Raw genomic sequence first — 144,179 nt, 5'->3', positions numbered from 1 at the left:
CATACAACTCTCCTTCCGTGGCATCCAACTGCTCTTAAATGCAAGTAAAACTAAATGCATGCTCTTAAACCGATCGCTGCCCGCACCCATCCAGCATCACTACTCTGGATAGTTCTGACTTAGAACATGTGGACAACTACAAATACCTAGGTGTCTGGTTAGACTGTAAACTCTCCTTCCAGACTCACATTAAGCATCTCCAGTCCAAAATTAAATCTAGAATCGGCTTCCTATTTCGCAACAAAGCATCCTTCACTCATGCTGCCAAACATACCCTCGTAAAACTGACCATCCTACCGATCCTCGACTTTGGCGACGTCATTTACAAAATAGCCTCCAACACTCTACTTAACAAATTGGATGCAGTCTATCACAGTGCCATCCGTTTTGTCACCAAAGCTCCATATACTACCCACCACTGTGACCTGTATGCTCTCGTTGGCTGGCCCTCGCTTCATACTCGTCGCCAAACCCACTGGCTCCAGGTCATCTACAAGTCTCTGCTAGGTAAAGCCCCACCTTATCTCAGCTCACTGGTCACCATAGCAGCACCCACCCGTAGCAAACGCCAGCAGGTATATCTCCCTGGTCATCCCCAAAGCCAATTCTTCCTTTGGCCACCTCTCCTTCCAGTTCAGATACTATAATATAATATATAATGTTATAATATAGGAAAGTTAAATTAGGAAAATTATAACTTTGTAATCTGAATATTTTCCTTGGTGCCCCGATCTCCTAGTTAATTACAGTTAAACGATTAATCAGTTTAATCGCGTAATAATAATTACAGGGAGTTATTTGATAAACATGTCTTCAGTTTAATGGTGCCCCAAAGACACGACATATATGAGAATGTAGGATATGTAGACATTATTAAAGTGGAGTTATTTAAAGTGGCTAGTGATACCTTTTATTAAAGTGGCTAGAGATTTGAGTCAGTATGTTGGCAGCAACCACTCTGAAGTGATGGCTGTTTAACAGTCTGATGGCCTTGAGATAGAAGCTTTTTTTCAGTCTCTCGGTCCCAGCTTTGATGCACCTGTACTGACCTCGCCTTTTGGATGATAGCGGGGTGAACAGGCACTGGCTCGGGGAGTTGTTGCCCTTGATCTTCTTGGCCTTCCTGTGACATCGGGTGCTGTAGGTGTCCTGGAGGGCAGGTAGTTTGCCCCCTGTGATGTGTTGTGCAGACCGCACTACCCTCTGGAGAGCCTTGCGGTTGTGGGCGGTGCAGTTGCCGTACCAGGCGGTGATACAGCCCGACAGGATGCTCTCGATTGTGCATCTGTAAAAGTTTGTGTGTTTTCGGTGACAATCCAAATTTCTTCAGCCTCCTGAGGTTGAAGAGGCGCGGTTGTACCTTCTTCACCACGCTGTCTGTGTGGGTGGACCATTTCAGTTTGTCCGTGATGTGTACGCCGAGGAACTTAACTTTCCACGTTCTCCACTACTGTCCCGTCGATGTGGACAGGGGGATGCTCCTTCTGCTGTTTCCTGAAGTCCACGATCATCTCCTTTGTTTTGTTGACATTGAGTGAGCGGTTATTTTCCTGACACCACACTCCGAGGGCCCTCACCTCCTCCAGTAGGCAGTCTTGTCATTGTTGGTAATCAAGCCTACAACTGTAGTGTCGTCTGCAAACTTGATGATTGAGTTGGAGGCGTGCATGGCCACGCAGTCATGGGTGAACAGGGAGTACAGGAGAGTGCTGAGCACGCACCCTTGTGGGGCCCCAGTGTTGAGGATCAGCGGGGTGGAGATGTGTCCTACCCTCACCTCCTGGGGGTGGCCCTTCAAAGTCCAGGACACAGTTGCACAGGGCGGGGTCGAGACCCAGGGTTCCTTCAGGCTGTGTAAGGGCTATTTGACCAAGAAGGAGAGTGATGCAGTGCTGCATCAGATGACCTGGCCTCCATAATCACCCGACCTCAACCCAATTGAGATGGTTTGGGATGAGTTGGACCGCAGAGTGAAGAAAAAGCAACCAACAAGTGCTCAGCATATGTGTGAACTCCATCAAGGCTGTTGGAAAAGCATTCCTCATGAAGCTGGTTGAGAGAATGCCAAGAGTGTGCAAAGCTGTCATTAAGTCAAAGGATGGCTACTTTGAAGAATCTCAAATATAAAATATATTTTGATTTGTTTAATACTTGTTTGATTACTACATGATTCCATATGTGTTATTTCATAGTTTTGAAGTATTCACTATTATTCTACAATGTAGAAAATAGTAAAAAATAAAGACAAACACTTGAATGAGTAGGTGTGTTCAAACGTTTGACTGGTACTGTATAAATTATTATGTTTGAGTCCACCTCTCCTTGATGTACAAGATGTTTGTAATGTGATGTAATAGTTTATGGACCCAGAGCCATATATCTCTAGGGATTTGGTTGGGTGAATGGCCATTGACATCAGCATACCCAACAGTCAAATCAGGTGGGATAAATTTTGCCCACATAATTTTTTATTCAAATTGGCACAATACACAAGACTAAAGTACTAGACACGACTGAGTTACTCAATGTCCTGCTAGGTGGTCTTGAATTTCCCAAAGGTCATTGACCACCAGATTGCAGTATCAGATGTTGATGTGACAATCACTTCACATGCAGAATAACACTTTTTTTCAGTATTATTCTGTTCGGTACAATGTCTTCAAATGTGTTATTTTATGAGGATCCCCATTAGCTGTTGTAAAAACAGCAGCTACTCTTCCTGGGGTCCACACAAAACATGAAACATGACATAATACAGAACATGAATAGAAAAGAACAGCTCAAGGACAGAACTACATGCATTTTTTAAAGGCACACGTAGCCTGCATATCAATGCATACACACACTATCTTGGTCAAATAGGGGAGAGGCGTTATGTATATCTGTTTTTTGAAACAGATATGCATTTTTTGCTGTTTATTTGAGCAAAATGAGATGGAATGGAGTTCCATGCAATAATGGCTCTATATAACCAAGATGGCATAGCAGTTGGACGTTTGTTTTGTCTTGTCCCGTCCTGTCCCGTGTAAATATCGTTTTTCCTTGTTTTTTTTCTCGTATATATTTTAATATCACTTTACATCTACGAAGTGAATATACTCTCCTGCAACCCACCTCACCCAATGTGGTACGGATCTGCTATTTTTATACTTAAGAACCGGAACCTCCATCAAAAGCTAGCCGTAGTCAGTTAGCCATTGCTAGGCCCATCTGCTAGGCCCATCAGCCACTTCTTGGGCTACAATACCTATTTTCCCAATTGGCCTGGACCCCCGCCGACCCATCACGACTGGACTACCGACGTAATTCCGCCCGAGGGTTTTTTTTCCAACTGGCTCCCCCGTCGTGACGTCCCCTGAATGCCCACCTGCTAGCCTGCTAGCCACGGCCAGCTAGCTGTCTAGAGCACATCGGACTGTTAGCTTAAGAGGCCCCTCGGACAAATTCTTTGGCCACTATACCTATTTTGCCAATTGGCGTGGTTTACCACACGGAGCCCTGCTGATCCGTCCTCTGAACCGGAACCCCCAACAGAAGCTAGCCAGCTAACTAGCTACTAGCTAGTAGTCAGCTAGCCACTGCTAGCGGTCATCAGCTACCTTTAGCCCGGACAACTCTCGCCAGTCTGCACAGCGCGACTCAAACCAGAGCAAATCGGACTTATTTTTCTCCATATCTCCGGATTCCTACAGCAAGCTCTGAACCTTTTTTTCAATTTTTCACATGGCTCATCGCAGCTAGCTAGCTGCTATCCGAGTGGCCACTCCTGGGTAACGTCTCTGCCCCGAAGCAAGAACCAATTAGCCTGGAGCTAGTCTTGCTAGGCTCATCTTCTAGGCCCATCTCCCGGCTAGTCTGCCGCCCGCTAGCTGTCTAGAGCACATCGGACTGTTAGCTTAAGAGGCCCATCGGACAAATGCTTTGGCCACTATACCTATTTCGCCAATTGGCCTGGTTTACCATCCGTCTGCCGACGTAACAGCACGGGGGGGCCACAACAGACTTTCTTCCGTCGCGACGTCCCTCAAAGGCCCTTTTGCTAGCCCCGGCCTGCTAGCTGCCTGAAGCCACTCACTGGACTCCTATGATCACTCGGCTACGCATGCCTCTCCCTAACGTCAATATGCCTTGTCAATTGCTGTTTTTGGTTAGTAATTATTGCCTTATTTCACTGTAGAGCCTCTAGCCCTGCTCAATACACCTTAACACTTTAGTTCCAACTCGCACACATGCGGTGACATCACCTGGTTTAAATTATATTTCTAGAGACAATATCTCTTTCATCGTCACTCCTATGCACAGGTTTACCCCCACTGTATTCACATCCTACCATACCTTTTGTCTGTACATTATGCATTGAATCTAGTTCTGAACGTACTAGACGACCAGTTCTTTTAGCCTTTAGCGATACCCTTATCCTACTTCTCCTCTGTTCCTCTGGTGATGTGGAGGTTAATCCAGGCCCTGCAGTGCCTAGCTCCACTCCCATTCCCCAGGCACTCTTATTTGTTAACTTCTGTAACCGTAAAAGCCTTGGTTTCATGCATGTTAACATTAGAAGTCTCCTCCCTAAGTTTGTTTTATTCACTGCCCTAGCACACTCTGCCAACACGGATGTCCTAGCCGTGTCTGAATCCTGGCTTAGGAAGACCACCAAAAACCCTGAAATTTCCATCCCTAACTGTAACATTTTCAGACAAGATAGAACTGCCAAAGGGGGTGGAGTTGCAATCTACTGCAGGGATGGCCTGCAGAGTTCTGTCTTACTATCCAAGTCTGTGCCCAAACAATTTGAGCTTCTACTTTTAAAAATCCACCTCTCCAGAAACAAGTCTCTTACTGTTGCCGCTGCACCTGTACATAGCCAATCTGTAAATAGCCCATTGAACTACCTCATCACCATATTGTTATTTATTTTGCTCCTTTGCACCCCAGTAACGCTACTTGCACACTCATCTTCTGCACATCTATCACCCCAGTGTTTAATTTGCCATACTGTAATAATTTTGCCACTATGGCCTATTTATTGCCTCACCCCCCTTATCCTACCTCATTTGCACACACTGTATATATACTTTCTCTATTGTATTATTGACTGTATGTTTATCTATTCCATGTGTAACTCTGTGTTGTTGTTTGTGTCGCACTGCTTTGCTTTATCTTGGCCAGGTCGCAGTTGTAAATGAGAACTTGTTCTCATCTAGCCTACCTGGTTAAATAAAATATATAATACTGTACGCTTTCTTGAATTTGTTCTGGATTTGGGGACTGTGAAAAGACCCCTGGTGGCATGTCTGGTGGGGTAAGTGTGTGTGTCAGAGCTGTGTGTAAGTTGACTATTCAAACCATTTTGGGATTTTCAACACATTAATGTTTCTTATAAAAAGAAGAAATTGAGAAACTCATTAGAAAAAGATGATAAAAGCACAGAGTTTTTTTAATGATTTCATAGAATGGTAATTTCTAAGTAATCAAAGCCAGGCAAAACCTTCTAAATGCGTAGAAGGGTATGGTTTGTGCTTTTTATGGGCAGCAGGTGAGTTAATATATTTAGATCACATTTCTGGTGTACATTGGTAAAATGTTTTGTTTATTAGGGTGGTTTCTATTTTTGAAGTCAGCATGTACTTCTAGTCAAATTCACTTTTGCGAAGTAATTTGCATAGACTGAATGCTCTGTCGGTATGCTCTGGGAAAACGCAGCCTGGTCTCATGAGATCAGGTTGAGAAACCAGACAACCCCATTTAGGTAAAAAGCTTTCGTGTCAGCAGCATTCATGTTTACTGCACTGTCTCTGTACATATAGTAAAAACATCTGCATCATATATTTACTAAACAAATGCATGGTTGGCTTCGTGCGGTGTCGGTTTTCAGAACTAGAACAGCACAGAACTGATAAAACAGAACTGCGCAAGGCTGTGTAATAGTTATGTTAAACAAAATGCAAAATACAACACTTTGCATGATACACTACATTTACAGTGCATTCGGAAAGTATTCAGACGCCTTGACTTTTTCCACATTATTGCATTGGCCTTCCTATCAGTCAAATGGACAATACTAGAAAGTGCATAAACCGTAGTGCTTCAGCATGGACATTTGGTTAAGGGACTTCATGGACGTAATGACTATGGAACGAGTGGCATCGGCCCTCCAGAGCTATGAAAATGTCCTAGAGGGTATTTGGGACGTTATAAGAACGTAGGTGAATGGCAGTGAATGGTACTTGGGAGCAGAGACCAGAAGCCCTCCAGTTACCAGTTCAGTTCACACTTTTATCGACCGACCCTGGGCTTGAACCTTCCGGCTACTGATCCGTCTCTCTAATCTCCATGTCAGCCATACTCAACAGGCGGACCATGGAACGGATCTGGACTCCGAACGGGGAACCTAGGAAGAAACCTAGAGGGGAACCAGGCTTTGAGGGGAGCCCAGTTTTCTTCTGGCTGTGCAATGTGCAGATTATATGAGTACATGGCCATTGAGGCCAGATCGTTCTTTAAGATGTTCAAAGATCCATAGATGACCAGCAGGGTCAAATAATAATCACAGTGGTTGTAGAGGGTGCAACAGGTCTGCACCTTAGGAGTAAATGTCACTTGACTTTTCATAGCCGAGCATTCAGAGGTCAAGACAGCAGGTGCGGTAGAGAGGGAGACAGGGAGGGAGGGAGGGAGGGAGGGAGAGAGAGAGAAGGTCGAACAGCAGATCCGGGACAAGGTAGCAGGTCTGATGAACAGGTCAGGGTTCTATAGCCGCAGGCAAAACAGCAGAAACTGGATCAGCAGCATGACCAGGTGGACTGGGGACAGCCAGGAGTCATCAGGCCAGATAGTCCTGAGGCAAGGTCCTAGGGCTCAGTCCTCTGGGAGAGGAGAGACTTGGGAGAGAGATTTGTAACCGTTCAGACATTTCCAGTTGATCACTAGGCCATGTTAGTTATGCTAACCAGCTATCTAAATCTTGTAGTTGCCATGGCCAGATTACGTGCCCAGGGGCCTCAACCCCAGGGGGCCCACATTTTGATTTTGTTAGGTCATTCAAGTATCATATGAACACACATAAGACATGGCAAAATGTGTAGAATTGCAGCAAATTAGCTATAAAACTGCAATGTTTTCTCTCCGCCCCATGGTAAAATGTATAGAATTGCAGTGAATTAGCTTTAAAACAAGCGAACAAGAGGGTTGGGAACAGTTTGGGGTCGCATGGGTTGTGAGGTGGAGGTTTGCCGATAAATGACAGTATCCATCCGGAACTTATCCATTTGGGAAATGTGCATGACTGGAGCTTCTCAAATAATATTTGAGTACCCCTGCTCCAGGTGCACAGATGCTCTTGCTTTATTATATTTAATGAACACTTTAGCCTTTTTGCCACTTCTCAGCAGTGGATAATCCAGTTTCACTGTACTTCCCCAGAGACAGTGAAGCTCCTATTTCCTTTTTCCTTCTACCCATAAAAAGGCCTCATTGCTTTGCTCTGTATGTGCATGAGACAGCATGTGCAGGCCTACTACCTTAAATAAAGGCCGGTGTTGTGATACAGAACCTGCGTAACGCACACACCCTAATCGCTCATAAGAAAAGAATGTTGTCAAGCACGATCAGTCAGCATCACTGATATTACCAAATAAAAGTCTATGTAACATGCATAACATTGTGTACTGTCAGTGATGATGGCAGCCATGACTGGTGAACATGTGGTGTACTCCCTTAAAAGGATTGGTATGTATTGTATGTGGTCTATCACACAAAACGTGGTCGTGATGAAGCCTGATAAAACGGAAAGGTACTGATGAACAGGTGATGACTAAGCAAATACTACAACACTGTGTTGAGTACACTGCTCAAAAAAATAAAGGGAACACTTAAACAACACATCCTAGATCTGAATGAAAGAAATAATCTTATTAAATACTTTTTTCTTTACATAGTTGAATGTGCTGACAACAAAATCACACAAAAATAATCAAGGGAAATCCAATTTATCAAACCATGGAGGTCTGGATTTGGAGTCACACTCAAAATTAAAGTGGAAAACCACACTACAGGCTGATCCAACTTTGATGTAATGTCCTTAAAACAAGTCAAAATGAGGCTCAGTAGTGTGTGTGGCCTCCACGTGCCTGTATGACCTACCTACAACGCCTGGGCATGCTCCTGATGAGGTGGCGGATGGTCTCCTGAGGGATCTCCTCCCAGACCTGGACTAAAGCATCCGCCAACTCCTGGACAGTCTGTGGTGCAACGTGGCGTTGGTGGATGGAGCGAGACATGATGTGCTCAATTGGATTCAGGTCTGGGGAACGGGCGGGCCAGTCCATAGCATCAATGCCTTCCTCTTGCAGGAACTGCTGACACACTCCAGCCACATGAGGTCTAGCATTGTCTTGCATTAGGAGGAACCCAGGGCCAACTGCACCAGCATATGGTCTCACAAGGGGTCTGAGGATCTCATCTCGGTACCTAATGGCAGTCAGGCTACCTCTGGCGAGCACATGGAGGGCTGTGCGGCCCCCCCAAAGAAATGCCACCCCACACCGACTGACCCACCGCCAAACCGGTCATGCTGGAGGATGTTGCAGGCAGCAGAACGTTCTCCACGGTGTCTCCAGACTCTGTCACGTCTGTCACGTGCTCAGTGTGAACCTGCTTTCATCTGTGAAGAGCACAGGGCGCCAGTGGCGAATTTGCCAATCTTGGTGTTCTCTGGCAAATGCCAAACGTCCTGCACGGTGTTGGGCTGTAAGCACAACCCCCACCTGTGGACGTCGGGCCCTCATGGAGTCTGTTTCTGACCGTTTGAGCAGACACATGCACATTTGTGGCCTGCTGGTCATTTTGCAGGGCTCTGGCAGTGCTCCTCCTGCTCCTCCTTGCACAAAGGCGGAGGTAGCGGTCCTACTGCTGGGTTGTTGCCCTCCTACGGCCTGCTCCACGTCTCCTGATGTACTGGCCTGTCTCCTGGTAGCGCCTACATGCTCTGGACACTACGCTGACAGACACAGCAAACCTTCTTGCCACAGCTCGCATTGATGTGCCATCCTGGATGAGCTGCACTACCTGAGCCACTTGTGTGGGTTGTAGACTCCGTCTCATGCTACCACTAGAGTGAAAGCACCGCCAGCATTCAAAAGTGACCAAAACATCAGCCAGGAAGCATAGGAACTGAGAAGTGGTCTGTGGTCCCCACCTGCAGAACCACTCCTTTATTGGGGGTGTCTTGCTTATTGCCTATAATTTCCACCTGTTGTCTATTCCATTTGCACAACAGCATGTGAAATGTATTGTCAATCAGTGTTGCTTCCTAAGTGGACAGTTTGATTTCACAGAAGTGTGATTGACTTGGAGTTACATTGTGTTGTTTAAGTGTTCCCTTTATTTTTTTTAGCAGTATATTTATTTGCTGGGGGGTCACTGTGCACTCGGTGAAGAACACGGAGGAGCAGTTCTTTAAAACATGAACATTCAGAAGAAGCGAACATCTTTAAGCCTATAGCTCAGGTTATTGTCTGTAGCCTAGGAAGAAGTGATAACCTAGATAATACTGTATCAACTGTTTGGGTTATTGACTGGATTATTTGATTGCGGATTGTTTGTGTAAATGGAGAGTTTATGTTATTTGAGTGGAGAAAGCACTGTGCTCATGTCAATGCCAGAGTTGTTCAATTGAAAACCTTCAGCTGAAATAATAATTTCAACTCTTCACAATACATTTGTGTATGTTGAATTGTTTGATTTGACTACACATTCCAAGGATAAGACTCCATGAGAAATTACACTAGCAGATAAGAAACCTGTACTGTAAAGTGTATTTATATCATGTATAAAAAATAGCTATTTTGAAGTTTAGAGAGACATTTATGTAAGAGTAGACAAAAGTGCTTGTGTCTCACATGAACAATTACATGAAAAGGACGTTTAAGCAAGAATAACCTTTTATTGCAACAAGCATTTCAGGACTCCATGCTATACTATTAGAATTTTGTATATTTCATTTAAATATTATGTAACAATCCATATATTAGAAGTTAAATACACATTTTCATTCTGCAACAATTGAATATTCTATATCTAGGAAGTGTGCCTTTTTAAATCTTTCTTAAAATGCAACAAAATCACAAAACATGCACCAAACATGTTTGCATAACGCCAACATTGTGTGTGTGTGTGTGTGTGTGTGTGTGTGTGTGTGTGTGTGTGTGTGTGTGTGTGTGTGTGTGTGTGTGTTTGAATGTGTAACCATTGACTGCCACAGAGGTCAGTAGAAACATGTTACTTTTAAGTCAAACAATCAATGAACAATAGGTCTAGACCAGGAGTCCCCAGTTACATATAAATAATGAAATAAAGCTATACCCAAACGTGCTTCAGCCCAGTGTAAACGAAATGGCTGTCCCGTCAATAAATCTATCAGATTTACACAGAAACAGAGTGCTCCTTTTTTTTGTTATTCTGACAGATAGTCCACCGCATGCTGGGGTAAGGAATGTATTTTTTTGGATAGTTAGAAATAATTTGTAAACTGCAAATTGACCACAAGAATCCCAAACATATATAGTATTTGACAAAAACAGAAAACCTTGATTACATTGGGATATGATCTCACATGCCTCTATTTATGCATATGAATACTTGGGAACATACTTTTGGTCATGTAGTGTATGTCAACACCTGCTTGTTCAACATCTAATTCCAAAATCATGGGCATTAATATGGAGTTGGTCCCCCTTTTGCTGCTATAACAACCTCCCTTCTTCTGGGAAGAGTGAAGAGGCGACTCTGGGATGCTGGTCTTCTAGGCAGAGTTCCTCTGTCCAGTGTCTGTGTTATTTTGCCCATCTTAATCTTTTCTTTTATTGGCCAGTCTGAAATATGGCTTTTTCTTTGCAACTCCGCCAAGAAGGCCAGCATCCCAGAGTTGCCTCTTCAGTGTTGATGTTGAGACTGGTGTTTTGCGGGTACTATTTCATGAAGCTGCCAGTTGAGGACATGTGAGGCATCTGTTTCTCAAACTAGACACTCTAATGTACTTGTCCTCTTGCTCAGTTGTGCACCGGGGCCTCCCACTCCTCTTTCTATTCTGTTTTGAGCATGTTTGCGCTGTTCTGTGAAGGGAGTAGGACACAGTGTTGTACGAGATCTTCCGTTTCTTGTCAATTTCTTGCATGTAATAGCCTTAATTTCTCAGAACAAGAATAGACTGACGAGTTTCAGAAGAAAGTTCTTTGTTTCTTGCCATTTTGAGCCAGTAATCAAACCCACAAATGCTGATGCTCCAGAAACTCAACTGGTCTGCAGAAGGCCTGTTCTATTGCTTCTTTAATCAGAACAACAGTTTTCAGCTGTGCTAACATAATTGCAAAAGGGTTTACTAATGCTCAATTAGCCTTTTTAAAATGATAAACTTGGATTAACTAACACAACATGCCATTGGAACACAGGAGTGATGGTTGCTGATAATGGGCCTCTGTACGCCTATGTAGATATTCCATAAAAAAATCAGCCGTTTCCAGTTACAATAGTCATTTACAACATTAATAATGTCTACACTGTATTTCTGATCAATTTGATGTAATTTTAATGGACAAAAAATGTGCTTTTCTTTCAAAAACAAGGACATTTCTAAGTGACCCCAAACTTTTGAACGGTAGTGTACATATATAGATTTATGATAATTATCATAATTTTTTACTTTGTTTATTACTTTTTTTGCTCAGAAGACTTGGGAGGCCAAATAAAATCACGGTCACATATTGGGGAACCCTGGTCTAGACTGCATAGCCCATTTTAAAATGGACAACTGTTGAACTTAATTACTTTTTGCTGTCAAGATATGTTATTAAGAAGATGGGGATGAGAGGCTACTTTAACCCATTTTTAGGCTACTTCAACTAAGCCTTCGCATAGTTTGAATTGTTGGTCTATATATTTCAGTTTAAGCTCTAGTTTGTCTGCTGCATTGCGGGCCCCTGTCTTCCTCAACATCTCCGGAAGTTTCCTAACTTGGTCTTTCCCTGCACCTTGGTCCCAACTGTTCATAAAGTCGTTAAGACCCCTCCTAGAAAGTTTCATGACTGTTCCTCGGAGCTGTTTCTTGCCTCCCTCTTGCGGCAGCCTCATCGCTAAACGACGTATTCTCTGAAGGCCCATCTTCTGGTGAAGTTGAATGAAGAACGCAGGAAGGATTTCCTGCAGATATTCAGCTCCATCTGAAGAAAAAATAAACATGGTTGAGAAACTTAAACTCAATTGAGGCCACAAATGATTAGTCTTTCATTATAAATATTGTTATTCATAATGTGTTTTACCACGAGTTTTGAGGTCATCACATGAGGCACACAGTGTATCGTGCCAGCCCCTGCCTTTTAGCACCACGCGCAGTCCACCAGCTTCGCAGTTTGAGTGGGCAACACAGATTGCTTTTGCCGAGGAAACGTTAGAATAGAATCCGGGTTGACACTGCACACATTCTGTATCTTGTTGTGGTGTACCTGAGGAGATGTTTTGATGTGTATGCCACAATATTTATCTCAACATTATTTTAAAGAAATTCATTGAGGAACACAATCCATTAAAGATTTGATTTGGTTATGGCATTTGATACATGCTAAACAGGGGGGGACTGATTTCCATGGGGAATTGATAAAACATTGCTAATATTTGCTAATTGTTTGCAGTGGCTAGTTTAACAAACCCGAAGTGTGTTTTGCAGTCACTACTTGTCCATAGACTGCTATAATGCTAATGCAACATATCTACATACAGTGCATTTTGGAAGTATTCAGACCCCTTGACTTTTTCCACATTTTGTTACGTTACAACCTTATTCTAAAATTGATTAAATAAAACATTTTCCTCATCAATCTACACACAATACCTACCCTATGATGACAAAGTGAACACAGGTTTTTAGAGATGTTTGCAAATGTATTAAAAATAAAAACAGAAATACCTTATTTACATAAGTATTCAGACCCTTTGCTATGAGACTTGAAATTGAGCTCAGGTGCATCCTGTTTCTATTGATCATCCTTGAGATGTTTCTACAACTTGATTGGAGTCCACCTGTGATAAATTCAATTGATTGGACATGATTTGGAAAGGAACACACCTGTCTATATAAGGTTCCACAGCTGACAGTGCATGTCAGAGCATAAACCAAGCCATGAGGTTGAAGGAATTGTCCGTAGAGCTCCGAGACAGGATTGTGTCGAGGCACAGATCTGGGGAAGGGTACCAAAACATCTGCAGCATTGAAGGTCCCCAAGAACACAGTGGCATCATTCTTAAAAGGAAGAAGTTTGGAACCACCAACACTCTTCCTAGAGCTGGCCAACAGGCCTAACTGAGCAATCGGGGGAGAAAGGCCTTGGTCAGGGAGGTGACCAAGAACCCAATGGCCACTCTGACATGGCTCCAGAGTTCCTCTGTGGAGATGGGTGAACCTTCCATAAGGACAAACATCTCTGCAGCACTCCACCAATCAGGCCTTTATGGTAGAATGGCCAGACGGAAGCCACTCCTCAGTAAAAGACACATGACAGCCCGCTTGGAGTTTGACAAAAGGCACCTAAAGGACTCTCAGACCATGAGAAACAAGATTCTCTGATCTAATGAAACCAAGATTGAACTCTGACCTGAATGCCAAGCGTCATGTCTGGAGGAAACCTGGCACCATCCCTACGGTGAAGCATGGTGGTGGCAGCATCATGCTGTGGGGATGTTTTTCAGCAGCAGAGACTGGGTCACTACTCAGGATCGAGGGAAAGCTGAACGGAGCAAAGTACAGAGAGATCATTGATGAAAACCTGCTCCTGAGCGCTCAGGACTTCAAACTGGGGCGAAGGATCACCTTCCAACAGGACAACGACCCTTAGCACATAGCCAAGACAATGCAGGAGTTGCTTCGGGACAAGTCTCTGAATGTCCTTGAGTGGCTTAGCCAGAGCCCGGACTTGAACCTGATCAAACATCTCTGGGGAGACCTGAAAATAGCTGCGCAGCAACGCTCTCCATCCAACCTTACAGAGCATGAGAGGATGTGCAGAGAAGAATGGGAGAAACTCCCCAAATACAGGTGTGCCAAGCTTGTAGCGTCATACCCAAGAAGACTCTATGCTGTAATCACTGCCAAAGGTGCTTCAACAAGGTACTGAGTAAAGGGTCAGAATACTTATGTAAATGTGATATTTATTTTTTATTTTTGCAAAAATGTCTAAACCTGTTTCTGCTTTGTCATTATGGGGTATTGTGTGTAGATTGATGAGAATAAAAAAAACGATGTAATCAATTTTAGAATAAGGCTGTAACTTAACAAAATGTGGAAAAAGTCAAGGGGTCTGAATACTTTCCGAATGCACTGTAAAATAATTGAACTATTCCTTAAATCCGCCTTAATTAGCAAATTTGGTATTGATACCAAATGCCATTTTTCCCTTTTTACAATCCAAACAAAGACAAACACAGTCAGAATATACTGAGACATATGAACATTCGATGTATGCATCGACTATAAACTATTATGAGTAAAACACTTTATCATCATAGACTTAAGTGGAAATTTCTCGTAGGCTTATTATTTTTTTCCGTGCGTATAACTGGCTCTATTTTAGTCATACCTGTAGTATTCGCTCCATACCCAGGGGGGCATTCTTTATGTTTGATGCATGCTTCGTATCTCTTGTTGAAGTAGTAACCCTCCTTGCACTCGCACTCGCAGTTGTTGAATGGAGAACACTCCTGCTTGACGACTTGGTTCTCAGCGCACATGCTGCAGCGCAGGCACATGGAGATGTGGTTCCAAAATTCTGTGTATGCCCCTTTGGGACATTTCGCACAGTCGCTCTTTCGGGTGGCACTGCAGGGCGCGCGGAGGTACGTTCCAGGTGGACAGCGATCACACACTAATGAACGACCGGAGAACGGATCATCATTTTTGAATGTTTGGGCGTGAAGTGCCATACTGGCATCAGCACTGAAAAGCATCACTGTAAGGAAGAGCTGTGAAGAAAGAACAGACAGGTTGTCATTCAGTTTGTTTATAAAGCGTTCGTTCACAATTTCATATTCAGATAATTGCAATGAACTTAAAAACACCGTTTTCAAGACAGGCTAAACATATGTTTCCACATACCATCATTGTGTAGGCTAATGCAGTTCTCCTTGGATTCAAAAGGATGCTTTCTTTCTTTGGTCCACAAACGAGTCCGGCTATTTAAGCGCGCGCCTACAAGCGCATTGAGCGTGGGCGTCACTGCGGTTTGTTTAACGGAGCCTATTTTACCTATCAATTAACAATTGACGTGGATATGTGTAACCTATTTTAGGGTTCTGTTCAATCTGTAACATTCATCGAAAGAAATGTAAAGTCATTTCCTATTGAGATGACACATCCAGTGTTTATCTTAACGCAGGAACCATACGAGATGGTAGGTAGGCAATTCTGGGAATAGTGCATTAATTGCACTGATAGGAAAGACTTGTTCTGGTTCTCGTTAGTCTATTCATTGGAGGAAATCTCATTATAAGATACCAGGAAATGCCAAAGAACATATTCCTGCTTCCTGATGCATATTTGCTATTAGCCTAGAAACCGATGGGCTGGTGCGCTAACTTTCTAAATGTAATATGTTAGTTACTAGTTACCTGTCCAAAACTGTAATCAGTAAAGTAACTTTTGGATTACCCAAACTCAGTAACACACTGTGATTACTTTTGGATTACTTTATCCTGAACAAGCATTAGAAGAAGACAAAATGTATCCATCAAACGCATTTGGTGTGTCATCATAGTGGTCTCTGACAGGTGCTCAGACTTCCTTAGGTGGAACAAACTTGAACTTGCACTTTTTTTCAATGCTAACTTGAATGTCATTGACAAAACAGATTGGTGTCATAATGTGTATATATATTTTTTCACTAACATAATTTCTGTATTTAAAAGTAATCCAAGAAGTAATCATCTAGTTTTTCAAAAGTATCTTTAATCTCATTGCAATATTTTAGATGGTAATGTAACTAATTACAGTTCGGGTTTTTTTGTATTTTTTTGTATTATTTTTTTTGTACTTACCAAACCTGAAAGACATAAAGTACCAGTCAAAAGTTTGGACACACCTACTCATTTTGGGTTTTTTCTTTATTTTTACATTGTAGAACAATAGTGAAGACGTCACACATATTAAATAGCACATATGGAATCATGTAGTAAGCAAAAAAGTGTTAAACAAATCAAAATCCATGTTATATTTAAGATTCTTTGAAGTAGGCACCCATTGCCTTGATGACACCTTTGCACACTCTTGGCATTTTCTCAACCAGCTTCATGAGGTAGTCACCTGGAATGCATTTCATTTGGGGAATTTCTTAATGTGTTTGAGCCAATCCGTTGTGTTGTGACAAGGTAGGGGTGGTTTACAGAAGTTAGCCCTATTTGGTAAAAGATCAAGTCCATATTATGGCAAGAACAGCTCAAATAAGCAAAGAGAAATGACAGTCCATCATTACTGTAAGACATGAAGGTCAGTGAATCCTGAAAATGTCAAGAACTTTGAAAGTTTCTTCAAGTGCAGTTGCAAAAACCATCAAGCGCTATGATGAAACTGGCTCTCATGAGGACCGCCACAGGAAAGGAAGACCCAGAGTTACCTCTGCTGCAGAGGATAAGTTCATTGGTGTTAACTACACCTCAGATTGCAGCCCAAATGAATGCTTCACAGAGTTCAAGTAACAGACACATCTCAACATCAACTGTTCAGAGGAGACTGCGTGAATCAGGCCTCCATGGTCGAATTGCTGCAAAGAAACCACTACTGAAGGACACCAATAAGGAGAAAATACTTCCTTGGGCCAAGAAACACGAGCAATGGACATTAGACTGGTGGAAATCTGTCCTTTTGTCTGATGAGTCCAAATTTGAGATTTTTGGTTCCAACCGCTGTGTCTTTGTGAGACGCAGAGTAGGTGAACGGATGATCTCCACATGTGTGGTTCCCACCGTGAAGCATGGAGGAGGAGGTGTGATGGTGTGGGGTTGCTTTGCTGGTTAGACTGTCTGTGATTTATTTATAATTCAAGGCACACTTAACCAGCATGGCTACCACAGCATTCTGCAGCGATACGCCATCCCATCTGGTCTGTGCTTAGATGGACTATCATTAGTTTTTCTACAGGACAATGACCCAACACACCTCCAGGCTGTGTAAGGGCTATCTGACCAAGGAGAGTGATGATGGAGTGCTGCATCAGATGACCTGGCCTCCACAATCACCTGACCTCAACCAAATTGAGATGGTTTGGGATGAGTTGGACTGCAGAGGGAAGGAAAAGCAGCCAACATGTGCTCAGCATATGTGGGAACTCCTTCAAGACTTTTGGAAAAGTATTCCTCATGAAGCTGGTTGAGGGAATGCCAAGAGTGTGCAAAGCTGTCATCAAGGCAAAGGGTGGCTACTTTGAAGAATCTCAAATGTAAAATTTACTTTTTTTGGTTACTACATGATTCCATATATGTTATTTCACAGTTTTTTAATGTCTTCACTATTATTCTACAATGTAGGAAATAGTAAAAATAAATTAAAACCCCTTGAATGAGTAGGTGTGTCCAAACTTTTGACTAGTACTGTACATTAGGAAAAAAATTGTTCACCCATATGCAAAACTTCTACCTTTGAAAGTTCCATGTGGATGTCTTCTTCAGCTGACCCTTGACAGGAAGACTTTCACAGCTCTCTGGTCCATCTGGGTGAAGTAACTGATGTTGCCCAGGCTGCTATACTTGGGCTGCATCCTCTCACAGTGGGCCACACCTACAGACAGCAGAATAAGGTCAACACTAGGCAGCAGTTGTACATACCCGTACATTTGACCCAGAGTTTTTCATGAGCCTCACCTGAGCCTCCTTTGCAAAACTCATGGGTTGTTTAGACACTGACTAGTTTACGGATTACCAGTGGCATACTGTACCCTCTCCTTAGATGGTCTGTTCATTGTAATTAATCTCTGACAATGTCCCAGAGCTCTTTATTTTAATTGGTGTTTTGGAGGTCATTTTAATTAACGTGTTATGCAATGCAGAACAACAAGTTGTCATTGCATTGCCTGTTTGTGCAGGATGAGTCTTCCATTTCAAAGGCAACAGTTAAAACGATAGATCACACAAATCCATCAACAACACAAATATACAAATTGTTTTAGTGGGTGTTTGATTGTGAGAAAAACAATACCAATTCCATGGAAATGCCTCACCATTTGAAGTTCCACACAGTATGACTGTGCTAAGTGCCTTTATTGGCATTTTCCATAAAACACTTTTAAACAATCTTTCGCTGTATTTATTTCCAAAAGTGCTGATGTAAATGGAAACAATTATTTGGCATAGGATAATGAACAAATCATTCCTCAAGTATGCCCAACAGACTTTCCTATTGCAAAAACACATTTGTGTACACAACTATATTTGATTCCATTGGTGACTCCGGAGAAGACCTTTCTCAGGTACTTAACCGTTATTTGATTACACACACATGTGCGTTGCCCTAATTTGGATGACAAACTGACCCATTAAATAAGAAGCCTGTAAAACGAGGTTTACATGAAGTCTGGAAGGTTTATGAGGAACCTTCTTAGGTACGGCTGGTGAAAATGCCATTTGTTTTATTGCAGATGTTCCCCCAGCTGATCCTCAACTTGTAACCTCAGAAGAGTCCTCAAATTGTAAACATTTGGACAACATTGAGAACCCGGGTTAAGCTGTAAGTATAAAGTATGCTATACTGTAAGAGCATGCATATCTGTTACACAACTCAGTGCAGCCGTATTGGCTGTTTACCATGTTATTGTATAAGAACCAACTGTACTGTAAAACCAGGGTCATGTTCAGTTGAGAAAAAAACATTTGACAAAAAGTAGCAGTACTTACTGGAAAATAGAACAAAGATTTTTGTTTTCCATTGCAAAACATTTTGCCATGCTTTGCCCTTCTATACACAACCCCGGTGAATGGATTCTATAGCCAACCGTCCCAGCAGCAGAGAGCGACGGATGGTCTGATTGCACAATGAGAGATCTGTGTCCGCAGATAAGTTGTGCAAAGGTATGTGTTCTGGGCCCGATCCAATTTTTGTTGCCATTTATTTACACTTTAATCTCCACCTCCATCATTTCCTTCTGTTCCGTCATTACGATCAGCTTCGATCAGTGTCATTTCCATTTTTAAAGTGACATATCAAATGTCATCCACTTTTAGGCTCAGGATATAAATTGAGGTATTACATACATCAATGGTTACTACATTCGAATGACAGTGAAAAAAGGGCCTTCCAATGTCCACTCAAAATCAAAAGGATAAATCAATTACAATACACATACCTACCGTACATTCTTCCTGTGTAATGCAAAATATATTGACTATGTGATATCCGTAGGTTGATCAAACTAATCAAACTGATCAACCTACTCTTTGACTGTCCTTTTAACCTGAAAATATGATTAACATAGTCCAAGACTAAAGTCAGAAAGAGGATAGAGGAATGTTTGGCGTGACAACTTCCACAGTGGTGTGAAGTACTTAAGTAAAAATGCTTTAATGTACTACTTAAGTAGTTTTTGGGGTATTTGTACTTTACCTTACTATTTCTATTTTTGACTGCTTTTACTTCACTACATCCTTAAAGAATGTACTTTTTACTCCATACATTTTCCTTGACACCCTGAAGTACTCGTTACATTTAGAATTTTCCTTAACAGGGAAATTGTCCAATTCGCTCATTTATCAAGAGAACATCCTTGGTCAACCATACTACCTCTAATCTGGAGGACTCACTAAACATACATGTTTTTTTTGTAAATTATGTCTGAGTGTTGGAGTGTGCCGCTGTCTATGCGTAATATTTTTTTAAAAATTGTGCTGTCATCTGGTTTGCTTAATATAAAGTATTTGAAATGATTTATACTTTTACTTTTGATTATTAAGTATATTTGAGCAACTATATTTACTTTTGATACTTAAGTATATTTAAAACCAAATACTTTTGGAGTTTTATTCAAGTAGTACTTACACTTTTACTTGAGTCATTTTCTATTAAGGTATCTTTTTACTCAAGTAGGAAAATTGGGGACTTTTTCCACCACTGTAACTTCCCCATTTTAGGTAAGCAGAATACCACAGTATTTGGTCATTGGATTTCAAGCACAGGCTGCGTCACCTCCTCACAACATATTTTCTCAATTCATTCACTTTCCCTCTACTCATTTTACCGATGTTGTAATAGTCTTGTTCACAGACGTTGACACAAAGATGTAAGCATATTCACTGCAATATCACGGATGCCCTGAAGAGATTGGCACGATTGCACTAGGCCTTCTTCCGTTCTCTGTGTGATTTTAATAACATTCCATTTAGTTGTATATAACACACACAATGATAGACTCAGAGGGAACACATGATTATACCCTGACTAACTTAATTGACCAAAAGTATTCATGATTACACATGGATAAACACACTGATTTATATGACTATGACTTGAGCTATGAATAATGTTGGAACGTACAGTATTTACCTGTCTGGCACCATAGATCAGACAGGAGGCAGTCTTTTGGATGCTGGAGAAATATCCCTCTGTACACTCTTCCCACACTGTCACTTAGCAATGTTCCTGTATGTAAGATTATTACAAGGAATGATACAGAACTGTATATACAAGCATGGCAGATTTGCCTGGATATTGGGTATTATGATTTTTTTTCTTGTTTTGTAAAGGGAGCACAGTCAACCTTTTGTAATAACTGCACCTCCTCCACCACAGGTCAGTTCACTCCTGACTTTCTATTTACAGAATACAATTCTATCTCCACCTGCTGGTTGTATCCATCTACATGTAAGACTGTTAGCTTCTGTCCCTGAACAAATTAGATCCCCACTTGTACACTTTAGAATGATGGAGGATGACTGAAGGACTATGCGAAATTATTTTGCAGAATGATTGCATGCTGTCAAGACACCTAATTTATGGGTTTACCTGTTGCATAATCAATTGACTGAATTTGGATTTTGTCCATCACTCATCCTCGAGATATTAATTGAGAAACTCCCAATAAATATTTTGCAAAGTTCTCAAGAATATAAAGAAACGATCATAAGAACTGTCAACACACAGTTGAGTGAGACGATGAGAAGCTGTGAGGCAGAGAGCAAAGAGAGTGAGGTCACACCATGACATTTGAATAGACAAAGGTCAGGGTCAAAGGTAACATGAGGCTCACGACACAAACATCGCGTAATCAGTGTATCAATGCATGCAGGCACATAGGTTTCAGAGGCCTCACTATAACAACTGCATGCTCTTTGTCGTTTCTCTAAACACTGTTACTGTTTATAAACTGGGTGGTTTGAGCCCAGAATGCTGCTTGGCTGGTACTGTTCTAATTACGTTTGTAGACAGTTTATAATAGCAATAAGGCACCTCGGGGGTTTGGGGTATTTGGCCAGTATACCACGGCTAATGCGTCGTGCATGAGAACAGCCCTTAGCCGTGGTATATTGGCCATATACCACACCTACTCGGGCTGTATTTCTTAATAAGGAACAAAACAAAAATATAAACACATGTAAAGTGTTGGTCCCATGTTTCATGAGCTGAAATTAATGATCCCAGAAATTGTCCATACAGTACGCACAAAAAGCTTATTTGGCTAAAATTTTGTGCACAAATTTGTTTACATCCCTGTTAAGGAGCATTTCGGTTTTGCCAAGATAATCCATCCACTTGACAGGTGCACCTTATGCTGGGGACAACAAAAGACCACTCTAAAATGTGAAGTTTTGTCACACAACACAATGTCACAGATGTCTCAAATTTTGAGGGAGTGTGCAATTGGCATGCTGACTGCAGGAATGTCCACCAGAATATTAATTTCTCTACCATAAGCTAATGTTGTTTTAGAGAATTTGGCAGTATGTCCAACCGGCCTCACAACCACAGACCACATGTAACCACTACAGCCCAGGACCTCCACATCTGGCTTCTTAATTTGCGGGATCATCTGAGATCAGCTATCTGGACAGCTGATGAAACTGTGGGTTTGCACAACCAAATAATTTCTGCATAAACTGTCAGAAACGGTCTCAGGGAAGCTCATCTGCATGCTCGTTGTTCTCACCAAGGTCTTGACCTGACTGCAGTTCAGTGGGCAAATGCTCTCCTTCGATGGCCGCTGGCACGCTGGAGAAGTGTGCTCTTCACAGATGAATCCCGGATTCAACTGTACCGGCAGATTTGCTGATGTCAACGTTGTGAACAAAGTGCCCATGTAGTAGATTGGCATATTATAAGGTTAATTGACCCCACCTTGTGGTACCACCGTATAGTGTCATTTGTGACTGGATAGTCCTAATATGCAGTGCACTGAATTGGTAAGGGACATTGGTAAGGGTTGTTAGACTCTAGCTTGAAATGTACTGATTCATGTTACTATACTAGTGAACACATTAATGACTTTACATGTTTAACCTGTTAGGGCTAGGGGGCAGTATTTACACGGCCGGATAAAAAACGTACCTGATTTAATCTGGTTACTACTCCTGCCCAGTAACTAGAATATGCATATAATTATTGGCTTTGGATAGAAAACACCCTAAAGTTTCTAAAACTGTTTGAATGGTGTCTGTGAGTATAACAGAACTCATATGGCAGGCAAAAACCTGAGAAGATTCCTTACAGGAAGTGGCCTGTCTGACCATTCCTTGAGCTTCTTGCCTCTGTTTATTGAAGACTGAGGATCTTTGAGGAAAATTGCATAAAAATTGATTTTAAACAGCGGTTGACATGCTTCGAAGTACGGTAATGGAATATTTAGAATTTTTTTGTCACGAAATGCGTCGTGCTCATAACCCTTCTTTACCATTCGGATAGTGTCTTGAACGCACGAACAAAACGCCGCTGTTTGGATATAACTATGTATTATTTGGGACCAAACCAACATTTGTTATTGAAGTAGAAGTCCTGGGAGGGCATTCTGACGAAGAACACTAAAGGTAATAACATTTTTCTTATAGTAAATCTGAGTTTGGTGAGTGCTAAACTTGCTGGGTGTCTAAATAGCTAGCCCTGTGATGCCGGGCTATCTACTTAGAATATTACAAAATGTGCTTTTAAAATCGGACATATCGAGTGCATAGAGGAGTTCTGTATCTATAATTCTTAAAATAATTGTTATGCTTTTTGTGAACGTTTATCGTGAGTAATTTAGTAAATTTTTAGTAAATTCACCGGAAGTTTGCGGGGGGTATGCTAGTTCTGAACGTCACATGCTAATGTAAAAAGCTGGTTTTTGATATAAATATGAACTTGATTGAACAAAACATGCATGTATTGTATTACATAATGTCCTAGGTGTGTCATCTGATGAAGATCATCAAAGGTTAGTGCTGCATTTAGCTGTCTTCTGGGTTTTTGTGACATTATATGCTAGCTTGAAAAATGGGTGTCTGATTATTTCTGGCTGGGTACTCTACTGACATAATCTAATGTTTTGCTTTCGTTGTAAAGCCTTTTTGAAATCGGACAGTGTGGTTAGATTAATGAGAGTCTTGTCTTTAAAATGCAGTAAAATAGTCATATGTTTGAGAAATTGAAGTAATAGCATTTCTAAGGTATTTGAATAACGCGCCACAGGATTCCACTGGCTGTTACGTAGGTGGGACGATTTCGTACCGCCGACCCTAGAGAGGATAAGGAATGTATATGTTGGGTTCAATGGAGGGTAGATGGGACTAGGAAAATGGAAAGTTATTGATAGTAAAAGCTTCATATTCTGTTCCATGTTTCTGAGAGGAGAGGTGAAAGGTAATTGTTAGTCTCTGGTAAGGCAGGATGGCTGCGGAACTAGGGAGGAGTGAGGAATGCGTCTCGAGGTCAAGTCAACAGATGAAGTGTGTAAGGACAGACGCTGGGAGACGAGAAGCAAGTACAGGGAGTGAATATTTAATGGATAACAGACAAGAAACAAAACACGAACAGCGTCATCTGGACAAGGGACACATAACGTCATTAATGTTGACTCGGGGGAAAAAACGGAGGAAATGACAGATATAGGGGAGGTAATTAATAACGTGATGGAGTCCGGGCGAGTCCGATGAAGCGCTGGTGTGCGTAATGATGAGCAGCCTGGCAGCCTCGAGTGCCAGAGAGGGGGGTAGACGTTACAAAGTGAGAAGAAACCTCTGAGAGGGGGGCCAGAGAGGCCCGCCACAATGCCTCTCCTGCTGCAGTACTACCGCACACAGACATTCCACGCCCATGAAGGTTTTAGTAACAGGCAGGGCTGTGACTACACCAGTGAGATGAACCAATTATATTCCTGCCTAGAAACAGAAATATATTGGTTGTCTAGATGTGTAAGGAGTTGACCCCGCCTATTAGAAGGTTAGAAATACATGTGCTTGTGTAATCATACCTTGTCCTTGCAGCTGTATGACCAAGTGGGTGAATAAACTTGGTTTGAGCTTTTTCTAGTTGTCCATTTGGGTTTTTACTCAGTTAGGTTCTGAACAAACAGGGTGAACGAGGTCACAGGGTCGACCGAGCAGGTTGTTGGGACGTGGGTTGATCGGAGCTCCTTTATCAATCGTTAATGAATGTATGTGTGAGACTGATGATTGGCTGAGAGAAATGTGTGATAAAATGATTGTGGGGGCTGTCTTTTTAGACTTCAGTGCAGCTTTTGACATTATCGATCATAATCTGCTGCTGGAAAACGTATGTGTTATGGCTTTACACCTCCTGCTATAATGTGGATAAAGAGTTACTTGTCTAACAGAACACAGAGGGTGTTCTTTAATGGAAGCCTCTCAAACATAATCCAGGTAGAATCAGGAATACACCAGGGTAGCTTTTTAGGCCCTTTGAAAAAAGCAATCTTTACTAACGACATGCCACTGACTTTGAGTAAAGCCAGAGTGTCTACAGTACGTATGCGGATGACTCAACACTATACACGTCAGCTACTACAGCGACTGAAATGACTGCAACACTTAACAAAGAGTTGTATTTAGTTTCAGTGGGTGGCAAGGTATACGCAAGCCCTAAACATTTCTAAAAGTATTGTATTTGGGACAAATCATTCACTGAACCCTAAACCTCAACTAAATATTGTAATAAATCATGTGGAAATTGAGCTCTGAGGAAGTGTAAGGTGGTGTTGAGCAGCTGGACTGATCAAGCAGGGAAGCAGTGGATTAAAGGGGTGATAACAGGAATGCCTGTGAGTGTTAGCACTAAATAGGTCAGCAACAACTTGAGAGGAGGCGTTCTAGTGAATGTTCAAAGATTGCAAGCAACAAGGGATGGAGCCTTTAAGATGTTCTAATTGCCAGAGGTTTGTGCATGTGGCAACAGCCTTTAAAGAGAAAAAGAGGTGTGCCCGGTGTGGAGGGGAGCATGAGTATGGGAAGTGCGGGGATGGTGTACAACCAAAGTGCTGCAGCTTTGGGGGTGCTCATAGTGTACCATATGATGGGTGTGAGGCAATGGATTAGGCAGTGGAGGTGCAACAAGTGAGAGTGGAGAGAAGGGTGTCATATGCTGAGGCAGTGAGTGTGGTCCAGGTCCAGGGAGATACAGGTTCAACGGAGAGATGGTTAGGAGCATCTAGACCGGGGATTATGGGGCAGGTGGGCTAACACTATGTATGCTAACACTATGTATGCCATTTGCTAACACTATGTATGCCATATACATAGTGTTAGCAATTTATGTTATTCCTCAATAACAAAAACTTAAAAGCAAATCAGGTGGAGGAAAATAGGTTTATTCAAAAAGGACAAATACAGGGAGGTAGATGGTCATTCTCTCCTGTCCTCAGTGATTCTCTCCTGTGGTTCTCTCCAGTGATTCTCTCTCCACAGAACAAAAGAACAGCATGTAGTTTTATAACCCAGCCCTAGCCTGTGGTTGACCAATTAGAATTCCTTGCAAAAAAACTAGCCAATGGCCAAATAACAAGTATCCCATTTCAGAAGACATATTCCTCCCATGTCTCTGAACCATTGATCAATAATTCCCTATTACAGAAAAAACAGTATTTCCATTGATCGTTAGTACTCTATTGACTCTTGTCCTCTTGACCTCTCGTACTCTGTCTCTGCGTTGTGTATTTATCTTCGACATATTCTTACACTCCACCCTAGACCATTTTAAAAGGAAATAGTTCAAATGTATTTTTTGATTTTTTTTTTTTTTAAACATGACAAAAATAGACATAAGATATTTATGCAGTAAGCATATAGTCATTCGCATTAAACACCTTGTATTTCTATAAAACACAAAGGGCACATTGTACTTGCTGTTACAATAAGAAATAGATTTCAAACAGAGTTATAGAAAATAAGTATTAACAGGTGTAATGATGATGTACATCCTGTATTAGGAGGAAACTCACACAAAAATGTTTTTGTATTCAAGACAATAATATTAAAATCGTCCTGTTGGCAAGGTAATCATTCACCAAGTCCTTTAAAAGTGACCAGCTCTTCCACACGGGTATCAGTCCCACATAGATAACTATTAGAAATGATGTTCTGACAGTCTGCCGGTAGTGAGGAATTTTTATTCCGTTCAACTGGTTGCACTTCAGGTACAGTCCTTGAATCAAAGGATATTGCTGCAGTCTCAGACGATAGATTCTCATAACCTGTAACGAAGGAAACAAAAAAGTGAAAGTAACATGTCCTGCTTTCAAGAGAAATGGATATTTCACATAGATTTCCATAAGTAAGCATGTCCCAATTTTCAGGAAACCGTTAGACATTTCACCTAGATATCCCTAATACGACGACTGATGTGTACAACAAATAAGCTTATCAGGTTTTGATCATCTTACTATGCTTCTTCACCCCAGATTGGCCCCCAATTGCTAATCAATCAGTTCTTAATTCTCCACGCTCCACTTTGTCATCAAAATGGACAACCTTGCAATGAATGACATGTATCCATTGTGATTTTCCCTGAACTTTTACTACTGACCTCGTTATGAGCAAAACTTGATAAGGACCTTCCCATTTTGGCCCTAATGTGTCTATTGTATACAACTGAAGGAAGAAGCCACTGCTCCAAAACCGCCATAAAAAAGCCAGACTACGGTTTGCAACTGCACATGGGGACAAAGATCGTACTTTTTGTGGAGAAATGTCCTCTGGTCTGATGAAACAAAAATAGAACTGTTTGGCCACAGCTGCACCACCATGTTTGGAGGAAAAAGGGGGAGACTTGCAAGCCGAAAAACACCATCCCAACCGTGAAGCAAGGGGGTGGCAACATCATGTTGTGGGGATGCTTTGCTGCAGGAGGGACTGGTGCACTTCGCAAAATAGATGGCATCACAAGGAAGAAAAATTATGTGGATATATTGAAGCAACATCTCAAGACATCAGTCAGGAAGTTAAAGCTTGGTTGCAAATGGGTCTTCCAAATGGACAATACAGTCTTAGGATCACCACTTTATTTTAACTGATCTAAAACAGGGAATTTTTACTTGGATTAAATGTCAGGAATTGTGAAAATCTGAGTTTAAATGTATTTGGCTAAGGTGTATGTAAACTTCTGACTTCAACTGTATTTATTTACCATCCCCCCAGGAGTTATTTCCCATTAGAGAGTTGTATGCAATAGTTAAGCATTGTGTCATTCATAAAGTGAACGTCTGCTTTTCTCAAATCTAACGTGCCTGGTATTATCACATTGTCCATTGTAGTAACTGCCCATTAACTGCCCATGCCCAGCCTGCCTCACACCCCCCTCCACAATGCTTGAACCACTAAGATAAACTCAGGGTTTTCCAACGGATGACTATAACCCCATCAGAGAGCTGATCCAAACCAACTCACAACAGTCGTGTTCAAGTAATGTGGTATCTGTAGGATACATCAGAGTAGCTGGATTACATGGTGTCTTTTCAACTATACCCATGTCCCATAGATCTTTAATCACTACTTTAGTAGTGTCCATAGCTTCCTTGATAATGGGATATTGTTTTGTGCAAGGTGGGGCAACACCTGTTAATCACACTGGTTCCGTATCCAAAGTTCCACACTCATTTTTCTTCGTAGTCCAAATAGGATGGTTCTGAACTGTAGATCCCTGCAGTTGTCTAATTTGCCACGTCATCTTCCCTTCAGAAATGTTCAATGTAGAGTCAAGTTGCATAATAACATCAAGGCCTAAAATAGGTTGTTTAAATGAGCCTATCTACACCCCTGCATCAATCTTCATTGGACCAATAGAAATTGATAATGGTTAGGTTTGTTTGATAACCCCCCCCCCCACCCCACTCCTGTTGCTCTCACTCTCATCTGCTTGCCCGTGTACTAAGGACATATAAATTATGTTTTGCATAAGATATGGGCAATACATTGACTTCAGCACCATTATCTACTAAAAAATCTACTGCAAAGTTGTTAAACATCATGTTCACATATATTCCATCAGATTTCATATGTACACCAGATAAAATGGGACGTAAGAGGGGATCTATTAGTTTCCCTCAACAGCATCCAGCAAACTGCTGCTGAGCCGGAGAGAGCTTCTTACATTTCTGCATCTGCATTGTGTCATTGGGGCTGTTGTCTTGATTCCATTTTCCCTTAGACTGACCCTGCTTCTCCTGGCCGTTCCTCATAAGAATACGTTTTCTTTTCCGACATTCTCGTTGCCAGTGACCAGAAATTATGACAATAATGACATACACCAGGTTTCTCTTCTACTGAATGAATAATGTTGTTGGTTTCACTCGGAACCTGCATACAGTTGCAAGAAAAAGTATGTGAACCCTTTGCAATTACCTGGATTTCTGCATAAATTGGTCAGCAAATGATCAGTGATCTGATCTTCTTCTAAGTCACAACATTAGACAAACACAGTGTGCTTAAACTAATAAAACACAAATTATTGTGTTTTTGTTGTCTATATTGAATTCATAATTTAAACATTCATAGTGTAGGTTGGAAAAAGTATGTGAACCCCGAGAGTAATGACTTCACCAAAAGCTAATTGGAGTCAGGACTCAGCTAACCTGGAGTCCAATCAATGAGACGAGATTGGAGATGTTGGTTAGAGCTGCCCTGCTACAATATAAAACACTCACAAAATGTGAGTTTGCTATTCACGTGAAGCATTGTCTGATGTGAACCATGCCTCGAACAAAAGAGATCTCAGGAGACCTAAGATTAAAAATAGTTGATTTACATAAAGCTGGAAAGGGTTAAAAAAGAATCGCTAAAAGCCTTGATGTTCATCAGTCCACGGTAAGACAAATTGTCTATAAATGGAGAAAGTTCAGCACTGTTGCTACTCTCCCTAGAAGTGTCCGTCCTGCAAAGATGACTGCAAGAGCACAGCACAGAATGCTCAATGAGGTTAAGAAGAATCCTAGTGTCAGCTAAAGACTTACAGAAATCTCTGGAACATGCTAACTTCTCTGTTGATGAGTCTACGATATTTAAAACACAAAACAAGAATGGTGTTCACGGAAGAAGTCACTGCTGTCCAAAAAAAAACTTTGCTGAAGTTTGCAAAAGTGCTGGATGTTCCACAGCACTACTGGGAAAATATTCTGTGGACAGATTAAACTAAAGTTGAGTTGTTTGGAAGGAACACACAACATTATGTGTGGAGAAAAAATATGGTGGAGGTGGAGGGAGCATCATAGTTTGGTGCTACCTTGCTGCCTCAGGGCTTGGGCAGCTTGCTATCATCGACGGAAAAATGAATTCCCATGTTTATAAAAACATTTTGCAGGAGAATGTAAGTCTACCTGTCCGCCAATTGAAACTCAACAGAAGTTGGGTGATGCAACAGGACAACTACCCAAAACAGAAGTAAATCAACAACAGAATGGCTTCAACAGAAGAAAATACGCCTTCTGGAGTGGACCAGTCAGAGTCCTGACCTCAAACCGATTGAGATGCTGTGGCATGACCTCGAGAGCAGTTCACACCAGACTTCCCAAGAATATTGTTGAACTGAAACAGTTTTGTAAAGAGTGTGGAAGGACCACCAGAGGGCAGGCTGGGCTCACGGATAGTAGCCCAACAAGGCATGTGAGACCAGGGAACCAGAGTCAATTAAGCACAGCTGACGGTACTAATGAGAGATTCTCTTTCCCCTACAAGAGAGAGGATGGAACCAGCAAGAAAGGGGGAAGATCAACTATCTTTGGAGAATGGCTACGGAGAGAGAGGTGCTATCCATGAAGAGCCATTAAGACGGTGATGAATATGTGATTGTTGTTATAGTTTGAAGATAATCGTAATGTGATCCTGTGTCCTCTAAAGAAGATGTATGTTGTTCCTTTGGAGATTCTCATTGACTGTGTTGGAGTGTTTGTATTGTCAGAAATCCCTCAATAGAGAACTGTGTTGAATCAAGAAAACCTACTCTGGACTCGTTTATTCCACCTTTCCACTTTAGAGTGACACCAAATGACTTGGCCCGCTCACATTGGTGGAGAATGTGGGCACTAGGTGGACGAGTGACACAAGGATAAGTGAGTAAATCAAGATTCTTCCAGTAGACAGAGGAACCATTCAAGAACGATGGACAACGCCCTACTACAACAGTTGATCACGGCACAGCAGACAACCATAGAACTCCTGCAACGACAGCTGAGTGGGCGAGAAGAACCTAGAGTGAAGCCTAGAGCGGCTGCTCATGCCATCTTACCTCGTCTCTCCAAGGAGGATGATATCGAGGCCTTCCTCATGACCTTCGAAAGGACGGCCACCTTGGAAGAGTGGCCGCCCACAGAATGGGCGAGCGCATTAGCCCCTCTTTTGACCGGGGTGGCCCAGGAAGCCTATTTTGACCTGGATTCTCGCGAAGCTGCGGACTATGGGCGACTAAAAACCGAGATCCTGTCCCGGTACCAGCTGACTGCCAGAGATAGAGCTGTGAAGTTCCATCAGTGGACCTATATGGCTGACCAACCCGTCCGTGCCCAGATCTTCGCTCTAATACGACTGATGAAACAGTGGCTGGAACCCGGAAAGGGAGTAGGACATGTAATTGAGACCCTCGTTGTGGACAAGATATTGAGGGAATTACCCAGTGACTTAAAAAGGGTTGTGGGTCAAACCAACCCGTTGTCAGCCGACGACATAGCCCAGGCGGTGGAAACATACCGATCTACAGGGGAGTTGTTAAAAGAGGACAAGAAGGAACGGAAGGATTCTGCAAATCCCGTACCACGACTCGCCCCGGCACGTCCGCCACCGAAACCTCCAAACCCCCTCCGGAGGTGGGAGAAGTCATCCCCCACACAGCAGGGTCGGTGTTTTAAATGTCAGTCTCCAGACCATTATGCCTCACAATGTCCTAGCAAGGACGAGTCCATGGTCACGGAGTCATCGCTGCCCATCCCCACGCATCCCGGTTCGAGAGGGCATGATCAACACTGTTGGTTAACAGAAATAGCCCCAGCCCCAGAGATTCCGGTTCGAGTAGAAGGACAAGATGTGGTTGCCATTCTCGACTCGGGAAGTATGGTTACGTTAGTAGAGGAGCGGATGGTGACCTCAGCAACACTGCTACCAGACAAAGTAGCCGTGTCCTGTATCCATGGAGACACCCACTATTACCCCACCGTGAATCTGTCTATTCTCACTCCGAAAGGAAGGTGTACAGTCAGGGCAGGGAAAGTACCCCAGCTGAAGGTGCCATTATTGATAGGGAGAGACTGTCCTCTATATAAAGAGCTGCGGCAGATGACGTTATGCATGAGAAGGGGGACAGGAAATAAGAAAAAAACCAAACCCGACAGGAGGAAGAAGGTCCAACTCTATCACATAAACCTGTTGAAGAAGTACCATGGAAGAGAGGAGGAGGTGGCTTTGATGGCCATGGAGGGCCAAGGAAAAGAAGAGGTTCTACCACAGGTGCGCCATGGCCAAACTCTCTTGCCGGAACAGTCGAGACAGCTAGACAAGCTGATTATTCACTTCGGCCGGGTATTCTCTCCATTCCCAGGACAAACAGATGTCTTGTTCCACCATATCCACACTGAACCCGGCAAGAAGGTGCATATCCGTCCGTACAGGATTCCTGAGGCCCGCCGAGTCATCGTCAAGAACGAGGTAAGGGAGATGCTGAGGATGGGTGTGATCGAGCCATCGACGAGTGAGTGGTCCAGTCCCATAGTCCTGGTCCCCAAACCCAATGGTAGTATGAGACTCTGCAACGACTTTAGGAGCGTGAATGCAATCTCTACATTCGACGCATATCCCAGGCCCCGCGTGGATGAACTCTTGGAGCGCTTAGGAAAGGCCAAGTTCATCACCACCCTGGATTTGACGAAGGGATATTGGCAAGTGCCGGTGGCTCCAGAGGACCGCCCAAAGACCGCCTTCGCCACACCGGAGGGGCTCTTTCAGTATGTGAGGATGCCCTTCGGAGTGCATGGTGCTGCTGCAACTTTCCAACGCCTCATGGATGCCATTCTACGGCCCCATCAAGAGTACGCAACGGCGTACATAGACGATGTGGTCATCCACAGCGAGGACTGGGATAGTCACCTCCTACGACTACGGGTGGTGCTCATGAGTCTGGAAGCCACAGGGTTGACGGCCAATCCAAAAAAATGCTGCCTGGGTCTGTCCGAAGCGGAATACCTGGGGTACACCGTGGGGAATGGGAAAATACGCCCACAGGCAGAGAAGACCAGGGCAATTCGGGACTGGCCTCGACCCCAGACCAAGCGGGACGTTCGGGCCTTCTTAGGGATAACGGGATATTATCGCCGTTTTATCCCTGGATATGCAACCATTGCCAACCCCCTCACAAACCTCATCAAGAAAAACTTGCCAAACCGGGTAGAGTGGAAAGATGAGGCGGAGGAGGCCTTTCAATTGCTAAAAGAGGGCCTGTGTTCTGATCCCGTCCTACAGGCTCCGGACTTCTCACAAGAGTTCATTGTACAGGTAGACGCCTCGGATACGGGGCTCGGGGCCGTACTAGCTCAGGGTGAAGGTGAAGCTGAGAGGCCGATTCTCTATAAGTAGAAAGCTCAGCGATCGGGAACAGAGATATGCTACCGTAGAGAAAGAGGCCCTAGCCATTAAGTGGGCCCTCGATTATCTCCGGTACTACCTACTGGGTCGGAGGTTTGCATTAGTTACGGACCATGCGCCCCTCACGTGGATGGCTGGTAAGAGAAACCATAACAACCGAATAGCCAGATGGTTTCTTGCTTTACAACCATTCTCTTTCCATGTCATCCACAGGGCCGGATCGAGGAACGGGAATGCAGACGCGCTGTCCCGACGCGACCAAGACGGTGTGTCTGGCGCCCGACCCTCCGGTCCGGTCCTGAGGGGGGAGGTATGTGGAAGGACCACCAGAGGGCAGGCTGGGCTCACGGATAGTAGCCCAACAAGGCATGTGAGACCAGGGAACCAGAGTCAATTAAGCACAGCTGACGGTACTAATGAGAGATTCTCTTTCCCCTACAAGAGAGAGGATGGAACCAGCAAGAAAGGGGGAAGATCAACTATCTTTGGAGAATGGCTACGGAGAGAGAGGTGCTATCCATGAAGAGCCATTAAGACGGTGATGAATATGTGATTGTTGTTATAGTTTGAAGATAATCGTAATGTGATCCTGTGTCCTCTAAAGAAGATGTATGTTGTTCCTTTGGAGATTCTCATTGACTGTGTTGGAGTGTTTGTATTGTCAGAAATCCCTCAATAGAGAACTGTGTTGAATCAAGAAAACCTACTCTGGACTCGTTTATTCCACCTTTCCACTTTAGAGTGACACCAAATGACTTGGCCCGCTCACAAGAGGAATGATCCAAAATTCCTCCTGACCGTTGTGCAGGTCTGATACGCAACTACAGAAAATGTTTGGTTAAGGTTATTGCTGCCAAAGGAGGGTCAACCAGTTATTAAATCCAAGGGTTCACATACTTTTTCCACCCTGCACTGTGAATGTTTACACAGTGTGTTGAATAAAGACATGAAAACGTATAATTGTTTGTGTGTTATTAGTTTAAGCAGGCTGTGTTTGTCTATTGTTGTGACCTAGATGAAGGTCAGATCAAGTATTATGACCAATTTATGCAGAAATTCGGGTAATTCCAAAGTGTTCACATACTTTTTCTTGCCTCTGTAACTCTGATAACCATATCCTGTGAATGCTTAAGAGTTTCTGACCATTCATCCAACTGTTTTGGAGATGCTGATTTATGTGTGATTACTGTCACTAGAAGTTTATCTTTGCTTCCTTTTACAGCCTGTGTTCTTTTTGGCCTAAGACATTGTTCGTCACTGCTATCAGACTCTGTTGACCCAAAGCCAGGCAGTGCCGACCAGATGCTTGAAACCTGATCTGCCTTGCCCGATTCAATGGAAGGATTTATGGAGGAGACTTTTTCCCCCATGTCTCCGGCTGCATTAGTTGAATTTCTACCTTTTATGGTCTTTATTTGTTCACCGAGAGCTTTCAAACTATCCCTTTCTCTCTGCAATGTCCTGTCATGCAATGTCCTGTCCAGAAATAATTTCTCATCCTGTTTCTTTACTTTGGCCAATACAGTTAAAGACCATCGTGTCTGTGTCAAGGAATTAGATATTCTCTGTATTTTTCCCCAAGCTTTTTATATATCAGACAGATTCCATATTCCATCTTTGTCAACAATGATGGAATGTTTCTTTATTATCTCTTGCCTACACTTCTCTGCTTTGAAATTGTTTTTCATATCAATAGACATTGACTTTAAAATCTTTTTCAATGCTCACATCCGGAGTGATTACGTCTACCACATCAGTAGCAGGGCTGGTGCTGCTTATCATCCTTGTTTTTCCCAGTCCTTGAGTAGGAAAAAATTTTCCAGTCCCTTTTCTTTTTCGGAGAAAACACTTTGTTTACTGTTGCAGCCTCCTTCACTTTCCCAGCAAATTCAAGAGTATTCCTAGATGCCCTCTCCATTGAAAAAGCAATCTCACACGCTCCCTTAAACATAACATCACTTTCCGCTAGCAATTTTCTCTGTATTGCCTCGCTTTTCAAACCACTCACAAAACAGTCGCGCAGTATTTATGCTGCAGTAGTTTATGTGTCGGGGGGCTAGGGTCAATCTGTTATCTGAAGTATTTCTCCTGTCTTATCCGGTGTCCTGTGTGAATTTAAGTATGCTCTTTCTAATTCTCTCTTTCTCGCTTTCTTTCTTTCTCTCTCTCGGAGGACCTGAGCCCTAGGACCATGCCTCAGGACTACCTGGCATGATGACTCCTTGTTGTCCACCTGGTTGTGCTGCTGCTCCAGTTTTAACTGTTCTGCCTGCGGCTATGGAACCCTGACCTGTTCACCGTGATTACTATTATTTGACCATGCTGGTCATTTATGAACATTTGAACATCTTGGCCATGTTCTGTTATAATCTCCCCGGCACAGCCAGAAGAGAACTGGCCACCCCTCATAGCCTGGTTCCTCTCTAGGTTTCTTCCTAGGTTTTGGCCTTTCTAGGTAGTTTTTCCTAGCCACCGTGCTTCTACACCTGCATTGCTTGCTGTTTGGGGTTTTAGGCAGGGTTTCTGTACAGCACTTTGAGATATCATCTGATGTAAGAAGGGCTATATAAATAAATTTGATTTGATTTGATAGCGGAGCTGTAGTGAGACTGTGTCTGAGAAGGTGTACAATGAATCACTCTCTCACCTACCCATTGAGAAAAGCAATATGCAGCTCTCTACCTTCTATGGTGAGAACATACCCTTACTAGGTTATATTGTGACTCACCACCTGGATTTGGTCTTATATCGCAACATTTGAAATTTGTTTGTTTACATTTAGATAAAAGTAGAGACTCAGAGCTACAAAATGGTATATCATACACTGCATTTGAGGAACAATAGGAAAGTCATTCTGCTTTGAAAATGTATCAACTTGTAAACTCACTTTTGACAAAATCATCTTTGAATGTTTTGCTATCTAGTGAAGAGCTCTTCTTTGTCTACACCCATTCAGCATCGTTCACACCCTCTTAAGCTTTAGCCCCACCCATCTCATTTCGCTTTCGGAGCGCACACTTGACACTTTGGCCGATGATTTGTTTACCTCTGGATAACATGAAAACAGCCTAACCAGCTCTGCTGGCCACAATTTCAATACGCTTTTTTGCAGACATTTACTGACACCTGCCATATTCAACGGGTGTTGTACACACGTCATGTAACGTTAGCTAACAAGCCAGCCAGCTAACGTTAGCTAGTTAAACAACAATGAACAGTGCCAACAATGCCACAGTGCTGGGAGCTAACCAACCATGTTCAATGTTTGAAAATGTCATCCGCAGACAGGTGTTTTCTCCATCTCTTTAGCGATCATACTCTAATTCCACTGATTTCAAAACTTGATCCTCCAGAAAGTGGAGAGTAACACTTTTATGCAGCTCCACTACACGATACTTTTTTTAAAAAAGCCGCGTTTGACAGGATTACCAACAACACAGACTGACAAGCTCAAATAGACAGAAGCCTTCTATGGCAGACCAATCCGAACTCCTCTCTCGGCATGTCCAGCCCACTCATTTTCTCAGTCAATCATGGCTAGTGGGAAGGTTGCTATTTTTTTCTGTGGCTTAACCAACAAGGCTCATAATTTAACTATTTTATTTGTATTTACAGATGGCATACAAGTTTGTTATTAAGGCCAATGAAAGTTGACATGTTCGAGAAGGCAATTCTGCCAAAAAAAGCATTTTGATAAAAAATATATATTTTAAAATTATGTTCAAACGTCTCTCCTGTGAAATTGTGACTTGCGACATACGCTTAGTTTCCTGAATCGGGTCACAAATACAAAGAGCAGAGAGCCAAGCTACCCCTCGTTATAGTGATGGGAGATCAACCAGCACTCCTAGATCATAACTGGTTGAATACAATCAAACTAAACTGGGCCAACATGTTTGCAGTCAAAACTTTAGGAGATGCTATTGATGCTGATGTAGAGGCAGTGTTCCACCAGCACCATCAGATAAATTAAAGCTAGCATCAAGACTAGGCCAGATGCCAAGTCTATCTTCCAAAAAGCCAGACCTGTGCCCTATGGGCTTAAAGAAGCAGTGGACAAAGAGCTAGAGAGATTGTAAGGCATGGGAATTATATCAAAAACAGAGAGAAGTGCATGGGCTGCATCAATTGTGGTGGTTCCAAAGGCAGATAAGTCAATACAGATCTGTAGGGACTACAAGATTACTCTTAACCAGAGTGTGGAAGAGGAAACGTACTCACTGCCCAACAGAGGACCTGTTTGCGACACTGGCTGAAGGCACACTGTTCACCATGTTAGACTTATCGCATGCTTATCAACAACTAGAGCTGGCTATGGTGTTAGGGTGAAACGGGCCAAGTGCAAGTTCATAAGAGACAAAGTGGAGTAGTTAGGACATCTGATTGACAGAAAAGGGCTGCACCCCACTGAAGAGAAAGTGACAGCCATTGTGAATGCCCCAAGTCCCACAAATGTGACCGAACTCTGTTCATTCCTAGGACATTTGAACAACTACGGTAGGCTCTGTCTACACTGTTACAACCAGAACAACACTGCTAAAAAAGGAGGTTACCTTGAAATAAACACCATAGTGCAAAAGAAGCGTTCCACAACGCAAAGAGACAGCAGTTGTACACTATGACACAAAGAAGCAGGCGAGGATAGATGGCCACGCGTCTCCTTCTGGACTTGGCGCTGTCATATCACATATCATGGAGAGGAAAAGCCAATAGCGTTTGCATTGCATACAAGTATTCCCAGAAAGAAGCGCTGGCTCTGATATTTGGAGTAAAGAAATTCCACAAATACCTGTATGGACGAAAGTTCATACTCACTAGAGACCACAAACCACTCTTGGCAATCCTGGGTCAGCCATCCCTACCTTAGCAGCATTGAGGATGCAGCGGTGGGCACTGATCCTGATGGCATACACCTATGAGGTTGAATACTGAAAATCAGAGGGCCATGCAAATGCACACTCGCTTTCCCGGTTGTTGAGAGACAATGAAGAGAAAACAACCGACAAGGGTAACGTCTTTCACATCTCTTTCGTGGATGAGTTGCCTGTGCGGGCGAGTGATATTGCACAGAGCACACGCAAAGACCCAACTCGAAGCAGAGTGCGAGAGTTCACTTTAAATGGATGGCCAAACTACAAAGAGGATGAAGCTCTACGACCGTTCTTCAACCGAATTACCGAGCTGTTTGAAGAACATGGATGTGTATTTTGGGGACTGGGAGTCATCATTCCCTCAGCACACTGAGAAAGACTGAGTGATCTACATCAAGGACACCCGGGCACTTGTCGCATTAAGGCGTTTGCAAGAAGCTATGTGTGGTGGCCCAACCTAGACAGTGACATCAAACAGTACAAAACTGTGGTCAAGCAGTGTATGGCAGCAAACACACATTGACTTTGCTGAGACAGACAAACAGTACGTTTTAGTACTCGTCGACAGCCATTCAAAATGGTTGGAGGTAATCCCGATGTCTGCCACGACCTCAGCCAAAACCATAGAAGTTCAGTGGAATCTCTTTTCTTCTCATGGACTGCCAGAGGAAATAGTCTCTAATGGACCACAATTTACGTCCACGGAGTACAAGGCGCAACGGTATCAAGCAAACGCTTGTACCAGCGTATCACCCTGCTTCCAATGGAGCAGCGGAAAGGACAGTGCAGACTGAAGTCGTTCTGGGAGAAGAGTCTTGTAAAACTGTGACACTACAACATTGACTGGCAAACTTCTTTTTGATGTACAGAAGCACACCACACAAGCCAGCGGAACTCTTCCTAAAATGTCAGCTACGGACCAGATTCATCCTACTCACTCCTGATCTTCCAGAACCGTGGAAGACAAACAACAAAAACAAAATACTTATCACAACAGATCTCTTTCTACTCTAAGAAGCCTGACAGGAGACAACTCTGTTCGTGTCAGCAACTTCTGTGATGGGAAAGAAAAGTGAATCCGAGCAACAGTGCTCAAGCGCCTTTGACTAGTTACTTATCTGATTCATGACGGTCTGAGACACAGTGCCCAGTACACATCGACCATCTGTTGCTTTCAAAGGAAAGTGTCCTGGATTTCACAGATAATCAAGGTGAAGACCTGAAGACAGACTTTGCAGTTCTAACCACAAGCAGCGCCTCAGCAGGAGCTGAACCCCCCAGGGAGTTCTTATGTGTAACAACTCACTCACAAAGGACGCCTGCAACGGAGAACTGTAAAGACATTCCAACCTTCACCCTGGTCCAGTGACAACCCTGCTATGTCTGTGGAAATAGCCACAGCATCTCCAGTGCAGGAACTCTTTAGGCACTGTCATGACGTTGGCCTGTGGGTAAGGTTTATGACCCCCCCATAAATACCTTCTCCCTTCCCCTCTCTCTCTGACCATACTGAAGGACTGGAATAGCCTGTGTTAAATATAGAGAGTCTGGGAACATCAAACAAATGGGGAAAGGAACCATCTTTTGTTAATAAAACCAGTTGGAAATATGCTTGATAACGTAATGAGTATGTATGTCAGTTCATTGTTATCTGAGACATTATGATTGATGGCAGGACAACATAAACTGTACCGGAGAAAGTATACACCCTCTAGTTATCAGAGTCACATGGAATTGTTATGCAATTGAAATGTTTGATATTGAAATTGTTTGTTAGGAGATTAAATGTAATTTTAGCTTCCAAATGAGAGAATTGGGTTTTCATAGGGAAAGTGCCCTGCCGATCAGTGGCCAACCCTGTGAAGAGACATGGGGTTATAAACGATGAAACCCCTCCTTTCCCCTCTCCACTATATAAGTCTTTGACGAAAAGACATTCCGGGTTCCAGTACGAGAGGTCTGCAGCCTCGACGTTATAAGGACAGACATGTTAACTAAACCATATCAAGGACAGAACTAAGCCAACCTCGGCGTGAGCTATGGTATGAACTGGTATGAACTTTGAGCTTATTCACTACAGAAGTGATACTTCCTAGCCGTTGAGTTAGCCGCTGCTAACGTGGGCTAGGAAAGGACGGACGACGGATCCAGTCTAACAACCAGACGAAGATACCACCACCATTGACATTCTTCCACTACACAACAGGAAGATCTGTTGGCCAACCACGGCCAGCATCTACGACCAATCTACCGAAGCGCAGCTCAGAGTAAATATTTATTGCATTTTCCTTTTCCAAATGGGCGGTAATTTAGAATGCATAAGATAATGTATTTACGATAGCATAGCTGCTGTTTCTGTGTTCCTAAATCTTCCCGCTCTTTCATTCAAGCCCAACCCCCTTCCTTTGTGTAACCAGCCATGATACAGGCTCCGTTCACCAGGGCGAATTCTGTATGACATCATATGAATTCTGTGTATTTGTAATTCTGTGTGATTAGTTAGGTATTTAGTAAATAAATAATTAAACCCAATTTTGTATTGCTGATTCAACTTGTTAGCCAGGGTTCGTGAAGATAACCAAGAATTTATAACTTTCATGATGAGATTGAAAATAAGATAAGATTGACTGCTATCGATGTAAAATATTACTAAGTATTTTAAGAGTTTATTCAGAAGATAACAGCTCTATAAACGTTCTTCTGTGGTGCCCCGACTTTCTAGTTAATTACATTTACATGATTAGATTAATCAGGTAATATTAATTACGGAGAAATAATTTTATAAGTTAGCATGTCATATCACTTAATCCGGCATAGCCAAAGACACGACAGCACACATATCCTGACTGAGTGCGCACAAGGCTGAACCTGTGACAATACACTGACTACACAAGTCTTAGGACAAGGAGCAGAATAATCCCCTAGACTTGCTGTTGCAAGGCCAGAGAAGTCTACCTCTGTCTTGTTTCGTTGAAGAACTGTTTGCCAGAAAAAATTGCTGGCATTTGACAAACAAAAGTTTGTGTATATGTATGTACAGTTGAAGTCGGAAGTTTACATACACTTAGGTTGGAGTCATTAAAACTCGTTTTTCAACCACTCCGCAAATGTCTTGTTAACAAACTATAGTTTTGGCAAGTCAGTTAGGACATCTACCTTGTGCATGACACAAGTCATTTTTCCAACAATTGTTTACAGACAGATTATTTCACTTATAACTCATAATTCCAGTGGGTCAGAAGTTTACATACACTAAGTTGACTGTGCCTTTAAACAGCTTAGAAAATTCCAGAAAATTATGTCATGGCTTTAGAAGCTTCTGATAGGCTAATTGACATCATTTTAGTCAATTAGAGGTGTACCTGTGGATGTATTTCAAGGCCTACCTTCAAACTCAGCGCCTCTTTGCTTGACACCATGGGAAAATCAAAAGAAATCAGCCAAGACCTCAGAAAAAAATGGTAGACCTCCACAAGTCTGGTTCATCCTTGGGAGCATTTTCCAAACGCCTGAAGGTATCACGTTTATCTGTACAAACAATAGTACGCAAGTATAAACACCATGGGACCACGCAGCCGTCATACCGCTCAGGAAGGAGACGCATTCTGTCTCCTAGAGATGAACGTACTTTGATGCAAAAAGTGCAAATCAATCCAGGAACAACAGCAAAGGACCTTGTGAAGATGCTGGAGGAAACAGATACAAATGTATCTATATCCACAGTAAAACGAGTCCTATATCGACATAACTTGAAAGGCCACTCAGCAAGGAAGAAGCCACTGCACCAAAACCACCATAAAAAAGCCAGACTACGGTTTGCTACTGCACACGGGGAAAAAGATTGTACTTTTTGGAGAAATGTCCTCTGGTCTGATGAAACAAAAATAGAACTGTTTGGCCATAATGACCATCGTTATGTTTGGAGGAAAAAGGGGGAGGCTTGCAAGCCGAAGAACACCATCCCAACCGTGAAGCACGGGGGTGGCAGCATCATGTTGTGGGGGGGCTTTGCTGCAGGAGGGACTGGTGCACTTCACAAAATAGATGGCATCATGAGGTAGGAACATTATGTGGATATATTGAAGCAACATCTCAAGACATCTCTCAGGAAGTTAAAGCTTTGTCGCAAATGGGTCTTCCAATTGGACAATTACCCCAATCATACTTCCAGAATTGTGTCAAAATGGTTTAAGGACAACAAAGTCAAGGTATTGGAGTGGCCATCACAAAGCCCTGACCTCCTTCCTATAGACAATTTGTGTGCTGAACTGAAAAAGCATGTGCGAGCAAGGAGGCCTATAAACCTGACTCAGTTACTGTCACGCCCTGACCCGAGAGAGCCTTTTTATGTCTCTATTTAGGTTTGGTCAGGGTGTGATTTGGGTGGGCATTCTATGTCCTTTTTTCTATGTTTTTGTATTTCTTTGTTTTGGCCTGGTATGGCTTTCAATCAGGGACAGCTGTACTTCGTTGTCGCTGATTGGGAGCCATACTTAGGCATCCTGTTTTCCTTTGGGTTTTTGTGGGTAGTTGTTTCTGTTGTGTGGTTTGCACGTGACAGAACTGTTGATGTTCGTTTGTTTCTTATGTTCAAGTGTTTTGTATTATTAAAATTCAATATGAACACTCACCACGCTGCATCTTGGTCCCCTCTTTCAGATGATCGTTACAGTTACACCATCTCTGTCAGGAGGAATGGGTCAAAATTCACCCAACTTATTGTGGGAACATTGTGGAAGTTAAGCAATGTAAAGGCAATGCTACCAAATACTAATTGAGTGTATGTAAACTTCTGACCCACTGGGAATGTGATGCAATAAATAAAAGCTGAAATAAATAATTCACTCTACTATTAATCTGACATTTCACATTATTAAAATAAAGTGGTGATCCTAACTGACATAAGACAGGGAATGTTTACGAGGATTAAATGTCAGGAATTGTGAAAAACGGAGTTTAAATGTATTTGGCTAAGGTGTATGTAAACTTCCGACTTCAACTATACATACATACATACATACATACATACATAAACTCAACAAAAAATAAACGTCCACTCACTGTTAACTGCGTTTATTTTCAGAAAACTAATCATGTGTAAATATTTCTATGAACATAACAAGATTCAACAACTGAGACATAAATTGAACAAGTTCCACAGACGTGACTAACAGAAATTGAATAATGTGTCCCTGAACAAAGGGGGGGGGGTCAAAATCAAAAGTAACAGTCAGTATCTGGTGTGGCAACCAGCTGCATTAAGTACTGCAGTGCATCTCCTCCTCATGGACTGCACCAGATTTGCCAGTTCTTGCTGTGACATGTTACCCCACTCTTCCCCCAAGGCACCTGCAAGTTCCCAGACATTACTGGGGGGAATGGCCCTAGCCCTCACCCTCCGATCCAACAGGTCCCAGACGTGCTCAATGGGATTGAGATCCAGGCTCTTTGCTGGCCATGGCAGAACAGTGACATTCCTGTCTTGCAGGAAATCATGCACAGAATGAGCAGTATGGCTGGTGGCATTGTCATGCTGGAGGATCATGTCAGGATGAGCCTGCAGGAAGGGTATCACATGAGGGAGGAGGATGTCTTCCATTTAACGCACAGTGCTGTGACACACCACCCCAGACCATGACGGACCCTCCACCTCCAAATTGATCCCGCTCCAGAGTACAGGCCTCGGTGTAACGCTCATTCCTTCGACGATAAACGTGAATCCGACCATCACCTCTGCTTTGACAAAACCACTACTCTTCAGTGAAGAGCACTTTTTACCAGTCCTGTCTGGTCCAGCGACGGTGGGTTTGTGCCCATAGGCGATGTTGTTGCCGGTTATGTCTGGTGAGGACCTGCCTTACAACAGGCCTACAAGCCCTCAGTCCAGCCTCTCTCAGCCTATTGCAGACAGTCTGAGCACTGATGGAGGGATTGTGCTTTCCGGGTGTAACTCGGGCAGTTGTTATTACCATCCTGTACCTGTCCCACAGGTGTGATGTTCGGATGTACCGATCCTGTGCAGGTGTTGTTACATGTGGTCTGCCACTGCGAGGACGATCAGCTGTCCATCCTGTCTCCCTGTAGCGCTGTCTTACGCGTCTCACTGTAAGGACATTGCAATTTTTTTCCCTGGCCACATCTACAGTCCTCATGCCTCCTTGCAGCATGCCTAAGGCACATTTATGCAGATGAGCAGGGACCCTGGGCCTCTTTAGTGTCCTAAGTTTTCATAACTGTGATCTTAATTGCCTACCATCTGTAAGCTGTTAGTGTCTTAACGACCGTTCCACAGGTGCATGCTCATTAATAGTTCATGGTTCATTGAACAAGCATGGGAAACAGTGTTTAAACCCTTTACAATGAAGATCTGTGAAGCTATTTGGATTTTTATGAATTATCTTTGAAAGACAGGGTCCTGAAAAAGGGCTGTTTCTTTTTTTGCTGAGTTTCCACACACACACACACACACACACACACACACACACACACACACACTTTTTCCCCAATCCCAGCGAATTATTTTGTACTAACCATAACCGTTGCTCCTCAGGAATGTTTTGTACTAAATGGATGTAAACAGTACCAGTCAACAGTTTGGACATACCTACTCATTCAAGGGTTTTATGAAATAACACATATGGAATCATGTAGTAACCAAAAAAGTATATTTTAGATTCTTCAAAGTAGCCACCCTTTGCCTAGATGACAGCTTTGCACATCTCTTGGCATTCTCACAAACAGCTTCACCTGGAATGCTTTTCCAACAGTCTTGAAGGAGTTCCCACATATGCCGAGCACATGTTGGCTGTTTTTCCTTCACTCTGCGGTCCAACTCACCCCAAACATTGCTGTGAAAAAGTATTGTCCCTCTTTCTAATTGTCTCTACTTTTGCATATTTTGCATTCGGAATGTTATCAGATCTTCAATCAAAACCTAATATTAGATAAAGGGAACCTGAGTGAACACAACAATGACAGTTGTTTCATAAACTAAGTTATGCAACACCCAATGCCCCAGTGTGAAAAAGTAAATGCCCCCTTACACTCAATAACTGGTTGTGCCACCTTTAGCTGCAATGACTCCAACCAAACACTTCCTGTAGTTGTTGATCAGTCTCTCATGTCACTGTGGAGGAATTTTGGCCATGCAGAACTGTTACCAACAGATGCATTTCTATATTCCCAGTCATGTGAAATCTATTGATTAGGGCCTAATGAATTTATTTCAATTGACTAATTTCCTTATTTGAACTGTAACTCAGTAAAGTCTTTGAAATTGTTGCATTTAAATTTTTGTTTGCAGGCTGACAATCAATGTAGATCAATGTATATTCTTCCCAAGAGAGCGCGTAAACACACAATCACTTTATATTCCTAGAGAGTTTGTTGGAAAGGAATTCTCACCCCACAAATCTCAAACAAGGTGTGTTTGTTGTGTATATAACCATCTGCCACATGGTAAAGCAAACCACTGACCAGAAACAGTCTTACAGATACTTCCAGACTACCAACAGTCATCTGCTCTTTATTATGCTTTCAGCGAATCTGTGATTTCTCATGGTTAAAAGATCAAGTCAACATTACCTCATTCTCTACATACAAACTAAGCCATTTTGTTATTATATCAGATGTTATTCTTCTGGTCGTTTCGCTTCCAATGTATTTTATACAAGTATCTCACTGGTTCACATTGAGACGAGATAAGAGAAACTGAACAAAGAGAAAATAAGAGGAAAAGTCAGTTGTCCAACAATGTATTCAACTGAAATGTGTCTTCTGCGTTTAACCCAAACCCCTCTGAATCAAGAGAGATGTGGGGGGGCTGCCTTAACTGACATCCATGTCTTCGGGGCCCGGGGAACAGTGGGTTAACTGCCTTGCTCAGGGGCAGAACGGTAGATTTTTACCTTGTCAGCTCAGAGATTCGATTCAGCAACCTTCCGGTTACTGGCCTAATGCTCTAACCACTAGGCTACAAGCAGTGAAAAGTGATTATTCACACATGTCGGAATTGTAGTTCACATGCAGCCATTCGGACCAAAGCTAACTCCTGAAAACCCTACAGATAATAGAGTAGCACAGTATGAGTCATATTACCCTTAAAACCTAGCAGTCAAACAGGGAAATGTTTCCAATAGTTTTTCCACCATTCATTTTCCCATAGGGGATTTTAGAATCACTTAATAAGGGCTGTGTTTTGTGTAGGCTTACGCTGGTGTGACGTTTTGATAAACATGTAAATCTCTCTAGGCCAAAGTGACTTATCAATATATTTGCATCATGACGAATGTAGGCCTTCTCTTCCAGTGTCCCCTTCAGTTATGAAAAACAAACAGCTCAATTTGAAGAAGAGAGTTCTTGTGCTCAATCATCTCAGAAGAGCCTTGTTTGTTTGTGACCATCTGGTGCAGATAATTCAATGACCCACTGAGACACACACACACACATACACACTATGCAAATTGTGTCCCGGCCATGGGAAAGTTTCCCAGATCTTAGGTGCAACAGATGGGAATCGGAGAGCCAGTCAGACATCACAGAATTCTTAGAAAATAATGGAAAAGAATACAATTTCACCAAAATATCTGGGTTTCTCATGCAACTTTTGTTCTATGTGATTGAGGAGTTTTCACCCTGTGGGAATTTTGGTTGCATTCCCCATACAGCATTTGTTTGTTTCTGAACATTTTTTCAGCCCTCATTTCCTTGTAAGAGAAAGAAGCACATACCTATTCTTAAGAAAGCCAACCCTGCGTTTATTCAAAGTATACTGAACAAAAATATAAATGCAACATGCAACAATTTACAGTTCATATGAGGAAATCAGTCAATTGAAATAAATGTATTAGGCCCTAATCTATGGATTTCACATGATTGGGAATACAGATATATATATATATATATATATATATATATATATATATATATATATATATATATATACACTGCTCAAAATAATAAAGGGAACACTAAAATAACACATCCTAGATCTGAATGAATGAAATAATCTTATTAAATACTTTTATCTTTACATAGTTGAATGTGCTGACAACAAAATCACACAAAAATAATCAATGGAAATCCAATTTATCAACCCATGGAGGTCTGGATTTGGAGTCACACTCAAAATGAAATTGGAAAACCACACTACAGGCTGATCCAACTTTGATGTAATGTCCATAAAACAAGTCAAAATGAGGCTCAGTAGTGTGTGTGGCCTCCACGTGCCTGTATGACCTCCCTACAATGCCTGGGCATGCTCCTGATGAGGTGGCGGATGGTCTCCTGAGGGATCTCCTCCCAGACCTGGACTAAAGCATCCGCCAACTCCTGGACAGTCTGTGGTGCAACGTGGCGTTGGTGGATGGAGCGAGACATGATGTCCCAGATGTGCTCAATTGGATTCAGGTCTGGGGAATGGGCGGACCAGTCCATAGCATCAATGCATTCCTCTTGCAGGAACTCCTGTCACACTCCAGCCACATGAGGTCTAGCATTGTCTTGCATTAGGGGGAACCCAGGGCCAACCGCACCAGCAATATGGTCTCACAAGGGGTCTGAGGATCTCATCTCGGTACCTAATGGCAGTCAGGCTACCTCTGGCGAGCACATGGAGGGCTGTGCGGCCCCTCAAAGAAATGCCACCCCACACCATGACTGACCCACCGCCAAACCGGTCATGCTGGAGGATGTTGCAGGCAGCAGAACGTTCTCCACAGCGTCTCCAGACTCTGTCACGTCTGTCACGTGCTCAGTGTGAACCTGCTTTCATCTGTGAAGAGCACAGGGCGCCAGTGGCGAATTTGCCAATCTTGGTGTTCACTGGCAAATGCCAAACGTCCTGCACGGTGTTGGGCTGTAAGCACAACCCCCACCTGTGGACGTCGGGCCCTCATACCACCCTCATGGAGTCTGTTTCTGACCGTTTGAGCAGACACATGCACATTTGTGGCCTGCTGGAGGTCATTTTGCAGGGCTCTGGCAGTGCTCCTCCTGCTCCTCCTTGCACAAAGGCGGAGGTAGCGGTCCTGCTGCTGGGTTGTTGCCCTCCTACGGCCTCCTCCACGTCTCCTGATGTACTGGCCTGTCTCCTGGTAGCGCCTCCAAGCTCTGGACACTACGCTGACAGACACAGCAAACCTTCTTGCCACAGCTCGCATTGATGTGCCATCCTGGATGAGCTGCACTACCTGAGCCACTTGTGTGGGTTGTAGACTCCATCTCATGCTACCACTAGAGTGAAAGCACCGCCAGCATTCAAAAGTGACCAAAACATCAGCCAGGAAGCATAGGAACTGAGAAGTGGTCTGTGGTCCCCACCTGCAGAACCACTCCTTTATTGGGGGGGTCTTGCTAATTGCCTATAATTTCCACCTGTTGTCTATTCCATTTGCACAACAGCATGTGAAATTTATTGTCAATCAGTGTTGCTTCCTAAGTGGACAGTTTGATTTCACAGAAGTGTGATTGACTTGGAGTTACATTGTGTTGTTTAAGTGTTCCCTTTATTTTTTTGAGCAGTATATATATATATATATATATATATATAGATCTCTGTTGGTCATAGATACCTTAAAAAAATGGGCCTCACAATGGGCCTCAGGATCTCGTCACAGTATTTCTGTGCATTCAGATAGCCATCAATAAAATGCAATTGTGTTGGTTGTCTTTAGTTTATGCCTGCACATACCATGGGACACTGCTCACAACATTGACATCAGCAAACCGCTCGCCCACACGACTCCATACATGTGGTCTGCGGTTAGACGTACTGCCAAATTCTCTAAAATTATGTTGGAGGCGGCTAATGGTGGAGAAATTAACATACAATTATCGGGCAACGCTCCCTCAAAATTTTAGACATCTGTGGCATTGTGTTGTGTGACACAACTGCACATTTTAGAGTGGCCTTTTATTGTCCCCAGCACAAGGTGCACCTGTGTAATGATCATGCTGTTTTATCAGCTTCTTGATAGGCCACATTTGTCAGGTGGATGGATTATTTTGGCAAAGGTGAAATGCTCACTAACAGCAATGTAAACATTTGAAAAAAATACACTTTTTGTGCGTATGGAACATTTCTGGGACAGACACTTAACATGTTGAGTTTATATTTTTGTTCAGTATAATTATCAAGATGAATGAATATCACTCTGGTAATTGTCATCTAAACGATAAAGAAATGTGTTGGAAGTAATTTTCTCCCTCAAGCATTTTCCGATTAAATGACTAACTTTCAGTTGTATCATTGTGTTTCTTCTGAACTGAACTTAAATGATCTTTTCCCAAGTCGTCGCACCAGGTGCACAATAGAACACCAGCTGGGTACAATAGAACACCAGCTGGGTAACAGCACCTGCAGAGCAGCAATGGATTCTAGTATGTATGATGAAAATGTAGGCTTATAGGCTTTTCAAATGATCTTGCTTATGTTGGGTTAGGTTTATTTGGAATAGATCTTCACACATTTCTATTGATGTCTAATGAATTGATGTCACAGTCCTGATCATTAATAACCATAGCTGTTCTACACCAAATGAGATTTGGCAAGGCGCCATTTTTTTATTATGTGGTCCCACATGTAACTTTTAGTTCAACATCCTCTTCCCCAGATCAAGCTATGGTTCCACAAGCTCCATACTCACTCACTATTTCAACTTCCTCTACCTTGACAATGGTCTATGAATCACATCCAAATGAATAATCTCAACGCTGGAGTTGGAAGATTAAGGGGCGGTTTCCCGGACAGAGTTTCATTTAAATTAAGACTAGGCTAAATCCACTTTAAATTAATCCAGATTTAAAAAAAAAATATTTCTGAGACGTTGCTTAGCTTCAGATGAATTCATTCTAGACTAGGGAGTCCCAGACTAAGGGAAGTAGGGACTAACCCGTTAATCTTTCTGAAGCCTAATTAGATTAATACTGTGCACTTAGTGCTTTAAAAAACAGGGATGGGACACCAATACATAAGACTTGTGTGGAATTGGACCAAGTCACCTAAACCAAACAATGGACGGAGGTAAAAGAAAACATTAAAAAAATGTCTGTGACTTTGAAAAAACCCTCTTCAAAAGGACTACCATTTGTAATTAATTAAACAAAAGGACTACCATTTGTAATTAATTAAACAAAAGGACTACCATTTGTAATTAATTAAACAAAAGGACTACCATTTGTTATTAATTAAACAAAAGGACTTCAACAGCTTTTACAAATCAGTAATTTTTAAATGTTTGTTTTCTTCTGTAAAACAACACAGTGGGGCCTAAATGTATTTGTGACACAAATCATTTTTATAATATAAATATTATTGTTTTGTCTTTCTAAGGTCCTGTGGAAAAACAATCTACTTACAGAAGACAAATGCTCTTGCTCGTAGGGAGCGTTTCAAGACTGGTGGCGGTCCCAGTAAGATCAGAGACAGATGAGCGTGGGGACCTGCTGATCGGGATCAATGATAGCTAGCAACCCCTGGAAGGTAACCCCGATGATGACCATTTAGTCAGATAGTCAGATGGTGGACCGTTCATTCAACAAATTCATTCAGGGAATGTGTAATATTGTTAGTCATCTTTTGCACTCCAATAATACAATTATGTAATGAACTAAACTCTTGAAAAAATTGTTCTCTAATGCAGCAATGTAGTCGCAATGTAGTCATTTCTTGAGGCAGATGATCACAATAGCTTGGAGGGGATAAGACAGGATAATGCTAAAATGACATCCATCTATACAGCCAATGACTCCAGGGAAGTTCCCATATTCATAGAACTCTACCTGGTACAGTGAGGGAAAAAAGTATTTGATCCCCTGCTGATTTTGTATGTTTGCCCACTGACAAAGAAATGATCAGTCTATAATTTTAATGGTAGGTTTATTTGAACAGTGAGAGACAGAATAACAACATAAACATCCAGAAAAATGCATGTTAAAAATGTTATAAATTGATTTGCATTTTAATGAGGGAAATAAGTATTTGACCCCCTCTCAATCAGAAAGATGTCTGGCTCTCAGGTGTCTTTTATACAGGTAACGAGCTGAGATTAGGAGCACACTCTTAAAGGGAGTGCTCCTAATCTCAGCTTGTTAACTGAATAAAAGACACCTGTCCACAGAAGCAATCAATCAATCAGATTCCAAACTCTCCGCCATGGCCAAGACCAAAGAGCTCTCCAAGGATGTCAGGGACAAGATTGTAGACCTACACAAGGCTGGAATGGGCTACAAGACCATCGCCAAGCAGCTTGATGAGAAGGTGACAACAGTTGGTGCGATTATTTGCAAATGGAAGAAACACAAAAGAACTGTCAATCTCCCTCGGCCTGGGGCTCCATGCAAGATCTCACCTCGTGGAGTTGCAATGATCATGAGAACGGTGAGGAATCAGCCCAGAACTACACAGGATGATTTTGTCAATGATTTCAAGGCAGCTGGGACCATAGTCACCAAGAAAACAATTGGTAACACACAACGCCGTGAAGGACTGAAATCCTGCAGCGCCCGCAAGGTCCCCCTGCTCAAGAAAGCACATATACATGCCCGTCTGAAGTTTGCCAATGAACATCTGAATGATTCAGAGGACAACTGGATGAAAGTGTTGTGGTCAGATGAGACCAAAATGGAGCTCTTTGGCATCAACTCAACTCGCCGTGTTTGGAGGAGGAGGAATGCTGCCTATGACCCCAAGAACACCATCTCCACCGTCAAACATGGAGGTGGAAACATTATGCTTTGGGGGTGTTTTTCTGCTAAGGGGACAGGACAACTACACCGCATCAAAGGGACGATGGACGGGGCCATGTACCGTCAAATCTTGGGTGAGAACCTCCTTCCCTCAGCCAGGGCATTGAAAATGGGTGGTGGATGGGTATTCCAGCATGACAATGACCCAAAACACACGGCCAAGGCAACAAAGGAGTGGCTCAAGAAGAAGCACATTAAGGTCCTGGAGTGGCCTAGCCAGTCTCCAGACCTTAATCCCATAGAAAATCTGTGGAGGGAGCTGAAGGTTCGAGTACCCAAACGTCAGCCTCGAAACCTTAATGACTTGGAGAAGATCTGCAAAGAGGAGTGGGACAAAATCCCTCCTGAGATGTGTGCAAACCTGGTGGCCAACTACAAGAAACGTCTGACCTCTGTGATTGCCAACAAGGGTTTTGCCACCAAATACTAAGTCATGTTTTGCAGAGGGGTCAAATACTTATTTCCCTCATTAAAATGCAAATCATTTTATAACATTTTTGAAATGTGTTTTTCTGGATTTGTTTGTTGTTATTCTGGCTCTCACTGTTCAAATAAACCTACCATTCAAATTATAGACGGATAATTTCTTTGTAAGTGGGCAAACGTACAAAATCAGCAGGGGATCAAATACTTTTTTTCCTCACTGTAGTTGACTTTGGCAGCAGCATCAGGGAACTTTATGTAATTGTCTTTCAGTTCAGATATAGCATTGCAGACTTTGTAGACTATTCTGATACAGTCGGTTTAAATCCACCACACAAATCTCCTGTTTCATGATGGAAGGTTCCAGATGGCAAAAACCTCAAGGGGATCAGTACTTGTAGGGAAGGAGGGATGAGCCTTTCCCCGAAGAGAGTCAGATGAAAGCCTTGGCTCAAGAAAACAAATGATGTCAGCTGCATTTTCTTTGTACATGCGTAAATGGTCATGGATATACATTTCATTAAAATCATTCAGTGGGTTGCTCTGTCTATAAAATAAAATAAAAATAAAATGTTATTTGTCAAATGCGCTGAATACAACAGGTGTAGTAGACCTTAGAGTGAAATGATTACTTACGAGCCCTTAACCAATGTATTTTCATTTAACCTTTATTTAACTAGGCAAGTCAGTTGAGAACAAATTCTTTACAATGACGGCCTACCCCGGACGACGGTGGGCCAATTGTGCGCCGTCCTATGATACTCCCAATCACAGCCGGATGTGATTCACCCTGGATTCGAACCAGGGACTGTAGTGTCGCCTCTTGCACTGAGATGCCAGTCGGGAGTCCAAAACCAACAATGCAGTTTTAAGAAAAATAAGTGTTAAGTAGTAAATAGATTAGTAAATGTTTTTAATAACAAACAATTAAAGAGCAGCAGTAAAATAACAATAGCGAGGCTATATACCGGTACCGGTACAGAGTCAATGTGTGGGGGCACATGTTAGTCGAGGTAATTGAGGTAATATGTTATTGTAGGTAGATTTGAAGTGACTATGCATAGATAATAAACAGAGAGTAGCAGCAGTGTAAAAGAGAGGGGGGGGATAATGCAAATATTCTTTGTATCCATTTGATTAGCTGTTCAGGAGTCTTATGGATTGGGGGTAGAAGCTGTTAAGAAGCCTTTTGGACCTAGACTTGGCGCTCTGGTACGGCTTGCCGTTCGGTAGCAGAGAGAACAGTCTATGACTAGGGTGGCTGGAGTCTTTGACAATTTTTAGGGCCTTCCTCTGACACCGCCTGGTATTGAGGTCCTGGGTGGCAGGAAGCTTGGCCCCAGTGATGTACTGGGCCGTACTCACTACCTTCTGTAGTGGCTTGCGGTCAGAGGCCGAGCAGTTGCCATACCAGGCAGTGATGCAACCAGCCAGGATGCTCTCGATGGTGCAGCTGTAGACATTTTTTAGGATCTGAGGACCCATGCCAAATCTTTTCAGTCTCCTGAGGGGGAATAGGCTTTGTCGTGCCCTCTTCACGACTGTCTTGGTGTGTTTGGACCATTATAGTATGTTGGTGATGTGGACACCAAGGAACTTGAAGCTCTCTATCTGCTCCACTACAGCCCTGTCGATGCTCGGTTCTCCTTTTCCTGTAGTCCACAATCATCTCCTTTGCCTTGATCACGTTGAGGGAGAGGTTGTTATCCTGGCACCACACGGCTAGGTCTCTGACCTCCCTATAGGCTGTCTCATCATTGTCGGTGATCAGGCCTACCACTGTTGTCGGCAAACTTAATGATGGTGTTGTAATTGTGCCTGGCCATGCAGTCATGAGTGAACAGGGAGTACAGGAGGGGACTGAGCATGCACCCCTGAGGGGCCCCCGTGTTAAGGATCAGCGGGGTGGATGTGTTGTTACCTACCCTTACCACCTAGGGATGGCCCGTCAGGAAGTCCAGGATCCAGTTGCAGAGGGAGGTGTTTAGTCCCAGGGTCCTTAGTGATGAGCTTTGAGGGCACAATGGTGTTGAACGCTGAGCTGTAGTCAATGAATAGCATTCTCACATAGGTGTTCCTTTTGTCCAGGTGGGAAAGGCCAGTGTGGAATACAATAGAGGTTGCATCATCTGTTGATCTGTTGGGGCAGTATGCAAATTGGAGGTCACCTTAGTGTTCTTGGGCACAGGGACTGTGGTGGTCTGCTTGAAACATGTTGGTATTACAGACTCAGTCAGGGACAAGTTGAAAATGTCAGTGAAGACACTTGCCAGTTGGTCAGTGCATTCTCGGAGTACACGTCCTGGTAATCCGTCTGGCCCTGTGGCCTTGTAAATGTTGACCCGTTTAAAGGTCTTACTCACATCGGCTACGGAGAGCGTGATCACACAGATGTCCGGAACAGCTGATGCTCTCATGCATGCTTCAGTGTTGCTTTCCTCGAAGTGATTATAGAAGTAACTCGTCTGGTAGGCTCGTGTCACTGGGCAGCTCGCGGCTGTGCTTCCCTTTGTAGTCTGTAATAGTTTGCAAGCCCTGCTACATCCGACGAGCATCGGAGTCGGTGTAGTACGATTCAGTCGTAGCCTTGTATTGACGCTTTGCCTATTTGGTGGTTCGTCAGAGCGCATAGCGGGATTTCTTATAAGCTTCAGGGTTAGAGACCCGCTCCTTGAAAGCGACAGCTCTACCCTTTAGCTCAGTGCGGATGTTGCCTGTAATCCATGGCTTCTGGTTGGGGTATGTACGTACAGTCACTGTGGGGACGAAGTCATCAATGCACTTATCGATGAAGCCAGTGACTGATGTGGTGTACTCCTCAATGCCATCGGAAGAATCCCGGAACATATTCCAGTCTGTGCTAGCAAAACAGTCCTGTAGCTTAGCATCTTCGTCATCTGACCACTTCTTTATTGACCAAGTCACTGGTGCTTCCTGCTTTAGTTTTTGCTTTTAAGTAGGAATCAGGAGGATATAATTATGGTCAGATTTGCCAAATGGAGGGCGAGGGAGAGTTTTACGCGTCTCTGTGTGTGGAGTAAAGGTGGTATAGAGTCTTTTCCCTCTGGTTGCACATTTAACAAGCTGGAAGAAATTAGGTGAAATGGATTTCAGTTTCCCTGCATTAAAGATCCCGGCCACTAGGAGCCTCGTCTCTGGATGAGCGTTTTCCTGTTTCCTTATGGCCGTATACAGCTCATTGATTGCGGTCTTAGTGCCAGCATCGGTTTGTGGTGGTAAATAGACAGCTACGAAGAATATAGATGAAAACTCTCTTGGTAAATAGTGTGGTTTACAGCTTATCATGAGATACTCTAACTCAGGCGAGCAAAACCTTGAGACTTCCTTTCTATTAGATTTCGTGCACAAGCTGTATTAACATGTTCAACAGATAACAGTAATGCCATGTCAGGGTTTGGCTGAGTGGAAATACTGCATTATACAGTGCCTTCGGAAAGTATTCAGACCCGTTTTTGTTAGGTTACAGCCTTATTCTAAAATGGATTAAATCGTTTTTTTCCCACATCAATCTACACGCAATCGCACCTTTGGCAGCGATTACAGCCTCGAGTCTTCTTGGGTATGATGCTACAAGCTTGGCACACCTGTATTTGGGGAGATTCTCCCATTCTTCTCTGCAGATTCTCTCAAGCTGTCAGGTTGGATGGGGAGAGTTGCTGCCCAGCTATTTTTGGGTCTCTCCAGAGCTGTTCGATTGGGTTCAAGTCCAGGCTCTGGCTGGGCCACTCAAGGACATTCAGAGACTTGTCCCGAAGCCACTCCTGCATTGTCTTGGCTGTATGCTTAGGGTCGTTGTCCTGTTGGAAGGTGAACCTTTGCCCCAGTCTGAGGTCCTGAGCCCTCTGGAGCAGGTTTTCATCAAGGATTTCTCTGTACTTTGCTCCGTTCATCTTTGCCTCGATCCTGACTAGCCTCCCAGTCCCTGCCGCTGAAAAACATAACCCACAGCATGATGCTGCCACCACCATGCTTTACCGTAGGGATGGTGCCAGGTTTCCTCCAGACATGACATTTAGCACTCAGGCCAAAGAGTTCAATCTTGGTTTCATCAGACCAGAGAATCTTGTTTCTCATGGTCTGAGAGTCTTTAGGTGCCTTTTGGCAAACTCCAAGCGGACTGTCATGTGCCTTTTACTGAGGAGTGACTTCTGTCTGGCCACTCTACCATAAAGGCCTGATTGGTGGAGTGCTGCAGAGATGGTTGTCCCTCTGGAAGTTTCTCCCATCTCCACAGAGGAACTCTGGAGCTCTGTCAGAGTGACCATCGGGTTCTTGGTCACCTCCCTGCCAAGGCGCTTCTCCCCCGATTGCTCAGTTTGTCCAGGCGGCCAGCTCTAGGAAGAGTCTTGGTGGTTCCAAACTTCTTCCATTTAAGAATGATGGAGGCCACTGTGTTCTTGGGGAACTACAATGCTGCAGAAATGTTTTGGTACCCTTCCCCAGATCTGTGCCTTAACACAATCCTGTCTAGGAGCTCTACGGACAATTAGTTCGATCTCATGGCTTGGATTTTGTGCTGACATTCACTGTCAACTGTGGGACCTTATATAGACAGGTGTGTGCCTTTCCAAATTATGTCCAATCAATTTAATTTACCACAGGTGCACTCCAATTAACTTGTAGAAACATCTCAAGGATGATCAATGAAACAGGATGCAAATCTCATAGCAAAGGGTCTGAATTCTTATGTAAATAAGGTTTTTCAGTTTTTTGGCTTTTAATACATTTACTAAAATTTCTAAAAACCTGTTTTCGCTTTGTCATTATGGGGTATTGTGTGTAGATTGAGGATTTTTTTTATTGAATCCATTTTAGAATAAGGCTGTAACATAACAAAATGTGGAAAAGGTCAAGGGGTCTGAACACATTCCGAAGGCACTGTACATTAAGTCATTTAGCTGATATGTTTCCTGTAATTGTCAAACAGGTCTTTCTGCGGAAGTCAGAAGATTAGGGGATAATCTCTGCACATACATTTAAAGGTGGAAAAGACTTGTGTGGTGATTGTGGCCTACAGAAGCATTGTACATGTTTCATGACATTTGCCTTCCTCCCTGCATTGATTTGAATTAACAAGTGGATAAATACCCACACTAGACAAACTAAATAAAATATACATTTTTATAATGATCAAATACCTCTACCAATACATGTATATTTCAAAAGGTCATTCATTTCAAGGCCTTCTGTGAATGGCAGCAGTTGGGCGAGTCTTTACTTTTAGAAGTTCCGGGATAGGCCTGGTGCTGCCTTGATAGAAATCTAATCCTGTGAGCCATTCTACATCTCTGACACGTGATTGGTGGAACCACAGGTGGTCTTCAACCCATAGAGATGCCGTGTCACCATTCTGTGAAAGTATAAAAACAAGTGGATCAGTGACACAGACCCTAATTATCACTACTTAGGTGTTGACACAACAAGACAGAGGTACAGACAAAAACAATGAGATCAAGTTGCGAACCAGAGGTTTTCCACCAAAACATCATGATAGTTGCCAGGTGTTGGGAAAGGGGCATGCAAAGTTGACTGTCTTCAAACTAGATGAAAGTATGGGTGTTTTCTCAACTTTATAAAAGTACCCTATGTGTTTGTCAGTGGTAGGAGAAAGAGAAAATAGGTTAATTTTGGTCATAAAGTCAGTCTCATCTAAAATGGAGTTTGGAACTTCAGTGCGTCACAACGAGTAAATGAAGGTTGGGTTTGGATTACAATTATGTCAACAAACCATGCCCCCTTTTGCCAAGCTCCAAGGCAGGCTAGCTAACGTTAACTAGCAAGGCATGCTAGCTAACTTTTTAGCTAATGTTAGCTTACCTAGCTAGCTAGCTACCTCATTACAAATTGGTTAGGTTATACAAGCTTATACAAGTGTATTGTCTAGATACTACTGGTTATGTAAAATTAGAATTTGATAATGCTAGAGAGGCAGGCTAGCTAGCTACAGGCTAGCTAACGTTAGACACAATCCACATCGAGGTGCGAACCAGGGGTTTCCCACCAAAACATCATGATAGTTGCCAGGTGTTGGGAAGGGTCATGCAAAAGGTTACACTGTCTTCAAAACAGATGAAAGTATATGTGTTTTCTCAACTTTACAACACAAATTATTTTGCATTTCACTACGTGTTTGTCAATAGTAGGAGAGAGTACAGAATGTACATCATTCCAAAACACTCTGTACTTGCAATTCAAGTACTTAGACCTGTCCAGTTTTTCTTGTTTTTTGTTATTTTTTACAAAGAAAGTGTGCCGTGCTTTGAGGTGATATGGCTGCCTTACATTACAGCTCTCTGAGTTGTCCGCTTTGTGTGGTATCAAGAAGGAAACGGTCTGTAGCTCATTGTTACAGCTGCTCACTGGTTGCGAGTCCTTACAGCTCGTGAGAACTGCAAAGTAATGGGTCGGGATTGGAATCTGTGTATCTGTTACAAACCTTAATGAAAACAAGAAATAAAACACTGGTTAAAACTGAAGTGTCTGGCATCGCTGCAATCCTCTGTGCCCCATTGATAGCGCTCTGCAACACTACGTGTTCCATGATTGCCTTTTGTGAGATTTATAAACTTTGCTTCCTCTCTGCTCCATGGCATGCTCCCCATGTTAGAACACACAATTGGCTCTGTTTCGTATGATAAAGAAAAGCTCACATACTGTTGTATCTGGTCTTGAGAATCAAACTGTCCGTCGTAGTTGTAGTCAAATGCCGGGCCTGTCACCACATTAATGCCATTATATTGACTGGCATATTTTTTCAGCAATGTAGTCTGGAAGTAATCCCAGATCTCTATAAAATAAAGAGATGCATCTATTTATCATGAGCTGAAGCTACTTGTATGACCTGTGGTGTTGACTGTGTTTGTTGTGTCTGTTTTGTTTGTTGATGTTCTTCTTTTATGTTGTGTGAAAACGAAATACAAATTTAATCACAAAATTTTTCAAAAGTACATATAAATAATAATAATAGAAAATAAATGAACGTTTAATCATATAACATGTAGGAGACGTGACGGAGCGAGTAAGGGAGAGAAGTAGAGAGACAAGCTGAATTCGAGTACAGTGAGTGAACAAGAGAGGAAAAAATGAGTTTGAAGGAAGCAAGAGAGAGCTGTCTCAGACTGTGAAGAGTGTACGTACTCTTAAACTCGGGATACATGGGTACAACATTGCTCATCAACAGGCCATCATACTCCTCCTCTGCTGTCTTGTTGAGATCTGGACGTCACAATAAATAACACAAACAACGAGAAACTTCAATAAGACTAACTTCCTCATTATTATGACAGCTGGATACCTGGGGGAGAAGTATGTTATTATTTTAGTGAGGGGGAGACCGGACGAGCAACAGTTTCTTTTTGACATTCTACTATTACATCACTTACAGCAAATCTCTCCGGTTATGAGTGTCTGCTAACTAAATGACATAGAAAAACAAAAACAAAGTTAAGGGGGTGGGAGTTAGACTTTTTTTGTTGTTTCAGCCTTATTCTGTTTGCTTAAGACTAAAGTATTTGAAAGGATAGATGTAAAATCATCTCACGTACTGGAAGGGTAGAGGAAACCGTGGGTAATGTTCCTGGCTGGAGCATACTGGTCACATTTGGGACTTTTATCGGCCGGGATGCGGACATCAGCCCTCAGACAGTCTGGTGTGACTGCTGGCAAAGGGTCCATGTTTTCCTACAGAGGGTGACAAAGAGGAGATTACAAAAGTCCTTCCTGCATTACTCACATCCACTCTCCACATCCTTTTGAAAACATCCAAGGGAAGCAAGGACAACATTGGAGAAGACAATAGCAAAAGAGCAACCTTGGATCTTCTCCAATGCATTTTGACAAGGATGACCCCTGTACTTTGTATGTCAATTTACATTCCAACCTTCCTTTAGATGTCATTTAATCAAAGTTAGCTTCTGTGGATGATCTCTGAGAGGCAATGATTAAACTCATCATAGCTCATGTTTGACTAAAGAATAGATCATTTGAAGACTTGTGGATGTGCAAGTGTCATGACATTCACATATCAAAGTAAGAATTAACCAAAAGTTCAAATGTGTCTAACAAATTACACTTGATCAGTTACTGATTTGTAAAAATAATGGCCTTTAGATGAAATGACTCTTACAGGTTTGTCCAAAGTGAATGAGTTCCACACTGGCATGAGGGATTTTTTGCTATAGGCGTTGACAAAGCCCTGATGATACAGTAAGCAGTAGTCATTGCTGGGTTGCAGCATTATTGGTCTTCCAAACAACATGTGCTTCTGCTCAACAGCGTTCACTGAAAGTAAGTAGACAAACAGATGTCAGATAAAGATGAACTATTCAGAAATCACTCTGCCATTTCCTGGTTGTAAAAATTCTAATAGTTTGCCTAATTTCAGTTTATGTAACAAAACAATCATTGTACTATATAACCAGCTGTGAATTTCCCATAACCATACGTATTATTGTATGTTTGAAGCTGGTGTACAAAACCTAAAGTAAAAGACGCAAAAACCAAATTTAAGCATGCGAAGATTAGAAATAGTTCACATAGAACGCTTCTTAGATTTGCTTTCAATGAGAAGGACAGGACTATAACTCCAAATTCTGTGTGAATTACGTCGGGTTGGTCAAAAAGTTACATATCGCAGCTTTAAAAAAAATTTATTTGTTTTTTTATATTGGACAAGACCGCTAAGATTCAGCATATAGGATGTACTACATAACACATTCATTTTGTTTGACTTGAACTATTTGTTTTGGAGGAGTAGTAGGCTATTGTTGGCACTATGTAAAGGATAATCAACAAGGGGTTATCAAATAATAAACATGTGGAAGGTGTGTTCCACGACGCACTAGCAGAGTGGAACTTACCTTCCACGGAGTTGTATTATTTTCCAAAGAGCAGATAGAGCGCCATGTTCGTTCTCCCTTGCTATCAAGTTTACCAGATAGCTGCAGTAGTTGCCTTGGTAACCAAACAGACTTGCTAGTTTAGCTAGCTAAACCTACCGAGGTAAAGTTGTTTTGATATTCACACATTCGGACATTCAATAGACATTCATCAGGCATTCACTGTGGAATGTCCATGTTGATCCTCTTGGTTATCTTGGTCCTCTTGATCCATCCACCTGTCTTCTTTGTCAGTCAGGCCTGGCCCCATTTCATCACGTAGTTTTTCCTGTAATCTAATTTAATATGACTGAAGATGCAGAATTTTCTGCCAGGACCCTTCTAATAGGGTATAACAGACTGATTAGAACCTTGCCCACACGCCCTCCAGACGGACTACATGCCCTCTATCAAATCAAAACTATTTTTAATCAAAACAAAAGTTATAAAAGTATGCTAGACATTTATAGAATAAATCATACCTAGCTTGATGTTTCTGTGACAAACGGTGAATTAGTTATTGATTTATACCGCTTTAAATGGCATTTTATAGGTTTTATGTATTTCTCCAAAATGAAAACTGGAATTTGTCCTCAAAACAAAGGTTGTAAAAGTATGCTGGACATTTATAGAATAAATCATACCTAGCTTGATGTTTCTGTGACAAACGGTGAATTAGTTATTAATTTATACTGCTTTAAATGGCATTTTATAGATTATGTATTTATATCAGGTCAAAACTGGAATTTCTACTAGGAAAACAGTTGTAAAAGTATGCTAGACATTTATAGAATAAATAATATCTAGTTTGATGATTCTGTGACAGACTCTGAATTAGTTATAGATTTTTACATTTTTAAATGGCTTTTGGCGACTGTCTGTAGTGGAGATAAAGAAAACTAAGAGTGAACCATAACATACGTATTTACTGTATTAGCATGGGTATTGAAAGATACCAGAGGGTGGATAACAAAAAAAAGCACAAATATTTTGGGCTAAATGTATACATTATGATTTGCCACTGATCTGTATGTGAACCCCTCTGCAATCTACTGGCACAAACCATTAAAAACTAGGACTTCAAACAGGCTGTCCCTGTGCTATTTGCTCTCTTTCTCTCTTAAACTGCTAGCACAAAGCCTACGTGAAAATTGGATTTTTCACAAAAGATCATGAAAAAACTGACCCAAATCAGCTCTACATAATTCAGCCTGGGAGGTGTGCAACTACCACACATTATGTTTTTTGCATTGGATATATTTACCATATCATATGGAGACAGAAACATAAACCTTTACCTTATCATAAGTAGACAAATGGCAAATTATTAAATCCTTTCAATAGAAAAAAAAGAATTTAGTTACGAATTGAACATTAATTCAATGAGTTGACTCTTCACAGGGGATGATTTCACTGAACAACAAAAGAAAGGGAATATTGAATGATCCCCAATGATCCATCGCATCTCCCAAAAAGGTTTTCAACATACATCTGTAAAATAATAGTCTAGAAACTAAAGCTTTGGTTGTCTTCCTCTCAGTCTTCTCTCTGGTCCTCCTCAATGTCCACCTCTTAAACATCAGACTCAGACCTCATCTTCACTGTCACTTTCCAACCTTGTTGAGGGTGGCTTGTTGTCAGGCTCAAAAAGCTTCAAATTTGCCTGGACGGCCACCAATTTTTCAACCCTTGTATTGGTCAGCCTGTTGCGTGCTTTGGTGTGTTCCCAAACAAGGACCAGTTGCACTCTGAGGCGGCTGATGTTGGTGGGATTTGGAGGATGATGGAGGCAACAGGGGAAAGAGCCTCAGATCCACAAAGTCCCTTCCACCAGGTGGCTGATGAGATATGTTGACACGACTGCCATGTTGCATCTCCATCCCAAAGCCCTTGCTTGGAAGTGTACTTTGCCAGACTGCCAAGAACCTTGCCCTCATCCAGGCCAAGGTGGCGAGACACAGTAGTGATGACACCATAGGCCTTGTTTATCTTTGCACCAGACAGAATGCTCTTGCCAGCATTTTTGGGTCCAACATGTATGCTGCGGCATGTATGGGCTTCAGGCAGAAGTCTTCACGCTTTTTGATGTATTTCATTACTGCAGTTTCCTCTGCTTGGAGCAACAGTGAAGTGGGCAGGGCAGTACGAATTTCTTCTCTTACATCTGCAAGCAGAGTCTGAACATCAGACAGGATGGCATTGTCTCCCTCAATCCGTGCAATGGCTACTGCTATAGGTTTCAGGAGTTTCAGTCTACTTACCACTATCCCAAAATACATCATCCAGGGGGATCCTCTTGATGGGGCCGTCCATATCGGCAGACTGTGATATGGACATTTCTTGGAGAGACTCCATCTCCAGGAGACTGTCAAACATGATGACAACACCACCCCAACGGGTGTTGCTGGGCAGCTTCAATGTAGTGCTCTTATTCTTCTCACTTTGCTTGGTGAGGTAGATTGCTGCTATAACTTTATGACCCTTCACATACCTAACCATTTCCTTGGCTCTCTTGTAGAGTGTATCCCTTGTTTTCAGTGACATGATGTCCTTGAGGAGCAGATTCAATGCATGAGCAGCACAGCCAATGGGTGTGATGTGAGGGTAGGACTCCTCCACTATAGACCAAGCAGCCTTCATGTTCGCAGCATTGTCTGTCACCAGTGCAAATACCTTCTGTGGTCCAAGGTCATTGATGACTGCCTTCAGCTCATCTGCAATGTAGAGACCGGTGTGTCTGTTGTCCCCCGTGTCTGTGCTCTTGTAGAATACTGGTTGAGGGGTGGAGATGATTATTCCTTGCCCACGAACATTCGACCACCCATCAGAGATGATTGCAATACAGTCTGCTTTCTCTATGATCTGCTTGACCTTCACTTGAACTCTGTTGAACTCTGCATCCAGCAAATGAGTAGATAAAGCATGTCTGGTTGGAGGGGTGTATGCTGGGTGAAGAACATTCAGAAATCTCTTCCAATACACATTGCCTGTGAGCATCAGAGGTGAACCAATTGCATACACAGCTCGAGCAAGACATTCATCAGCCTTTCTCTGACTACGTTCCTCCATTGAGTCAAAAAACATTCTGATTTCAGGAGGACCATGAGCTGTTGCTATCGATAAGGTGTCTGATTCATCATTTTCACCTCGAATAGAAGTAGAGGGACTTTTGTCAGAGGTTGCTTGTTGTGAGCGCTGAGGGAACTTTATGCACTTTGCCAGATGATTCTGCATCTTTGTTGCATTCTTCACATATGATTTGGCACAGTATTTGCAAATGTACACAGCTTTTGCTCCTACTTTAGCTGCAGTGAAATGCCTCCACACATCAGATAGTAACCATTTGCATTTTCCTGTAAAGATGAGAAAAAAATGAGTAAAAAAAAAAAAAAAAAAATTCTATGTACAGATAAATAGTTAAGCAGTTAGATTAAACAACTCCTTTGTAAGATAAAATGAAACATGTATGGAAACAGGTGAATTAACACTCCTCAGTTAGCAGGCTCAAGCAAGCTAAACCCCACATGGTAGCAAAAACTAACTAGCAGAAATGGTTAACAAGTTAGAAATTATTTAAACACACTTTGCTGTAGGCTACTATTTAACAAAAGAGCATGTCATAAAATATATTCACCCCACCCAGTATTGTAATCAAAACTTACCAGAAAGCATGTAGTCCTTGGCTCAGACAGTGTAGTAGTGTGGGCTCAATAGCACCTCATTAGTGTGCAAGATCTTCAGAATCAGATGTACATGTGATGGAAGAGTGCACTGCACATGTGATGGAAGAATGCACTGTGCATGAAGAGGGTTGCAATTCAATTGAATTGGGGATAGTTTAACCAAAATATGCCACAAGACCTAGAATTGCCTTATGTGTATCCCACAAAAAAAGGTTCACTGTTATAAGTTTACTTTTTTGATGATTTTAAGCAAAATTCCCAACATACCCGGGCTTAACTTCACATGGAAAATATCTGGAAACATTCCGTCCCTTTGCAACCCTAGTTATTGCTCTAATGTTCTATTATCATTACTCTATTTTATTATTCTACTATGAGAGATACTAGATACATACTATGACAGCAATTCACTATAATAGGTACACACGTTGTATCTGGCACAAGTGACGATTAAACTGATTTGGATTTCAAAGACTGCCATTATTGTAATGTTTGATATTACAACATTGATGTGTGATACCTTTTTTATCAACAAATATGTTTTTTGCAAATGTATGCCTCTATTACTATATTATATTGCCTGAATACTCAATGATGATTAACACCACAGTTATGGGTGCTTCTGCCAGGGTTGTGGTCAAATGCATGTCATTTAAAGTCAATTTAGCAATTGAACAAAAATCCAATTCAATTTGAAAATGTTCCTAATTGCAAAGCATGTAACAGAATTTGGGTATTCCAGAACTGTAATTTACATGTAAATAAACATTACCCTGTTTTATGTTTTTAATAGTGCAGATAGAATGCTCTGTGTGCCAGAGATGGTACCATTCAGCTTGTCTGGGGATGACAAAGAAGGACTTCAACAAAGCCAAAATAGAAAATGATTGGAAGGGGCCTCTTTGCTGTTAAATTAGAGACGTATAAATAAATGACTGTTGTGCCTTGTAACTACTTTAAAATGTGGAACTGTTGCACTAAAAATGCAACCATTGATTTGACATACAATTTAAAATTGTAAACATTGTACAACTTTATGTAAACATTATCTAACTTCATATAGAACAAATTGCACTTGAAATTAACATTTCTTTCAAGTTATTGTAAATAAATGCATATTTTCACTTTTTAGATTAGATTTCTTCATCTTAAAAGCAATATTTGAGATTATGTTTTTCTATAAAATTAAAACTGGAATTTTTCCTCAAAACAAAGATTGTAAAAAGTATGCTAGACATTTATAGAATAAATCATATCTAGTTTGATGATTCTGTGACAAACGGTGAATTAGTTATTGATTTTTACATTTTTAAATGGCTTTTGGCAAATGTCTGTTAAATGTCTGATGAATGTCTGTTGAATGTCCGAATGTGTGAATATAAAACCAACTTTACCTCCGTGCCAAACCTTCAGTCCAAGCTTGCTATTTATGAAATTTGAATTCAGCCATGCCAATAATGTTTTCAATTCGACTTTTGATTTCAAAAGCAGCTCAAACATTGAACATGCAAGATTGAACTATAGCCATTGAATTCTACCAGTGCTGATATACTCTACTGTCCGTTCTAGGGAATTATAAGCTGGGTGGTTCGAGCCCTGAATGCTGATTGGCTGATAGTCGTATACCACGGGCATCTATTCCACAATTTACCAGCGGCTAAATCTATGACGTTAAAATGCCTATTTACTCTGTTCCATCTGACTGCGCAATCCACCGTCTCATCAGCCCAGCCAAGCAATTTATAAACTGATCTCCACTATAAAAAGCAGCTAGACATTACCTCACATTTCTTTTAGAATTTTCAACAGCAAAGATTTGTAAAACCTTGCTGTCTGTCTCTCTGACATTTGCAACATTGTTTAAATATTCAAAGTCAAAATCATGAATCAGCTGGCATCATTTTTATGGATATATACATAGAAAAAAGGTCAAATGAAACGAAGTACAGCTAGTTTGCAGTCTTTTCAGCTTCAGTTTGTGTCACGCCCTGATCTGTTTCACCTGTCATTGTGCTTTGTCTCCACCCCCCTCCAGGCGTCGCCTATCTTCCACATTATCCCGTGTATTTATACCTGTGTTTTCTGTCTGTCTGTCTGTTGCCAGTTCGTCTTGTTTGTTAAGCTTACCAGGGTTTGTAAGAGGGAGAAGAGGTTCGATTGCGGTCCCAATCACTCACTCAGGGATCCCGCCTTGCAGCTGATGAAGTCCCTGACATCTACATCCCTGAGAGGATCCGAGCTTCCGCGAGTCCCTCGAAGAGCTTTCGGAGACTTCCGATTCACCTCTTCCCGTGCAGATGCAGCTCGGCAGGGCTAGGCTGTCTCCAGCCAAATGTGTACGCAGACTTGACACCCAGAGTTTTCTGTATTGCGGTCCTGCCGGTCATTTTGTGTCTGTCACTTCAAGTGACCTAGCTCATTCGTTGGAGTGAGTACACTAGTGGGTCTTAAAGATAATTGTTCTTCTCCCCTTACTCGCCCCCCTCTCCATGCCATCCTGCTGTGGGGCGACCAGTCCAAGTCTCTCCAGGTACTCATCGACACGGGGGCCGATGTGAGTCTCATGGACTTTACCCTGGCGTCCGAGCTGGGCATCCCCACTCAACCCCTCTCCATTCCCATGGGTGTTAGAGCGCTGGATGGGTGCTCTATAGGCTGGGTCACCCACCAGACCAACCTACGAGTGTCGGGGAACCACAGCGAGACGATCCAATTCCTACTGGTTGAGTCTCCGCAGGTTCCCATGGTATTGGGATTCTCTTGGCTCCAGCAACACAATCCCTCCACTGACTGGGCTACTGGTGTCATCATGGGCTGGAGCCCGTCCTACCACAATCATTGCCTGAAGTCAGCTCTGCCTGCCCCGGGACATCTTCCTGGGGTCTTGGAAATTGCCCCGGACCTCTCCGTCAGCCCCACGGAGTACCAGGACCCCCGGGAGGGGTTCAGTAAGGCCTGGGTCACTTTGCTTCCGCAGCACCAACCGGTATCCAAGAAGGTCAAGCCAGATGCGTTGGCACGCCGCTATAGCCCCGCGGCTACACCCCCAGAAGCCGAGACCCATCCCACTTCCCCCCCGCTCCAAGATCATTAGCTCCTCTGCTGTTCGTCCTCTGTTGCCTCGTACCCTCCGTTTACTTCCTACCTTTCCTGTGTTTAGAATTAAAGCCGTCTCACAGCCCTTTGTCTTCTGTTTCCAAGTTTGTCCTGTCAGCTCCTGTCTTTTCCCAGCCTCTCTTTTTCTCGTCCTCCTGGTTTTTACCCTGAACCTGTACCTTTGCTCCTACTATGGATTATCTTCCCCTGCCTGCTTTGACCTGTCGTTTGCCTGCCCCTGTTACAATAAACATTGTTACTTCACACAGTCTGCACTTGGGTCTTACCTTGATACCTGAGAGTTTGAAGTGATTGTGTTAGCTGAGTTGGCTAGCTGATCTGAACAACAGTGTCCTGACGAGTGAGCACATTTTTTTTTATGCCAGTCAAAATCACACCTCATTAGCTCATTGTTATGGATGTATCCAAATAAATGTCACTAGAAAACAGCTTAAAAAAATACAAATGTAGCTACTTCGCTGTTATTCTGGCTGCACTTTTTGACTTGACTGTAAGTTAGCCGTAGTTGGCTAGCTAGAAAGCATGGGATAAGAACATTGCCAGCCAGTATGGCAATGGAACATTTAGAACCAACGACTGGGTCGTGTCCATAAAAAAAAAGACTGAACGACTAGGACTTGTCTCTGGCAACCGAACCGATAGAATGAACGAGCAGCTGGCTCGGGTAGCAACTCTAGATTTGTGTCGGGACTATATCTTGTGGAAGGATGAAATAATATGAATAAATTAATCAAAATAATGTTTTTAATGAAAATATGACAATCATTATTTGAATATGTTGGTAACCCATTGTATAAAAGTGATAATTCCCTCAAATCCAGTGTTTGGAGGATATATTGGCACGGTTTTCTAACAACACCCATGCTAATATATCCTCCAAACACTGCCTTCTCGGGCATTATCACTTAAATAATGCACGCTCTAGAATGCCCTTCAAGGCAATCAGAAACGGGTATTCAACAATGCCATAGATTTGGGAATGGAGTCAATGGGATGCAGACGCATTGACCAGATTGGCGCATATTCAACAAATCTGCTCTAACAAAGTGGCTATTCTTCAAATCTGTCCTGATTTATGTATTGTGACAGGCCCACAATGTGGTTACTTAAGTCCGATTTGGATATATTTGGCTGCATACCATGTAGAAGTTGTCCCTTTTCAGGTTAAGTGACTGCTAAATGCTAACTTTCGTTCGTATTAGCTGGTTAGCATAGCTAGCATACAGCAATCGGTGGTGTTCATTTGCACTTCCAAAATTTCAATCAATTTCTTCATTTCCTTTACTACTGTGTTATACTTTTAGCTTGCAGTGTTCAGCTGTTAGCAGCCAATGGCTAGCAGTTTCTTACTGGCAGTTTCTTCCGTTTAAATGAAGTTTTACAGTATACCACAACCCCCCGAGGTGCCTTATTGCTATTATAAACTGGTTGCCAACGTAATTAAAACAGTAAAAAGTATTTTGGGGTCAGACCCGTGGTATACCACAGCATTCAGGGCTCAAAACAACCAGTTTATAATGATGTATTATTGCTAAACTCAATGTACCATCTGGTATCATAATTGATTGTTAATCATGACAATATTCCGCCGATAATCTGTCCATATGGTCTCACATAATATTTACCTTCAGCAGCTGTCAGATTCAGACGACTATTTGGATTAGTTTCACCCTGGAAAGAAACAAGATATGATGTTGTTATAGATAAGACTCTGACAATATTGATCCTTTAATTCATTGATTCTTTCATGACTATCAACAACATTGGAGACAGAGACTTTCTATGGTTAGTGTAATTCATATGGGCTTAATATACTGTACTGTATAATACCAGCTTCTTATCACTATAGTATTAAGAGGTGTATACTGTAACTTCAAAGCAGCGGTGTAGGCATGGGAGGACCATCGTTTTAAACCCAAAATGATTTTAAACAAAAAACACTTTCCGTTTGTCATAGATGGACAAGATTAATATGAGATGAAAGGCGAGTTCAAGAAGTCAAGCTATAGAGCTGTGTGATGTCCACATTTTCTCTAACACTAAACATAGAAATATGTATTTTGCAGTTATAAGGATGGTGAAATGTTATAGTTATTGGTTTTATAATTTGTTTATACTATATTTCGAAAGCATATACGTCATTTCAAGCCTTATTCATACAGTTGTATTGAATAGGAATACGTCATATAACATATTTTCATATTTTTATCATATTTGTACTGTGTACTTGCACTTGTGTCCTCAAAAGTGACTACAACACCTCAGCAATTTATTTTAAAAAACAATTCCATAAAGGTGAGATTTGTACCTTTCTTTGCATATGCAGCATTACTAGATATTGTTTATGGTCCTCCTAATGATAAATAATTACTCTTGGGGATTATATAGATTACATTTTAAATGAACATGCCCTGAGAAATTGAGGCTGTTCTGAGGGCAAAAGGGGGTGCAACTCAATATTTGGAAGGTGTTCCTAATGTTTGGTATACTCAATGTAAGCAAGGGGTATTACCAGGGAGGTGCATGTGCAGCCCAGGGTATCTGTGGGTTCAAGGATCACCAGAGGGCACTGCCCAGGGGTTGTCTGCTCTGCGGGTTGTATGGGAGTGTGCCAGGGAGTCCTCAGGAGATGGTTCATACTGCCGTGGCTTCCATTGTTCTGAGATGGGGAGATCCTCAACACATCTGAAAGGGTTTCACATGGACGATGTTACAATTCACATACTATTCATGTTGGAGATCAAATCAAATGAAATCTTATTTTGTCGTTTGTACAGGATACAACAGGTGTAAAACAGTCCAGCGAAATGCTTACTTACAAGCTCTTCCTCAACAATGCAGTGTTCAAATACCAGGAGTTATATTTTCGGCTAGCGCTAAAGCAGCGCAATTGTCAAACTTCGTCACGTAAAAACTGGCGGTCTGGCATTTCCACACCTTGCGCCAGGTTCAGCTATTTACCTGTCTTGCATCAACTCACTTGTGCTGAGGTGGGAGGGTTGGTAATATGTGAAGTGTGTCCTTAAAAACTAGCACAACAGTGACAATTTCATTTAGCACAAATAGAGAGATTTAAGACTCAAAAGTTATTCTTATAAGTAACAAGGTTGATTACGGCATGGATTTTGACAGCGGAAGCGCAGCCTATTCAGACTTGATGCATAGTGCCCATATGCCCATGGAACAAGAGAGATGTGCTTTTTGTGCGGTGAACCTACTATTTAGAAACCTAAAAAAACATATATATTTTTTTAGCATTTTGTTTCATTTGATTAAAAGCCAAAAACATCCTCAATCAGGATTGTTTTTTTTGTCCTGCCCAATGCATTCACTAAGCAGCCAGGACTATCTGTCACGGTTGTCGTCGGTGTAGGAGGACCAAAACGCAGCAGGTATGTGCAGGCTCATCTCGACTTTTATTAACTATCAAAATGAACGTACAAAAAATAACAAAACACGAACGATCAACAAAAACAGTCTGGTAAGGCACAAGGCGAAACACAGAACAATCACCCACAAATAACAACCACAAACACACCCTAATATATGGGACTCTCAATCAAAGGCAGATAGACAACACCTGCCTTCAACTGAGAGTCCCAACCCCAATCAACACAACATAGAAACACACTCACCAGACTACACATAGAAATACATAAACATAGACCATCAACCAAAAACCCGGAAATACTAAATCAAACACCCTTTAAACAAACACACCACCCTGAACCACATAAAACAAATACCCTCTGCCACGTCCTGACCAAACTACAATACTAATTAACCCTTATACTGGCCAGGACGTGACACTATCAATAAAGGGTTTGGCTCATGAGACCGTTTTAAAATAAATCTTTATCACCAAAGCTTTATTACAAAGGTCAAGGGAGCAGTAAAACAGTAAGCAGACATCCCCTTTTGTATCTATGTATTGTTCATTATTTTAGCCAGCTCCTGTTATTATTTTGGAACCTTTTATCCATAAAAAGTTTCTAAGTGGTTTTCTAGAGAGGATTTTGCTGTCATGCTTTTTGCATTATTCACAATTAACATAGACTTACCTGCATAGTCCATTTCACTTGTATCCATCCCCATTTACAAAGAGCGCCTATTGTACGGTTAGTGGGGTTACCAAAGATGCGCTCCTCCAAACCTATTCAAAATATTCAGTCCTATAATGCAATATCAACGGTGGTTAGGCCTACAGTATATCTTAATATTGCGAACTAGCCTCACATATAGGCTACAATACATTTTAAGGGGAGCCTAGTATTTTTTATTTCAGGAGAAATGCGATGCGTAAAGACATGTATAGGCCTATAGGTGAAGCGATTACAATGTTGACTGCCAACACTCCAAACATATTTATCAAAAACTGGATGTATATTGTTGTTGCTATTATTAATTACTGTAGCCTATGCTATTTAATAAACGGATTAGGACGAGAATATTCCGTGGCCCCAGCCGAATTGGAGTTGATGACATCGAAAGACCGTCAATAACCTGCACAACTTGAGACAACCTCATGCAGTATTAAGCCATGGAACACGTAGATTGGCCAGTGAATGGTCAAGCCCTCGCCCCACGTACAATTTACTTATTAATCAAAACCCAGCCCTTTCACAACAAATTCTGCCACTTAATGATGGACTGACAGAATCAATTTCTCGGTTAACACAGACAACTGACACTGTAATTTACTGCTATATTTACTGCTACTCACCACACATGAGATTGTAGAGCTCAATATTGGAGAATGGTTCTATTTCGGTTTTATAATGAAACTTGGGTCCATAGCTTAAGAACATAGCCTGAGGAGAATAAAGAGGGTCTTCATCATAGGGTTAAGTTATCATTTTTCCATCTCTTAAATACAACAATATCAATATACAGTGAGGGAAAAAAGTATTTGATCCCCTGCTGATTTTGTACGTTTGCCCACTGACAAAGAAATGATCAGTCCATCATTTTAGTGGTAGGTTTATTTGAACAGTGAGAGACAGGAATAACAACAAAAAAATCCAGAAAAACGCATGTCAAAAATGTTATAAATTGATTTGCATTTTAATGAGGGAAATAAGTATTTGACCCCTCTGCAAAGCATGACTTAGTACTTGGTGGCAATACCCTTGGTGGTAATCACAGAGGTCAGACGTTTCTTGTAGTTGGCCACCAGGTTTGCACACATCTCAGGAGGGATTTTGTCCCACTCCTCTTTGCAGATCTTCTCCAAGTCATTAAGGTTTCAAGGCTGACGTTATGGCAACTTGAACCCTCAGCTCCCTCCACATATTGTCTATGGGATTAAGGTCTGGAGACTGGCTAGGCCACTCCAGGACCTTAATGTGCTTCTTCTTGAGCCACTCCTTTGTTGCCTTGGCCGTGTGTTTTGGGTCATTGTCATGCTGGAATACCCATCCACCACCCATTTTCAATGCCCTGGCTGAGGGAAGGAGGTTCTCACCCAAGATTTGACGGTACATGGCCCCGTCCATCGTCCCTTTGATGCGGTGTAGTTGTCCTGTCCCCTTAGCAGAAAAACACCCCCAAAGCATAATGTTTCCACCTCCATGTTTGACGGTGGGGATGGTTTTCTTGGGGTCATAGGCAGCATTCCTCCTCCTCCAAACACGGCGAGTTGAGTTGATGCCAAAGAGCTCCATTTTGGTCTCATCTGACCACAACACTTTCCCCCAGTTGTCCTCTGAATCATTCAGATGTTCATTGGCAAACTTCAGACGGGCATGTATATGTGCTTTCTTGAGCAGGGGGACCTTGCGGGCGCTGCAGGATTTCAGTCCTTCACGGCATAGTGTGTTACCAATTGTTTTCTTGGTGACTATGGTCCCAGCTGCCTTGAGCTCATTGACAAGATCCTCCCGTGTAGTTCTGGGCTGATTCCTCACCGTTCTCATGATCATTGCAACTCCACGAGGTGAGATCTTGCATGGAGCCCCAGGCCGAGGGAGATTGACAGTTCTTTTGTGTTTCTTCCATTTGCGAATAATCACACCAACTGTTGTCACCTTCTCACCAAGCTGCTTGGCGATGGTCTTGTAGCCCATTCCAGCCTTGTGTAGGTCTACAATCTTGTCCCTGACATCCTTGGAGAGCTCTTTGGTCTTGGCCATGGTGGAGAGTTTGGAATCTGATTGATTGATTGCTTCTGTGGACAGGTGTCTTTTATTCAGTTAACAAGCTGAGATTAGGAGCACTCCCTTTAAGAGTGTGCTCCTAATCTCAGCTCGTTACCTGTATAAAAGACACCTGAGAGCCAGAAATCTTTCTGATTGAGAGGGGGTCAAATACTTATTTCCCTCATTAAAATGCAAATCAATTTATAACATTTTTGACATGCGTTTTTCTGGATTTTTTGTTGTTGTTATTCTGTCTCTCACTGTTCAAATAAACCTACCATTAAAATTATAGACTGATCATTTCTTTGTCAGTGGGAAAACATACAAAATCAGCTGGGGATCAAATACTTGTTTCCCTCACTGTGCACTGAGTGTAAAAAACATTAGGAACACCCTCCTAATTTTGAGTTGCACCCCTTTTTGCCCTCAGAACAGCCTCCTCGTGGCTTGGTATCTACAAGTTGTCGAAAGCGTTCCATAGAGATGCTGGCCCGTGTTGACTGCAATGCTTCGTACAGTTGTGCCAAGTTGGCTGGATGTCCTTTGGGTGGTGGACCATTCTTGATACACAGAGGATACTGTGCAGCATTGTGGTTCTTGACACAAACCGGTACCATATCCCATCCAAAAGTACTTCAATCTTTTGTCTTGCCCATTCACCCCCTGAATGGCCCACAAACACAATACATGTCTCAATTGTCTCTATACTTAAAAATCCTTCTTTAACCTGTCTCTTCCCCTTCAGCTACACTGATTGAAGGGGATTTAACATGGGACATCAATAAGAGATCATAGCTTTCACCTGGTCAGTCTATGTCATGGAATGAGCAGGTGTTCCTAATGTTTTGTACACTCAGTTCAAAGATGTGTGTGTGTGTATATATATATATATATATATATAAAATACATACTGAACAAAAATATTAACACAACATGTAAAGTGTTGGTCCCATGTTTCATGAGCTGAAATAAAAGATTCCAGAAATGTTCCATACACACAAATAGCTTGTTTCTCTAAATTGTTTTGCACAAATTGTTTTTCCATCCCAGTTAGTGAGCATTTCTTTGCCAAAATAATCCATCCACCTGACAGGTGTGGCATATCAAGAAGCTGGTTTAAACAGCATGATCATTACACAGGTGCATCTTGTGCTGGAGACAATAAAAAGCCACTCTAAAATTTGCAACACAATGCCACCGATGTCTCAGGTTTTGAGGGAGCGTGCAATTGGCATGCTGACTGCAGGAATGTCCACCAGAGCTGTTGCCAGAGGATTGAATGTTAATTTCTCAACCGTAAGCCGAGAATTTGTCAATACGTCCAACCAGCCTCACAACCGCAGACCACGTGTAACCACGCCAGCCCAGGACCTCCACATCTGGCTTCTTCCCCTACGGGATTGATCGAGACCAGCCACTGGGACGGCTGATGAAACTGAAGAGTATTTCTGTCTGTGATAAAGCCCTTTTATGGGGGAAAAAAAACTCATTATGATCGTCTGAGCCTGGCTCCCCAGTGGGTGGGACTGGCTCCCAAGTGGGTGGGCCTATCCCCTCCCAGGCCCACCCATGGCTGTGCCCATGACTAGTAATGTAATATCCATAGATTAGGGTCTAATGAATGTATTTCAATTGACTGATTTCCTTATATTAACTGTAACTCAGCAAAATCGTTGAAATTGTTGCATGTTGCATTTATATTTTTGTTCAGTATATTTTTTAAACCAATGAAATTAAGTTTGTACTCATTAACTAACTGATTTATTTGAGTAAATGGATCTCCTTCCTACTCACATGCATACTGGCATCATCATTGTCATACCCATGAGCTCCACCTGCACAGAAGGTCAAAGACCCTGGGTATCTACAACATAACACAGAAATATGTAAGAAGCCAACATTTTTCTACATCATGCCCTACTAAAATCCACACCAGGGTTATGTTGATGAAGTAGGGTGGAGTTTCTTAAATCGGTACCTCTCGAACAGCCATCCTGGCTTGACTATCACGCTGACGTCCTCAATGCGTCTACTGTTTGCGTAGTGGAACCGCTTGGGCAGATAGTTTTTCAGGTAAGGCTTGACCTTCTGACCGTTCTTCTTGCACTGGAATCCCAAGAAAACAACACAATATTTTTGATCAATCAGTAGGTTTCTATAACAGATACAGTATGAGGGACAAAACATTATTGGACTGAATACAAACAACGTATGAACATCTTCAGTTTGCCTAAACATTTGATTATTCCTCAATTGGAGCATTTCCAGTCAATATGGCAATCACGGCTAGTTTAAATCAAGGTGAATGATTTATTGTAGCTTCTTACTCACCGTCATGTTGGCTACAAGTTGGGCCGAGTCCACTGTCAAAGGAAACAACAGGAATATGTCATTTTTATTGCGATACAAAGAAAAGGTACATTTTCTACATGTTTGGTCTTACACTCACAGGGTTGGTTTTTGTCATTGGATCTAATTCTCCCAAAAGGTCCCTCGTAGACATATAGATCACCAACATTTTCCACCTGGAGTAGATCCTGGAGGACTTCCTTCCTGTCACAACTTGTGTCCTCCATACCTATTGGTGTAGCCCAATAAAGTTTTTGTTGAAGTTTCCACACAAACTTATTTGTACAGCATTGAACTATTAAGCCACAACACTAATACAACAATGCTTACTATTTTTTCATGTTTGTAGACTAATTCCATATTATTCTAAATACATTACATTCTTAGATATACTAGGTCTATGGGAAAGAGGTCCATTTGCTGTCCAGATGTCAGATTTGTGGAGGTAAAGGGCGAATACATTTGATTCCTTTGATTTATTAGCCTCCTACCGTGGTCAGCTACGATGATGATGTTGAGACACTGATGCAGGTTTAGCTGTTTGAGTCCGTTCATCAGTTGACCAATGACCTTGTCCACTCCTGTGAGAGCCTCGATCAACTGAAATACAGTGAGAAACTTGTGAGACTGTTACATCCGTGACTGTAGTCTTCAATGACTTCATTGACCAAGGCTAATGGCACCCTCATCATAATTAAACCTTGATTATTGTTAAGTACCAGTCTATTTACAAAAAGTAAACACACTTTGACGTGTGTTTACTTGTGATTTATGCACGGTTATATGAAAACAAATGTTGAGTTCTATAAAAATAGAACATCTATGTCATTTTCTCTTGGGGTTACTACAATATGTAAATGTCATTAGATCATAACTTTGCATCATGATGATTTAACAATATGTTTGCATTTATAAGGCAACTGATTTGAAGGGGCCTTTTCAATGGAGAAAAAGTATGCCCAACATAATAGTCAACAGCACCATTTGTTCACATGTGAGCAAGACATTGAACTTTCACCTTTTGGTGAGCACTTTAATTTGGCGTTCAGCATTGAATCTAAGCCATGTGTTTTGTATACAGCAGTCATGGGTATGTATACAGTGGTCATGGATCAAAATCATTCAGTGGGTTGCTCTGTCTATCAAATCAAATCAAATGGTTTTTGTCACATGCACTGAATACAACAGATACCTTACAGTGAAATGCTTACTTACAAGCCCTTAACCAATTGATTTTATTTAACCTTCATTTAACTAGGCAAATCAGTTAAGAACAAATTCTTATTTGCAATGAAGGCCTACCCCGGCCAAACCCGGACGACGCTGGGCCAATTGTGTGCCGCCCTATGGGACTCCCAATCACGGCCGGATGTGATTCAGCCTGGATTCAAACCGGGGGCTGTAGTGTCCCCTCTTGCACTGAGATGCAGTGCCTTAGACCGCTGTGCCACTCGGGAGCCCAAAACCAACAATGCAGTTTTAAGAAAAATAAGTGTTAAGTAGAAAATAGATTAGTAAAAAATAAAAATAACAAATAATTAAAGAGCAACAGTAAAATAACAGTAGCGAGGCTATATACAGGGGGAACCGGTACAGAGTCAGTGTGTGGGGGCACAGGTTAGTCGAGGTAATTGAGGCAATATGTACATGTAGGTACAGTTAAAGTGACTATGCATAGATAATAAACAGAGAGTAGCAGCAGCATAAAAGAGGGGGGGCAATGCAAATAGTCTGGGTAGCCATTTGATTAGCTGTTCAGGACTCTTATTGATTGGGGGTAGAAGCTGTTAAGAAGCCTTTTGGACCTAGACTTGGTGCTCTGGTACCGGTTTCCGTGTGGTAGCAGAGAAAACAGTCTATGACTTGGGTGGCTGGAGTCTTTGACAGTTTTTTTTCCTCTGACACCGCCTGGTATTGAGGTCCTGGATGGCAGGAAGCTTGGCCCCAGTGATGTACTGGGCCGTTCGCACTACCCTCTGTAGTGCTATGCGGTCAGAGGCTGAGCAGTTGCCATACCAGGTGGTGATGCAACCAGTCAGGATGCTCTCGATGGGGCAGCTGTATAACTTTTTGAGGATCTGAGGATCCATGCCAAATCTTTTCAGTCTCTTGAGGGGGAATAGGCTTTGTCGTGCCCTCTTCACGAATGTCCTGGTGTGTTCGGACCATGATAGTTTGTTGGTGATGTGGACACCAAGGAACTTGAAGCTCTCTACCTGCTCCACTACAGCCCCGTCGATGAGAATGGGGGCGTGCTCGGTCCTCCTTTCCTGTAGTCCACAATCATCTCCTTTGTCTTGATCACGTTGAGGGAGAGGTTGTTATCCTGGCACCACATGACCAGGTTTCTGACCTCCTCCCTATAGGCTGTCTCATCGTTGTCGGTGATCAGGCCTACCACTGTTGTGTCGTCGGCAAACTTAATGATGGTGTTGGAGTCGTGCCTGGCCATGCAGTCATGAGTGAACAGGGAGTACAGGAGGGGACTGAGCATGCACCCCTGAGGGACCCCTGTTTTGAGGATCAGCATGGTCGATGTGTTGTTACCTACCCTTACCACCTGGGGACGGCCCGTCAGGAAGTCCAGGATCCAGTTGCAGAGGGAGGTGTTTAGTCCCAGGGTCCTTAGTGATGAGCTATGAGGGCACTATGGTGTTGAACGCTAAGCTGTAGTCAATGAGTAGCATTCTCACATAGGTGTTCCTTTTGTCCAGGTGGGAAAGGCCAGTGTGGAATGCAATCTATATTGCATCGTCTGTTGATCTGTTGGGGCAGTATGCAAATTGGAGTGGGTCTAGATTTTCTGGGATAATGGTGTTGATGTGAGCCATGTCCAGCCTTTCAAAGCACTTCATGGCTACAGATGTGAGTGCTACGGGTCTGTAGTCATTTTGGCAGGTTACCTTAGTGTTCTTGGGCACAGGGACTATGATGGTCTGCTTGAAACATGTTGGTATTACAGACTCAGTCAGGGACAGGTTGAAAATGTCAGTGAAGATACTTGCCATATGTTGTTGTTAATGAGAGTTGTGTCAGGGGTTGATTGTGGTGCTATAAAAGCATGTTAAAAGCAGTTACGAGAACAAAAACAAAGGGTAGTTCCGACACATGCCTGACCTAAACACAAGAAGTGAGCCTTTTTGGATTACATTACGTAACAACAAAGCAGTACATCATGACCTTTTGCTGTTTTGTCCTTGACAGGAATCGAACAACACCTTTGAGGCGGCAACCTTAATGCTTGACTGAAATAGGTGCCAGTACTCATTTTGTGTGCTGGTACTGTTTATATTTAGGTGCAGGAACTCTTCAGTAGTGTTAATTCTAATATTAGTTAATTTGTCATTTTGGTTATTTTATTAATAAAGATTTATGGGCCATTTCATCAAAGTACTTCAGAGCGTCTGAAGTGTATCTTATTAATGCGAGCGCTTTGGACTATAAAGTTCTATCAGAAAAAAAGATTATTCTGAGATAATTGGCTTTAATGTTCCGAACTCTCATTGGTTTGAATGGTGTCAGCAATTTTTCTTGTATTCTTTTGAACGTAACAACATGAATTGTTGCATTTGGAGTACTTTATAGGTAGAGAACATTGAACAGAACAAGGCTATGTCAATAACAACATTTTTTTTTAAATGCAGATATAGCTTTATTGTCCCAAGCTCTCGAATGGTAGATACAGTATAAGCTTAACAATCCTGAACCTGCTTTGACCTGCAGGTTGTTGTAAGGTTGTTGCACCAGAGGTATTTCAATAGTTTGCAGTTGCTTCCTCACCTCTTCTCCTTCCCTTAATATGCAATGATCTGAGAACACAGGGCAGGAGAAAGGTGGTGGACAGAAACCTGTTGTTTGCCCTTCGCCTCTCAAGGTATTTCAGTTAATTGCATATGAAATAACTTCAGACTAATGAGATGCATCCTGGTTGTTTTCCTATTGACCTTACCCCTCCACTGACAGGACCAAAGCTGTGCCCCGACTTGTCCGGCTCCTCGAGGTACAACGTGAAGAAATCTGGCCTGCAGGGACAACAATTGTTGTACACCACGACATTATACACAATGCACTTTAGGCTTGAATGTCTCTGATAAAGGCTTGCTAGTAGCTGGGATGCCTCTAACTTAAATGGGGGATTTACCTCTCATTATCTGGCAACTGTAGCCACTTCAGGAGTGTGAAGACCCTCTCCTCAAAAGGTATTTTTCTGAAATGAAATTAAAGGCATGATAATAGAAAATGACAGTTCTTATCATCTAAGGGCAATAAAGCTATTGGTATATTCATATATGAGAAACAAAATAATTGATTCCTGATTATATTACCCGTTGTAGTCTACGTGGATGTCTGGGAAACTGCCATTGATTTTGACATCTGAGCCAGGCCAGAAATACGTTCCTGCTCTTAGTCCTTGGTAACTGGCAGTGTGCCAAATCTACAATGGCAAGGTTATGAGTGAGAAGATTTTCGAATCACTGCTCAGTACTGATCGAAGTATTCTGTTGAGCAGAGAGTTGTGTTCTTTTGTGAACTACAGCAACACACGTAAATGCACTCCTCACAATGAAAAGAAAATATTGACGTCAGGCTGACTTTCAACGCTATGATCAAAAGATGGCAGTGGGCCCAGTATCTGACTGTGGGAAAATAAATAAAAGTATTCTTATCTTGCTTATCTAACTCTCTAAAGTTCTCAATGTGAATGGCAAAGCAGAAAGCAGCGGGGTGGGCTCACAGGCTGACCAAGGTACCATCTGGGGTTGGACTTCTCGTCGTTTGAAAGACTGAAGGAAGCGTCGAACACAGGGTCATACATCTTGTTGTCAACCAGCCCGTGGGACTCGGAGTACATGCCCTAAAGATGACACAGTGGACATTTTGTGAAGAAGAATACAAAATGAATGACACAGTTTTGGTAATGACACAAACTGATGTATATTTTTATTTATTATACGGTTGAAGTCGGAAGTTTACATACACCTTAGCCAAATACACACAGATCAGTTTTTCACAATTCCTGACATTTAATCCTTGTAAAAAATTCCCTGTCAGGTCAGTTAGGATCACCACTTCATTTAAAGAATGTGAAATGTCAGAATAATAGTAGAGAGAATTATTTATTTCAGCTTTAATTTCTTTCATCACATTCCCAGTGGGTCAAAAGTTTACATACACTCAATTAGTATTTGGTAGCATTGGCTTTAAATTATTTAACTTAGGTCAAACGTTTCGGGTAGTCTTCCACAAGCTTTCCACAATAAGTTGGGTGAATTTTGGCCCATTCCTCATGACAGAGCTGGTGTAACTGAGTCAGGTTTGTAGGCCTTCTTGCTCGCACACGCTTTTTCAGTTCTGCCCACAAATTTTCTATAGCATTGAGGTCAGGGCTTTGTGATGGCCACTCCAATACCTTGACTTTCTTGTCCTTAAGCCATTTTGCCACTACTTTGGAAGTATGCTTGGGGTCATTGTCCATTTAGAAGACCCATTTGCGACCAAGCTTTAACTTCCTGACTGATGTCTTGAGATGTTGCTTCAATATAGCCACATCATTTTCCTACCTCATGATGCCATCTATTTTGTGAAGTGCACCAGTCCCTCCTGCAGCAAAGCACCCCCACAACATGATGCTGCCACCCCCGTCCTTCACGGTTGGGATGGGGTTCTTCGGCTTGCAAGCCTCCCCCTTTTTCCTCCAAACATAACGATGCTCATTATGGCCAAACAGTTCTATTTTTGTTTCATCAGACCAGAGGATATTTCTCCAAAAAGACCAATCTTTGTCTCCATGTGCAGTTGCAAACCGTAGTCTGGCTTTTTTTATGGTGGTTTTGGAGCAGTGGCTTCTTCCTTGCTGAGCGGCCTTTCAGGTTGTGTCGTTAAAGGACTCGTTTTACTGTGCTTATAGATACTTTTGTACCTGTTTCCTCCAGCATCTTCACAAGGTCCTTTGCCGTTGTTCTGGGATTGATTTGCACATTTCGCACCAAATTACGTTCATCTCTAGGAGACAGAACGCGTCTCCTTCCTGAGCGGTATGACGGCTGCGTGGTCCCATGGTGTTTATACTTGCGTACTATTGTTTGTACAGATGAACGTGGTACCTTCAGGCGTTTGGAAATTGCTCCCAAGGATGAACCAGACTTGTGGAGGTCTACAATTCTTTTCCTGAGGTCTTGGCTGATTTCTTTTGATTTTCCCATGATGTCAAGCAAAGAGGCACTGTGTTTGAAGGTAGGCCTTGAAATACATCCACAAGTACACCTCCAATTGACTCAAATTATGTTAATTAGCCTATCAGAAGCTTCTAAAGCCATGACATAATTTTCTGGAATTTTCCAAGCTGTTTAAAGGCACAGTCAACTTAGTGTTTGTAAACTTCTGACCCACTGGAATTGTGATACAGTGAATTATAAGTGAAATAATCTGTCTGTAAACAATTGTTGGAAAAATTACTTGTGTCCTAACCGAGATGTCCTAACCGACTTGCCAAAACTATAGTTTGTTAACAAGAAATGTGTGGAGTGGTTGAAAAACTAGTTTTAATGACGCCAACCTAAGTGTATGTAAACTTCCGACTTCAACTGTATATTTGATATCCCCTTTTTGGCTAATATACAATTCTGTGGGTTTTTAAAAAGTCATACCTGGCATAGTGCATAACAATGGGGTTGTGTGTGAGGATATATACAGTATGAGGCTAACCGTGGCAATGGTGTAGTGATTAGGGAAGGTAATGCTGGGGAACACAGGCTGCATGTAAGGTGCAGAGGTGCCACAGGTTCCTGTTAGAGGGATAAGGATATTGAAAATGATTAGCCCTTATGTGCAAGCCCATTGGTATGGTTACGGCAGTTGAATAGGGACGATGGCACAAACTGATCCCATCTGACAAAGGGATGATGGGACTCACTCAGTTTGTCTAGGACGGGGATGAGGGAACTCCATGTTTGTTGATACTCTGCTCTCAAGCCGTCCAGTGAGATGAGGAGCAGCGGCTGCAGTTTAAAGCTAAGGGTAAAAATATAGATTTTAGAAACATTTAGAAAATATGTAGAATTTTACATTTTACATTTAGTTTAGTAATTCAGGTAGATATTGAAGCCTTTTCTAATCATCTTGGCATTCTTGTTTTTTTCAATTTTGTGCATTCCTTTTTGCACTAAAACGTACTTCGCTGGACATTTAGGGCTCGCCAAATCCACACAGTCATCTGCCACCCATTCTGTCTCTCCTTCATTCATGGGAAAACAAGTACAAGTGAGAAAATGGAAGAAAAAAAATAATTTCAGGTGTTCCTCCAAATCTGTCTCAATGCAAACATTTGAGCTATTGAGTCCATTGGATGCACACACATGGATACATGGTAATGTGTACATTGACGTGTACATTTCATAACGTTCTTCTCACCTTGACAGACATGTTTGAAGTTGGTACAACAGTCACCAGCACCCAGGCAGTCGTCAGAGCAGTGGCACCTGCTCTCCACCAACCTCGTTTCTCCACAGCGCAGTTTGGTGCACTCCCATTGTTGAGCTGTTGGATAAAGCCATTAGAAGTGGTGAAGCTAGCTAAACCATAATAAGCTGATATGTGAAGAAGGTAACAATTCTGTCATCAAAGTTCAGTGTTTTCTTAGTTGAATAAAGTGGTAGACTTGAACCCTATCGGTCATGATATGCTATCATAAAAAATTATACAACATGACAAGACCCAACATGACAAGACCCATGACTAAAATGTAAAATGTTATTTATATTACAGCATATTAGATGACTGTCATTCATATTCCATTCACCCAGTTCAATGTAACATCGATAGGTTTAGGCTACTACATAATACTCTAATTTTCCCTATAATATCATGAGGTTGCTAAAACCTATCCTATGAATGAAAGCTTACAACCTAGGTGCACACAGGTCAAGAGAAACATGTGAGGCCTTGCACACGCTTGCCTACATCTAGCTGGTAAAGAGGGTGTAATCATTAGTCCAACAGTTGCAAACGAGAGTTCAGGTATGTTCATTCCTGTTTCGTTCTGTTTGCTTCCGTTTAAGAGATGTTTTTCAACAGAATTGGCGGAATGAATACACCCCGTGTAAACACAGTTCACTTTCATAGCAGCTACGTTGTACTCCTTCTCGCATCTATTCACTCTCATCCTCTCACCTTTTCTCTTTGTGCACTTCAATGCACAACACATCAGCTGTATGTGACCAGGTGAAAAAACCTTTCCAAGCCAAACCATATCATAACCACTACACACAGCCTACATCGTTGTCACCATATTAGCTAAAGTAACATCATAGTCAACATAGCTAAAATAACTAACACGTTAGTAAACCGCTACAATCATACAGTAACGTTACAGTGTATAGTCAGTAAGCAGTTTAGCAGTTACACCGGCGGGCCCCGGTGGCAATACATTTGTTAAACCAAAAGCTTACCTTGACTTGGAAGAGTTCCAGTGTTGTGTTGGATAGTCATAGCCAGCTAGATAACATAGAATCCCTCTATTTGAGCCGGGTGTTTGAGTAGGCTAAACTAGCTAGCTGCATTTGCAAAAAACATGAAATCTCTATCTCTTTCTTGCTTCTCCTTCATTTATAAAGAAATGAATTTGTTCAAAACTGTTCAACTATTGTTTTTGTCTCTCTTTGAGTCAACTACTCACCACATTTTATGCACTGCAGTGCTAGCTAGCTGCAAAAACAAATAGTTGAACAGTTTATGCTTTCAGTACTAGATTAATTCTCTAATCCTTTGATTGGGTGGACAACATGTCAGTTCATGCTACTAGAGCTCTGATAGGTTGGAGGATGTCCTCCGGAAGTTGTCATAATTACTGTGTAAGTCTATGGAAGGGTGTGAGAACCATAAGCCTCCTAGGATTTGTATTGAAGTCAATATATTCAGAAGAGGACGGAAACTATCTGTCCTCCGGCTAAACCATGGTGCTACCCTACAGAGTGCTGTGGCGCGCCCCAGAGATTGGGAACCACTGATGTAATTTACAGTAAACATGGCTCACTTGGTTGGAAACAGATGTCCTGAAAGTCATAGCAACAGTTATTGTTGGTGACACACTGAGTATCACAGCGACAGCCTGGTGTCTCATCGTCGAAGGGCTCAAAGCATCTGTTCTTGCAGGAGGTATTGGGAACCACTGGAACACATGAAGGTACACTGAGCACTTCCAGTGGATTTCACAGGTGCAGCTTATACAGTAGAACAGGGGGCACCAACTGATGGCTCGCGGGCCAAATCCGGCCCACGAGCCAATTTGATTTGGCACACCAAGGAAGTGTTTATTTTATTGTTGAAGTGGTGATATCAAATATCACATATTATTGTAATTATACATATTGTGGTTGTGTAAGTGATTTTTTTACAGAATCTGCTCCAATAACAAATAGTGTACCTTTGTTTCGACAGTCCTCTAGTTGTAAACCAAGCCCCAGTCCGAGCCCTAGGATTATGGTGACCATAGAGATCGCCAAAGCACCTATCTACACATACAGACACACACAAACACATACATACGTGTACGCGCACACACACAAACACACACACACACACACAGTATCAGTATCAGTACAAGTATCAACCACAAAGACACTAGTTCTATTACAAAATGTTTTTGAAAAAAGGGCATCCCATTTACTGTGGTATACCAAGACGGTAACACTTTACAATAAGGTTCCATTTGTAAAGGGCTTATAAACGGTTTGTAATTACGATATTAACGCTTATTTAATCATTTTTAAATGCATTATTAACCATTAATAAATGAGTTGTAACAAATGGGTCAAAATAGTGCTTGCCAAATAGTGAGCCACTATTTACCTCCAGTTATCAACCATTTGTAAATGCACTTCCAAATGCGTATAATATTGAACCCTTATGTATCATCATGCAACCTTATTTTCAATGGTTGCACAGTTAAACTATAGTCATTTTCTCACTTTTGGGTGTGATGCATTGTTGCTCTGTCCCAGAAACAGAAGAGGATGGTTTTCAGACCAATGGTCAACTCCCATGATGTGTCTTTCCCCCACGTTTGAAACCCTGATGATGCATTGGTACACATATTAAAGGCCTCATCTGAAGAGACCTCATCTGAAGATCTCAAGCCATATTACTGGTGTGGTTCGCTGGTTTCTGAAAAATGTCCCCTACTTTGTGAGATCTGCCCATCTGTGAAACGTGTTTGAAATAAAGATGACCTGGAACGTGTCCAGAATGTTGTGTTGACACTGACATTATGTGACAGTGCGTAATGAAGAATCATGATGGATGTGGCTATGAGAAGTGTGCAAAGTCCAGAAAGAAGAGATTGCATGAAATAATCATTGTTCACAGGATCAAAATGATGATATGGAGAGAGGGTAAATTCTCTATGCAATTTGTTTCACTTTTGAATACAGAAATGCTGCTGGATGATTTAGCACGCTGCTCAGTTAGCTAAGTTTAGCTAGCTTTTGTTTAGCTAGCGTTTGTGGATTAGCATGCTAGCTAGCTATAGTAGTTACCTAACTAGCTGTTAGCTGGTAAGTTAGCTAGCTAGCATTATGTTTCTACACACTAACATGAGTGCTTCCAATTTTAAGACGAACTTACTAGCTAGCTAGCTAACTAGCTAGTGATAACTAGCTAACCCCTTTCATCTGTGGTAGCTAGCTACTGGTGTTAGAAAGTTTTATTTTTTATTTTTATTTCCCCTTTATTTAACCAGGTAGGCTAGTTGAGAACAAGTTCTCATTTGCAACTGCGACCTGGCCAAGATAAAGCAAAGCAGTTCGACACATACAACAACACAGAGTTACATGTTAAACACTGGCTATTATTAGTTTTAGCTAGCAGTGGATAACATAACAAGCTAAGGCTAAATGGTGGGAATCATGATGATGATATCCAAGCACAACTCCAACACCATCATTAAGTTTGCCGACGACACAACGGAGGTAGGCCTGATCCCCGACAACGATGAGACAGCCTCTAGGGAGGAGCTCAGAGACCTGGCAGTGTGGTGCCAGGACAACAACCTCTCCCTCAACATGATCAAGACAAAGGAGATGATTGTGGACTTCAAGAAAAGGAGGGACGAGCACACCCCCATTCTCATCGTCAAGGCTGTAGTCGACCAGGTTGAGAGCTTCAAGTTCCTTGCTGTCCACATCACCAACAAACTATCATGGTCCAAACATATCAAGAAAATCGTGAAGAGGGCACGACAACACCTATTCCCCCTCAGGAGACTGAAAATATTTGGCATGGGTCCTCAGATCCTCAAAAAGTTCTGCAGCTGCACCATCAAGACCTTCCTGACTGGTTGCATGACTGCCTGGTATGGCAACTGCTCGGCCTCCGACTGCAAGGCACTACAGGGGGTAGTGCGTACGGCCCAGTACATCACTGGGGCCAAGCTTCCTGCCATCCAGGACCTCAGAGGAAAGCCCTAAAACCCCACGGAATCTGTTTTTCTTCAATATAGCCACGCAGCACACTGAACATCCCCTGTGCCATTTCATGCTCGGGAATTGTGAGACAGAACAATATGTCTTCGTGAGTAGCATCCCCTGACATGTAGCTGACAAAAGTCATTGCATGGTCATCTCGGCCCTCACAGCTAACGTCCATTTGGAGAGCATAAGCTGGGGAGTTTTTGAGTTGTTCAGTCAGTTTCCTCCTAATTGCTAGCTCTAGCATACATTCTTAGTTTCACAGGGTTATCTGGCAAAGGTATTGATGGGAGTTTCTGTGCTTCTGCCTCCCCACACATTGTTTTCACCATATCAATTGCAGCCGGTAATTTCAAAGTCTCTGCAATAGTGTGTGGTTTCATAGCGTAGTGGGCTTAGCCATTCGCTGTGGGTATGATTCAAGTGCAAGGGTCAAGTGCGGCCTTTTCCCACGATCTAAGGACTCTCTCTGGTTGAATTTTTACTATTACATTTAATTAATTGTCATTTTGTCATGCCTGCTCCCACTTCCCCTCGAGCGCCAGGCTGCCCTTCATTATGCACACCTGTCACCATCTTTACGCACATTAACGATCATTGGACTCACCTGGACTCCTTCACATTGTTGATTGCCCCCTCTATCTGTTTGTTCCTCAGTTTTGTGCCCTGTGTCAGCCTTATTTTCATCATGTCGTTTTGTACCCCCCGTCCAGACACTGTTCTTCTTTTGTTTGATGTCCGTCTTCCATTAAATGTTCACTCCCTGTACTTGCTTCTCGTCTCCAGCGTCGGTCCTTACAGAATGCTGACACCACTATTTGAAGCATCAGGGAGTTTTTGTTTTTTGTTTTTAGTGGTAACGTTGCGTCCGGGTGCTGGGTTCCGCCTCAACCGGATCGTCAGGCTCCCATGCCTCAGCCGGGTCGTCGGGCTCCCACGCCTCAGCTGGCTCGTCGGGCTTAACCGCCTCAGCCTGCCAGTCCGGCGCCCATGCCTTGGCCGGCTGTCAGGCTCACCCAGGTGGGATGCCGGGGGGCGCCCCTAGAGGGGGGGTACTGTCACGCCTGTTCCCACTTCCGCTCTCTGGCGCTCTAGGGCGCCAGGCTGTCCTTCATTACGCGCACCTTTCACCATCATTACGCACATCAACGATCTTTGGACTCACCTGGACTCCTTCACATTGTTGATTGCCCCCTCTATCTGTTTGTTCCTCAGTTTTGTGCTCTGTGTCAGCATTATTTTCGTCATGTCGTTTTGTTCCCCCCGTCCAGACGCTGTTCTTCTTTTGTTTGATGTCCGTCTTCCATTAAATGTTCACTACCTGTACTTGCTTCTCGTCTCCAGCGTCGGTCCTTACACATTTAGATTTTTAAGGTTAACCATATTACAGTGATTTAGGGAGACAAAGATGATTTTATAATATTAATAATTTAAAATATATATTTTTACAAGGATTTTGGAAATTCTCCCGCGACCCCATTTTCATATCAGGCAACCCCACATGGGGTTGCGACCCTTAGTTTAGGAACCGCTATAGTAGAGTAATGTAGCTATTGTCTATGCTAAATTGTCATAAATTCCTCTTATCTCCCAAACATTCCCATAAGGTCTCTGTCACGTTCTGACCAGTAAAGGGGTTATTTGTTATTGTAGTTTGGTCAGGACGTGGCAGGGGGGTATTTGTTTTATGTGGTTCAGGATGTGTGTTTATGTAGAGGGGTGTTTGGTTAGTGTTTTCCGGGGTTTTTGGCCTATGTACTATGTTAGTATATTTCTATGTTCTAGTCTAGTCTTTTTAGTTCTAAGTTTAGTTTATTGATTTGGCCTTCAATTGAAGGTAGCTGTTCCTCGTTGCCTCTGATTGAAGGTCCTATATAGAGGGGTGTGCTTTGTTTGGGTTTTGTGGGAAGTTGTGATTGCATAGCTGTGTTTAGCCTGTAATCATGTTCGTTCGTACATTTTCTTGTTTTGTTTTCTTAAGTGTTCTAAATAAATATATAATGAGCACTCAACCCGCTGCGCTTTGGTCCACTTACTACGACGACCGTTACAGTCTCAGATTTCAGGATGGGAAAATGCTTAACAAGAAAGAAGCGGATGAAGACAGAATGGGACCATTAGACCCTATGTTGTATTTTAAATAATTAATCTGTCAATTTCTCTTCTGATTGGTAATGTTAAAAAGGGGAGAAAAAGACACCCCTGTTAATCTGAATTAGCTAGGCTACTCACTATTCCAATGATAGGCTACAGATTTGAGTCACTGCAATTAAAATTGTTTTCCCAATGTATCCTTCTATTAAATTCAATTTTTTTTCTTACTATGTATTGCATGTTTGAGGAGATGACTGTATATACTGTTAGAAATGTTTGTAAAAACATGAATAAATGGCCAGAAGTGTTCCACTTTTTTTTAAGGTATTTTATTTTTTGAAGTTATAAATACTGGTAGGCCTAACTCATTAATAAATGGTCAATATGTTCCCATTTTCTTTAAAGTGTATAGATCTGTCATTCTCATTGAAAGCAAGTCTAAGAAGTGATAGATCTGTTTTTATGTGTGCTATTTCAAAACCTTTCGGTTTTGTACACCAGCTTCAAACAGCTGAAAATACAATATCTTTGGTTATGGAAAGTATATTTCACAGCGGTTTAGATGGTACAATGATTCTCTACACAATGACTGCTTGTTTCGTTACATAAACTGAAATTAGGCAAACTGTTAGAATTTTAGCAACCAGGAAATGGTGGAGCGATATTGCACCTTTAAATGTATTTTTTGATAACTCAGTTATAAATGTTTACAGGCCTGTTGTTTAAGAAACATGATACTTTTAGCAGTTATAAATGTTGTTAACTCAGTTATAAACGTTTCTAGGTCTGACACCTTTAAAATAAGGTATACTTTTAGCAGTTATACATGTGGGTAAATCATTTATAGATGATTTGAGAGTTCAGTCAGAAGTTAGACATACTTATAGGCAGTATTGGGTACTCATCACTACATACATGAGAGAAGATTCAACACTTTGTTAAACATGTTCAGTCAATGAATGGTGGGTGGTGTGATCCCGTGTGGCTCAGTTGGTAGAGCATGGTGTTTGCAACACCAGGGTTGTGGGTTCGATTCCCACGGGGGACCAGTACGGGGGAAAAAAAGTATTAAATGTATGCATTCACTACTGTAAGTCGCTCTGGATAAGAGCGTCTGCTAAATGACTAAAATGTAAATGTAAAAAATGGTGTGAAGACCAAAACAATCAACATTGTGAGAGGATACCTCCTCCAATGTTTCACCAATTAAAAGTATTACGGTTACCATTTCACAGCAGAGCGTTCACCATACTTAGACTATCACAGAGAAGTGATGTGTGTTGATATTATCTGGTCATCTGTTAAGGGGTAATGACGATTGAATAATGTCCTGGATGTAATTACCAAGGCATCAGGGTTTCAAAGGTCAGTCAAGACACATCATAAAAACCAACCTCCTCTGTTCCTGGGACAGAGCAACAATGCATCACACCCAAAAGTGAGAAAATGACTAAAGTTTAACTGTGCAACCATTGAAAATGAGGTTGCAAGATGACATAAAGGTTAATCTTATAAACATTTGTAAGTGCATTTATAAATGGTTAATAGCAGGAGGTAAATATTAGTTTACTATTTGGCAAACACTGACCAGTTATTACACTATTTTGGCCAATGTGATATAACTGTTTATTAATGGTTTATAAGGCATTTACAAATGATTAAATAACCGTTCTAACCCATTTATTACCCCTTTACAAATGGAACCTTATTGTAAAGTGTTACGAAATAAAATGTAGGGTTGCTGAGTCACTGTGGAGAACATATGGTAAAGAATTTGCAAAGGACACAAATACACTGGGCATGTGGAGTGGGCAATACACAACAAGCACACAACTGTGATGGTAAAGCTACCAGTCCCACTGAAAAAACTTTCCCAAACAATGACCTTATATGCCTTACGAGTATCCTTTTGATTGTCATGAGCATTTTTTTGTAGTGCATTTCATGAGTAGTATAAGTATTCTCCCAAGAGTAGTTTATTTGTATGCATTATAAAGTACAATTACACCCTTTCCCATAAATCCAATCCATCTTATGTATTTCCTATCTCGGTAACACTTAAACTACTTAAAGCCTGCTGGTATGTTTTATAACTTACATTAAGCATTTATGAGCCTTTGTAAGGTTTTATAATAACGATTATAATATGTTATGTCTATGTATCAACATTTCAACTGGTTGGTATTTACTTAGGATTGCGATTAAATGATGAGACAAAAGTCTTACAATACATTATGACTGCATCATGTTGAATATTACCTGCAGGCTTTAAGTTTAGTATTACCCATATCTCATCATACACCATTTCCATTAGTGAAACATTCAAAAGAAGCTGGATGTTGGATGCACTTACGACAATAGTCTTCTTGCCCAGCAACTCCTTGCTTATCCCCATACTTGAGAGCTGTCCAGTTCTAAACACAGTCAACACAGGGTGCTACTTCACCACAACAGTGAACTCTGGAACTTCATGAGCGTGGGAAAGTAACTTATTGTCAGAAGAGGGAATCTCATGTTTCTGCAACTGTAAAATGCAAGAGACCAATTGAAAGCTTTGGGAACCTCTCCAGAACTCAGCTGATATTAAGCTTTACAGAAAAAGTTAATGATTTACAGGGAAGACGTTTTGCAACTCTGATTTTACAATGTTCAGATCTGATTGAAGAGGGCTGAAAGGTTAGAGAGGCGAGCCAGCAACCGGAGGGTTGCAAATTGAAATCCAATGTCCAACAAGAAAATCTGTTGGGAAGTGAGCTGGCAGCCAGAGGATTGTTGGTATCAAATCCTAGATGCCATTGCCTGCCGTTGTGCCCTTGAGCAAAACACTTAACCCCCCCACAATAGCTCCCCGCACCTCTCCAAAAGCCTGTGTATATATGTGTCTTTCAGAGTGGTTGGGTTGAAAGTGAAAGTCATATTTCGGTTGGACCCAGTGTGTAATTGACCAATAAAGTGATCTTAATCTTAAAGAGAGAGTAGGAGACTTTATTCATTTATAGGGCAAGTATTGCCCTGGTCGTATTAGGAATTGGTGAACAATTGTTGATGGTGCAATTGTTGAAATAAAGAAATATAGATCATTTAAATCAGCAATCAGCAGTTGAAACAATAATAAAGTGTCATGATTGTCGTAAGGAGTGGACCAAAACGCAGCGGGGAAATGTATACTCATCTTCTTTTTTATTTGAAGAAGGAAAAACAAAATAAACACGTATACAAAAAACAAACGACTCCAAACAGTCCCGTCAGGTGCAACAAACACTAAACCAGGAAATAACTACCCACAAACCCCCATCAAACAAACACCCCTATAAATAGGACCTTCAATCAGAGGCAATGAGGAGCAGCTGCCTCCAATTGAAGGTCAACCCAATAAACACCACCTAAAAATAGACAAACTAGAAATAACATAGAAATACACTAACATAGAACATAACCCAAACAACCCCGAACCACACTAAGCAAACACCCCCTGCCAGGCCCTGACCAAACTACAATAACAAACAGCCCCTTTACTGGTCAGGACGTGACAGTACCCCCCCCCCCCCCCCCCCCCCCCAAAGGTGCATACCCCGGATGCACCTTAGACAACAAAAAAAATAAACAAAATAAACCCCACCACAAAAATAATCCCCTAACTAAAGGGAGGGAAGGGAGGGTGGCCACCGTCACCGACGGTTCTTGTGCTACACCGCCCCCTCCCCAACCTCCTACTACGGAGGTGGATCTGGCTCCGGCCTTACTCCCCAACCTAACCTGTCCACCCCCGCTAACTGCTTATTATTATTTACCCTTCCGGAAGTCTCTGGACTAAGGTGCATCGTTGAAGACCTCGGGCTGATGCGCATCGCTGGAGACCTCGGACTTGAGGGCGACTCTGGGAGCTCCGGACTGGAGGGCCGTCTCTGCTGGCTCCGGACTGGAGGGCCGTCTCTGCTGGCTCCGGACTGGAGGGCCGTCTCTGCTGGCTCCGGACTGGAGGGCCGTCTCTGCTCGCTCTGGACTGGAGGGCCGTCTCTGCTCGCTCCGGACTGGAGGGCCGTCTCTGCTGGCTCCGGACTGGAGGGCCGTCTCTGCTCGCTCCGGACTGGAGGGCCATCTCTGCTCGCTCCGGACTGGAGGGCCGTCTCTGCTCGCTCCGGACTGGAGGGCCGTCTCTGCAGGCTCCGGACTGGAGTGCCGTCTCTGCTCGCTCCGGACTGGAGGGCCGTCTCTGCAGGCTCCGGACTGTGGGCCGTCTCTGCAGGCTCCGGACTGTGGGCCGTCTCTGCAGGCTCCGGACTGTGGGCCGTCTCTGCAGGCTCCGGACTGTGGGCCGTCTCTGCAGGCTCCGGACTGTGGGCCGTCTCTGCAGGCTTCGGACTGTGGGCCGTCTCTGCAGGCTCCGGACTGTGGGCCGTCTCTAGACGGGGTACTGTCGCCGGAAGCTCTGGATGGGGCACTGTCACCGGAAGCTCTGGACGGGGAACTGTCGTCGGAAGCTCTGGACGGGGAACTGTCGTCGGAAGCTCTGGACGGGGAACTGTCGTCGGAAGCTCTGGACGGGGAACTGTCGTCGGAAGCTCTGGACGGGGAACTGTCGTCGGAAGCTCTGGACGGGGAACTGTCGTCGGTAGCTCTGGACGGGGAACTGTCGTCGGAAGCTCCGGACGGGGAACTGTCGTCGGAAGCTCTGGTGCGTGGGGCTGGTACTGGAGGTACCAGACTGGAGACACGCACCCCAAGGCTAGTGCGAGGAGCGGGAACTGGATACACTGGGTCATGAGTAGGCACCGACGGTCTGGAGCGCACCACCTACACAACCCGTCCTGGCTGGATGGTAACAGTAGCTCTGCACGAGCGGAGTGCTGGCACAGGGCGAACTGGGCTGTGCAGAGGCCTGATGGCTGCCGTGCGTAGAGCAGGCGTAGGGTAGCCTGGGCCTAGGAGGCGCACTGGTGGCCAGATGTGCTGTGCAGGCATACTCCTACCCGGCTAGATGCCCACTCTAGCACGGTACTTGCGAGGGGCTGGGATCGCTCGCACCGGACTGTGCGTGCGCATGGGCGAGATCGTGCGCACTTCCGCATCCACCGGTGCTCTCATGATCTGTTGCTCCCCATAATAAGCACGGGGAGTTGGCTTAGGTCTATTACCTGACCTAGCCACTCTCCCCGTGTGCCCCCTCCCCAAAAAAATTATTGGGGCTGCCTCTCGCACTTGCCAATCGGCGCGTATAACGCCTCGTAATTGCGTCTTTCTGCCTTGGCTGCCTCCAGCTCCTCCTTAGGGTGCTGGTACTCCCCAGCCTGGTGCCATGGTCCTGCCCCGTCCAGGATCTCCTCCCATGTCCATGAATCCTTATATTCCTCCTGCTGCTCCTTCCTCCGCTGTTTGGTCCGTTTGTGGTGGGTAGTTCTGTCACGATTGTCATAAGGAGTGGACCAAAACGCAGCGGGAAAATGTATACTCATCTTCTTTTTTATTTGAAGAAGGAAAAACAAAATAAGCACGTATACAAAAAACAAACGACTCCAAACACTCCCGTCAGGTGCAACAAACACTAAACCAGGAAATAACTACCCACAAACCCCCATCAAACAAACACCCCTATAAAAAGGACCTTCAATCAGAGGCAACGAGAAGCAGCTGCCTCCAATTGAAGGTGAACCTAATAAACACCACATAGAAATAGACCAACTAGAAATAACATAGAAATACACTAACATAGAATATAACCCAAACAACCCCTAACCACACTAAACAAACACCCCCTGCCACGCCCTGACCAAACTACAATAACAAACAGCCCCTTTACTGGTCAGGACGTGACATAAAGTGTTTCCCTTGCCCCTGTTTCAGTGAAAAGCTGAGGGATGGGGCTGGAGAAATGTACTGTAACCACCCTCAAATTCATATACAGAGCTATGGATGCAAAAATGACAGTGTTGTTTTTTTAGTGCCCCTACAGGGCACTAACTGTATGTTGCTCTGGAGGAACTGCCCCTCCCTACCTTCAGGCTATGCTCATACCCAACACCCCAACCCGAGCACCGTTCTGTCACAGCTCCCGCTCAGCCCAGTCCAAGTTCTTCTCTGTCCCGGCACCCCAGTGGTGGAACCAGCTTCCCCCTGAAGCTAGGACAGCAGAGTCCCTGCCCATCTTCCGAATGCACCTGAAACCCTACCTGTTTAAAGAGTATCTTAAATAATCCCCCTCCTCACCTAGACCCCCCCCCCCAAAAAAAAAATCCTGAACCAACACTTGCACTTGACTCCCCCCCCCTCCCTTTCCTAGCTCTGACTTTGCTGATAACTACTCTATTGAGGAAAAGTGTACTTACTATGACTGTGATATGTGCTTGTCCCACCTAGCTATTTTAAGATGAATGCACTAACTGTATGTCGCTCTGGATAAGAATGTCTGCAAAATTAAAAAAAAAAAAAAAATGTATAAGTCAATAAATCGTTCATAACCACTGACTTTGGAACTTTAAGAACACTTTTGAGTCTCTGTATGTAAGATCAGTGTAAAGACTGAATCCATGTTTTTTCTCCTTCAAAGCATAATCTAAACAGTAGCCTAATCCAGCAATGATTCCACTGAAGGAGGGAATTAAGATTTGTAAATGATCTGGAAAAACACTTTGCAGAGCCACTGTCATCTAAATCTGAAATAACAACCACCCAGATTTTAGTGCGTAGCTTCCACAATTATTCCTCATGGATAAACAGACAAGTATAGCATAAGAAAACACACTTTTTAAACTTAGCGTTTTGGTCTTACTCCAAATACTACAGCCAAGGTTAAATGATTGACAAGATGAATGGTTACTGTGGCAAAAATGACTCAAATGGTCACCTGCAATATTATAAGAATTTATTCTGATCAGAACCTTGCCACATGTTAATAATACACAATTTAGAAGGGAAAAACATATCCAGATACCATCAACATACATATCAACCATTTGAGGCCGTCAATGGAGCTTGTATTAAGTGACATGAAAATGATTGTTAATTGTGATGAATCTCTATGACTTTGACTGAGTTAAGTGTGCTGCAAGCATCAGTAATAGATTTAGTACAGTACGCTCAATGCCAAACAGCCAATCCTTGCACTTGACTCCACTGTCATAAGGCCTACGTAACACTGTCATAAACATCATATACCGGTTGTTAAAGTTATGTTATAACACAGTCATAAGATCTTATAACAACTGACTTAGCACTTATAACACCCATAACACCAATGCACTAGCCTGTTAGCTAACCTGAACAACGCTTTGTGTCACCAATAAAGTATTACAGAAAGTTGTCGTTGATGCCTCGACTGTTTATAACATTTGCTCTGTCATCCTTATGTAAACCTTATGTAGGTGTAGGAGGTGGCAATAATGTCTTCACACGAATTACACAGATACTTCAGGCTATAGTACATCATCACTGAGCGGCATTAAGAGATATGAAATCCTCTTCCTGCAACCAAAAGGGCCCATTACCTAATCCAACCCATTACTCCACTTCCCCAAAACAAACACTCCATTCACGACACAACACTTTCTCTCAAACCACACACAACAAAAGTCTAATTCCACTTCTACACAAGAGCTCTCTGAATTAGTGTGACTAAGTGGTAGCATTATGATCTTCTACCTAATAAATATGACAAATTGTATACAAATATACACCTAAAGATCAGAGATGTACTGGGGAGAGAGAGAGACCCCACTGGGCACACGCTGGTTTAATCAACGTTGTTTCCACATCATTTCAATGAAATGACATTGCACCAATGTGGAGTAGAAGTTGAATTGGCGTCTGTGCCCAGTAGGACAGAGAGGTGAGAGACAGAGAGGGGAAGTGAAACACAGTAACAAGATTGAGAAGAGAGGGAAAACAATACAGAGATACAGTAAGAGTGAGTCTGTGTGTGTCTGTTTTAGGTGTCACTCTCAAAGGTGTGCAGGAAGGTCTTGAGGGAGAGGGTCTGGGTGTAGTTCAGGGTTGTGGAGCGGTACATGTCCAGCCCTGTGAGGATCTCCACATCTCTGACCCGCGCTGTGTGCAACTTCAGCAGCTCCTCCACCCACTGCGACTCGTCGTCTGAGCTCTGCAGGACCACCACAAGTCAAGATGAGATTGTGATGTACGTACAGTACCAGTCAAAAGTTTGGACACACCTACAGTACTCATTCAAGGGTTTCTATTTATTTTTTACTATTTTCTACATTGTAGAATAATAGTGAAGACATCAAAACTGTGAAATAAGATATATGGAATCGTGTAGTAACCAAAAAAAGTGTTAAACAAATCAAAATATATTTGAGATTCTTCAAAGTAGCCACCCTTTACCTTGACAGCTTTGCACACTCTTGGCATTCTCTCAACCAGCTTCATCTGGAATGCTTTTCCAAAAGTCTTGAATGAGTTCCCACATATGCTGAGCACTTGTTAGCTGCTTTTCCTTCACTATGCGGTCCAACTCATCCCAAACTATCTCAATTGGGTTGTGGTCGGGTGATTGTGGAAGCCAGGTCCTCTGATGCAGCCCTCCATCACTCTCCTTCTTGGTCAAATAGCCCTTACACAGCCTGAAGGTGTGTTGGGTCCTTGTCATGTTGAAAAACAAATGATAGTCCCACTAAGTGCAAACCAGATGGAATGGTGTATCGCTGCAGAATGCGGTGGTAGCCATGCTGGTTAAGTGTGCCTTGAATTCTAAATACATCACTGACAGTGTCACCAGCAAAGCTCTCCCACACCATCACACCTCCTCCTCCATGCTTCACGGTGGGAACCACACATGCGGAGATCATCCGTTCACCTATTCTGCGTCTCACAAAGACATGGCAGTTGGAACCAAAAATCTCACATTTGGACTCATCAGACCAAAGGACAGATTTCCACCGGTCTAATGTTCATTGCTCATGTTTCATGGCCCAAGCAAGCATCTTCTTCTTCTTATTGGTGTCCTTTAGTAGTGGTTTCTTTGCAGCAATTCGACCATGAAGGCCTGATTCACATAGTCTCCTCTGAACAGTTGATGTTGAGATGTGTCTGTTACTTGAACTCTGTGAAGCATTTATTTGGGCTGCAATTTCTGAGGCTGGTAACTCTTATGAACTTATCCTCTGCAGCGGAGGTAACTCTGGGTCTTCCTTTCCTATGGCGGTCCTCATGAAAGCCAGTTTCCTCATAGCGCTTGATGATTTTTGCAACTGCACTTGAACAAACTTCCAAAGTTCTTGACATTTTCCAGATTGACTGACCTTCATGTCTTAAAGTAATGATGGACTGTCGTTTCTCTTTGTTTATTTGAGCTGTTCTTGCCATAGTATGCCATAGTTTTACCAAATAGGGCTATCTTCTGTATACCACCCCTACCTTGTCACAACACAAATGATTGGCTCAAACGCATTAAGAAGGAAAGAAATTCCACAAATTAACTTTTAACAAGGCACACCTTTTAATTTAAATGCATTCCAGCTGACTACCTCATGAAGCTGGTTGAGAGAATGCCAAGAGTGTGCAAAGCTGTCAAGGTAAAGGGTGGCTACTTTGAAAAATCTCAAATATAAAAAATAGTTTGATTTGTTTAACACTTTTTTGGTTACTACACAATTCCATATGTCTTATTTCATAGTTTTGATGTCTTCACTATTATTCTACAAAGTAGAAAATAGTAAAAATAAAGAAAACCCATGGAATGCGTTGGAGTAAGTTTTGACTGACTGGTACTGTATGTTACATATAAATCATATGTAATTCTGACATTATTAAAATCATCACCTGGCTCATTCAATCTCTTTGTATCATTTATAGAAAGCATTTCAAAAGACTACAATACACTACATGGTCATCAATTTCGAAAGAGCGGAAAGTACAATGATGTTACCAAAACAAGCATATCTACATTCAAAGGAAACTCACCATATGACCGTCACAAGACAAGGTCATGGTTCAACACAGATAGACAAGAAGTCATAAACTGATACCGTGGGATAAGTGGTGATGGTCACGTAGCCTCAGATGACCAATTACAGTACGTTTAGTAAAGGTCGCAAACAGATAAGTGATCATGCTCATAAACAGTAGCACTAATGAAAGACCAAGGCACATAACCCAAATTGTTCTTGTAAGTTTCTCTGGATAAGAGTGTCTGCTAAATAACTATACTATGCAACCAAAAAACTGTCACTGGCAGGGAATTCATTACATACAGTGCTTTTGGAAACTATTCAGACCCCTTGACTTTTTCCACATTTTGTTATGTTACAGCCTTATTCTAAAATTGATTCAATTGTTTTTTTCCCTCGTCAATCTACACACATTACCCCATAATGACAAAGCGAAAACAGGTTTTTAGAAATGCTTGAAAATGTATTAAAAATAAACAACTGAAATATTTACATTTTAGTCATTTAGCAGACGCTCTTATCCAGAGCGACTTACAGTAGTGAATGCATACATTTCATACAATTTCATACATATTTTTCTGTGCTGGCCCCCCGTGGGAATTGAACCCACAACCCTGGTGTTGCAAACACCATGCTCTACCAACTGAGCTACAGGGAACACATTTACATAAGTATTCAGACCCTTTACTCAGTACTTTGTTGAAGCACCTTTAGCAGCGATTACAGCCTCGAGTCTTCTTGGGTATGAAGCTACAAGCTTAGCACACCTGTATTTGGGGTGTTTCTCCCATTCTTCTCTGCAGACTCTCAAGCTCTGTCAGGTTGGATGGGGAACGTTGCTGCACAGCTATTTTCAGGTCTCTCCAGAGTTCAAGTCTGAGCACTGGTTGGGCCACTAAAGGACATTCAGAGACTTTTCCCAAAGCCACTCCTGCGTTGTCTTGGCTGTTTGCTTAGGGTCGTTGACCTGTTGGAAGGTGAACCATCACCCCAGTCTGGGTTCCTGAGCACTCTGGAGCAGGTTTTCATCAAGGATCTCTGTACTTTGCTCCGTTCATCTTTTACTCGATCCTGATTAGTCTCTCAATCCCTGCCGCTGAAAAACATCCCAACAACATGATGCTACCACCACCATGCTTCACCGTAGGGATGGTGCCAGGTTTCCGCCAGACGTGACGCTTGGCATTCAGGCCAAAGAGTTCAATCTTGCTTTCATCAGACCAGATAATCTTGTTTCTCATGGTCTGAGAGTCTTTAGGTGCCTTTTGGCAAACTCCAGGCGGGCTGTCATGGGCCTTTTACTGAGGAGTGGCATCCATCTGGCCACTCTACCATGAAGGCCTAATTAGTGGAGTGCTGCAGAGATGATTGTCCTTCTGGAAGGTTCTTCCAGAGCTCAGACGAACTCTAGAGCTCAGTCAGAGTGACAATCGGGTTCTTGGTCACCTCCCTGACCAAGGCCCTTCTCCCCCGATTGCTCAGCCAGCTCAACTTCTTCCATTTAAGAATGATTGAGGCCACTATGTTCTTGGGGACCTTCAATGCTGCAGAAATGTTTTGGTACCCTTCCCCAGATATGTGCCTCGACACAATCCTGTCTTGGAGCTCTACGGACAATTCCTTCAACCTCATGGCTTGGTTTTTGCTCTGACATGCACTGTCAACCGTGGGACCTTATATAGACAGGTGTGTGCCTTTCCAAATTATTTCCAATCAATTGAATTTACCACAGGTGGACTCCAATCAAGTTGTAGAAACATCTCAAGGATGATCAATGGAAACAGAATGCACCTGAGCTCAATTTCGAGTCTCATAGCAAAGGGTCTGAATACTTATGTAAATAAGGTATTTCTGTTTATTAAATTTCTAAAAACCTGTTTTCGTTTTGTCATTATGGGGTAACGTGTGTACATTGCTGAGGACATTTAAATAAATAAAAAACAATTTTAGAATAAGGCTGTAATATAACAAAATGAGGAAAAATTCAAGCGGTCTTAATACTTTTCAAAGGCACTGTAATGTGAAATTTGAACTGACACAGATGGCTGAAATAAATGCCATCCTCTGCTGACAATGCAAAGCTTAATATATCCTAATCAAACTTCAAAGAAATTCAGTTTCAAACTTAATGTGTCATTTGCACATTGTTTAAGTCATTAACGTGAAGGTCAGAGTTGTGCGTGCTTTATTTGAGACGACTGTACAACCATCCAGATTAATTGTCAGATTCAACAGAAGATCTCTTTGTTTCTTGGGACCTAGAACAAGCATCTCTGTTTTGTCCGAGTTTAAAAGTAAAAAGTTTGCAGCCATCCACTTCTTTATGTCTGAAACACAGGCTTCTAGCGAGGGCAGTTTTGGGGCTTCACCATGTTTCATTGAAATGTATAGCTGTGTGTCGTCCGCATAGCAGTGAAATTTAACATTATGTTTTCGAATGACATCCCCAAGAGGTAAAATATATAGTGAAAACAATAGTGGTCCTAAAATGGAACCTTGAGGAACACCGAAATGTACAATTGATTTGTCAGAGGACAAACCATTCACAGAGACAAACTGATATCTTTCCGACAGATAAGATCTAAACCAGGCCAGAACTTGTCCATGTAGACCAATTTGGGTTTCCAATCTCTCCAAAAGAATGTGGTGGTCGATGGTATCAAAAGCAGCACTAAGATCTAGGAGCACGAGGACAGATGCAGAGCCTCGGTCTGATGTCATTAGACCGAGGCCTGCGGCTACGGAACCCTGACCTGTTCACCGGACGTGCTTGTTGCACCCTCGACAATTACTATGATTATTATTATTTGACCATGCTGGTCATTTACGAACATTTTAACATCTTGACCATGTTCTGTTATAATATCCACCCGGCACAGCCAGAAGAGGACTGGCCACCCCTCATAGCCTGGTTCCTCTCTAGGTTTCTTCCTAGGTTTTTGGCCTTTCTCAGGAGTTTTTCCTAGGGAGTTTTTCCCAGCCACCGTGCTTCTTTCACATGCATTGCTTGCTGTTTGGGGTTTTAGGCTGGGTTTCTGTACAGCACTTTGAGATTTCAGCTGATGTACGAAGGGCTATATAAATAAATTTGATTTGATTTGATTTGATTAAAAGGTAATTTACCACCTTCACAAGTGCAGTCTCAGTGCTATGATGGGGTCTAAAACCAGACTGAAGCGTTTCGTATACATTGTTTGTCTTCAGGAAGGCAGTGAGTTGCTGCGCAACAGCTTTTTCTAAAATTTTTGAGAGGAATGGAAGATTCGATATAGGCCGATAGTTTTTTATAATTTCTGGGTCAAGATTCGGCTTTTTCAAGAGAGGCTTTATTGCTGCCACTTTTAGTGAGCTTGGTACACATCCGGTGGATAGAGAGCCGTTTATTATGTTCAACATAGGAGGGCCGAGCACAGGAAGCAGCTCTTTCAGTAGTTTAGTTGGAATAGGGTCCAGTATGCAGCTTGAGGGTTTAGAGGCCATGATTATTTTCATCATTGTGTCAAGAGATATAGTACTAAAACACTTTAGTATCTCCCTTGATCCTAGGTCCTGGCAGAGTTGTGCAGACTCAGGACAATGGAGCTTTGGAGGAATACGCAGATTTAAAGAGGAGTCCGTAATTTGCTTTCTAATGATCATGATCTTTTCCTCAAAGAAGTTCATACATTTATTACTGCTGAAGTGAAAGCCATCCTCCAACTAAAAAGCAGCGAATGCTGCTTTTTAGTTAGCTTTGCGACAGTATCAAAAAGACATTTCGGATTGTTCTTATTTTCCTCAATTAAGTTGGAAAAATAGGATGATCGAGCAGCAGTGAGGGCTCTTCGATTCTGCACGGTACTGTCTTTCCAAGCTAGTCGGAAGACTTCCAGTTTGGTGTGGCGCCATTTCCGTTCCAATTTTCTGGAAGCTTGCTTCAGAGCTCGTGTATTTTCTGTATACCAGGGAGCTAGTTTCTTATGACAGATGTTTTTAGTTTTTAGGGGTGCAACTGCATCTAGGGTATTGCGCAAGGTTAAATTGAGTTCCTCGGTTAGGTGGTTAACTGATTTTTGTCCTCTGACGTCCTTGGGTAGGCAGAGGGAGTCTGGAAGGGCATCAAGGAATCTTTGGGTTGTCTGAGAATTTATAGCACGACTTTTAATGCTCCTTGGTTGGGGTCTGAGCAGATTATTTGTTGCAATTGCAAACGCAATAAAATGGTGGTCCGATAATCCAGGATTACGAGGAAAAACATTAAGATCCACAACATTTATTCCATGGGACAAAACTAGGTCCAGAGTATGACTGTGGCAGTGAGTAGGTCCAGAGACATGTTGGACAAAACCCACTGAGTCGATGATGGCTCCGAAAGCCAGTCGTCGCAAATAAAACTGTGAAGGACCTCGGCGTTACTCTGGACCCTGATCTCTCTTTTGAAGAACATATCAAGACTGTTTCAAGGACAGCTTTTTTCCATCTACGTAACATTGCAAAAATCAGAAACTTTCTGTCCAAAAATGATGCAGAAAAATTAATCCATGCTTTTGTTACTTCTAGGCTGGACTACTGCAATGCTCTACTTTCCGGCTACCCGGATAAAGCAGTAAACAAACTTCAGTTAGTGCTAAATACGGCTGCTAGAATCCTGACTAGAACCAAAAAATTTGATCATATTACTCCAGTGCTAGCCTCCCTACACTGGCTTCCTGTTAAGGCAAGGGCTGATTTCAAGGTTTTACTGCTAACCTACAAAGCATTACATGGGCTTGCTCCTACCTATCTTTCCGATTTGGTCCTGCCGTACATACCTACACGTACGCTACGGTCACAAGACGCAGGCCTCCTAATTGTCCCTAGAATTTCTAAGCAAACGGCTGGAGGTAGGGCTTTCTCCTATAGAGCTCCATTTTTATGGAATGGTCTGCCTACCCATGTGAGAGACGCAGACTCAGTCTCAACCTTTAAGTCTTTACTGAAGACTTATCTCTTCAGTAGGTCCTATGATTAAGTATAGTCACTGGCCCAGGAGTGTGAAGGTGAACGGAAAGGCTGGAGCAACGAACCGCCCTTGCTGTCTCTGCCTTGCCGGTTCCCCTCTCTCCACTGGGATTCTCTGCCTCTAACCCTATTACAGGGGCTGAGTCACTGGCTTACTGGTGTTCTTCCATGCCGTCCATGGAAGGGGTGCGTCACTTGAGTGGGTTGAGTCACTGACGTGGTCTTCCTGTCTGGGTTGGCGCCCCCCCCTTGGGTTGTGCCGTGGCGGAGATCTTTGTGGGCTATACTCGGCCTTGTCTTAGGACGGTAAGTTGGTGGTTGGAGACATCCCTCTAGTGGTGTGGGGGCTGTGCTTTGGCAAAGTGGGTGGGGTTATATCCTGCCTGTTTGGCCCTGTCCGGGGGTATCATCGGATGGGGCCACAGTGTCTTCTGATCCCTCCTGTCTCAGCCTCCAGTATTTATGCTGCAGTAGTTTATGTGTCGGGGGCTAGGGTCAGTCTGTTACATCTGCAGTATTTCTCTTGTCTTATCCGGTGTCCTGTGTGAATTTAAATATGCTCTCTCTAATTCTCTCTTTCTTTCTTTCTTTCTTTCTTTCTTTCTCTCGGAGGACCTGAGCCCTAGGACCATGCCTCAGGACTACCTGGCATGATGACTCCTTGCTGTCCCCAGTCCACCTGGCCATGCTGCTGCTCCAGTTTCAACTGTTCTGCCTGCGGCTATGGAACCCTGACCTGTTCACCGGACGTGCTTGTTGCACCCTCGACAACTACTATGATTATTATTATTTGACCATGCTGGTCATTTATGAACATTTTAACATCTTGACCATGTTCTGTTATAATATCCACCCGGCACAGCCAGAAGAGGACTGGCCACCCCTCATAGCCTGGTTCCACTCTAGGTTTCTTCCTAGGTTTTTGGCCTTTCTAGGGAGTTTTTCCTAGGGAGTTTTTCCTAGCCACCGTGCTTCTTTCACATGCATTGCTTGCTGTTTGGGGTTTTAGGCTGGGTTTCAGTACAGCACTTTAAGATATCAGCTGATGTACGAAGGGCTATATAAATAAATTTGATTTGATCTGATTTTTCTCGGCCCTGAATCAGGCACTTTATGAGTTTGTGTGGCAAACGGTTAGTGAGAAGAGTGACAAGTAGCCTACAGAGATAGTCATCTGTATTCATTCTAAATGTCACACCAATAATTCAGTAGGGCAAGGGATATCCCATGAATGGAAGTCTGAATATAAGAAACTGTAGTAAAGGTTGTTAGATGCAGAGTTGACTCAAGGACTGTGCACTGGAAACAACAAAGTACTTCCCCCTACACCATTTAACTGTTCCCTTGAAATGATTTCTAAGATTCTTAAGAATTCATCAGCATGAAAGTATCATGTGGTGCCAAGAGTTTGTCAAAGGAATAAGGTCAGTTGAATTAGTTCACATAAATACCAATCTTTGCCATGTAATATCTAAGTAAATAGCTTTTTAATTATGTGGTATCGTTCTGTGAAATAAATACGCACTCTGTGGTTGGATTCTAATTTTATAGGTTGCGCCATGTGGTTAAAGCAACTGTAATTGAATATAGAGAGTCCCAGCCATGGGGAAGAGTGATGGAGCCAGTACCAAGTTACACATAACCACTCATACAGGGTCAGATACAATTTCATCCAATTTCATAACCTGATCCTTGATCTGCGGTGAATGACAATTTCTTATGTAGGCTTCTTCAAGCAGAAAGCTAGTCATAGACAATAGTGCCCCCATGTGGTGAGCGAATTACCTTGCAGCTCTCATCATTATCTGAGCGGTGGGGTAAGAGGAAGGAGAAGACATTGAGGGGGCCGTCACACACCTCGGCCGTCTGGTTGACATCCTGACAGTTGGTGATCACTACGTAGTAGTGGGTGGGGACCGGAGCCGAGACTCCGGCGTACCTGGGGGTGACAGTCATTAGTGGTCACTTTAATGAATATACACACACACACACACACACACACACAAACACACACACACACACACACACACACACACACACACACACACACACACACACACACACACACGATGGTGCTGAAGGGAATAGCAGATGTTTTACAGGCTCCTGAATTTTTTTTTGCTATTTTGTGTATTTTTTGGCACTGATCTTAACTTTGTTTGTACATAATGTTTCTGCCATTGTTTCCTATGACCGAAAATAACTTCTGGACATCAGAACAGCTATCACTAACCTCGATTGGGATGAGGTCTTCTATTTCAATGAGTCAGAGGCGAAAGACATATTGATTATCCCGGACCAGGCCCAAATCCCCGACACTCGAAGAAGGAGGAGACGGCGCTATACAATTACCAAAATGCTCACCCAGAGGTGGTGCTCCTAGTCGCCGGTGACTTTAATGCAGGAAAACAGAAATCAGTTTTACCTAATTTCTACCAGCATGTCACCTGTGCAACTAGAAGCAAAAAAAATTCTAGATCACCTTTACTCCACACACAGAGATGCATACAAGCTCTCTCTCGCCCTCCATTTGGCAAATCTGACCATAACTCTATCCTCCTGATTCCTTCTTACAAGCAAAATCTCAAATAGGAAGTACCAGTGACGTGCTCAATATGGAAGTGGTCCGATGACGCTAAGCTACTGGACTGTTTCGCTAGCACAGACTAGAACATGTTCGATGGCATTGAGGAGTTTACCACATCAGTCACCAGCTATATTAAAAAGTGCATCGACGACGTGGTAACCACAGTGACTGTACGTACATATCCCAACCAGAATCCATGGATTACAGGCAACATCCACACTGAGCTAAAGGCTAGAGCTGGAGCTGTCAAGGAGCGGCACACTAATTTGGACACTTATAAGAAATCCCACTACACCCTCCAATGAACCATCAAACAGGCAAAGCCTCAATACAGGACCAAGATCGAATCCTATTACACCGGCTCTGACGGTCGTCGAATGTAGTTGGGCTTGCAAACTATCACGGACTACAAAGGGAAACCCAGCAGTGACGCAAGCCTACCAGACAAGCTAAATACCTTCTATGTTCACTTCGAGGCTAGCAACACTGAACCATGCATGAAAGCACCAGCTGTTCCAGGCGACTGTGTGATCACGCTCTCCATAGCCAATGTGAGTAAGACCTTACAACAGGTTAACAGACCACCATAGTCCCTGTGCCCAAGAACTCCAAGGTAATCTGTCTAAATGACTATCGCCCCATAGCACTCACATCTGTAGCCATTTAATGCTTTGAAAGGCTGGTCATGGCTCACATCAATACCATCATACCACTCCAACAGATCCACAGATGATGCAATCTCTATTGCATAGCACACTGCCCTTTCCCACCTGGACAAAAGGAACACCTACGTGAGAACGCTGTTGATTGACTACGGCTCAGCATTCAACAGCATAGTTGAATGGGCGGCAGGTAGCCTAGTGGTTAGAGTGTTGGACTTGTAACCAAAAGGTTGCAAGATCGAATCCCCGAGCTGACAAGGTAAAAATCTGTCGTTCTGCCCCTGAACAAGGCAGCTAACCCACTGTTCCGAGGCTGTCATTGAAAATAAGAATTAGTTCTTAACTGACTTGCCTAGTAAAATAAAAATTGAAAAAAAATAGTGCCCTCCAAGCTCATCACTAAACTAAGGGCCCTGGGATTAAACACCTCCCTTTGCAACTGGGTCCTGGACTTCCTGAAGGGCTGCTCCCAGGTGGTGACGGTAGGCAACAACAAATCTGTCACACTGACCTCAACATGTGGGCCCCTCAGCAGTGAATGTTTAGTCCCCTCCACATCACTAATGAATTACCATGGTCAACACAGCCATGAAGAGGGCATAACAATACCTCTTACCCCTCAGGAGGCTGAAAAGATTTGGTATGGACCCTCAGGTCCTCAAAAAGTTCTACAGCTGCACCAGTGAGAGCATTTTGACTGTCTGCAACACCACTTGGTATGGTAACTGCTTGGCATCTGACCACAATGCGCTACAGAGGGTAGTGCGTACAGCCCATTACATCCCCGGAGCCAAGCTCCCTGCCATCCAGGACCTCTATACCAGGCAGTGTCAGAGGAAGACCCTAAAAATTGTCAAAGACCAGCCACCAAAGTCATAGACTGTTCACTCTGCTACCGCACGACAAGCAGTACCGATGCACCAGGTCTGGAACCAATAGGACCCTGAACAGCTTCTACCCCCAAGCCATAAGACTTCTAAATAGTTAGTTAAATAGTTAAACAATAGCTACCCAGACTATCTGCAATGACCCTTTTTGTACTAATTACAGTGAGGGAAAAAGTATTTGATCCCCTGCTGATTTTGTACGTTTGCCCACTGACAAAGAAATTATCAGTCTATAATTTTAATGGTAGGTTTATTTGAACAGTGAGAGACAGAATAACAACCAAAAAAATCCAGAAAAATGCATGTAAAAAATGTTATAAAATGATTTGCATTTTAATGAGGGAAATAAGTATTTGACCCCTCTGCAAAACATGACTTAGTACTTGGTGGCAAAACCCTTGTTGGCAATCACAGAGGTCAGACGTTTCTTGTAGTTGGCCACCAGGTTTGCACACATCTCAGGAGGGATTTTGACCCACTCCTCTTTGCAGATCTTCTCCAAGTCATTAAGGTTTCGAGGCTGATGTTTGGCAACTCGAACCTTCAGCTCCCTCCACAGATTTTCTATGGGATTAAGGTCTGGACTGGCTAGGCCACTCCAGGACCTTAATGTGCTTCTTCTTGAGCCACTCCTTTGTTGCCTTGGCCGTGTGTTTTGGGTCATTGTCATGCTGGAATACCCATCCACAACCCATTTTCAATGCCCTGGCTGAGTGAAGGAGGTTCTCACCCAAGATTTGACGGTACATGGCCCCGTCCATCGTCCCTTTGATGTGGTGACGTTGTCCTGTCCCCTTAGCAGAAAAACACCCCCAAAGCATAATGTTTCCACCTCCATGTTTGACGGTGGGGATGGTGTTCTTGGGGTCATAGGCAGCATTCCTCCTCCTCCAAACACGGCGAGTTGAGTTGATGCCAAAGAGCTCCATTTTGGTCTCATCTGACCACAACACTTTCATCCAGTTGTCCTCTGAATCATTCAGATGTTCATTGGCAAACTTCAGACGGGCATGTATATGTGCTTTCTTGAGCAGGGGGACCTTGCGGGCGCTGCAGGATTTCAGTCCTTCACAGCGTAGTGTGTTACCAATTGTTTTCTTGGTGACTATGGTCCCAGCTGCCTTGAGATCATTGACAAGATCCTCCCGTGTAGTTCTGGGCTGATTCCTCACCGTTCTCATGATCATTGCAACTCCACGAGGTGAGATCTTGCATGGAGCCCCAGGCCGAGGGAGATTGACAGTTCTTTTGTGTATCTTCCATTTGCGAATAATCGCACCAACTGTTGTCACCTTCTCACCAAGCTGCTTGGCGATGGTCTTGTAGCCCATTCCAGCCTTGTGTAGGTCTACAATCTTGTCCCTGACATTCTTGGAGAGCTCTTTGGTCTTGGAAATGGTGGAGAGTTTGGAATCTGATTTATTGCTTCTGTGGACAGGTGTCTTTTATACAGGTAACAAGCTGAGATTAGGGGCACTCCCTTTAAAAGTGTGCTCCTAATCTCAGTTTGTTACCTGTATAAAAGACACCTGGGAGCCAGAAATCTTTCTGATTGAGAGGGGGTCAAATACTTATTTCCCTCATTAAAATGCAAAACAATTTATAACATTTTTGACATGCGTTTTTTTCTGGATTTTTGTTGTTATTCTGTCTCTCACTGTTCAAATAAATCTACCATTAAAATTATAGACTGATCATTTCTTTGTCAGTGGGCAAACGTACAAATCAGCAGGGGATCAAATACTTTTTTCCCTCACTGTATTTTGACTCCTCACATAAGCCGCTGTTACTGTTTATCATCTATCCTGTTTGCCTAGTCACTTTACCCCTACATATATGTACATATCTACCTCAATTACCTCTTACCCCTGCACATCGACTCGGTTGTGGTACCCCATGTATATAGCCAAGTTATCATTACTCCTTCTGTACTTATACCTCGTGTTAATATTTTTATATTATTTAAATTTTCTTCTCTCTGCCTTGTTGTTCACACCTGTTGTTTATGAAGCATGTGACAAATACAATTTTATTTGGCGCGCACACACACACACAAACACACACACACACACACACACACACACAGAGAGAGAAACACGCACAGCTGCAGACACAAAACCAAAAAATCATGACCAAAGGAACCGGACCTGATCGGTCTTATTAAACAAACAAAGTGGATATAATCAGAAAAATTGCCTCTGAACAATTCCAGAATTCAGATGCTATAATTTATGAAACATCACCCCCAAATGTATGTATGCATATTTATATTACAGTACTTCCCCATTTATCTGAACTTCAATCGCTAATAAAATGGATGGGCGTCAGTACCATATTCAGCAACCTATTCCTCCACTAGTTGGGAGGACAAGCCCATACATTTATCCTGGTGGTTTTGCTTGTGACACTCATTACTTAGGTAAAAGCAGTGACGTGTATTCATGGACGTCAAGGGAAGCCAAGCTTCCCCTTAAAAAAAAATATTAAGAAAAATATATATACAGTATACATATAATGACTTTTAAGTCTCTCTGTGTTTTATAATTTTAATTAAATTCGCAAGTGGCAAGGCTGAATCTATATCTCAATGGAGAAATCATCAAAGCGAGGAAGCAGCGCCCCTCTGTCTCAGTAGCCTATGTGTAGCCCATGTATTTGATGCTGTCTGGTCAAAAAGAGTATAACATGATGTTGCCGCCTGTAACATTGAATTCAATAGCAAGGGAAGCCAGCTAGTGTTTGGCAAAAATAATAAACGAGCTCAACTCTGAATGGTCTTGGTGCAGCAAATCAAAATGTCAAGGGATGCCAGTTTGGATTCGGCTTCATTCCAATCAAATCACACCAAAGCAAAACGTCACTGTCAGCTTCTGGAATGTGTCCTGCAGTAGCTAGCTTTGGATGGAGATAGGGATCTAGAGTTTCTAGTTCAAAACGATTTTGTAAAATTGTCATTTGAGCAGCAACTGAAAATCAAGGTGAATGGGAGGCTGACTCCAAAATTGGATATTGCTCAGAGGAGAGGAGCAAGGGGTGGGATCCGATCTTTCAACACTGAGAATTACATTACGACTGGCTAACTGGGAGTGCTAAGTAAAAAAATAAGTTTTGCTGGCCATGCCTTCTATTTGACAAGAGCACATGTTTGCTTAACAACCCTGGGCCACCACAGGTTTTTCTGATCTTGCAAATCTGGGCAGGTCCCTTGACCGATATGGAGAATCTAAAAAAAACACATTATGGCGAGCATGAAACTAAAGCTCTTTGGTCGAGTCCGGATCAAAAAGGCTCTCGACCAGGCCGCAGTGATCAGTGTCCAGAGGCACAATGAACAGGTGAATAAAACAGAGACATTCTGAAGAAACTGTTAATCGCTGTAATATACCTGGGACAGCAGGAGCAAGCCTTCAGGAGGCATGACGAGTCAGCAACAAGCCTTAACAAAGGTCATTTTGTGGAACTTGTCAATGCATTTGCAGAGTTCGATACTGCCATGACTGAACACCTTGGGACAAGCACCATATTTACAGGTACAGTACCAGTCAAAAGTTTGGACAACTGCTCATTCAAGGGTTTTTCTTTATTTTTACTATTTTCTACATTGTAGAATAATAGTGAAGACATCAGAACTATGAAAGAACACATATGGAATCAAGTTGTAACAAAAAATTATTAAACAAATCAAAATATATATTATATTTGAGATTCTTCAAAGTAGCCTTGATGACAGCTTTGCACACTCTTGGCATTCTCACAACCAGCTTTATGAGATAGTCACCTGGAATGCATTTGAATTAACAGTTGTGCCTTGTTGTTACAAGGTAGGGTTGGTATACAGAAGATAGCACTATTTGGTAAAAGACCAAGTCCATATTATGGCAAGAACAGCTCAAATAAGCAAAGAGAAACGACAGCCCATTATTATTTTAAGACATGAAGGTCAGTCAATCAGGAACATGTCAATAACTTTTAAAGTTTCTTCAAGTGAAGTCGCAAAAACCATCAAGCGCTATGATGAAACTTGCTCTCATGTGGACCGCTATAGGAAAGGAAGACTCAGAGTTACCTCTGCTGCAGAGGATAAGTTTATTAGAATTATCTGCACCTCAGATTGTAGCCCAAATAAATGCTTCACAGAGTTCAAGTAACAGACATCTCAACATCAACTGTTCAGAGGAGACTATGTGAATCAGGCCTTCATGGTCAAAATGCTGCAAAGAAACCACTACTAAAATACACAAATCAGAATAAGAGACTTGATTGGGCCAAGACACACGAGCAATAGACATTAGGCCGGTGGAAATCTGTCCAAATGTGAGATTTTTGGTTCCAACCGCTGTGTCTTTGTGAGACGCAGAGTAGGTGAAGGATGATCTCTGCATGTGTGGTTCCCACCGTGAAGCATGGAGAAGTAGGTGTGATGGTGTGGGGGTTCTTTGCTGATGACACTGTCAGTGTATTGTATTTAGAATTCAAAGCACACTTTACCAGCATGGATACCACAGCATTCTGCAGCGATACACCATTCCATCTGGTTTGCGCTTAGTGGGACTATCATTTGTTTTTCAACAGGGCAATGACCCAACACACCTCCAGGCTGTGTAAGGGCTACTTGTCCAAGAAGGAGAGTGATGGAGTGCTGCATCAGATGACCTGGCCTCCACAATCACCCGACCTCAACCCAAATGAGAATGTTTGGGATGAGTTGGACCGCAGAGAGAAGGAAAAGCAGCCAACAAGTGCTCAGCATATGTGGGAACTCCTTCAAGACTGTTGGAAAAGCATTCCAGGTGAAGCTGGTTGAAAGAATGCCAAGAGTGTGCAAAGCTGTCATCATTTTTGGACTCACAGAACCGCTGTTTCAGGCCCTGTAGAGCAAATCTCTTGATGTAAGACATTCTTGTGTACGGGTTGATAGTACACTGAATGCATTGAAAGCCATTAGAAGTAATGCAAAGTTTCAAAGGATATATGACAACACTGATCAGACTGTTGAATGGAAGATGAAAGACGCAAAAGAAGCAGCCGTGGCTGGGATGACTATGAACAGGGACTCAACCACCGGGACATCGCTGACAATGACCCAGGCTTCCTGGACAGATACCAAACGGCTGTACTTTGAAATACTCTATGGAATCATACTACACATGACCCAGAGGTTTGCTAACATGATGAGCCTCGACTTCTTCTGTGTTCTTGATCAAGGGTCATTTCCCGAGTACTCCAAGCAAGAGGGGTTTCCTGACAGAGTATTCACACAGCTGTTCCAGACGTACCCTTTCTTTGACAACCAGAGGTTGAAACATTTGCTGCAGGTAGTCTTTGTGTAAGGAGGCATCAGCATACCACCAGGTGAGCTGCTGCAATCACTTGTGAAAAATTACGTAACCAACACTTTACCCGAGGTATGCAAGCTCCTGAAACTGATGATCACCATCCCTTGTTACAAGTACATCAGCTGAAAGGCCATTTTCCTGTCTGAAAATGATTAAAACCTGCCTAAACAATAGCTGTGGACAAGAGAGAGAATCTGTGTGTGTTGCATGAACTTAAGTCCAGCGGAGTACTGTATGACAAAGTCATTAACCATTTTGCCAGCATGAAAGAGAGGAAGGTGAGTCAACAAGTAGGGTGAGTCAACATGTTTTTCTCTTTGCACACACACACACACACACACACACACACACACACACACACACACACACACGGATTGATTGGACTAAATTGTTTTTGGTGTTTTTAATTGCCATTGTATTAGACTAGGCATATACTTGATGTTGTTGAAATTATGTTTTTTAAATGGTTTGTGTTTTCCTCTTTGCCGTAAGATGATCAATGTCTATATGCTTACAATTTCTGTACCATGTTAATCATTATTTTACCTTGGTTTATTTCATGTTTGCTTCCATCTTTGCCGCGAGATGGTAATACTTAACTATTTATCTAGTCTGGACTGTGGGCATATATTCTGCACAGGTTTATTCTAACTTGCATATATTATTGTGATGAGTCAATGTGAATATGCTCGTTGACATGCTGCGTCCGCCAGAAAGGCACTGTCCAACTTGAGGTGCTGATAGTGGAGGCCGCACTCTCCGGTAACTCTCCGTGGTCCTGAATCAATAGTTAGACTGCTCAGAGGCTGTTTTAATGCACATCTTGGGGTTACCACAAGTTAACATCAGTATTCCGGGGGGCTTCTCCCTAAAGTTAGCCAACATGTCAAAGTTGAAGTGCATTGCAGTTGTATTTCCCATTAGGCTATTTTAATCTTGCTGCTTCAGAAACATTTTAGTAAGGATGTTATTATAACTTGAGCAAACCGATGGTCAAATGAACTTTTCCAACTAACTTTAACTTTCATTTGACCATGCTGTGTAAGTCATGTAACTGTTTGTTACATGCAATATTATCTTTGTGAACTTAAACAGGACAGAAGTTGCTCTCCGGTTTTAACTGTGATGAAACAAATGTATGTGGTTGAATTTATTACGCCACTGTTTGACACTTGTCTTTTGGAACTGTCTGTGACACAATGTAGGCTATGGTTTATCAGCCTTATATCGGCTATCACGGTGCTGTACAAATGCATTTCTAACAGGTTATAGTGAAAACAACGCAATTATTACAACACAGGTTGTAAAAAATGATATTTGCCTGGCTTGGCTTCCCTGTTGATTTTACACACACATCGCTACTATGTAAAAGGAGATATCATAGCTAATTGTACCAGCCAGTAAAAAAACTAAATACATCCAAATTAATCCAGATCACTCCAATTGAACAGCCATAACTATTTGAACATAGAAATAGAATAACACAAAACATGATCCCCTTTGTAACATCTTACAAACACAGGTGTCAAAGGGCATAATCTTGACCTGTCACTAGGGCTGGGAATTGCTAGGGACCTCACGATACTATTTTATCACGATACTTAGGTGCCGATAAAATATGTTTTGCGATTCTCAAGATTCTCACGATACATTATGTATCGGGATTTGATACTGCGATTTTATTGCAATTTGATGTTATGAACATATTGATCACCATATGTCTGCATCGGAGAGAAAAGAGAGAGCATGAGAAAACAAGTTTTGATCAGTCAGGGAATTAAAAGGGCTGAAAACATGTGGGCTCACTATTTAAAAAGAAGACAGAGAACAAACTATAGGATGAAAAATACTGGAGTTTTGGCGCAGGTACAGCTGACTAGTGCCAGCTAACGCTACCTACCGCTACCTACAGTAGCAAAATCGATACTTGGAATCAAATATCGATATAATATCGTCCCAAAATAATATTGCGATATGTGACTTGCCTTAGGAAACTAGGCGTATGTCGCACTTCACTACTTCACAGGACTGGCATTTGAATGTAAACATGTATTTTTTTTATCAAAATGTGTTTTTGGTCAGAAATGCCTTCTGGAACATGTCAACTTTCATGTGCTATAATAACAAACTTGTATTCCATATGTAAATACGAATAAAAGTGTTAAATTACGAGCCTAGTTGGTCTAGCCACGGAAAAAGACCGGAACCTTCCCGCTAGCCATGATTGGCAGAGATAATGGATGGGCTGCACATGCCGGGAGATGAGTTTGGATTGGTCTGCATGTAGCATGCTTCTGTCTATAACGTGAGCTGCTCAGTATTTGTTGATAGTCCTTTCTACTGTGTCGTTTTTGAAAGATATAAGATCAGCCATCGAGAACTACAAACGTTTGCTACTTTTCTCAACAACATTGAAGCACTGAATTTAGCAGGCGCTATTGACAGATCAGTTGGAAAAGGGAAGGGCTACTTTCTGCACACGCCACGGTCAGTGTGAGCCGGAGTGACTTGACACAACGCTGGCCAAACAAGATGTAGCTACAAACAAAGACATAGTTAAATGGTTCCAGTCTGCTGTGAAGCGTTCATCCATCTATACGGGTAAGAGTTTAGCTGCATTTTCAGATATTATAAGTTTCAAAATTTGTCAGAAAGTAATTTTCCTTGCAAGTTAAAGTGTACTGTTCGTTAGCTAGCGAACGTTAGCTTGCTGGCTCGCTAGCCAACGTTACGTGTATCATCTGTACAGTAATATTATTCTAATCAGAAATTCATTTGCATTGCTAGTTATAGCCTAATGTTAGCTAGCTAACATTGAACCTAGTTGTTAGCTTTAGCTACCTCCAGATTTATACTACAGCTATGACAATGTTTGTATTGGTAGTAGTACGAATTGGGATTATGCCGATTCATTGTTTGGCTAGCTAGCTAGCTCCATGTCTAAACAAAAGGCTCCACTTCGCCAGATGATTACATGATCCATCAAGTTAGCCAGGTGTGTCTGGGGGTGATTAGGTGTGTCTGGGGGTGATTAAGGCCATATATTGTATTTAATCAACATGTGTACATGTCTAGACAGTAGTGATCCATCCACTAAGCTAGATGTGGCTGGGGGTGGTTATAGCATTTCCTTCACATGACCCATCAATTTAGACAAGTGTGTCGGGTGAGCATCGTCTAATAATTATACAATATTTATAAAATATTTTTATCTGGACACTTTCTGTTTTTGATATTGCAACTATGCAAGTAACCATTTCACTGTACCATTTACACCTTCTGTATCCTGTGCATGTGACACATAACCATTTGATTTTATTTGATATAGTGTGTGTTTACCATTGAAGAACAACATGACCTGCATCCAAAGTCATATTAGGATATAGATAAATATAGACTAGATAAAGTGTGATTTTACCTGGAGTTTTTCCTTATTGTAGGCTACTACTTTTACCACTTTAATCTTGAAATCTTTGGTTGTTCACTAAATTACTCACTTAGTTTAGAGCATGGACACACATGTGAAACCTTAAAGAGATGGGTGGGGCTAAAGCTTAAGAGGGTGTGAACGATGCTGAATGGGTGTAGACAAAGAGCTCTCCAGTAGGTGTACCAAAACCTTCGAGTGCCATTTTCTCAAAAGTGGGGTTACAAGTTTATCAAGTTTCAAAGCAGAAATACTTTCTCATTGTTCCTCACCCGCGGCAGGTAGCCCAACCGAAAGGTTACTGGATCAAATCCCCGGGCTGACAAGGTAAAAATCTGTTGTTCTGCACCTGAACAAGGCAGTAAACTCACTGTTCCCTGGTAGGCCGTCATTGTAAATAAGAATTTGTTCTTAACTGACTTGCCTAGTTAAATAAATGTTAAATAAAAAACTGCAGTGTATGATATACCATTTTCTAGCTCTGAGTCTCTACTTTTATCCAATGTAACACCATTACAAATGTTGATCTTCCCCCATCACTACCCGTCACCCTTATAGCTCGCACACATCGCACCAAATGTGGATATAGCAGTCATCTGCCGATCGTTCAGCATGCTGTGTTTTATGGACTACCCGCTGTAGACGTAAAATCGGTGTAAAATCGGTAACGCACTCGGTTCGCAAATTACTTTCAGAGGTGCTAAGTACTCTCGGCCAGCAAACGCTATTGCTGTGTCTGAGTCCTTACTCTTTGATTTTCACGGTGGTGTCCCGGTGGCCATCGTAGTTGTTGTCAAAGATGGGACCGGTGACCACGTTTATGCCGTTATTCTCCGCTGCGTAGCGCTTGAGAAGAGTCCCCTGGAGGTAGCTCCATACTTCTGCAGAGTTGAAGGGAAAAGAGAACAAGGGAATGAGACAATCAACAATTGGAGAACCAAATCAAATGTTTTGCAATATTATGTGTAAATTACTTGTTGCATGAATGCATTTAGGTCATGAACTGAAATGAATGCTTATAGCCAACCTTGAAAAATGCTCTCTATACTGCATTTGTGTATAGCATTTTGTGAATACATGTTATTAATGTGTTATTGCGCCATTTGAATCATGACAAGGGCACCTTATAAGCATTTCAAAAGCCAAAGGCTGCTGGTCTGATCTTGATGATAATACCTTCAAGAGGAAGTAAAAGTCATGCCCCACACTAAAAGTCCCCAGACAAGGGAACTGACCTTCACATGCTTTTCTAGTCTTTCACCACACCAGGCTTCACTGGCCTAGACTGAGGCTCTCTTTGTGTGTGTGTGTGTGTGTGTGTGTGTGTGTGTGTGTGTGTGTGTGTGTGTGTGTGTGTGTGTGTGTGTGTGTTGGGGGGGGCACAATGGGTGTCAGCCTGTCCATTCTCTCCCAGACCCGAGGTCATCCGACTAGCCTCCCGCCTCAAGCAAAAACGCAGCACAAGAGTCCAGAGGCCCACATGTACTATATATGATGTGACTGGTAACTGTAAAAGCTTTGGAAGGAAGCATCTACCAGAGGAAAACAGAATGTGAGCAACAATGATCTCCTTTGAGAACCTACAGTATAACAACAACCTTCTTAACAAAACGCAGTGACAGATTTATTACAATTGATATAAGTAGATATAAATAAATTAATACTCACTTTTGAATGCAGGGTACATGGGAACAGTGTTCGTGATCAGTGATGCATCATACTTTGATTCAGAAGACATGGCCAGCTCTAGCATAGAAAATACAAATATATACTTTCATTTACCTCCCATTTAGGCCTGGAACAAAAGCCTGCACACCATGTAGCTCCACAAGACCAGGGTTGTCTTCATTAAGCACAAAACTGATTGAAAAAGGAGGTACTATCTAAACTCCAATAAGAAATGCTTGTTTTCGTTTTGCATTGCGAAATGTTTTGCTTCGGTGTGCCTTAATGAACATGACCAAGAGTGGGCAAGTGTGCAACCCACCTGGTGGATAGAGGAAGCCATAGGAGCCATCGGTGTCCTGGCTGTAGGTGGTGCAGGCCTGGCTGTGTTCTAGAGCGACCCGCATGTCTGCTCTCACACACTCAATCACTGGCTCTGGCTCAGGGAGGGGCATGACTTCTTCCTGGAAGGGAATATGTTGTCATTAGTAACACATGGTGAAATCCCATCGCCAAATGAGAGAGAACCGGTACACAAACAGCCAGTGTTAACAAACAGCCAATACAGTGTTGCTGTATGTGATTGGGGCCATGTCATTAGTTGGTATTTGTGTGCTGCATCGTGTCTGGGTGTGTATAGGGTTCGGTTAGGTTAGTGTTACGCAAGTACCTATCCAGATTCTCTCCCCCCAATAAAACTAAACCAGGCTCATTTTAGTACAAAATGCAATTAACCAGTTGAGTCAAAGACCAAAATAACATTTACGATCTCCCAACAGGAGTACTAATTGTTTTCACACATACTACTCCTTGCAACCACTCAAGTAAACAGAGACATTTCAAAAGAGCTTTGGAAAGATATGACCTAATGCTTCCCAAATGGTGGCTCTGGACCGACTGGTAGGTCATAGCCAGTCCCTGGCCAAAGCCTGGGATGTGACTATGATCTTTATTGTGTGTATATTCTGTGGGTAACAAGAAAAGCCTTATGTGGGTCACAATTCAAAAACCGTTCGGCAACCACTGATCAATGACTCAACAGGACCCAGGTCTGAGGGACAAGCTCTCAAATCATATGGATCGACTCATTAAATCACTACTACTAGCTCCATTTGTTGTGTTCCATGTGATGAAGAGCCTACTTGTTTGGGCACTGTGAATGACGTCCATAGGGGCATGGAGAGCTCCTGGCTGTATCCACTGATGAAGTCACTGTGGAGAAGGAGGCTGTACGTCGTTTGGAAAAGAACCGCTGGTCGCCCGAAGGGGAGGTGTGTGGCGTCTGTGAAAATACCAGTTAATCAAGCAAGTAGGGCAGTAGTTAACCTGGGCTCAAAATCAGTCATTTTGTTAGCTGGTTCAATAGAAGGTCCAGAATCCCCTGGCTAGTGTTTTGGGGGGATGTAGCAATGCTAGTGGAAACTAATTGTATCAGTTAGGGCATTAGTATTAGGATTAGCATAAGTTAGTGTGTTTAAAAGCATGGGGATAAGGCGTTGGAGCTGGCTGGAGTAACTCAGGAGTGTGTACAATGTGTAACGCTCTGCACTACGGGTTCTCGACCAATCACATTCACATTGTCATGGTGCAACCGAGTTGAGTTGGTAAAGCTCACTCTTCAGCGTGAAGTACCACCACCTGCGCCATTGAATTGCTTTTCGGTGTCTCAGCTGGCTAAGGTGTTTCAAGAGGGAGGTCACGTGTATTTGCAAGACAAAGTACGCAAGATCAATCCTTTCAGTAGTGGACTTGTTAGCTAGGAAGCAAAGCTGTTAAGCAAGTAGCATGTCGCCGGTTACAGTGGTGCCGTGCCCTGGATCTGCAGTGCGTTCATTTCAAAGGCTGGGGTAGCTGTGGACTGAGAGGGGCGAGTGTAACCGAGTTGAGTTGGTAAAGTTCACTCAGCTCGAAACACCACCAGCAGCAGCATGGAATTGCTTGCATTATGGTGGTGCAGCTGGCTATGGTGATTCGAGAGTGTTTGGGATACAGAGGACACAAGATCAATTCCAGTAGCAGACGTGTGAGTGAGGAAGCAAAGCTGCTAAGCCACACAGTGCCACAGGTTACACGTCAGATGGTTGCTAAGCTCCTAGTCACTCAGTAAGTGGGAAAGTTAGCGTATGAGTTTAAAAAATAGTTAAAAAGAGTTCACCCAAATTACAAAATTACAGTTTCCCTGTGAGCAGTATATGGACAAGGTAAGACAGCAATCAATGCTTTTGTTTTGTTTACCTGGTCATTAGTGTTTAAAAACACTGATCAATATCACTGATATTAGCATTTTTGGCGTTTCATGTCATACCTTGTCACGAGAGACTAGGCCAGTTGTAATTCTTTTGAATGCACCGCTAACTGATACAATCTTTCACATTTTCAAAAACTGTTAGCCAGGAGATTCTGGAAGTTGGTAAATAACCAGCAAACAAACGTTTAAATTATTTGGATTACTCCATAACACCCTAGGTAAGTGGAAAATAAGCACAAAAAAAGAAAAAAATCACTTTAAATAAACTGTAACTGAACACACTCTAAAAGATTGATACTTACCATCTACGGCTGGGCTGAATCTCTGATTGTTCTCCTCTACTTTGTTCTGTAACAGAGGAACAGAGACCTTAAACTCCTAGTGCAGTCAAAAGCGTGATTTTCCTGTGTGTTATATACACAGAACAAAAAAAACGCAACCTGCAACAATTTCAAAGATTTTACTGAGTTACAGTCAATTGAAATAAATTCATGAAATCTGTGGATTTCACATGACTGGGAATACAGATATGCATCTATTGGTCACAGATATCTTTAAAAAAAAGGTAGGGGCGTGGATTAGAAAACCACCATTTGCCTCATGCAGTGCAACACATCTCTTTCGCATAGAGTGGATCAGGCTGTTGAATGTTGTCCCACTCCTCTTCAATGGCTGTGTGAAGTTGCTGGATATTGGTGGGAACTGGAAAATGTTGTCGTACACGTTGATCCAGAGCATCCCAAACATGCTCAATGGATGACATGTCTGGTGAGTATGGAAGAACTGGGACATGTTCAGCTTCCAGGAATTGTGTACAGATCCTTGCAACACGAGGCCGCGCATTATCATGCTGAAACATGAGGTGATGGAGGTGGATGAATGGCACGACAATGGGCCTCAGGATCTCATCATGGTATCTCTGTGCATTCAAATTCCCAACGATAAAATGCAATTGTGTTGGTTGTCCGTATCTTATGCCTGCCCATACCTTAACCCCATTGCCACCATGGGGCACTCTGTTCACAACGTTGACATCAGCAAACCACTCGCCCACATGACGCCATCTGCCCGGTACAGTTGAAATCGGGATTCATCCGTGTAGAGCACACTTATCCAGCGTGCCAGTGGCCAACGAAGGAGAGCATTTGACGCAGATGAGCTTGCCTGAGACGGCTTCTGACAGTTTGTGCAGACATCTTTCAGTTGTGCAAACCCACAGTTTCATCAGCTGTCCAGGTGGCTGGTCTCAGATGATCCCTTAGGTGAAGAAACTGGATGTGGAGGCCCTGGGCTGGCGTGGTTACAAGTGGTCTGTGGTTGTAAGGCCGGTTGGATGTACTGCCAAATTCTCTAAAACGACTTTGGTGTCACGAATACTCCCCCTCTGGCCTCTAGGTCACCAGACTGCTGATTATTAGGCACACCTGTCACCATCACCACACGCACCAGTGCTTATTGACACTCACCTGGACTTTATCACCTCCTTGATTACCTGCCCTAGTTATGTCACTCCCTTTGGTTCCTTCCCCAGGCGTTATTGTTTCTGTATCTGTTTCATGTTGGTGCACTGTTCGTGTTTCTTGTTTTGTTCATGTTCGTTTATTTATTAAATGTCTTCACTCCTTGAACTTGCTTCCCGACTCTCAGCGTACATCATTACAGCTGGTAGAGAAATTAACATAAAATTCTCTGGCAACAGCTCTGGTGGACATTCCTGCAGTCAGCATGCTATTTGCATGCTCCCTCAAAACTTGAGACATCTGTGGCATTGTGTTGTGACAAAACTGCACATTTTAGTGGCCTTTTATTGTCCTCAGCACAAGGTGCACCTGTGTAATGATCAGGTTGTTTAATCAGCTTTCTTTATATGCCACACCTGTGAGGTGGATGGATTATCTTGGCAAACGTGAAATGCTCACTAAGAGGGATGTAAACAAATGTGTGATTTTTTGTTGTTGAAAGAAATACTTTTTTTGTGCGTATGAAACATTTCTGGGATATTTTATTTCAGCTCATGAATCATGGGACCAATACAAACACATTGAATAACAGATTCCCTACATGGAACAGCAGATAGTCCCCCCTAAAAAATGAAAAGGAAGCTTGTTCTGAAGTGTCTGTCCTATATTTACATTTAGCAGACGCTCTTATCCAGAGCAACTTACAGCAGAAATTAGGGTTAAGTACCTTGCTTAAGGGCACATTGACAGATTTTTCCCCTACTCAGCTCAGGGGTTCAAACCAGTAACCTTGTGGTTACTGTCCCAATGCTTTTAACCGCTAGGCTACCTGCCACCCAAGAGAAAGATCAGGAAACATTTGCTTTAGTTTTTTTTTTTTTTTACATATATTTATCCCCTTATTTTTGACACTAAACAGTCTCCATATATACTTGCATTTATCGGACATCAACCTTAGGGGTTTAAAATGGAATGGACCCCGACCCTGTTACTCAATAAAACTCTTTGAGTTGGTTCCCACTCATGACCTCCCCACTGACCTCATTGTCACAGCTACATCCCAGGTCGTAGGTTGTGGCAGAGGATGTGTCAGAGCTGGTGGGAGCGGTCACTTCCTCTGGCATGGTGGGTGTGAAAGGAGGGGCTTTCAGCATGTCATTCAGACTGCCATGGGTTCCATTGTTAGGGGCAGGGGTCAAGCCCAGGAGGTCTGAGAGAGAAGGGCATATGAGATTGATTTAGAATGGAACAAAGTTTCCACTGAAACTTTCAATTTCCTAGTTATGAAATATTTATTGTAAATATCTGTTTCAGAGTAAGGGGGTGGTGCCAACAAATAAGCTCTTAATAGCACTTAAGAACAGAAAGAAATCGTACCGCACATGACATTGTACAACTCAATACTTTCAAATTCTGCCACTTTTGTCTGGAACATAAAGCTTGGTCCGTAGCCCAAAAAGATTGTCTATACAGGGAACAAACATTGGAAACAATGTAAACACAAGCAGCTAAGAATATGATATCTGGAAAATGTTACAATAATAGAATTCTTATTTAAGTGGTTTACCCGCATACTGGTTATCTTATTGTCAAATCCGTGGTCACCAAAGAAACCACATCTCCCAGGATGCCTCCTGTTTTCAGGCACTTTCCTTTATCACATAGAATATACAAAATAAAAAGCATTAGATAAATGCCAATTTGTCCCCAAATTCCATACAATGCTTTTTAACTTAATCTAAACTCAGCAAAAAAAGAAACGGCCCTTTTCAGGACCCTGTCTTTCAAAGATAATTTGTGACGTAAATGTAAAATGTAAATGTAAAAATCCAAATAACTTCACAGATCTTCATTTTAAAGGGTTTAAACACTGTTTCCCATGCTTGTTCAAAGAACCATAAATCAATGAACATGCACTTGTGGAACGGTCGTTAAGACACTAACAGCTTACAGACGGTAGGCAATTAAGGTCACAGTTATGAAAACGTAGGACACTAAAAACACCAAAAGAAAGATGCCCAGGGTCCCTGCTCATCTGCGTTAACGTGCCTTAGGAGGCATGAGGCCTGCAGATGTGGCCAGGGCAATAAATTGCAATGTCCGTACTGTGAGACGCCTAAGACAGCGCTACAGGTAGACAGGACGGACAGCTGATCGTCCTCGCAGTGGCAGACCACGTGTAACAACACTTGCACAGGATTGGTACATCCGAACATCACACTTGCAGGACAGGTACAGGATGGCAACAACAACTGCCCGAGTTACACCAGGAACGCACAATCCCTCCATCAGTGCTCAGACTGTCCGCAATAGGCTGAGAGAGGCTGGACTGAGGGCTTGTAGGCCTGTTGTAAGGCAGGTCCTCACCAGACATCACCGGCAACAACGTCGCCTATGGGCACAAACCCACCGTCGCTGGACCAGACAGGACTGGCAAAAAGTGCTCTTCACTGATGAGTCATGGTTTTGTCTAACCAGGGGTGATGGTCGGATTCGCGTTTATCGTCAAAGAAATGAGCGTTACACCGAGGCCTGTACTCTGGAGCGGGATCGATTTGGAGGTGGAGGGTCCGTCATGGTCTGGGGCGGTGTGTCACAGCATCATCGCACTGAGGTTTTTGTCATTGCAGGCAATCTCAACGCTGTGCGTTACAGGGAAGACATCCTCTTCCCTCATGTGGTACCCTTTCTGCAGGCTCATCCTGACATGACCCTCCAGCATGACAATGCCACCAGCCATACTGCTCATTCTGTGCGTGATTTCCTGCATTTCAGGAATGTCAGTGTTCTGCCATGGCCAGCGAAGAGCCCAGATCTCAATCTCATTGAGCATGTTTGGGACCCGTTGGATCGGAGGGTCAGGGCTAGGGCCATTCACTCCAGAAATGTCCGGGAACTTGCAGGTGCCTTGGTGGAAGAGTGGGGTAACATCTCACAGCAAGAACCGGCAAATCTGGTAGAGTCCATGAGGAGGAGATGCACTGCAGTACTTAATGCAGCTGGTGGCCACACCAGATACTGACTGTTACTTTTGATTTTGACCCCCCCTTTGTTCAGGGACATATTATTCAATTTCACATGTCTGTGGAACTTATTCAGTTTATGTCTCAGTTGTTGAATCTTGTTACGTTCATACAAATATTTACACATGTTAAGTTTGCTGAAAATAAATGCAGTTGACAGTGAGAGGACATTTCTTTTTTTGCTGAGTTTAGTTGATAGTACTAGTAGTGTAGAAAAATACAATACTTGGCAATGTGCCACTTTCTCTCCATGAGTAAGTGGACATCCTCAATTCTGCGGTTGTTGGCGTAGTGAAGCCGTTTTGGGAGGTGTTGTTTCAAGTAAGGCTTAAAGTGCTGGGTTGGCATTTTACACTGTAACACAAGGTCATTACGTGGACTCCGTGATCGCACAAGTAGATGACTTACAGGAAGTTCTACACAGCCAGCAAAATAACTAACAAAACATAATAATTGTTTTGTTTCGCAAATTTTTCATGTGTACTTACTGTAAGATTTGCCACAACTACTTTTGGGTCATCTGAAAAAAGTAAACATAAAAAAGTAAAACAGCTATATAGGAAAATATATACTAGAAAGAAAGAAAGATGTGTGAACACATTCTAGTTCACACATCTATCCAGCTATGGCCATTCTCTTACAGTACTGTGTAACTCACAGGTGGTTGACTTGGGATCCCGGGCCCGGATTCTCCCAAGAGATCCAGGGATCAGATTGATCTCGTCCACGTTCACAGGATAGGTACTGAGGAACTCAGTCCTTTCACAGTGGGCCTCCTCCATTCCTAGGGGCAGAAAGAGAAAAGTTATTTTTATTTCATTTTTTGATTTAACCTTTATTGAACTAGGTAAGTCAGTTAAGAACAAATTCTTATTTACAATGACGGCCCTTACGCATAAGCCAAGGTTAGTTAACATTTCCCATGGAACAAAAGTCGACATGAGACTTCATAATATCTTCATTTAATGGTTCTAAAATGTTTTTCTGGTTGCAGACATCAAATAACAAGATTACAACAAGGTAAATATGTATTTTTTTCACAATGTTATTAGGTCAGTTAACCAGAGAAGACATAGGCTCGTTGTGGTCCGTTCTTCCATACCATGGTCTCCAACGACGATGATGTTGACACAGCGGTGTAGGTTCATCTGCTTCAGGCCGTTCATCAGCTGACCAATGACATTATCAATCTCCCTCAGGGGGTTGTCCAACTATAACACACAAAACACACAAAGGTTACTATACAGTAAGTCATACCTCAACAACAATCTCTGGAATTCATCATTTGTGGTTCATGACAACATTTTACCTGTATTTACAATATTTAATGCGTAAAAATGCGTAAATATCACCAAAGTTAGAGACCGCAACATGATTTAGCTCTTTGTCCCCTTAAGATGAGTTGCTCTTACGTGAACCCCTCCCCCCACAACACCCACCCCGCCCCATAGCGACCATCAACTATCTCTGGCCTAATCTCGTCCACCAGCCGGCTCTCTCTCTCTGTCGAACCAATTCGGGACTGGGGACCAGGTTACGTCTGGCCCAATCAAAGGAGCTCACCTCGTTGCTGAAGGGTCCCAGTCTGTGTCCGAACGTGTCGGGCTGCTCTGAGTGGACGGCGTATACATAGGGCCTAGAAATATCACACAGACACACAGCTCAACCTCTGACCTATTCAGTACAGTACAGCAGCTTGGTTCTCTATCTATTAACGCTCTTATAAGGCTGAGTAGCTTAGTCCATCTCTGAGTCTTTAGGGGAAATTGGTGGAAGTGAGGTTGGCGCAGGTTGATGTTCATATTTAATGAGCATTGGGGGTGAATATCTAACCTCTCATCGTCAGGAAGACTAAGCCAACGCAGGATGGTCAGGATTCTCCTCTCCAGTGGAATCACCCTGCAACGACACAGGCATGTCAGTCAAGTATACTTGCAAGTATCTCATGACTTAGTTCTAGAATAACTACATGTTATGAGGGTACATTATTTTGCAAAAAGAAATATCAACCAAAGTGTTTGCCTGGCAGTCTAACATGTGTTTATGCTAATCAGTGAAACTCGCTAGCAAAACAAACTGGGCTCTGGGCTACCATGTTTTGGAAGCTCAATGGCCAATGTGTCTGATTGTGTGGGGGGGGGGGATTGTTTGTATGGATGTGCCGCAGGAAGGACCAGCCCCCTCGTCATTATTAGTTAATAGATATGCAAATGAATGCATTATTCCAGAAAAATCACAACTTATTTATATTGACCCTTATTATCATCTTTATATTAAGTTTCACAACTCAGTATTCATGTTTTATAAATAATTAATGCTCTAGGTTTCTTAATCAACTGATCAATTATTTGTTGTAATTTTGCTCTAACAGGCCACCGTAGTTGAAGGTCAAAATAGTAATTGACAAAGAGACCAAGTTAACTCACCAAGGCCAGAAGAAGGTTCCTGCCTTCACCCCTTGCTTCTCTGCAGTGATCCAGATCTACAGATACAAGGAAACGGGTAATGTTCCAAGCACAGATATAAAACATGAGGCATACAGTATGCAAAAAACCCATTCACTTATTATCTTTCCATTCCTAACAACTTGATGCTGCTCCAAGTTACTATCTTACATGAGAAATGTCATTGTAATTCTGCAAACCTTTAGTGTATTTCCCGAAGTTTAAAAACTGTGTAAGCATGAAGAATTGGACAGTATCTATACACTCACAGGTTGGCCACCCCACCAGCGGTGGTTCAGTTTCTCCCTCCCCCTCAGGCTGAAGTTGGCGTCAAACACGGGGTCATGCATGGAGTTGCCCACTATTCCGTGAGACTCGGGATATAGCCCCTTGAAAACATCACAACTCATAGATTTACCAGCGAAACATAATTGACGAAGATCTGTATAAAAGTTGTTACAATGTTTTTATAATGTTGTTACATGTTGTTACAATGTATATGACTTGGAAATTGGAAACCATCTAATTGAAAACATATTTTATTTCAAGTTTCAATAAAACAGTGGTATATTCATATGGACATGAATCGGAATAAGTAACCATACCGTGGCAAGAGTATACAAATTGGGGAAAGTTTTGGAGGGGTACACTGGTCGCATGTAGGGTGCATGAGTGCCACATGTTCCTATATGGAAAGAAATTAGCAAATGATCAATATATTATCAGTAGCCTAGAATCTTTCATCACACTGCATGAAATCTAAAGTGAAAGCACCTCACTTCACCTCATCCATTCCTGGCTAAAATCTAAGAGTAGAGTAGAGTAGAGTAGAGTAGAGTAGAGTAGAGTAGAGTAGGATGTTGTTTTATTCCTAGAAACCCTTATGCCTTCTAGGGAGTTTTTCCGAGCCACTGTGCTTCTGCCTCTGCATTGCTTGCTCTTTGGGGGTTTTAGGCTGGGTATCTGTAAGGCACTCTGTGACAACTGCTGATGTAAAAAAGGAATTTATAAAATAAATTTGATTGATATGTAACTAAGTCGCTTGGGTTCCTGACTTTGTCTGCCTTCAACAACAGTATAGCTACACTATGGTTTATCTAGTGTCAAGGTGAGAGTGGGAGTGACTTACTCAGTTTCTCCATGTTGGGGATCACCGCTTTGCCCTTCTTCATGTAGGAGTCCCGAAACCCATCCACCGACAGCATGATCAGAGGAGGGCGGATAAAACTGGGAATAAGGACCAAATACTCAAAAGCTGTCGTGGAAAATTAGCTGTTGATGGGATGTCACTTCTTTAGTTTACACAAATTATATGGGAACCATATGGCCTTGTAGTGTTAGGTCAAAAGGTGCCCACAGGGCTACTGGTTCCAGTCCAATTTGGAGGTGACTGCTCAGCGGCTGCCCCTTTCCCCCAGACCATAAAGCCACTGTCACTGTTTCTGAGGATAAAATCATTAACGTTTTTGATTCAAACTTACCCTGCAGGACATTCAGGGCCTGTGATCTCCTCACACTCATCGTCCACCCATTTAGTGTCTCCTGCAATAGGAGAATTTCAAAAGTTAAAGTCTAGCGCAAGTCTGCAAAAGTCTGTTGCCGGTGCATTGGAATTTGATTCAAAAGAAGAATTTCCCTCACACTGCTTGTTGCAAAGTTCCACTTCTTAATTTTGAAAGTATTTGGATGATCAAAGCTTGTCAGAGTGTGAGAAGAATAGAAAACATGTATGCAATGTAGAACCCTCAAACTCAACCCTGGACCACGAAGCCCGTTTCACTGCGTCTTTTTCACTGTTGCCCTTTAATCAGGGACTGCAATTAATTATTAGGTAGAACAGAAAACCAGCAGACTCCGGACCACGAGTGTAAGAGTTGAATACCCCTGATGTAGAACGTGAAAGTTACTACGTATATAAGAGACTCACAACTTTTTATAGGTTCATTGTAGTGTAAACAACAAACGTGAAACTAATGCAGTCCAAAGGAAAAATGCACCGCAAGAACCCAAAGACCACATTCTACTTTTCCTTCTAACCGACTGCCTTCTCATTTGGTTCCCTTGTGTGTCCAATACGGAATGAACTGACCTAAATTCACTTTCTTCCAAAGCCTTTCATACATCCCTAGTTCGAGTGTGTACCTTTGCAGAGGGCTTTGTAGTTGGTGCAGCAGTCTCCTTTCTCCAGACAGTCTTCTGAGCAGTGGCAAGCATGGTCGTCGTTTCTCGTCTCCCCACAGCGATCTTCACTGCACTCAAAGCCTCCCGCTGCACCAGGGAAGGGACATAAGAGTCTGTATTCAGCATCAACAACTAGCTACTACAAAACCATAGTCATGACTCATGCACACACACAAAATCAGAAAGCAAATTCAATATCAACCATTGTTTAATTTGGTGTACATTCTTTTTAACAGTAGTGGATGGTTATACTCTGTGCATATTGGGGATTATAAACTGGGTGGTTTGAGCCCTGAATGCTGATTGGCTGAAAGCTGTGGTATATCAGACCGTATACCACAGGTATGGCAAAACATGTCTTTTTACTGCTCTAATTACATTGTTAACCAGTTTATATTAGCAATAAGGCACCTCGGGGGTTTGTGGTATGTTGCCAATATACGTATCACGGCTAAGGGCTGAATCCAGGCACTCTGCATTGCGTCGTGCTTAAGAAGAGCACTTAGCTGTGGTATATTAGACATATACTACAGCGCTTGGGCCTTATTCCTTCATTACACCATAGCACCAGAGTAAGATATACAGTACAAGAAAACAGTTCAAAGACAAACTGGTATACAAACCTGTTTTTAAACAGTGCTCGTCGAAATCTGAGCAGCAGCTGTAGTAGGTTTTGCACAAGTTGTCACATCTGCAACCTGGCGGTAAAGCTTCCTCCAATTCAAAACATCTGCCCTTACATGATCCTGCTGAGCTAACCCACAGGGAGTCTGAGATAGCTGGGACAACAGAACACAATTAGCACAACGCTAACGAGACACACCAACACACCAACAAGTGATTGACACAACTTCCATGGATGTGTCCTTAATATGGACACCATACTCACTAGCAAAGATTTCAGCGTACTGAAAATGTAGCCTGGTAAACACAGTTTGTGTGCTACACATAATAGGCTATGGCATCATGACAACACAAATGACCAAGGCTAAAGGCAACCGGGCTGCAGAAAATGTAACGTCAATCTTAAATATTGGGTTACTACTGTAAGTCTATTAGCCTACTGTTCCAGGAAAAGGTGCAATATGGAAGAAAAGGTACAGTGGTGATGCCAACGAACAATTTCCATCCTTGAATGGACAAAACAGTTCTATTGCTCTCTATTTTATTATACTGTAATAAAACCATTATTAGTCAACTGTGTCAGAGCAGGAAAGGCCAGATGGCAACACATCGATCCATGTCTCACTTTTGGTTTGGGGCGGAGATCCCGCATCTTCTCCAGGTCGACTTGCTTGAAAGACATACGCCACACTAACACTGGATCCCGTAAGGACTGCGAAGAGAACAGCTGCCTGAGAATAAGAGATAGACGTCATCCTAAAGCTGTACGCGCAGCATCAGAATCAAGGAGTCAAGCCTAGAACATTAGGTAATCCACCTGATTTACTTCAAACAAATCCCCAAATCCGTTTTTACTGGTACAAAAATACCAGTTATAGGTAGGTACTGTGACAACTTAGATATTTGTACACTGGTTGATGTCAACTACATTAAAATACTCAAGCTGAGCATGATTTAGCCTACACTGTACAATAGAACCAATGGAATAGTCCCAAAATCAAGTGGCCTTAAACAGGCTAGTTGAAAGCATTTGACCTATAGCCTATATTTGACTCAGGTCTGATGATAGCACCATCATATTGACAAATATTCTGTTATTACTAGTGTATGTGTTGAGCTTGAAATATGGTCAAACAAACCAGAGTATCATTGAAGAGAAGAACATAATATTGTTTACCTTGAAGTACTCAAGTACTCAACTAGTGGTTGCCTTTTGTTATTCCATGAGCAGCCCACGGTTTGAAGTTTGAAGAGAGGTTTGTTTTTCAATTGGAGGACAGAATAGCTGAATTTATGTATAACTTGATTATCATGGCAAAATATTTCATACACAAATATCTCTATTTGAAAACGATCCCCCTGTTTATTGTCTTTTTGAAAGTTATAGACAATCGTTTAAATTAGTCCAAACAAGCCCTTTATGTTCACAATCTTTGTAATTTGATCCCTGATTAGACCACCCTGTGTATTTTCTATGCTCAGGCTATGTAAAAGTGTCTAAAACAAAAATCTTAGCAGATACTGAGATTTGTGTCAGCGAAGATAAAACTTAAATGAATGTGATTCATTATATAAGCTAATCAGTCTGAGCAGACGATTCCTGTCACTCATTGATTGCATCGATATTGATTCAAGTTCATCTGAACTGCTGCACTTAAAATGATACATCTGACACATAGGCCAATTCAGTTTCAGTTGAAACATTTACTCTGAAATAAAAGCTGGCATCAATTAAGAACATTAAAAATAATGTGTTGCAGAACATAACGGAGACTTACATGACTATACAAAATATTAATCACTAGCCAATTTAGCATGTTTACTTTCCCGGGTAAACAAGTGACTGTGCCACTATTTACAGACTGTATGTAGTCTACCGACAATTTGCCTATTCATCAGTTGTTTATTTTCGTTGTTAATGCATTATGCATAGGATGAATCATTACATACGTTTTCTTATAGCTCGCTTGCAAGATCTGGGCGGCTGTTGCAAGGACGCATTTAGCATTTTGTCAGGTTGCCCAAAATAAATCCAAGAATTTCATGACTACATTTCAGAATACAACAATTATGAAACAATCTTACCGTACCAATTTTCCCAGTAACATGTTCCAAATAGCGTATCCTCTTAGAGCATTCCCCAAAAGTGTGAAAAAAATGGTGGGCAAAGTCCACCCTGACCGTTCTGAATCGATGGACAGGGCGCTGGGGTTCAGCGCTGTTCAGTTGTCTTGCTCAATTTGGTTTTTGCTGCAAACCAATGCGGATTAAGTAATGGTGACAGCTGCGCTCTGGTACAATGGTGCTGCTGGCAGATGATCTGTTAACCATAGTCAGCACTAAACTGTGGGTTCACTCCTACGCACGACCCGCGCAATGACCGAGGGAGAGAGAGAGACGCTCAGAGAGAGAAGGGGTGGGTTTTTATAACACTTTCTCAACTACAGTTTATGTTGAAATAACAGCTGTAAAAATATTTTTTGAAAACTCCACAACAAGAACTGTTGGCCTTGGGACCATAGCGACATTTCCAGGGGGATGGGGGGACATGTCCCCCCCAATATTCAGAAAAGGTAGACTGTCCCCAAATAATTTATTAAAAAAATATTAATTAGCTTTAATGGTCGACTTTTGGCAAGACTTTTGGTGGTTCATCAATGTGTCATTCTGGTCATGTGCGCTGAGACCAGCATAGCTAGTTCGTTAGCTAAGATAGCCACTTGTAGCTAGCCAGTAACTCCTCCAGTATGTGTTGATGTCATTTCACATATTTTGGGGGGGATGGAAGCTGTAGAGATCAGTAAGAAATGGCACTTCTGTAGCTAAATATCTATTTATTAATTTATTTTGGCTTTTATGCACTACCTGGTATGATTGTGCATTGATCAGTTATACAGTTTAAAGCCGTTACTTTTGAGTTATTGCTCAAAGTCAACCTTTAAAGTAAGTGTCCAGTGTTAGCAGATTTCTATGAAATATGACCTATAATTAATTACAATATAAGTTAAATAGTTTTCCTTCCAAAATATTGTAATTAAGTATGTTAAAAAGCAGCTTTTCTGTGTTGGAATGTTGTGGGTGTACCCTACCAACGGAATTGTGTGGGCGCATACTGGTCATTAAAAATATTCATGCGAGTAAAACGCTGATTGGCCAGCTCATCCTCCTCAGTATTTTTTAAATACCAAGCATTTTGAGGTGTTTTATTTTTTTTAAGTGTTTTTGTTTCTTCTCCAATTCATGCTGTAGCCACAAATACAAGTATAGGATGGGTCAACAACATTATTTGGGTATGCGTTAACATAATATTAACTTTTAAAAGTTCGATTTTCACTGCAAAAATGTATGTCAGCCACATGGAAAACTGTGTAGAATTACAGGAAATGCATTTTAAAATGTAAACAAAGATTCTGGGGGAGGACCCCCAGTCTACTGTTCATCCTTCCCAATATCTACACCCTTGCATGGGAGGGTGAGTGCACAGGGTGATTCCATGTTCATCATAGGCCTGTACTGTATGTCAGATATGGCATGTGTACCCTTGTTGACCTCTACTTGTGGTGCTAGGGGTTTGACTTGAAATCGACACTTTATTGAAATATGTTTTGGAAATGCATGGAAAGCACTCCTTTTGCCATTTGTAATTTCCTGTGTGATTATGCTCTTAATTCATCAAGCCCAAAAAGCAAAGATAAAAGTATTTTGATACTGAACGGGGCAATGCATATTTGAGGTAAGAGTCCTCAATTTCATTTACTACAACAAATACACCCCATTCTGTCTCATTTACCGATCGTTCTGTTCTGTTTATTGAGTCAAAGGGGATGTCACAATGCACAGGGGAACGGTTACTCAATGCTACTTTCAAGGCTAGAAGTATAGAGGGTTCAAACAGCCCACAGAGGCATCCTTCAGTGCATGCTGATATACAGTACAGTACACAATGTTATATTCCACTCATTTAACAGGGGCTCTTATCCACAGCATTATAAAGGCACCAATGTTACCAATTCTCAGAAATCTATTTTTTTCTGGTAGTCAAGCCCTTTACAGGAGGCTGTCTGTCACTGCTTTACTGTTTTGAAACTAATCAGGACAAACTTTGCTTGAGGGCATCCACTTCCTAAAATGTACTCCGATGTTATGAAATATTTATTAAACAATGGTGTTTTGTTCAGTCGTTGGAGGCTTAGGTAGTTATGGGTAGCTGTTGAATGACACAGCATTAAGACTAAAAGCTTGTCCTGTCTCATTCGGCTATTCGGCCTTTGGAGTGGATTACCTGGCATGGCCATGGAGCAATTTGATTGGGCAGTGAACCACTGCTACCTGGGGCTATGCTTACCTCCCTGATCCTACAGGAAGTTGGATCGGATAGGGTTTCAACTTCCATGTCACCTGGGGACCAGATTCATAAAAAAAAAAGATTTCTCTCTCTCTCTCTATCTCTCTCTCTCTATCTCACTCTCTCCCACTCTCTCTCACTCTCTCTCACTGTCTCCCACTCTCTCTCACTCTCTCTCACTCTCTCTTTCTCTGAAAAAGGCAACTTCTGATACGGACTGAAATTACAGCCTGTCTTAGATTGGACACAGTCCCTTTCCCCCTCAGGCTCTGGTTGACAAACTTTACTATAAAGACACTTATTGGATATGGTTTCTAACAATGTTACCATGTGAATTTCGACCAGAGAATCCTGCATGTTTTATCAAACTCCAGATGCACACCACAAGTTGAAATGGTTAAAGAAAATACCTTAGACAAAGAAGAATATAATGAATTGGTGAGTTTGTCACTGCTCCACATGCAGTAACTATTGCTCAGGACCCACCCTGCCTCAGTCTTTGTGCAGTCAAATGTGTCAAACACTATGATAGACCTTAAAAGGAAGCATTGTTGTCGCTCTAGATTAATTGAACATATTGAGAATTGTCCAGGAATAAAATGGACTGTGATATGTTTACGGGAAGTGATGTCAAGAGTATACTCAAATAAGCTTATGCTGACATTGGTTGAGAGCAAAGTGAAAGAGCACACTACAGCACTTTGGACAAAGTTTGTCAATATTTGCCCCACCACACACACACACACACACACACACACACACACACACACACACACACACACACACACACACACACACACACACACACACACACACACACACACACACACACACACACACACACACACACACACACACACACACTAGTCACCTGTAACAACGTAAAGATGACTTGTCCTCCTATGAGGTGTTTCTATCATTTTTATTAGCCAGTGTGCCTTACTGCTGCCATTGGGTTTCTTTTTGACAATGATGGTGGCTGTCAGCTAATCCCAGCAAAGGTTGAAGGGACAGTTCATCTAGGTCTATATGCCTCAATTAAAGTGAATGGAGAAGATAGGATTTTATTTGGTGCTTATCCATCTATTCATCTGGGGCATGTAGCTGGATCTACGCAACCATGGAATCATGATGACAGACTACTTTTGAGGTCTGAAAACATTCTGATTTTGAAGTGAACTGGGATGGTACGTTTGTGTATGTTACACTTTTCTTGGAATACGTATTCCATGTAATGTTTACAGAGGACTAATTGTATTAAAGGTAATCTCAGCAACCCATAACCAAATCTCGTTTGACTGCTGGCTTTCCTGCCAGCTTCTTGATTTGGGTCTGGGGGAAAAGGCTGAGATGTTTCACCTAGTACAACTGGCGTAACCACGGTGGATCCTATCTGGTAGCAGACAAGTCAACACACCCTCACCTCTTAAAACATCAGTCAAGTCTATTGCTCAAATGAACCCCTCCTTTTTTGAAAATTCTAAAGAGGCCAGACAGGTGTAGGTGCACTCATGCATGATTCGTCCAAATGAACAGTGATGCAAAATCCAGCACACCAATATAATTGTTCCTCATTATACTCATATCCCACAGCCTACGGACAGATGCAACATTTTATTGTTTTATGTTATTCATGTTGTTTATTGCTCCTAGTGTGTAGTGGCGAGTTGACTTCAATTTCGCCCACACAGCCCACTGACGTAGGACCACTGACCTAGTGCAAACAATACAATGTAACTAAAAAAAACTATTTGAACTTGTACCGCATGCTGAGAGGCTGGTTCAGGGATATCATTTCTTTCTAGTATTTTTAAGGCCAAGCCAGTATTCACAAGTTTGAGCATTGTGAGAGTTGACAGTTTGCTTGTTTGGCTTGCAGGTTTGAGGCTGTATGTCTCTATGCTCTGAAAATCTTTAAAAAAACAGCAGCTTCAAAAGACATGTCTCAGCATGGAATTAGTGCAAAACGCAGCATCATATTATGCAAAATGCCTCATACGGGAATGATTTCTGTCCTTTGAAAGTTACATATCTTGAAAACGTGATTGATGACAAGCAAAACATTTTGGGACTTTGTCAACAATGGACTAATGAAACAAATACCAAAAGATAGTTTTTGGGTGGAGTTTTCCATTAACCATTTGTGTGATAAAAAAAATATCTGAAGCTGTATCAGTTGTTAGGAACTTCACCGTCATTGGAGGAAGTGGAGGACCATTCCTCCTGTATTTGAATTTAAGAACAAAATATGAGACAAAAACATAATTTTAGATGAATCTGTACTGAATAAATATAATGTCTTGTCACTAAATACAGTATCTGGATAAAAACACAGTTTTTCAATGGTCTACAGTTGTCTCAACAGCACCCCCTATAGGTGAGGGTGGCTTTTTTTCTGTCCTCTAGGTTCCCATTCAGTATTTAAAAACGGTCCATTGCTTTATAATTTACACATTCCTGAAATCCCAATTAGTTTGTTTAGCCAAAGAATTTGAAACCTATCTGGATTAACTGTTAATCTAAACAGCTGATGACGAGGTTGCATCAATGCACTAAGCAGACACAATCTGATACATATGTTGTGAATGTTTCCTTCTGTTCTACTGCTTTCGGCACCCGTGTGTCTTCATCTGTCCATTTTTCTATAGTTATTAAACTTATCGGTGGGACATTTTGCAAGTTTCTGGTCCAACTACCCACCATTGCTGTTTTGAAAGGTAACTTGTCTTTTGGATCTTTTATATACTGCTCAAAAAAATAAAGGGAACACTTAAACAACACAAAGTAACTCCAAGTCAATCACACTTCTGTGAAATCAAACTGTCCACTTAGGAAGCAACACTGATTGACAATAAATGTCACATGCTGTTGTGCAAATGGAATAGACAACAGGTGGAAAGTATAGGCAATTAGCAAGACACCCCCAATAAAGGAGTGGTTCTGCAGGTGGTGACCACAGACCACTTCTCAGTTCCTATGCTTCCTGGCTGATGTTTTGGTCACTTTTGAATGCTGGCGGTGCTTTCACTCTAGTGGTAGCATGAGACGGAGTCTACAACCCACACAAGTGGCTCAGGTAGTGCAGATCATCCAGAATGGCACATCAATGCGAGCTGTGGCAAGAAGGTTTGCTGTGTCTGTCAGCGTAGTGTCCAGAGCATGGAGGCGCTACCAGGAGACAGGCCAGTACATCAGGAGACGTGGAGGAGGCCGTAGGAGGGCAACAACCCAGCAGCAGGACCGCTACCTCCGCCTTTGTGCAAGGAGGAGCAGGAGGAGCACTGCCAGAGCCCTGCAAAATGACCTCCAGCAGGCCACAAATGTGCATGTGTCTGCTAAAACGGTCAGAAACAGACTCCATGAGGGTGGTATGAGGGCCCGACATCCACAGGTGGGGGTTGTGCTTACAGCCCAACACCGTGCAGGACGTTTGGCATTTGCCAGAGAACACTAAGATTGGCAAATTCGCCACTGGCGCCCTGTGCTCTTCACAGATGAAAGCAGGTTCACACTGAGCACATGTGACAGACGTGACAGTCTGGAGACACCGTGGAGAACGTTCTGCTACCTGCAACATCCTCCAGCATGACCGGTTTGGCGGTGGGTCAGTCATGGTGTGGGGTGGCATTTCTTTGGGGGGCCGCACAGCCCTCCATGTGCTCGCCAGAGGTAGCCTGACTGCCATTAGGTACCGAGATGAGATCCTCAGACCCCTTGTGAGACCATATGCTGGTGTGGTTGGCCCTGGGTTCCTCCTAATGCAAGACAATGCTAGACCTCATGTGGCTGGAGTGTGTCAGCAGTTCCTGCAAGAGGAAGGCATTGATGCTATGGACTGGCCCGCCCGTTCCCCAGACCTGAATCCAATTGAGCACATCTGGGACATCATGTCATGAGTTGGCGGATGCTTTAGTCCAGGTCTGGGAGGAGATCCCTCAGGAGACCATCCGCCACCTCATCAGGAGCATGCCCAGGCGTTGTAGGGAGGTCATACAGGCACGTGGAGGCCACACACACTTCTGAGCCTCATTTTGACTTGTTTTAAGGACATTACATCAAAGTTGGATCAGCCTGTAGTGTGGTTTTCAACTTTAATTTTGAGTGTGACTCCAAATCCAGACCTCCATGGGTTGATAAATTGGATTTCCATTGATTATTTTTGTGTGATTTTGTTGTCAGCATATTCAACTATGTAAAGAAAAAAGTATTTAATAAGATTATTTCATTCATTCAGATCTAGGATGTGTTATTTTAGTGTTCCCTTTATTTTTTTGAGCAGTGTATTATCCAGGGAAGAATGAACAGATAACCATTCAGATCTCTTGTAGTAGCAATTTACATATTTCCTATCCAATCAAATGATTGAATGAACTGACATGAGCGATTCAGAAGATCTTTTTATTTGGGAGAAGATATTTGGGGGAGAGAATCATTTTTGATAGCATCTAGCGAAACACCCTGCCACAGTTTCCAGTAAAAGGCTGAGAGATGGGGCTAGAGAAATGTAACCACTCTCAAATTGATAGACTTAGCTATGGATGCAAGGACTGACCATCCATGATATCAAAATTATCATGTTAATTATGGTTTGAGGCTATACAGGGTTTACATTTACAGTACATTTACTTTATTTACAAACATTGGAGTAAAATAAGCTTATATTTTGGGTTCTGATGCAGTTGAACTAAACTCATGAGGCATTTATAAGTTAAATTCTTCATGAATCAATTGGAACATATCCTTCATTTATAAGTCTAAAAATGGATGTAGCAAGTGCAGATTGCCGCTTTAAACACATTTGCACCTTGGTGCTGTAGTGTCGACAGCTAGATTAAAAATAGGTATTTTTCCAAATAATTTTCATCCATCCTCCTCAATTTCACAAGTCTAAATCCGACACTGATATAAAAGTACAGAAACATATGATCTACGGAGGCCGAGCAACATTGGGGCTCTTGAACTCCTCATTCTGAAACGTACTCTCTCTGCTGGTGAATAGTGGTACTGACATAATTTATATTTATGAGTAAACTACGGTCATAGGAGTATTTGTTAAAGCACTGTTACTGTACAACTACAAATATAAACCTGGCTGGATCATGACTGCTTGTCAGTTAACTTGTCCATTTTATGAACAAATGTAGATGTCCTCAATAATTCCCACCGAACTAGTATAAAGATCTTGGATGGAGACTGTCTTCGAAAGTAGAGGACATTGTTTTTTCTTACAACCCAATAAAGAGTCTAAAGAATATATTGAACTTCAAAGAGTGGTATCAAACTGAAAAGTTTCTAGCAGAGAATTACAAACTATGATTGCATTATTAGCACATTATTATGATCAGAGGAGGCTGGTGGAACGACTATAGGAGGACGGGCTCATTGTAAAGGCTGGAATGGCATAAATGGAACAGAGTCAAACGTGGTTTCATATGTTTGATACCGTTCCATGTATCCCATTACAGAAATTACAATGAGCCCATCCTCCTATAGCTCCCCCAACCAGCCTCCACTGATTATGATCAACAAAATGGTAGTCATTTTTTGAATGCATCACTGTTACTCAGTCAATGGCCAGTTGATGGCAATGTTATCTATAATACAGAAGCATCATAACAGTGGTCACCAACCCTGGTACTGTCGAGCGCTACACTGAAACCTGACCGAAACACCACATCCAACTGACCAACCATTGTCTCCTGAAAATTGTGTCATTCCTTCCAACTGTCTGTCAACTGACCTTAAATGGCAAATGATTAACCATCCATAAGACAAACAGAAGTGACACGTGTTGACTGTTGAAACAAGCCCCGCTGTAAAAATGACTGTGAAATGACACTGCGCGCCTGCCATTGCTATCATGTAGGCCTATAGCAGGGATGGACTCTGTCACGCATGATACAAAGCAAGGACAAATCTAAACTGCATTTGTGGTTCCAATGTAGTACATGTGCTGATAAACAGTAAGTCCTGTTATCAAATAAAATACAATTTTATTAATCACATGCGCCGAATACAACAGGTATTACAGTGAAATGCTTACTTACAAGCCCCTAACCAACAGTGCCGTTTCAAAAAATATGGATAAGAATAAGAGATAAAAGTAACAAGTAATTAAAGAGGAGCAGTAAAAAAGAACATTATATACAGGGGGGTGCCAGGAACAGAGTCAATGTGCGGGGGCACCGGTTAGTTGAGGTAGTATGTACATGTAGGTTGAGTTAATTAAAGTGACTATGCATAGATGACAACAGAGAGTGGCAGTGGTGTGGAGAGGGGAGGGGGGGGGGGGCAATGTGAATAGTCTGGGTAGCCATTTGACTAGATGTTCAGGAGTCTTATGGCTTGGGGGTAGAAGCCGTTTAGAAACCTCTTGGACCTAGACTTGGCGCTCCGGTACCGCTTGCCGTGTGGTAGCAGAGAGAACAGTCTATGACTAGGGTGGCTGGAGTCTTTGGCAACTTTCAGGGCCTTCCTCTGACACCGCCTGGTGTAGAGGTCCTGGATGGCAGGAAGCTTGGCCCCAGTGATGTACTGGGTCTTTCGCACTACCCTCTGTAGTGCCTTGCGGTCGGAGGCCGAGCAGTTGCCATACCAAGCAGTGATGCAACCAGTCAGGATGCTCTCGATGGTGCAGCTGTAGAACCTTTTGAGGATCTGAGGACCCATGCCAAATCTTTTCAGTCTCCTGAGGGGGAATAGTTATAGGTGTTGAATTAAAGTTATAGTTATGAATTATAAGTTATAAGTGAATAGGTGTTGTCGTGCCCGCTTCACGATTGTCATGGTGTGCTTGCACCATGTTAGTTTGTTGGTGATGTGGACACCAAGGAACTTAAAGCTCTCAACCTGCTCCATTGCAGCCCCATCGATGAGAATGGGGGTGTGCTCGGTCCTCTTTTTCCTGTAGTCCACAATCATCTCCTTTGTCTTGATCACGTTGAGAGAGAGGTTGTTGTCCTGGCACCACACGGCCAGGTCTCTGACCTCCTCCCTATAGGCTGTCTCGTTGCTGTCGGTGATCAGGCTTACCACGGTAGTGTCATCAGCAAACTTAATGATGGTGTTGGAGTCGTGCCTGGTCGTGCAGTCATGAGTGAACAGGGAGTACAGGAGGGGGCTGAGCATGCACCCCTGAGGGGCCCCTGTGTTGAGGAATAGCGTGGCGGATGTGTTGTTACCTACCCTTACCACCTGGGGGCGGCCTGTCAGGAAGTCCAGGATCCAGTTGCAGAGGGAGGTGTTTAGTCCCAGGGTCCTTAGCTTATTGATGAGCTTTGAGGGCACTATGGTGTTGAACGCTGAGCTGTAGTCAATGAATAGCATTCTCACATAGGTGTTCCTTTTGTCCAGGTGGGAAAGGGCATTGTGGAGTGCAATAGAGACGGCATCATCTGTGGATCTGTTGGGGCGGTATGCAAATTGGAGTGGGTCTAGGGTTTCTGGGATGATGGTGTTGATGTGAGCCATGACCAGCCTTTCAAAGCACTTCATGGCTACAGACGTGAGTGCTATGGGTTGGTAGTCATTTAGGCAGATTACCTTAGTGTTCTTTGGCACAGGCACTATGGTGGTATGCTTAAAACATGTTGGTATTACAGACTCGGACAGGGAGAGATTGAAAATGTTAGTGAAGACACTTGCTAGTTGGTCAGCGCATGCTCACAGTACACGTCCTGGTAATCCGTCTGGCCCTGTGGCCTTGTGAATGTTGACCTGTCTAAAGGTCTTACTCACATCGGCTGCGGAGAGAGTGATCACACAGTCTTTCGGTACAGCTGGTGCTCTCGTGCATGTTTCAGTGTTATTTGCCTCGAAGCGAGCATAGATGTAGTTTAACTCATCCGGTAAGCTCGTGTCACTGGGCAGCTCTCGGCTGTGCTTCCCTTTGTAGTCTGTAATGGTTTTCAGGCCCTGCCACATCCGACGAGCATCAGAGCCGGTGTTGTACGACTCGATCTTAATCCTGTATTGACGCTTTGCCTGTTTGATGGTTCATCGGAGGGCATAGCGGGATTTCTTATAAGCTTCTGGGTTAGAGTCCACCTCCTTGAAAGCGGCAGCTCAAGCCTTTAGCTCAGTGCGGATGCTGCCTGTAATCCATGATTTCTGGATGGGGTATGTACGTACGGTCACTGTGGGGGCAACGTCATCGATGCACTTACTAATGAAGCCAATGACAGATGTGGTGTACAGATGTTGTAATACTGTCATGTTGTCTGTATGGTCATCTGGCAGCTCTGTAAACTGAGTTTATCTTCTATGTTTTTGTCACTGTTCAGTGCAGGCTTGTATGGTCATCTTGACCTGGGGACAGACAGAGACATGTCTTGAAGGAACTTGGGACACATACAGTATAGTACATGAAGGAAGTTGGGACACATACAGTATGGTACGTACTGTACAGTGTGAATTCAGTCAAACCTGCCATAGCTAGTGTATTTACTATTATACAATGGGTGGTTCTAATCCTGAATGCTGATTAGTTCAAAGCATATTCCAGCCGGTGTCTATTCCAAAAGTTACTGCCGTCTAAATCTACAATGTTAAAATGCCTATTTACTCTGTT

The 144,179-nt window shown here is 42.5% G+C and overlaps 3 protein-coding genes across 6 annotated transcripts; all 3 read right to left on the bottom strand.

Annotated features, from left to right (window-relative positions):
* Nucleotides 1-11,710: 11,710 nt before the first annotated feature.
* tnfrsf11b (tumor necrosis factor receptor superfamily, member 11b) lies at nt 11,711-19,213 on the bottom strand. Of its 3 annotated transcripts, XM_029731822.1 has the most exons (5): nt 18,925-19,213; nt 17,672-17,812; nt 14,625-15,006; nt 12,315-12,497; nt 11,711-12,215 (listed from the first exon to the last, which is right to left on the bottom strand). In XM_029731822.1, exons 2-5 carry the CDS (start codon nt 17,684-17,686, stop codon nt 11,884-11,886), a joined length of 912 nt encoding a protein of 303 aa, XP_029587682.1. In that variant the 5' UTR covers nt 17,687-17,812; nt 18,925-19,213; the 3' UTR covers nt 11,711-11,883. The 3 variants fall into 3 exon arrangements, with proteins under 3 accessions (XP_029587682.1, XP_029587683.1, XP_029587684.1); XM_029731823.1 differs by lacking the exon at nt 18,925-19,213 and having other exon boundaries at nt 17,672-17,900; XM_029731824.1 differs by lacking the exons at nt 17,672-17,812; nt 18,925-19,213 and adding an exon at nt 15,140-15,197.
* Nucleotides 19,214-57,231: 38,018 nt separating this feature from the next.
* Nucleotides 57,232-92,391, bottom strand: LOC115173584 (venom phosphodiesterase 1). Its single transcript, XM_029731817.1, has 25 exons — nt 92,196-92,391; nt 85,708-85,795; nt 85,318-85,452; nt 83,697-83,822; nt 83,460-83,520; nt 83,200-83,297; nt 82,992-83,071; nt 81,022-81,141; nt 80,612-80,721; nt 80,428-80,493; nt 80,236-80,308; nt 76,778-76,886; nt 76,387-76,515; nt 76,269-76,300; nt 75,916-76,043; nt 75,732-75,801; nt 72,524-72,611; nt 70,313-70,485; nt 69,426-69,471; nt 60,250-60,404; nt 59,669-59,804; nt 59,262-59,339; nt 58,779-58,911; nt 58,407-58,560; nt 57,232-57,474 (listed from the first exon to the last, which is right to left on the bottom strand). Exons 1-25 carry the CDS (start codon nt 92,235-92,237, stop codon nt 57,301-57,303), a joined length of 2,604 nt encoding a protein of 867 aa, XP_029587677.1. The 5' UTR covers nt 92,238-92,391; the 3' UTR covers nt 57,232-57,300.
* A 4,295-nt stretch (nt 92,392-96,686) lies between these two features.
* Nucleotides 96,687-133,658, bottom strand: enpp2l (ectonucleotide pyrophosphatase/phosphodiesterase 2-like). Of its 2 annotated transcripts, XM_029731814.1 has the most exons (26): nt 133,356-133,658; nt 131,891-131,996; nt 131,265-131,420; nt 130,603-130,728; nt 129,942-130,002; nt 129,590-129,687; nt 129,066-129,145; nt 128,730-128,849; nt 128,443-128,498; nt 127,850-127,915; nt 127,580-127,652; nt 127,119-127,227; nt 126,675-126,800; nt 126,505-126,536; nt 126,243-126,370; nt 124,561-124,645; nt 124,371-124,458; nt 123,994-124,203; nt 123,721-123,734; nt 121,836-121,881; nt 120,428-120,567; nt 119,608-119,749; nt 119,289-119,366; nt 118,369-118,501; nt 106,507-106,660; nt 96,687-97,934 (listed from the first exon to the last, which is right to left on the bottom strand). In XM_029731814.1, exons 1-26 carry the CDS (start codon nt 133,371-133,373, stop codon nt 97,764-97,766), a joined length of 2,616 nt encoding a protein of 871 aa, XP_029587674.1. In that variant the 5' UTR covers nt 133,374-133,658; the 3' UTR covers nt 96,687-97,763. The 2 variants fall into 2 exon arrangements, with proteins under 2 accessions (XP_029587674.1, XP_029587675.1); XM_029731815.1 differs by lacking the exon at nt 123,721-123,734 and having other exon boundaries at nt 124,034-124,203.
* Nucleotides 133,659-144,179: the final 10,521 nt, after the last annotated feature.

This window comes from Salmo trutta, chromosome 34, assembly GCF_901001165.1.
Source record: "Salmo trutta chromosome 34, fSalTru1.1, whole genome shotgun sequence".
In the NCBI taxonomy this organism is placed as follows: domain Eukaryota; kingdom Metazoa; phylum Chordata; class Actinopteri; order Salmoniformes; family Salmonidae; genus Salmo; species Salmo trutta.
The sequence above is the reverse complement of the archived record's forward strand: the minus strand, read 5'-3'. Positions and strand labels throughout refer to the sequence as shown.

Bases quoted from the DNA above. Each gene is read 5' to 3' on its own strand.
- tnfrsf11b (XM_029731822.1), bottom strand. The intron at 12,498-14,624 runs GTATGACTAAAA...ACATCTCCTCAG, and splicing joins GTATGGAGCGAATACTACAG to GTACACCACAACAAGATACA. The intron at 12,216-12,314 runs GTAAAACACATT...TTTTTTCTTCAG, and splicing joins TGATGACCTCAAAACTCGTG to ATGGAGCTGAATATCTGCAG.
- LOC115173584 (XM_029731817.1), bottom strand. From the start codon at position 92,237: ATGGGGATAAGCAAGGAGTTGCTGGGCAAGAAGACTATTGTC. The intron at 80,309-80,427 runs GTAAATCCCCCA...TTGTCCCTGCAG, and splicing joins CAGTTGCCAGATAATGAGAG to GCCAGATTTCTTCACGTTGT. The intron at 76,044-76,268 runs GTGAGTAAGAAG...TTGGGATTCCAG, and splicing joins AACTTGTAGCCAACATGACG to TGCAAGAAGAACGGTCAGAA.
- enpp2l (XM_029731814.1), bottom strand. The intron at 124,459-124,560 runs GTAAACCACTTA...TTCCCTGTATAG, and splicing joins ATAAGATAACCAGTATGCGG to ACAATCTTTTTGGGCTACGG. The intron at 119,367-119,607 runs GTGGGTTGCACA...TTTCTATGCTAG, and splicing joins TGGCTTCCTCTATCCACCAG to AGCTGGCCATGTCTTCTGAA.